The 144,179-nt window shown below is 36.0% G+C and overlaps 3 protein-coding genes across 6 annotated transcripts in view; 1 reads left to right on the top strand and 2 right to left on the bottom strand.

Moving 5' to 3' along the window:
* LOC135117613 (uncharacterized) overlaps positions 1 to 165 on the top strand; it is a 1,885-nt gene extending 1,720 nt beyond the window's left edge. Inside the window, exon 2 of the mRNA XM_064037099.1 lies at positions 1 to 165. This exon is cut by the window's left edge and continues 942 nt beyond it. The gene's annotated coding sequence lies outside the window, so the exon portion shown is untranslated.
* A 34,708-nt stretch (positions 166 to 34,873) lies between these two features.
* On the bottom strand, positions 34,874 to 43,019 carry LOC110382513 (pickpocket protein 28). 4 transcript variants are annotated; one of them, XM_064037311.1, is made up of 14 exons: positions 42,881 to 43,019; positions 42,341 to 42,511; positions 41,157 to 41,286; positions 40,321 to 40,427; positions 39,706 to 39,823; positions 38,164 to 38,315; positions 37,730 to 37,844; positions 37,511 to 37,621; positions 37,081 to 37,220; positions 36,715 to 36,845; positions 36,483 to 36,542; positions 36,062 to 36,239; positions 35,477 to 35,650; positions 34,874 to 35,149 (listed from the first exon to the last, which is right to left on the bottom strand). In XM_064037311.1, the coding sequence occupies exons 1-14, from the start codon at positions 42,883 to 42,885 to the stop codon at positions 35,017 to 35,019; spliced, it is 1,725 nt and encodes a 574-aa protein (XP_063893381.1). In that variant the 5' UTR covers positions 42,886 to 43,019; the 3' UTR covers positions 34,874 to 35,016. The 4 variants fall into 4 exon arrangements, with proteins under 4 accessions (XP_063893381.1, XP_021198802.3, XP_063893383.1 ...); XM_021343127.3 differs by having other exon boundaries at positions 37,529 to 37,621; XM_064037313.1 differs by lacking the exons at positions 42,341 to 42,511; positions 42,881 to 43,019 and adding exons at positions 41,400 to 41,462; positions 41,819 to 41,854.
* A 41,235-nt stretch (positions 43,020 to 84,254) lies between these two features.
* On the bottom strand, positions 84,255 to 142,749 carry LOC110380374 (protein amalgam). Its single transcript, XM_049838695.2, has 10 exons — positions 142,487 to 142,749; positions 97,625 to 97,722; positions 95,268 to 95,472; positions 92,450 to 92,608; positions 90,371 to 90,499; positions 89,397 to 89,534; positions 87,431 to 87,580; positions 86,396 to 86,497; positions 85,649 to 85,753; positions 84,255 to 85,229 (listed from the first exon to the last, which is right to left on the bottom strand). Exons 1-10 carry the CDS (start codon positions 142,572 to 142,574, stop codon positions 85,210 to 85,212), a joined length of 1,194 nt encoding a protein of 397 aa, XP_049694652.1. The 5' UTR covers positions 142,575 to 142,749; the 3' UTR covers positions 84,255 to 85,209.
* Positions 142,750 to 144,179: the final 1,430 nt, after the last annotated feature.

Here is a 144,179-nt window from a genome sequence, read left to right as displayed (position 1 = left end):
CACAAACGACAAAACTATCCTGTCTTGGATTAAGGGGTACAGGATTCCATTCCGTTGTGATCCATATCAGACAAATATTCCAAAACCAAAACCCTACACGCTAATAGAAACGAAGGTTATTGATGAGTGTATTTCTGAAATGTTAGAAGCAGGTTTTATTTCTCGCTGCACCCCATGTGAAAACAATTTGTTTCACCTATTTTTACCATTCCTAAGGCTAACGGAAAACATCGCTTTATCTTGAATTTAAAGGAACTGAATAAATTCATAATTACCAACCATTTTAAAATGGAAGACTATCGCACAGCCCTTAAATTACTTGACCAAGACTGTTATATGGCAACATTAGACTTAAAAGACGCATACTTTTTAGTGTCCATTGCAAAAAGCGACAGAATCTACCTCCGATTTAGTTGGGATTCAGTCCTATTTCATAATGAGCTATTTGAGTTTAATGTATTACCGTTCGGACTTTGTACTGCACCCTATGTATTCACAAAGTTAATAAAACCTGTATTACACTATTTGCGCTCACTGCGACATCTGTCAGTTAATTATATAGACGATTTTTTGTGTATCGGTAACTCTTATCACAGTTGTCTTAATAATATAGAAACAACAAAAGATCTATTGGCTAAACTCGGTTTCTTAATAAACGATGACAAAAGTCAATTGTATCCAAAACATAAGTGTACATTTTTAGGCTTTATATTTGATACTGTTAATATGTGCTTAACGTTACCTAAACAAAAGAAAGATCGCATAAAATTATTAACTAATAACCTGTTACGATCAAAAAAATGCACAATTAGGGTATTTGCAAAATTTTTAGGATTACTGACGTCAGCGTGTCCGGCTGTTAAATACGGTTGGCTGTACACAAAACTATTTGAAAGAGAAAAATTTCTAGCACTTGATTACTCTAATAATTACAATAAATACATGATATTGCCAGATAACATTAAAAATGACTTGATTTGGTGGAGGGATCACATTGACTCCTCGTTCTGTTCCTTTCAAACTAACGATTACATTTTAGAAATATTTAGCGACGCATCAAACACGGGTTGGGGGGTAGCTTGCAATAACAAAACTGCGAATGGCCATTGGAACTACTCCCAGTTATCACAACATATTAACACTCTAGAACTATTAGCAGCATTCTACGGCCTTAAAATCTTTGCGTCACATCTTAAAAATTGTAATATCTTACTCAGAGTAGATAATACAACAGCCATCGCCTATATCAATAAAATGGGCGGAATTCAATTCACTCATTTGAACGGTATTGCACGTGACATATGGCAATGGTGTGAAAAACGCAATATATATATTTTTGCATCATATATCCAGTCTAGTAAGAATATAGTAGCTGATTTCGAATCACGTCAGACATGTAACATGGACACTGAATGGGAGCTAGCCGAATATGCATTTCATCAAATAACTTCTTCGTTAGGTACTCCTGAATTTGACCTATTTGCAAGTATGCAAAACCGTAAATGTTCGAGATACGCCTCATGGAAGCTAGACCCAAATTCCGAGGTCATTGACGCTTTCACATTTAATTGGAGTAATATAAGATTCTATGCCTTTCCACCTTTTAGCCTTATTTCCAAGGTCTTACAGAAAATTAAAACTGATAAAGCTGAGGGGATTGTAGTAGTGCCGTTCTGGCCTACACAGCCGTGGTACCCAGTATGGTCAAACTTGCTAACATCAAAAGTATTATATTTCGAACCTAATAAAAATCTATTATTTTCCCCTTTCAGGGAGGAACACCCCCTGAGCAACAGTCTTACCCTGATGGCAGGGAGATTATCAGGCAGTCCATGGTGAGGCGAGGAATTCCAAGTGTCTCTATCGATATAATGATGGCCTCCTTCTCATCAAATACTCTTAATCAATATAATAGTTCACTAAGGTCATGGTGGCTTTATTGCAAAGATAATAAACTAGATTTCTGTGATTCCAATAGTACAATATTACTTCAATATCTGACTGAAAAATTTAATTTAGGTGCTAGCTACAGCACACTGAACAGCCATCGTTCAGCGTTGTCTATACTATTAGGTCAGGACGTGACATGTAATGATAATACTAAAAGGTTTTTCAAGGGTGTTTACCGGTTAAAACCACCTCTATCAAAATATAATGCCACTTGGGACCCAAAATTGGTATTAGATTACTTATCAAATTATTTTCCTAACGATTCACTAACATTAAAAAATCTATCACTTAAAACTATAACTCTGCTTGCCTTAGCGTCTGCTCAAAGAATGCAAACACTTAGTTTAATTAAAATTAAAAACATTACATTTGACTCAGAGAAAATAATCATAAAAATTGATGATTTGATTAAAACCTCTAGGCCTGGTATCCACCAACCACTGATTGTGTTACCATACATAAAGGAGAATCCTAAAGTTTGTCCAGCTGTAACTCTTAAGCATTATATAGATAAAACTTCATTTCTACGTCTTCAAGAAGAATACATTTTTATTAGTTATCAAAAACCACATAAAAGAGTGTGTTCGCAAACGTTATCGCACTGGGTTAAGCTTATCTTAGAACAGAGTGGCATAGACACAAAATTGTATGGTGCTCATAGCACGCGACATGCGTCCACGTCCGCTGCTCACCGAAAGGGTGTTAATTTAGAAGTTATCCGTAAAGCCGCAGGCTGGTCTGAATCCTCTCATGTATTTCTAAAATATTATAATAAAGATGTATCAACTTCAACATAAACAAAAATAAAGATGTATAAACTTCAGAATCTGAATTTGTAAATGCAATTTTTGAATGATTGTAATATAAGAATTTGATTTGTAAACTTTTGAAATATAAGGCTGATTGATCGCTTCAATGTTTAATTTTTTCGATGCTCTAAACATCTGCATGTAAACTGTAATCATCTTCGGGAGAGATACGAAGTATAATTAAGAATCAAACGAACTCACCTTGTGAAGTTTGATGTCTAATTATACGAGTGTCTTGACCGAAGATGATTACACTCCCACCCGCCCTTATATGTTACCCAAGAACTATCGAAAAAATTCTGCTCTAAATAATGACGTTACAGGTCGGTAGTGTCATGGCGGAGTGCATAGTGGTGGGAAAAAATTAGTCATAAAAATACTTTTATATTTTTGTCAGGTCTAAAAGCATATTTAAATAAGCTATAAAAGTGTGATTAGGACAGCATCAACTCGCGTACTGCTGCATGTAAACTGTAATCATCTTCGGTCAAGACACTCGTATAATTAGACATCAAACTTCACAAGGTGAGTTCGTTTGATTCTTAATTGAAATGAGGGAGTCGGATTTTGTTTTAGAGATGTGCGTTCTTCTTTTATTTTTTTGGAGGTTAAATAGACGAGTAAAGTGCGCAAATACATTATTGAATATTAGACTTATCTCTTCATTGGGGTTTGTTTAATGGTAAATACGAGTTATTTTTAGGACTTGTAGTTGTTACATCTTTTTATTCGTCGTTAAATTTTTTTACAGTAGAATCAGTGCTAGGAGGATAAAAAATCTGAATGAACTGCAATTAACATCTCAGTGTGGTATAAAAACAGACAAAAACAATCACAAAATTAAAAACAGCAAAAATGCAAAACCCTGTCATTAGGTACAAATTCATTATCATTTCACAAGAATTTACTTTAACTTGACAAGATTAAAACCAAGGTTTTGCAGAGTCTGGGCATTGAAGTCCCTTCAGGTACCTTCGTTGGGCCAATAAAGAAAGGAGTGATAGGTGCCGCTGATACAGCAGGTCCTTAGTAAATATACCCTCATTTGGGGGCACAAAATTTTGGCATACTGCACATTTCTGATTGGATTGTACATATTTACATAAGATCTTTATGTCGCCTTCTGCGTGTAAGGTTGGAAGTTTAGGGTCAGAAGGTCTCATGTAATGTTATGAATGTGAATGTGTGTTTGTTTCATTTTCATTCATACGGTTGGGAATCTGCTTGTAATTTAATACAAAAAGTGATCCAAAATTATGTTTCTAAGTTATTGCATTTATACGTATTGTCCTTCCTAGTTAAATAATTAGTTATTGCCGTCAATTATACAGTAGGTATCTGTTTCATGGTGGCCTAGTGGGCAAAGAACCAACCTCTCGAGTATGAGGGCGCGGGTTCGATTCCAGGTCAGGCAAGTACCAATGCAATTTTTCTAAGTTTGTATGTACTTTCTAAGTATATCTTAGACACCAATGACTGTGTTTCGGATGGCACGTTAAACTGTAGGTCCCGGCTGTCATTGAACATCCTTGGCAGTCGTTACGGGTAGTCAGAAGCCAGCAAGTCTGACACCAGTCTAACCAAAGGGTATCGGGTTGCCCGGGTAACTGGGTTGAGGAGGTCAGATAGGTAGTCGCTTCTTGTAAAGCACTGGTACTCAGCTGAATCCGGTTAGACTGGAAGCCGACCCCAACATAGTTTGGGAAAAATGGGCTCGGAGGATGATCTGTTTCTTTTTTATCATTTCTTTTTTTAAACGTTGCGGTCAGAATAATAATGTAAATAATGTAATTTGTTTACGATTTTTCAATTTGCAGTCCATTAACAAATCAATAACGTTTAGGCAAACTTAATAACATAATGGATTTTCATGCCTAATTGAAAAGTCTATCTCACTTACGAAACAAAAACTTCTCTAAATGAGTTTTCTCAACCAAACTTTCAACAGTGTGACATTTATATAAGAAAGAAAAGTCGAATAAATGAATAATCCCGAATTACTTTTCATAGAAGTCTGAATACAAAAAGATATAGGTAAGTAGGATTTTATTGGAACCAACTGAGTCTTCTACGGTCCAGTTGGTACGAAACATGAATCTATGGAATAACTCAATTGACCCCAATCGGTACCTATTACTTCAATATGGAACTAACCCTTTGTCTCCCAAAAAATTGTATTCCCGAAACATGAAAGACTCAGTTTCTTTGTTACACGTTTATTGAAGAACATTTTCCAAGAAATATTTGGAATATAAAAAGCTTAAGTGGTGTTCTGTCGTACATGTATTACAGTGTTTTTTTCAGTAACAATATTGAGTTATTGGATGGGGTAACATGAAGAAAATAATAACACGAACGCCATATGAGATTATTACGAAACTGATATTTGGTTGTTTAATTTTCAATTAAACAATTAACATGAAGATAAATCTGGCAACTAAAACGTTCTGAAAAAGCCAGTCTGCCCGTGACCATGGATGCTGTAAAGGATCTGAAATAAATATAACCGTGATAAAATCCGTAAAAGTAGTTTTTATTTAAAAGCCCGTTTATTGCAATAACAATCAAATGAAATTGTACCTTTAAGGGAACCACTTCTAAATCGCACTTCCTCAGTCTTTCCTTATATCTTGGTTCAGGTTAGTTGAGCAAATATCTGCTACGTTCCGGCTTAACTTACCTACGGGTTATTTTTACCTTTTAATTGACAGTTTACTGGTTCAACGAACACTAGAGGATTAAAACCGGCAGATGGACAGGAGATTTGTAACTTAATACTGCGGTGGCCCCGTTTTTGTACAGGTTTTTCAGGTCGTGACGAATATAGCCGATCACTTTTTTGAAGTTACAAACCTTTGGGGTTCTTACTGGCAAAAATTTGCTCAATCAAGCCAATTCTTTGAATATTAGCCATCAAAATCGAACGACGGTAAGATCTGTGTGTTTATAGACAACAAAAACAAGCTACATAATGATACGTATCCCATTGGAGATCAGCTTACAAAACAAGTAAGCTCAACATGATGATATCAGAACATAGGCCTTCTCCACTGATTTAAAAAAAAATCAAAAAATTAAATCAAGAAATTTATCATATCATCTGACCAACTTTTTACTCTGCGTTTACCAGTCCGTTGTCTCCAGCGATCAATTCTATAGAGGCATGGTTTCTTCGTATTATATGACCTATTGTCATTTCAACGAGTTTACCCCCTGACCTTAGTCAGTTATTCCAGTTCTTCAAAGGATCTCCTCTATTTTAAATCTAGGTATCCCAAAATTCATTGATGATTGATTTATCAAAGCTATTTAGCTAGTTGTAAATCCAGTTGTAATACTATCTACCCCACTCGAGTTTGAGTTAACCTGTAATACTATCGTACTGCTTGCCAATACTAGCGTTGGTACATTGGTTTGTCTGTCAATATTGAAGCAGATAGCTATTGAGACATTGTTTAGCTCTGTGCTCGAGTTAGTGAAGACAGGAATATGTTGGTGCTAAATACTGCTTGTTAGTACTACGTTTAGTACATTATATTGTGAAATCCTCTTTAGGTAACCCTGGCAGTATGTGATAATATTTGGCACAGAATTCTGTATACGAGTCTGCCTGTGTTATAGATGGATTGAGGTTTTTTTAAAGACACTGTTTCACATGTGCAATATTAATAAATAATGTGCAACTGCTATTTTGAAACCTAAATAATATGAAGGTCTATTAAGACCATTATTCTTCTCTTCTTGAGATTTAATACTTTTATCATAATTTTCTATGCGAAATATATTGTTCATAGCAATAACAATCAAACTAAATTCGCCTAGATTAATTAAATTGAAATCAACGCTAGTCGTATTTCTGAACTAGTGAATATTGTCTTGGGAATTTCGGTTGCATATTGGATTATTATCGGCTAATAGATTTGAGTGGAATAGGGATTTGTAGCCACTATCGATAAAGCTATCGATATTACAGATAGTCAGTGTGAACAGGTGTTCGCGCCTGATACACGGTAATTTGGTGATACGAAACATATTCGCTGATTATAATTATGCAATATTTTGCAAATGAATTGCTATGTTAGGCATTTTATTTATAAATTATAGTTACTGCCTAAGAGGAGCGTGATCATAAATTCTTAACACTTATTAAACATAATCTTCGGTGCATATCTTGCTTAACCACCAAGCATAAAAAACCATAAAAAAGGTTCTGAAGTTTATCTATTGCAACGGAAAATTGAACTGTGTATAATATAAATATTACTCACACGACTTAGGGTATTGACCGTAGGTTTATAATCCTTTATATCAGTCCACCTATACATCTAATATGTTCAACGCAGAAATATCTATGATATAAAAGATTTTCTGTCATTGCTAACAAGATTATGAATTTCCAAAAAAACACAAAATTCAATCTATACTCATCTTATAAAGAGGAAAACTTTGTTTGTTTGTTTGTTTAGTTGTAATGGATAAACTCAAAAACTACTGGACCGATTTTAAATATTCTTTCATCATTACAAAGGTTTATTATCTGCGAGTAACATAGGCCGTATTTTATCCCGGTGCGAGCAGCAGCTCCCACGGGACGTGGGTGAAACCGCGGGAAAACGGCTAGTTATCGATAATCCATCGATACATCAGCCTCCCTATACCACAGCCCAAGGGTGTCCGAGTTCACGTGTGTGGCTGCAGGCTAACTCCGACACAGTGCGGTTGCAGGCGCGTCTTGTGTAGCCTGTTAACTGCTTAATGTGTTTGACTTCACTCTGTTGAAGATATTGTACCCCTGTGATACAGACCACAAAGTCAGTAAGTTAAAATGATTTTGGATTTGTGAATCTAGACTAATAATGCAGTTTAAATATGTTACTTAATATGTGTAGATCTTTATACTATCCTAATATTTTTATTATAACAATGTGACAGTGACGTGTTATCTGGTTGTTGGTTTGGTAGGCACTGAATGCAGAAATCTATGTTGTGTGTGTATCCTACCTTTTTAATTATGAATGGTCAATGCACCTATACAGAACACTAACATAAAATTCACCCGAACAATTTAAAAAATATTTATTGCGTCCCCAACATCAAAGTGACACACTACTTATCTCCAAGTCATATTACTAACAGGAAGAAAAGGCGGTATACTACATAAACAAATCATTAACGTAATTACTGGGATTCTATTTCAGAAACTCACATTAAAATACTACGGCTTCTTGCTAATTGAAGTTCAAACAGTTCCTTTATGTTGGATGAGGACAAGAGGGACCTCCAGGGACCTTCGAACAATAACTTGGACAGTTTTATGTCTTTATGTTATTTATTATGTCGTCATCGGGACGTCATTAGATGACCATTTGAACGTTTTGAAACACTTCTGGAGGAGTATTGGGATGCTTTTTCGTTTTTAATGCAGTCAATTATTGAAATTGTATTAATATAGTAAAACAACGCTGAAAATATAAAGTGAGTACAAGATAATTGTCCAGTATTATTAAAAGATAATAATAAAAATCAGTACCTATTTAGCTTTTGCTTAACCCTTTGCGAAGAAATGGTAAGAGACACTGAAAACAAAAAGTTACTTATAGAAAAATAACTTTTTTACTAACGTGGTGATTTGGTCACGTCATGCTGTACCTAAACCCCCTAAAACCTCCAACTAAAAATATTCTTTCCAACACAAACAATAATCACCATTCATCTTAATCACGTACAAACAAACACACAAGCGCACAGACAGACAAACAAAACAGTGCATTGTCCCGAATATTTCGTACGAAGACATAACGTGGCACTCCAAGACGCTCCGTCAGTCAAAAGCCGCGTCACACGCTACAACAAAGGCGAAACGGGCGCACAGCTCTTTGTGACGTACGGACGACTCGTGTGGAGGACCCTTTACGATATAAAAAGAATTGTTTAGAACGATGCCCCTGTTTAATTGTTATTTTATTAAGGAGGTAATGGAGGTCGAGGGGTTTGTTTCTTTTTTGTAATGGTCTGGTTTGGATTAAGTTTTTTAATTTGTGGTTTCTTGTCTTTTCAAATTATTTGCTTAAATATCTTAATTCCAGCTTAAAAAGACAATAATCCACTGTAGAAATAAAATAACCCACTTTCGATCTAACTCATCGGTTTATTTTTAGACCAGCATCCGATTCAAGGTTCACCTCCTGGCGTGGAAAATATATTAAATGGCTCATGTTATATCCTTATAACACTTAACCCGCCTACGGCTTCGAAGTATTAATATATTTGTCATTTGTCATGACAAGCAAATGATAAGCTGATAATATTTTACAAATCATGGCACCAGTCATGTAATCAAAGCATTTGATTAACAGTTCACTCGTTTACACCTATGTTATCCTAGTACTTCTTCGGAGTTCACTACTGTATTATCCGACGAAATACATCCTAACTGGATTTACTCCTTACTTTGTCTGTTACCTTATTTAAGAACAAAAGCATTCTTCAAGGATTTGAGGATATGCACTTTTGTCTTTGTTCCTCTGTCACGTTATGCTACCCTGGTACTTGTGACTTGAGAGACGTCCCATCTTTGTTCTCCTTGACTAACTACTTTGTATTACGTGTACTGTTTAAATCTTGCATTTAAATTAAATTCCAAGTGTTTGTCTACGATGCTCTGGGAATGAAAAAGAAACCTTTTGTTAAACAGTGCTTCTTTAAATTAATTTATTTCAAGTGAGCAGCGTGCCTACTCTCGGAAAATGGAATTAAACTCGCAAAATGGTATAAAGGGAGCTCTCCGGAATATTTACATCTAATTATTTACGACACGTGACTTCAACAATGATAGGCTGAAATTAGAACTTGGGATCTCAATTTATCAGTCGGAAAACGGGATACTCAAACTACTGGCCTTTATGAAAGATCGTGCAGCCTAAGCAAGTTTTTCCTTTCCAACTACATTGAATAACTCTAATAAGAAACCGCACAAATAATAAGATATCAGCCACATCAAATACGGAACACTATCATATCCCTCGATCCCGAAAACAAATAAGGCCGAAAGTTCGAAAGATCATTCTAGAAATTGGGCAACTACGAAAGTTCGAAGGCAAAAAAGGATTTTGGAAAACAAAAGCATGTAGGAGTGTAGCCGGTAGATGACGCGGCTGATCCCCAGTTCGTCATTCGTGGCTGATGAGCTAGCTACGCAATGATCCATGTGATTACCGGCCGTGCTTGGGCTGTGATGCAAGTAAGAGGAAATTAGCGGTTTTGTCATTTGACCATGTTGGTTTAAATTCTCTTTTTAAAAAAGGTCAAGTTGATCTACTCATGCTAAGAAAATATATTGCGTTTATTTTTGATCGTAATAATCCCGCGGATGGTCGAACCGGTCCATAAAACACTACCGATTTGTAAAGAAAAAAAATGTAGTCCTTTGTATTTTACAACTCAAAACAATTCTCGCATGAGTAAAAAAATAAGGCGTACCAGCAGTAGGCACCATGCGATGTACTGCCATTATGGACTTCCTTATGTACTCTCCTTATATATTCCTCTTATATACTCCCCTTATGTACTTCCTCATATACTCCCCTTATAGACTTCTTTATGTACTCACCTTATGTTCTTCCATATACCTCCTTATGTACTTCCTTACGTACTCCCCTCATGTTCTTCCATATACCTCCTTATGTACTTCCTTATCAAATCAAATCAAATACCTTTATTTTCAGGCTGCATTGGCCCATAGATATATACCTTAATGACTAACATACATATTATATTATACAAAATTGTTAGTATATAAAAAACTTAAAACTATGTTAGTATCATTTCACTATGCACTATGTCACTGTGCGGTCCGGTGGCACTTGTCCGCGGAAGCGACTCTACTCCAATTATGTACTTCCTCATGCACTCCCCTTATGTACTTCCTCATGTACTTCCTTATGGACTTCCTTATGTACTCCCCTTATGTAATTCCTTATATACTCCCTTTATGTAATTCTTTATGTACTCCTGTTGTGTACTCCCCTTATGTACTTCCTTATATACGTCCTTATATACTTCCGTATGTACTTCCATATACCTCACTAACCGTTTTGCCGCGGTTTCACCTGCGTCCCTTGGGAGCTACTGCCCGCACCGGGATAAAATATAGCCTATGTTACTCGCAGATAATATAGCTTTCTAATGGTGAAAGAATATTTAAAATCGGTCCAGTAGTTTTTGAGTTTATCCATTAATTATGAATATATCCTCTTTATAATATTAATTAGTATAGAAGTATAGATAACTACTTCATTTTTATACCCGCTTCAATCCTTTAACTTGCAGCATTCCATGATTGGTAACCGTGGCGCTACTGTCAATCATTATTGAAGCTACTTTAATTTATTGTTCACCAATAACGCGAACATTGCGTCCTGCGGTCTCAGCAATATATTGATGACGTCATTATAAATGTGCATCATTCATGCACTGGGTATATAAATGGTTTTAATTACAAGTTCGATTGCTTGAAATTAATACATATCTTACGGGAAAGAGCAAAGTATTTTACGCTTTTTTTTGTAATTATATAGTATAAGTACTTTAAAATTGTAATGGCTATTGAAAGAATGTTTAACTATCCCAATTAGAATTTTCACCTGAAGCAGGATTCAGCCAAAAAGCTTAAAGACTTAATGTAGTCTACAGACAAGCTTGATTTTTCCTTTAAAATGTAAGGATAATGATCGAAAATCTTGGAAAATGAAGAAAAGCTCCCGGAAAATAAAATATAAGGAACAATATCCACTGTAAGTGTGAAGGGTTCAAGGGTTTTATTGAATAAAGATTGTATTGTTAAAAGACGGAGTTCAGTTTTATTGAAATCCGCTTTCGCATGGAAACAGACAGTTCAGAGAATTGTATTATGCTCATAGAAAGTCCGTTTGAAATTTCATCTTTGGTCAGCAATTTCAACTTACAAAATAATATGTAGCATGTTAATTTGTTAATTTAAGCTAACAAAATATAAAATCACAAAATTTCTAATTTTGAAATCAATCATCTTAGTACGGTCAATACGTACTAAGATGATTGATTTGCTTCAAAAACGTAAGAAAGAAATAAACCTATGGTAGATAAAAATCATTCCCAAAATAATAGTCACATATCATCAGTACATACATTTTTTTGGTATTGCGACTTAATAACCGACTTCCAAAAAAGGATGACATTCTCAATTCGTCGGAATATTTTATATTTTTCCCATGTTACAGTACATTTTCAGTGGATGTCAACATGAGCGCATTGACAGATGGCTGCGCATCCGAAACCCCATTAGCATTCAACCGAGCCGTTTGAAGCACGCGTTTGATTAATTGATTAATTAGTTTTATCCGATAAATCGTACGTACTGAACGAATTAAACAAATTGCTTTATGTTCGAAGTGTTTCTGCTAATTTTATATTAGCTTATACATTTTATTTGATTGAATAAAAATCAGAACATCAGGAACTATGCTGGTTAGTGTTTAAAGTATTTTAAGACATAGTATGAAATGTCTAGTCTACTCTAACATCATTCGGGGCAGACCCTGATTTCTAACTAAAATATCAGACCAAAAAAAAAACTGCTTAAAAATGAAATTTTTCTATCTCAAAGTTTTTATAAACTTACATCACAGGATTATCACTACATATTTTTAAAAACGTTTTAGTACTTAGAGTGGTGGTTATTTTAAAATTCAAATTGGCTGCAGGTAGGTACTTGGGGTTTTCACATTCAATTTGATGCCTGCCTACATTTCAGTCTACGAGTTTCAGATTTACCTACATATACTTTACATACAATTATTTGCACTGTGTATCTGAAACGGCGTGTTAGCTAAAAATAGGAAGGTTCGCGTTATTGGGCAAAATTGGTTTTTGGTAAACGGATTCTCGCTTTAATTGAATTTGAATTAATGTATAGTAAAAGAGCAATCATTTATTATTATTTTTAATAGCGAAATATTACGCTTTAACACGTTAGGAATCGCACAACTTATGATTGGAAACTTAAATGTTATATAAATGAAAACATTTTAAGAAGGCCAAATTCCTGATTTTTTGTTACTTTATCAGTTTTTATTCAAAACAGTTGGATTTAAGAACTACATCTACGTTGACGATTTATGAACATTACACATTCTATTAGTCGATGTCACGCGAAATGGACAAGGATTTGGGACTAGTCGTCATAGTAAACATTTTTCGCCTTGCCAAGATCTACGCAATTGTACTAGAATCAACACTGTTGGACAGGGTACCAAAACGCCCATCGTCCTTTATACCCACATTTGGCCGTTTTACAGCCTATAGAGGCTATTTTTAATATTCTTTCATTTCAATCTACAAACTTTTCCAAAAACGATGTCGATGCCTATAACCAAAGGTAGAAATGGCTTAAGTAATACCTCAACTCACAACGCCACCTATGCTGTAAAAATCGGTAAAAAAAACTTTTAAGTTAAACGGTTTTATCTTATGTGCACTGAAAACTAGAAAATAAAAAAATTGTTACTTACCTGTCAACCTACGTAGGTGGGCCCGGTCATATTAGACTAAAATAGAAACGTGGGGCCCATTAACTATTGCTGTAGTACTTTCTTCTAGAGGTATAATAGGTGTGGATTGCATCGACTTACTATAATCGTAACTGGAGATTTTGACAATCAATAATTCAATAATTAGCCGTAGCGGCTTCACCAGCGAACGCCGAGCTCATGATCTACCAAAGTATAGAGATATGCTTTGCCATAGGTAGGATTTCACAAGGGCCCCACGTTTTTATTTACGCGGTAACTCTTTCGAACAATCTCGCAGCCCAGGCAGGCCTTGGCCCTGTTGGGCCCCGCTGGAGTTACTGACAGTTTTCTACTTGCGAAGCCCTTTCATTTGATACCCATATTGGAGGGATTGATAAAAAATTGTTATCAGCCATTTGGTAGCGGCGGCCATCTTAGATTTCAATTTTGCATAGTAAATTGTATTCTACTTGTTGAGACCTTTCATTTGATACCCATGTTGATGTGATTGATAAAACCTAAGTTATCCGCCATTTTGTAGCGGCCGCCATCTTGGATTTCAATTTTTTATAGTATATTGTATTCTGCTTATTGAGCCCTTTCATTTGATACCCATATTGATGGGATTGATAAAATCTACGTTATCCGCCATTTTGTGCCGGCGGCCATATTGGATTTACAATGTTATTGATATTACTATATTGTATTGTCATCGAAATTAAAGGTGTATACAAAATTTCAGATTAATCGGTTGACAGGAAGAGGGTGAAATTTGAATTACAAAATTTGACCCAAGAATGAATAAATAATAAATAAAAAAAAAAACGGGGTGAGCTAAATAATAAAATAAAAAAAAAAACCGTTTAAAAACGAAGACACGCACGTGACAAAACGTGCCAATATTTCTGAACCTACGTGTAGGAACCTTTATTTCAAAAACATTCCACGCTTCCCAATTTAAATTCCCCACATATATTTATCTGGAACACGTAACCACAGCACTGCAAAAGTCGAAACTTACACACTAACTATTGCTATTTTCCTGTCGTATATTTAAACTCGGAAACTCGAAATTTCGAAACTACAGCCGGAATTAATAATGGAAGTGTTGGAAAACAATCGTATATTTGCAACCATATTCCGATACTGATGAGAAATAATTTCGTACTTTGTACACCGGTTTGTTAGCAATTGTGGCGTTGTTCCCGTTTCATCGGCCGAATGTGTAATTAGACTGGAGCTGGGAGGAACAGTTTCCATTCAGCCGTTTAAATATAAGGTGCTGTGGATTAATAAATGTTGGCTGTAATTTGGCCTTTTAATAACTTAGAATTATGGCTGCATCCTGGAAAACTTATATTCGTCGTAAATTTTATGTTTAAATTTAATCTATTACACTACTAACTAAATTGCTATAAAAATCTAAGTCCTTAGCTTAATAATATGGTACCTATAATTGAATATTGCGACCTCTTCTTATCCTACGTCCGTTTGGAGTTTTCAAACTGGGCACAATATCGTTCGTTATTCAAAACAGGATTTGTCCGAAATTAGGATTGATGTAATTTATACAAGATGTGCAGAAATACTACACACATTTTAAATATTATTATTTACTCATCCAACCCCTTGCTATGCCTACATAATTAATTTCTTTAAAATTACATAGGTTGGTGATAATTTGGTAGGGTTTTAACAATGAATTCTGTAATCAAGACTAAATTAAGAGCGAACAAAATAATTTAAGTTTCGTTTTCAGTATTTAGGGTGAAAAGCTGAAAATGCTATTCTATTTCCTTAATTAATGTAGACGTCTATTTAGGGATTGTTGGAAACTATTTAATATTGTTGGAGCCTGTTCTTTATGACTAAATAACGATTTAATTCTTTGACAACCCTTAGATAAGATAGTCTAATTGAAATAAATGATCTAGGCTGCCCGCTTACGTCACAATTTTTGTAGGACAGATAAATCGGACCAATTTTTTGTAGGACGGTCTTACTAGGACCGACTTATCGTAGGACGTTTCCGTTGCACTATTGCTGTCAGTGTGTTCTATTCTCCTACAAAAAATCAGTAACCGATTATCGGACGTGAGCGAGCAGAATTAGACTCAGAATTTCATTCATTCATCACAAAACTACACTTACACCGTTTATATTTTAAAGCATCAACCCTCAATAGTCCTTTTTAGGGTTCCGTACCTCGAAAGGAAAAAACGGAACCCTTATAGGATCACTTTGTTGTCCGTCTGTCTGTCTGTCTGTCTGTCTGTCAAGACCCTTTATCTCAAGAAAGCGTGGACGTATCAAGGTGAAATTCACATGAAATACTCGAGTCTATTGCCCCTTTAAGCTGTGAAAATATCAAAATTCTAAGCCAAGCCAATCAAAAGATACAACCGATTATGTCGATATTTTCAACAAATTTTCGACACTCGCAAAGGAATCAAAACCTACAGGGTACTTCCCGTAAACTCAGAATCTTGAAATTTGGCATGAAGCATTGTCATATAATGCAAATATAGGAAAAATTGCGAAAATCATTTTTTTTTAGTTATATAATATAATAAAAATATTTTAATAAAATGAAACTTACTACCTTATTTCTCACGAACGAATAAAGGTACCAAATTGAAATTTATACTAAATACCTAGGTATATTGTCCCTTTAAGCAATGAAAAAATCAAACTTCTAAGTTAAAGCGATCAAAAGATACAGCAGTTTTACCGAAACCTTAGACGAATTTCCGTCACACGCTAGGGAATCAAAACCTACAAGGTACTTCCCGTGAACTCAGAATCTTGAAATTCGGCACGAAGCAACGTTATGTAGTACAGATAAAGGAAAAATTGTGAAAATGATAAATTTGAAGTTACATAAAATATAAAAATATTATTTTTGCTTACATGACATAAAATATTTTATTAATTATTATAAACTTACTACCTACCCTTTTTCACATGAACGCGTAGAGATATTAAAGTTTTGAATAAAAAGTGAAATTCATATCAAACACTTCTTAAATATAATTGCCTCTAAACTGTGAAAAATTTTAAATCATTCAAAGGTTATTGGGCACCTTAGTATGGAAACCATACCCACGGCGGATACGAACGAAATATATATAGCACAGTATAATGATAAAGGCTCTGATTTACTATGGCATTAGCCGCATCAATGTGAACCATGGGAATCTAGAGCAAATCAGGTGTAAACATCACAAACAGTGAAGGTCTGGAGGTTATCTGATGATGGAGACGTGAGAAAGTCGAGAGAACTCCCTAACGGTATGTTTTAGTTACGTCGTGTTTGGGCTTATATTATTCGTATTGACGAGAACTTTTCACAAAAGTTAAAAATCAAAAACCTGAAACTGGGGCTCGTTAGGTGATTAATCCCTCAAAAATAAAAGATCCCATTCCTGCAATGGCTGCTTTAACCCAAGTTAGTAGTGAATTCTCATCACCTAAAATAAGCTCCAACACAAGGTTACGTTATAAATTGTAAAGGAGTTCCCATAACTATATCTGATCTTTGCTATCGATCCCACAATGGCAGTCAAACCTATCTATGAGGAAAGTCTTCGCCAATACGAATAAAATAAGCCCAAACACGTGGTAGTTGCAACATACCGTTCAGGAGTTCCCTCGACTCTCTGTAGTCTCCATAATCAAATCAGCTCCAAACCTTCACTGTTTACCAGTACCCTCAAAAATACACTCACATGTCTGGTTATGACTAGATGCGTGCCTACAATATTCAAGAGTTGCCCTCGATTTCTCAGGGTTTCCAGATCCTCATCAGATCCTGATCGTCCGAATTGGCATCTTCCTTCTGTATGAAAAGTCTTTAACAATAAAAATTTGCATTGCAACCTGTACAATCCTCTGAAACTGCTTTTCTTTTATATTTTTCAAACAATCCTGGACATTCGTCTCCATGGAATTTTAATAAAATATTTACCATTTTATACCATTCTCCACAATTTAAAACTACTTTGATTCATGTCCGCCACTTTTTACAAAGCGGGTCAGATATGCCCAATGACCTTTAAGACATAATTATAATTAGTTATTTTCAATCAAATTTCTGAAAGATGACTATAAAATGTTGTATATAAATAATATATAAATAACTTTAATAAAATAACTTTTACAAGGTACTGGCCTACTATTTTAGTTATATTATAAAATAAAAAATATTAACTACTTTGACTCTCACGAAATTACCATAACTATGATTGTTCTAAACTGAACGGTTGGCCCGAGACTCACTTTTTATCTATACAGGATTTGTACGGAACCCTCGGTGCGCGAGTCCGACTCGCACTTGGCCGGTTTATTTATTTGTTGGGTAAAATAGGAATCCGCAAAATAAATTAACGCGAACAAGCTTGCATACACGTAGTTTTCCTATTCACGCTCGCGCTGCAGATGAAAGGGTGTCGAAAAATAAGCGGCTTTCAGGGGTCCATTTTGTGAAGAATTATAATAAATCTATGAAAGAACCAATATATGCATTAACGGGTGCTTCTTGCTAAGAATAGGGAGCCTCTTTTCTAATCCTTATTTTTGCTTAAGGTAAGAAAATTATGTGTTTGTTTATATTCTGAATAAAGGTTCTGTAGTCTGTTGATGGTCTAAAAAATAAGCCAAAGGGTATGGGGTTCGTTTATTTTAGCCAAGGTCTCTGGGAAGCAATCAGGGTCTCTGGAAATCACGTAAAGTTTTGAGCATTGTGAAATGCCTTTTTTCAGCGACTTTTGTTCTAAAATTATCACATACTTACCTACCTACATATGTTATAAAGTTGAGTTAGATGTGCTTGAGTGATAAGTGGTTTCATAAAGATTTTTGGCCTACTAAAATGAAGATCAAATAAAAACCTCCCACAATTCATATTTCTAGAGCAACTATTAAACGTTTTCTTAAGAGCGTGTACGTCGACCGCGCGCCATTTGGCCTAAAATGGTACTTTTCAAACCACCGTTTCTCAGTAACTACTTATCCTATAACTATGTTATTTTTTAATAACGCAAGGTAATTTCACTGTCTATATAGTTAATTGAACATAAATTTCAATTTGTGTAGTTTAAATACTTAAAACCCCTATAACGTAACAGATGTTTTATAAAATTCCCGTTCAGCGTCTATTTCGAAGCTTAAATTCATGTAAAAACAGTGGCAAATCTAATCATATTTATTTTTTTACTCATAGACGAAATCCCCATGCCTATAGTTAGTTGAAAACATTTTTTGATTTAGGTCTCTATCTTTCAGAAAAAATATTTTAACAATGTAAAAATTGTGAATTTCAAATGCTTTTTACCTATCTATCTTACTTAATTTAATATAACAATTATTTACTATAGTAATATAACTCTTTCTTTAAAACATAAACTTTATATTATAATTTAATCTCTCGTTTTATTTTTTATAAATTATTTAAAACTACTATAAAACGCTGCACGCGAGTCAACTCAAACCAGACCGCCGCAAGGCTTCACAGAGAGGACGTGTCGCTCCGTCACATCGCGTAGGGTGAATAACCTCTGCCGTGGATACCGAGAATAGAGTACATTTCAAGCGCGACCAACAAATCTTGATACATTACTATTTTATTTAAAGCTCAATTTTGAAGCATATTTTTTTTTATCGATTGAGTTGAAGTTTTGTTTGAATGTTCAGTTTTAATGACAATGTATGATTCTATATCCAATATGGCGGTATACCCAAGATGGAGAAAAAAATGTTTTTAATGCATTCCTACGATATGGGTATCAAATGAAAGGGCTTGCTATGAATAACTCGAAAAAAAATGTGTCGCGAGTCTAAATCCAATATGGCGGACTCCTTAGGCTAGAAATCACTTATTGCAGATGTCTGATACCAATCGAGCTATATATATATTTTTTTTTCATTTTGGATGTACCTAAATTTTGACTTTTGATCTCGAATAACTTTTGAAGCATATAGGATAGATAACTTAAAACTTTATTTGCAATGGCAACCCAAGCTCTTCACCAATATTTGGCTTTCCGGCAATTGTTGTTATTTGACCACAATTTTTCGGTCTGGATGGACTGGACCATTCATATAAACAATCAATTTTTCAAATCGGTCCAGGCGTCTTTGAGAAATCGAGAACAATCAAATTGAGAACAATCACAAAACAATCTAATTGAAACCTCCTCCTTTCTTTTTTGAAATCGGTTAAAATACAGAAACTCTTAACATTGTCATTAATCATCAGTCGACTACTTAGTACTGTTGAAAATTGTATGTAATATACAGAAAGTCCTCAAAACCAAGGTTTTCATAGGAGCCCGATTTTTTTGCAAAAGAGTGTCAGTATTAACGACTTATTTTCATTTTTTTATATTTTAGACATCCATAGACTTACACTATTTTCCCGCTATTAACTATTTACTAAATAATATATTTTTTGTTCTACCAATTTCACTCGAAAGGATCAAAATGGTTTGTGTGACTATACGTGAAGTATGATAGGCACGCACACAGCCGCGACGCTAGTCTGCGCGGTTTTTTGCGTTGAATTACCTAAAGTTGACATCGCGCGCCGAGCGTACACGCTCTTAACTCCAACAAAGATCTCAAGTGAAACACTCTTAATTTTTTACGTCCATCTCATTAAAATCTCGGAGTCGTAACAATTTTAAAGCTCAACTCAGACATTTAATAAAACTGAGAAAATTAAACAACTACACTCTTTTGCAAAAAAAACGGGCACCTATGCGAAATCATAGTTTTAAGGACTTTACGTGTATTTCAAAGGGTTTTAATTATTGTAGTATGTTTCCAGCATCAAAAGAGTTAGCCGAGCATGCGTGAGAGTGTATTCTAAATTTGAATTTTGTACAATTGCTAAGAAATTGGTTAAACCTTGCTTTGGACTAATTGCTGGCAGAAAGTTCGTCGGTGTTTTGAAAAGTTTTTGAAGTGATTTTCAGGAAAATGATAATGCAGTTTTAATAAGTGATTAATGTACTTTTATGTTAGATCAAAACATTTTTGAAAAACTATGCGTATTTGAAAAAAAAATCACCTGCTCTAAATGGGCTATACTGATGATTGATGGCAATGTTAAGAGTTTCGGTATTTTAGTGTAAAGCGTTTCTATTGTTTAGATATTGTACCCACGTGTTTCAAAATATCGCTTTTTCATAAATAAACACTATTTAGAAGAGTATCAGTACCTTTGGCTGCGATAAAACCAATTTAAAGTAAGCATTGCCGATCACAACTCGTCTCCTATAGGACTTTGACATTTTTAAAAGTCTTGAAATTCTACAAAATACAGAAAATAGCGCATAGACTGTGAGCACGAGGTCTTAAGGTCTCGTAATTACTGATTTTTAAACAACCTCGTCTCTTGGGAAACTCCGTAGACCTCTGAAGATCTATGAGTCTGAGCGTTCAAATAGCGTGTTTTCATCCCGCGGATATTTTATTAAATAAACTTGCCTACACCGAGATTTTCTGGCATCTGCAGCACTTTCCTGCTTAAATCATAACAATAATTGGCTAGCTGCTCATTTCTTAAGAAACATACGTTTGGCCAATAATTTTGAATTCTTGACTCTCTTTCAGCTAAATCGTCGTTTAGTAACCCGATACCTATGGAGTTATCGAGAGCTTCAACGAGGCAATAATTTGACTTTTTAGATAACTTTAACCCTCCTCATTATTTTTCATGTGGTTAATTTAAACATTTATCACAATATTTGGTATTTTTTAAATGTCAAAGTCCGATAGGAGACGAGTTGTGATCGGCACTGCTTACTTTAAATTGGTTTTGTCGCAGCCCAAAGTACTGATACTCTTCTAAATAGTGTAAATTTATGAAAAAGCGATATTTTAAAACACGTGGGTACAATATCTAAACAATAGAAACGCTTTACACTAAAATACCGAAACTCTTAACATTGCCATCAACCATCAGTATAGCCCATTTAGAGCAGGTGATTTTTTTTTCAAATACGCATAGTTTTTCAAAAATGTTTTGATCTAAAATAAAAGTACATTAATCACTTATTAAAACTGCATTATCATTTTCCTGAAAATCACTTCAAAAACTTTTCAAAACTCCGACGAACTTTCTGCCAGCAATTAGTCCAAAACAAGGTTTAACCAATTTCTTAGCAATTGTACAAAATTCAAATTTAGAATACACTCTCACGCATGCTCGGCTAACTCTTTTGATGCTAGAAACATACTACAATAATTAAAACCCTTTGAAATACACGTAAAGTCTTTAAAACTAAGATTTCGCATAGGTGCCCGTTTTTTTTGCAAAAGAGTTTATATTAGTTTCTTTTAAAAAGAACTATATAGCACTTTCGAACTTTGAAGTTCTGCGGTAAAATGAGTTCGTGCGCTAGAAAAGTTCGTCACGGGGAGAAAAATTGCGGAATCATTTTCTGAACGAAAAGTTAGAGTTTTAAAACTGTCTGTCTTTTTGTCTGGAGTGTACCTGTAACCACGGAGGTCGATTGATGGAAAATCACTGTTGGTGCTTTCTTTGTGATGGAAAACTTTGTAAGACTTTTGAATATTTTTTTTTGTTTTGTGTTTTTGTTAGTTGTGAGCTAAAAGCTTTGCTTATCTGTTTTGCTTCTTGAGTTAAATTCTGAATGCAATGACTGAACTTTGCCATAGTTCAGCTAGCTTCATAGTTTGATCGAGGTGTTTTATAACTGTAATGTTATTTATATTTATTCGGAAGAAGTTTTCATCGAGTGGGTTCAAGTTTCCTGTAGTAGTGATGTCTGATCATGGATGGTTAATCTTTTGACACTTCCGTCATCAAAAAGTTTTATTTCTTAATTTCAGTGAAATGTGGGTTAAATAAAAGTATGAAATTGCATATATTATGTAGATAGGAACAACCTAAATTGCACTACACTTTCTGTGTTGGATAGCCCGTTTATTCCAAGAAGGCTATATGCCACTAATCTGTATGAATGAAGTAGGTAGTTGTCACGGCGAAATCGGTGTTGGATTACTGTATAGAATACCTATTACTTAAAACTAAGCCCTACTTGTCGGTACAAATTCTAATAAATTCAAGGCACAATGGTTTCAAAGCAAACAATAGTCTGACTAGTCATTAGCAATGTTTGATTACCAACAATTAATTGTGACGAAAGCTAGTTTCGGCTTCCAGAATATTCGCTGAGTGAAGTCGGGAACATTTTCCTTTTGCTTGGCATAAGTTTCAAAGGGTAGCGTCGGGTCTACTGGAACTAAGATAGCTCGAAAGTATTTCAATGGAAGAAAAAAAGAGGATCATCTCCAGCTTGACAAAATGGATTAACTAATTAAATATAGTGGTTATTTAGTTCAACAAAAAAGATTGTCAAACAAAAACAGGCTTTACTCCGGTATTTGATTTACTTATAGCTAGAAAATGCTCCAAACTATTAACCGTCTATAGTTGTGAAATAGAACTGTTGACTATAAAAGAATACTCTTTCTGTTTAGATTCAGTTATTTTAAAACAGAAATAGAATTATATATTTGATAAAAACACAAGGACATACCTACCTATTTATTCTTCTACTGAAAAGTAAAAAATTATTTTATTTTACTGATACAAAGTTTACCAACTTCCAAAACAATCTATTAGTTATTAGATTTCACAAATATAATATTATTTGTTTTTCTTTGTACTCCGTTTTGATCGGTTTTCTGAAAGATTGCGATTATTTTCATTACAGATTTGGTTTTAGACAATTCCATTTCAAGAACGATTCATTTCAGGTTTTTTAATATAAAATAATAAATTCCAATTTCTTTCGAAAATATTATTAATTCTAAAATCTGTACAAGTAATACTGAAAATATAAGTTCTTCTCAATTTATGTTTCCTTGAACTCTTTAATCTCATGAACGACTAGTACGATTTGAAAACCTATTTCAGTGTCTTATTATATAACTTAACCCGTAATCTTTTCAAGGCCATAAAATCTAGGTGAGAAACACTCAATGTCCTGTAAAGGGCTTTTTTCTAGAAAAGTCTATTGTCATGCTATCAAGGCAAGTACCTTAAGGGTGTCAGTAATATAAATCGTCTGCGGGTCTAGATTAAAAGGGTCCAATAAACTATCCCGCGCAGAAAGGTTATCACGGCTTAACGCTTTCTTATACATAGATTGGATGGAAGTAAATAAGTTTTTTTTAGTTTTACTCGCTTAAAAACTTATTTAGTATTCCCATAACTTAACTACATATAATAAAAACCGGCCAAGTGCGAGTCGGACTCGTGCACGAAGGGTTCCGTAAATTACAGTTAAATCAACCTATCTCAAAAACTATAAGAGATACTTTGATCAAACCAAAAATCGTTGAAAGAGTTAATTAGCATGCATCACCTCTATTTTTTTTAGAATTTTATACCCCGTAGTTATAAAAATAGAGGGGGGGGACATACTTTTTACGACTTTGAGAGCTGATATCTCAAAAACCGTTCACTTTAAGAAAAATGTTTTTTAGAAAACTTTATATCATTTTAAAAGACCTTTCCATTGATACCCCACACGGGTATGTACATCGAAAAAAAAAATTTCATCCCTCAGTTACATGTATGGGGGGCCCCACCCCCAATTCTTTTTTTTACTATTTAGTGTCATATTTTTGTAGCGGTTCATACAACACATATTCCCATCAAATTTCATCACTGTAGTACTTATAGTTTCCGAGTAAATCGGCTGTGACAGACGGACAGACGGACAGACGGACAGACGGACATGACGAAACTATAAGGGTTCCGTTTTTGCCATTTTGGCTACGGAACCCTAAAAAGTATCCACAATTTGTTTAAATGATTTTAATTAATATCAATATCAGGTTTCCAGAGTTACACTTTGGAGGAGGTAATATTGAAATCCTTTTTAATAATATAGGAAATACGATAAACCAAACAGACTCGGAAAAGCTGAGAAAAGTTGAACAAAAAAGCGGATACCTAAGATTTCGTTAAAAAATATCTATTTGCTACACTTTCTTACGCACGCATTGCACTGTACGAAATTACTTCCCAAAATGGAATCTGTGGTATCTACTTATTAAGAAGCTACTTAATTTCTTCTATAACACTCTAACTTACAACAGAAAATGCAACTTAAGCTGCGAAGTTAGGGTCTAAATTCGTTTGAATAGAAACATCTATTCGTTTGCCACGACCGGGAAACCTTTCTACTCGAAAACTTTCAACACAAATTCCATTAACGGAATTAAAATTAAAATACCCTCATTAATATGTAAGGAAAGATTAATGAACTAGCTAATAGCAGTGCTTCGCTCGGTTCAACAAAAAGTCTAAGTACCCTCCGCCATTAGCCTTGTCGACCGTGTCGTCTTACTTATCTCAACTATTCAATAGTTCCTTCCTTCATTTATTTTGTGAGGTACTTTTATTTATTTTTTACAATGTACGTAATCTGTTTAAAATGGTTATTATGTGATTTCTAAGTTATTTAACTGCATCTTGCATTGATTAATTATAAAGGCCATATTTATGAAAACCATACTAAGAAATGACTAAAATCTTGACACAAAAGGGTGGTGATTACCGTCTATTCCTTCTCTGTGTGAGAAGAGGCTTACGTCCCGAGATATTAACTTCCAGCACCCGGACAAAAAGTCTAGTTAATTAATCCAGGGTTTCAGCTTTCTGCGTTTGAGCGTGAAGAAGTAAATAGTTATTTGTAGTACATATTTCGAAATGTGCTAAAGTATGATTCTTCAAAAGTAGCACCTGCACAATCCCAATTATATCGAAATTCGTTAAATAACCCAACCTCATTACAAACTAAATACACCCAACAATAGCCTACAACGTCCAATTTTCCACCTTTTAAATAAAAAAAAAAGTTAGTCGCACAACGCAACGTTGAAAACACGCTCGCAACATGTTCCAATGTTACAACAATAGGACGTAACAAAGGACGCTTTGTTGCGTTCGCCGTGCCCTCAGTGCCTCGTGTTTGTTCCGATCATTTTTGCAACACACTGTACACGTAGTTTACGTACTATCGTTTAGCTTAGTGAAGGTGATAATGATTTTAGTGTGTATGTTTGGTAAATGGATGACAAGTAGAGTAGAAGTAAGTTTGTGCATCATCATAATTTCCTCTTCCCAGCTATAGCATCAGGAAGCGGTGAAAGGGCGTTTTTAGGGGTGCTGTCCAGTGTCCAAAATAATTTGACGTGAAAAACTGATAATTAAATCATTAATCGAATAATTCTTTACTATAACTTGTAAGTATTTTATATTTTTTTCAGTAGAATTTCCACGTTCCTTGATTAACTTTCATTCCTTCTCTGTATGAGAAGAAGCTTATGACCCGTAATTGAGCAAGCAAAAGGCTGATGATGATAATAATTTTATTCTTATTTGTATTGCTTTTGAAGAAACTACTCTATTAACTATATTCGATACCTACACGTCGAGGAAGTTTAAAAGCATCGCATAGCTATAAAAATGGTTATTCTTCAACATGTACCATATTATTCAGTTATTATTCATGACAGTAAACGCTTGTATTTAATAAAGATGCAAGAACTCTAATATAAAATAAAAAGGAAATAAAACTACGAGAGAACGTTCTCATATTAAATTCTTTAAGACTGAAACTCTGTCTATTGCAGGCATCAAAATTCTTTGCCACGAGTATAAGTTAACCACGTATGAAAAATATTTGCTCTTTCTCAAATATAATTAAAAAATATAAATATTTGACCTCATATTTCAATGAGAAAACTATTTAATAATGATGACGAAATCTGCCCATACTTTGAAAAAAAAAAAACATTTTTATTTGTACATGAATGAATACTAGCTATTAACATGAATGAATACTAGCTTCCGTCAGTGGTTTCCCACAAATAAAAAGTAGCCAGCCTTCCTCGATAAATAGGCTACCTAACACTGAAAGACTTTTTCAAATTGGACCAATAACAAAAATTAACGACCTAATTTTTCAAGCTGATGACTCAATAAACCTCAAACTCAATTACAAAACATCATTAAGACAAACAAATACAAGTTAATTTAGTGTTATCTTAAGTTAAGGCCAAATATTTCTATTCTAAAAGTAATTAATGGTAAGTTAATTACTGTAAAGTCACCTTCAGAAGTTTAAATAGTTAATTAGTTAAAAGATCTGATAAGCTGGGCTTTGAATGGAGTCCAATGGTCGGCTTAAATTATTCGCTAAGGTTTAGTATCAAGATCTTGTGCAAATAGTTTCGGAAATTATTGGGATTATTGACCAAGTTTCGTGTGTTGCTTAGTGATTAATTTTATAGGTGGTACGAATTAAAATGTTCGATAGAATTGTTTTTTCGGCCTTGCTGAGAAAATTGATTCTGCTCATTAATTTTCAAAAAAAAAACATGCGATATGTAGCAAAAAGCAGGTTATTAGGTTATAAACTATTGTATTTGTTTTAAGCACATGTCAAAAGCAGGCAATTTTTTTATAATATCTTCATGAATACGTAATTTTTTTCAAAACAGATACACCAAACCACGCTCCTTCTTATCATTTATTCAAAACATCTATAAGTAACCTCAAACTCAAGTGTCCTTTCAACCCAAAAACCAAAAAAGGTTCGTCCATCCTTACTTAATCAGCTTAAAGAGAAACAGTGTCAACACGGATGTCGGATATACAAATAAGTGTCACTATAGCAACCAATACTCACCTGCGATTGTTTTCTTCGTGCCAGGGGCTAATCTTATCGATTCTCACGCGAGAGAATGGCAAACTTAGATCATTGAACTAACTGGACATGACATTGCTGTGCCTTCTTTTCTGATAACGAAGAAGTTACAAGAGCTCAAAATCTCATACATTCGTGTGTGCGTCAAAATGCTTGTGTCTTTGCTATACCATACCGTACTATAACTTTTACCGCATTACTTTCTTAAAAAGAGTGTCCATGAAGTTTTTTGCCGGCTCTTCTCCATGAGACCAACTTTTTGAAACTGTTCAACTAGTGTGATGAGACCTTGCAAAGACCTATTTGAAACCAAAGGTTTGGACTTTCGGCTGTGTGATTTGCAAATGAATGAGTGAGCTATTTGTTGTATTACCTCGCCACGTTAAAATTGACATACTTTCGCTTAGTGATTAGTGCTCATGGCGGTTCCTGTTATTTAAATGCTCTAAGACGGCAACCGATCCGATTATACGAATACATTACATTAAAGGAATATACGGTTATATACATTGTATTAGCATATGTGGATTTTGTTGCTTCACTTGCTTTCCATTCTGTTTTTCGTCTTCAATTTGTATTGAGTTGACTGTTTCTCGTTAATGTGATCGTATGTTAAGTGGAATGTTTATTTTCTATGGCTTGAGAGATCGATTTTAAAGGTCTTACGTTCGCCTTTTTGAGTGTGATGCGAGCAACACATTTTTGGAATCCCTTTTCCTGTTGCTGAAACTGTATTTAGGTATAATAAATAAAGAATAAGCCGAGTAAAATAAGGCAGGTAGATTTTCGATCAGTCACGACTTTTTTCTGTCTCGAATCGTCCCATACCTTTGTCACCCTAACAACATCTACCTAAAAAGCGTTTTCAGACAAAATATTTTTTAATTAAAATTGAGTAATATTTTCTGTTGATCCCTAAAGATTTACCTAATCTCTAATTTTGTGGTTTCCTCACGACTCGCCTTCATGTTATTACTTCCAATATTTAGATACCTATCGCGTAGGTTTTCTGGCATTTAGCCAAAGAGGCGAATCCAATATTTTTCAGCCTACACAAACAGACGAAAATTTATGGGTTATAAAATACTATTGTTTAACAGTTTAGTCCTTACTTTCTTTTATGCGTGTCTAACCTAAATGCCTGAAAGGCGCAGAATGTTATATTCTAAGTATTATTTAGATCCCTTTTGGATGTATGGGATGTGGTGAACATAAGTATTAAGTAGTAGGTCGTATTGATAAAATAGAATCTGAATGAATTTTATTTGTGACTGTTTTTTGTTTCTGTCTATCGTCATACCTACATATTCGAAGTCAGGGACAGCCTGAAGTCCTCTTTTTACCCTATACATATACCCTCGAAATAACACATACTGTCACAAATATGTAGGTTCAAAGCTGTTTTCAGAATTTTCATAAACATACCAAGGAAACTCAAAAACCCCTTACAATGATTACTTGTGCTGTGCATCATCCAGTCAAAAGCTTAAAACTACTTTATCAATTTAAAGTATTCAAGCAAAAGCAAAAAGAAGAAAAAAGATTAAAACCTTTCACGAAGTTTTACAAAACAAAAAGGATAAAAGTCGGTATTACCGCGGACAGGTTGAACTATATAAATAAACAGCCAGTGTCGGCCTGGCCGCTATAAATCCTTGTTTCCCCTCATGAATGTCCACTTTCATATTTCTGCTACAGCTTACTCTCTGAAGTTGGTAGTTTGTATAAATCTGTGAGTTTGTAGCGTGGTGGATGTCGCTGTTATATTTTAAATTAGTGCCATGTTGATTTATTTTTTGAGTAGTTTTTGTTTTCAAGGCAAAATATAAAAAAATGTGGCTAATGTGTGGATTCAATTAAATGTTAAGTTTTAGATAATAAGTGACAATTGCCTTTCTTATTGCCAGGATTTTTTTTGTGCTGTATAAATAAGTCTAAATACATGTCTGTTACATACAATAGCATTATAAAATCTGGTCATTTTTCCTTAAAAATAGTAAACTTATCGTATAGCTAATATCTTCATTTGACCTATACATACTGACCATATAACTGCCACGTCTTTAGAGCCATAGATACCGCAGTCCATCAATGTCTTCCAACAATACGCAGCTTAATTGAACGAGATACCAACTTACCAAACAAAGTAAGGTCAAAAAATAAATCATTTTCTAAAAAACGCCCATAAATCCCAAACGTGACGCGAAGAAAATTTTATTTAACCGTTATATTAAGGGAATAACCGTCAAGTTATAGCGGCCATATTGGAATGTTATCATTTGACGTTCCTTGCTCTATATTAAAGTTTTAAATTATATTCACGAAGTACCATGTTGTATATAAATTGGTTTATTTTAGTTTCAGTTTAAAATGTCTGAATCAGCCGATGTGTATCGGCCAGTTTAGTGATTTATGAAGATAATCCCCTTTGGCTGAAGTCACGTATAGTTTCTTGAATAGGTATGTCTAATATCCTCTACGAAGACGATAACATATGAATGAGTTTTGCCAGGTAATCCCTACATATTTTCTGGACGCTGCACATTTTGTACTACAGCAATATTTATTGTTTGGATCAAGACTTCACTGCTTATGACTAGAAAAATATAAAACGTAGCTTGTATAAGTCAGTCGTTTCTTAAGTACTAAGTTGAAGGGTTATATATCTATGTATATAAAAGCGCTATGAGATCATTTTTTTTACTCGTTGAATTTCGATCAAAAGTCTTGCAAACTAAGTAAGTTATTACACACATAAATATACTCTGTCTCATATTAGGGAAAGTTAACTTTAATTTCTCACAGTAATTTCAATTTGTCTTCATCTACTCACGTATAATTTTACCTACCCATTTTAAAAACCATTGTGCATCCAATAAGGGTTTTATAGACTTTTATTAGCGCCATCTACTAAATGTATAGTGTTGTTAAATCCGGGTGAGGCGTTAAGAAGATTAACCGCGACCCTGCTCCGTCCTGGTGGAAGGATTCATTATTTTATGTATGGGGAACCTTCCTACTTACTATCTTTGGTTAATTCAGATGGGTGGATATTGTGAAGAAAGATGTGTGTTGTTTATGACCTGATTTCTCTCCTATCAGTTTTACTATAGTATTCTGTATTAATAAATTGTTTACTGCAAGGCTTAGTTATTGGTTTACACTTAATTTTCTACCCCGGGTATATAAACCAGAAATCACCCCACTGCAACCGCACCCCTCGTTTAATTTCCTCAACTTCCGCACCAACCAGAATCCAATTCCATCTGCTTACATTTAAACCGGTCAAAAAATTTCCATCCCGACAAGGCAGCAAATTAACCGATATAAACTTCCATTAATTAACTAATGTACCTCGCCGCCGCAAAACGGGGCTTCATCAAGTTACCCATGTTTTGGCACCGAAACAAACTTTTTTGGCTTTGTTATTTCACCCGTTATGCTCCTAACAGCAGACAGGCTCAGGTAAATAAAAGTTGCCAAATTAGTTGGCGTAACTCCGGCCGACATCGGCAGTAAGATTACAGGTGTAATTCCATTAAATGAAAAATACTGGGGCAGTTTTTTTTGGACATTTTTGGGCCCCTAGTTAGAGAAGTTTTGGAATGGCAGATGTCAGGCTGATTGGAGATCTTAATTGCTATTACGGATAATGTGACCGCTATTGTGATTGGATGGTCGTCAGTTTGTGGTGCGGCTGCAAGATTTACTTCATAGTAGCGGTCTTACAATATTTATTTATTTTAACACGAATGTATTAACATTTTAGTCTGACAGCTGGTGAAGAATCAACAAACTAAAGAGATGAGAGATAATTAAATGCAAAAATAATATTTGAAAAAGTAGTTAATAAAACTATAATTAATTAAATCCAAGTTTTATCTAAACACTTAACAACGATAGTAATAATTTCGAACAAAGACTATAAATTAAGAAGTGCAAACAAAGCGAAGCCAAAAACAACAAGCGGGCGATACCAAAACTAAAATTCAATTTACTCGCTTGCAAACATATAAATCAAAAATTAAGAAAAACTACTAGTACTAAGTCTAAAGTAAAATTTTCAGTCTAGACTGATGATTGTTTACAGCAAACTAATTCAGGCATAGTTGAGTAAATTAATGAGAATTACTTCAGCAATAAATCGTAGGAAAAGCTTACGTTTTCTGAAGTCTTATTTTCAGTAGTATATCACGTTTGTCGGCTTTGAATATTCTCGTATCTATCAAATTGGCTTCCATTTGCTTTTGTTTTTGTGCGAAACAAATGACGTCTTTAATAATTCCGGTTATACAAATACGCTATCTTGTATCGTATTGAAGAAAAGGATTGACGAAAGAACCTTAGTAGACCAAATTATTTTGTTCTAATGGAATCTCAGGAAACTTCTTAATTTTAAGTCGAATTAAGTTTATATAACACTACTGCGAATATAGTCCAATAATGTATGTCCGAATAAAGATCTTTAATCTTCCTTACCTCCAAAACTTGGATTCCGGAAACTATTCTTACAGCTAATCCTTCGTCTTCCCGTGGATTGTATTGCAAGGTGATAAATTAGCCTGATGCGTTACTTACCCGACTGCTGCTGAATATGTATTAGTACTACCAAATTAAATGGTACTGCTCGCTGACGGCTACGAGTGAGACATATGAAAGTATGGGAACTGAAGTAGATATTATGGACAAGGAAATTATAGGTGTAACTGCTCAATATCTGTGAAAGTCGTGGCAATATTTTAATTCATACAATTTCTAAGTTTATTTTCCACAGATTTTTTTTTTGGGAAGTTATGCGAGGGAGATATTGAGAATGAGCATCAACAATCTCTAAGCATTTTGCAATCAACTTTCTCATTTATCTCCACTTTTGTCAAGTGCCCAGGACTAAACTCAAACATAATGTATATTTTGGTGGTGACTGTATTAACTACCTACTCTAATCAATATAAAGGAAAACTATATGTAAATACTTGAAACTCATCCCATAATTAGCCTTGAAATAAATATTTGCGTGGTATCTGACTATAACGAACTGAGTGGCATCTAAAACCGCGATGGATTTTTCAGCAGTTTGAACTAAATATACATATTCTTGAATCTACATCTGCATAATTTTGAAGTCGCTCTAGCAGTTTTCGAGTTTATTCGTTAAAAACTAACAATAAAATTGAAATAATACGTGTGAGTACTACACAGTAGATACAGTAAATAGCAGTCATATATCATGACGTGTTGAACTGGTGAACAAGAACATTATATTAACTGTGGTTTAAATTCTGTGCCACGAGCCACCGCTGCACCGGTGCAACGAAAGATTTCCCACAGGGTGACAGAGCTTAAACTGTATCACACTTTATTGCAACGTCTACCTCTAAGATGTACAATCTCTATTATATTATAAAGGAGAATTTACTTATATTTTACGTATTTTTGTGTAGTTATGGATTTATTCTATAACTAGAATTTGATTTCCTTTAAGTTCTCCTATGCGTCAAAGTAGTTGTTCACAGAACATCTCCAAAGTTTTCACGATAAAATGGTTAAACCGATTTAACCAAATTTTTCATAGAAGACTCTAGAACTGGTTCCAGGCTCCTGTTTATCGGGTGATTAGGTAGTAATAGGTGCCTACATGTTAAATACTGTTTCAGTATCATTCGATTTGCGTTGCTACAAAAGCTCCTCTAACAATTCGCTTAAAGTTTATCACACAAAAGCGAGATCTTAATCAACGTTGACGAACAACGAAACCAACTCCAATACCTCTGTTTTTGCAAAATAAATCTTCCTCATTTTCACAACTCCACCGAGATACACTTACTCAACTCCGCGAAACCCAATCTGGGAACTGGGAAGTTTGGAAACAATTTCTGCAGCAGGAAAACTAACAAATGAAATTCCTACAATTCTTCTGGCCGATATGAAGTCTGGCTAGAGGTGTCGTTGTCGCATAGTTGTGCAAGTTATGCTTTGCACAAGTCCTGGATATCCGGATAAGTTTAACTCTGGCGTTGGAACTAAATGAAATTGAAGTTGAATCTCGCGAGCTCTGTAAGAAGATATAACCTTCAGCGTATTACTTTGAAGTTGGATATGGAAGCTAGGATGACGTTTGCTGGAATGCCTGTGAATTATGCTTTATGTTGCATGAACATTTTATTATGTCAAAGTTGTGATAAAGTAAGTTGTTCTTTGCATTCATTGTATGAATGCAATTCGATTTTTCGCAACACGATAAAAATCCAAACTAATATTATAAATGCGAAAGTAACTCTGTCTGTCTGTCTGTCTGTCTTTCTGTCTGTCTGTCTGTCTTTTCTTCACGCCTAAACTACTTAACCGATTTGTGTGAAATTTGGTACAGACATAGTTTGAAACTTGAGAAAGGACATAGGATAGTTTTTATTACAAAAAATAAATAAAAATAAAATTATTCCGGACATATAGCGCCATCTATTGGTCAAATCAAAAATCTGCTGGTAGTCACTATTCCACGCGAACGAAGTTGCGGGCAAAAGCTAGTAGTTTATAACCAAGCTACCTCAAAATAAAATTAGGTACATATTGTTATTTTTTCAATTAACTAGTCCTTCAAAAATCATATTCGACTTTTGATATTAAATTAAAATCTCAACCAAATTTAAAAAATGGAGCCTATATTTTGTTGCAAACAATAAGGTAATTTTGTATTTTCTCTCGTAATTGCAACATTACAATATTTTTATTAAAATACATGTAATTTGAAACTAAATACATTGATGATGTTCAGGCTAGACATGAGACAGCCATTATCTTAGTAAACGGCTATCGATTAATCCACTTTATTGTTTAACTAACGATGTCTTCAGACCTTTAGTACTATAATCAGCAGTTAGTCTTAATTTCAAGCTTCTACATTGTTAATAAAGTCTCAGGTTAATTTTATAACAATGGCTTAATATTAATCGATTGAAATTCTATCGTTTGGAAAACATACTTTTTCGTAATTTGGTACCTTTTAAAAAACCTTCTAAAAGATCACGATTTAAGTATGTATAACAGTACATTTTATAGGAACATCTAAACAATTTTGTAACAACAAGGTTATCTTAATTTAAAACCATCTAAATGGGTTCATCTATACAAACCTACAAATGCACGCATATTTGTGATGAGTTACTCTCAACAAACAAGCTGAAAGTGTAAAGCTAGCTGATACCAATACATTAGTTGTTTGATTAATACGCGAAAGTTTCTCCATTGCACATGACTGCGCACTTATTAGGCCGTGATCACCGATACATATCACAACTTCTACAACTTTAATTAAGTTTCTTCGGCGAACAATATTATATTCTAAGGTCTGATACACAATTACACATAGTTTTGGTTCAGAGATTGATAAGTTCCCACAATTAACAAGACTAGCTCATTCTCTCTAATAAATTAAATGAGTTTCGCCTAACTGTTAAATATAAAACTTTGATTTGCGGTTATTCTGTGGGTTCATTTCAAATATTATTTTGATAATTGTGACAGTATTTGTATTTGCTTTATAAGCACTTGTTCATTTATATGGTAACACCTTTCTTTGTCCTTGTTCTACTTTGTTTCCCGTAATTATGTCTCATTTCTAACTATCAGAGTATCATTTAATTTAGGGGTACTACTACATATTCAGCGGTAGTCGGGTAAGCACCTTGTCAAACTAATTTATCACCTTGCAATACAATCCGTGTGAAAACGAAGGATTGGCTGTAAGAATAGTTTCCGAAATCAAGATGCCTTGCCTTGGGAGATTAGGTATGGGTCAATGAGTAATTTTCTATTAGTATACTTTATAAGCACATTTATTTAATCAAGATAAAATTAATAGGCACATGGGACTAGACAAGAATAAAAATAACACTTTAAGCCTAAACTTGAATAACTAATAAAATAATTATTTACTAAAAGTTACACATAAAAAATATTATTCTAGTCAATACGATAATTTGGAGTTTTTTCACAAACCGATGGCAAACACTCTTCAGTTAATTCATGACCTTCATTTTTCTCCATGGAGTTTGTTCTCTGTTGTTTTAGATCCTTTCTTAATGCACAGCAGAGCCTGAAGTATAAAACAGTTAATTTTACTTTATGAAATTAGGGTTGTTCACACATAGAACCACGCGCAGCGCTGCGGTAATCGGTAAATCGGATCTTATGTTATATTGACCTTTATGAAATCAAGCCTTTTACTGGAAAACCGCCCGAACGCGCGGTCGAGCGGTATGATTTTTTTACCACAACCGCCCTCCGCGGCTCCGAGCGGTGTCGTGAAAGACTCGAATAGAGTACTTTTACATAAACTTAGTCTAACAGCCCTTCGCTTTAAACTTTTTATTCCAATGTATTAAAAAGGGTTAGATTAAATGGATTGTGGTGTACATTTTACCTGAGTGTGAAGAAGTATATGATTTCCACCAGGCTCAAGAATGAGAAGCCCAGGAACAAGCCCAGTAGACCACCACAGTTGGCGAGGAAGTCAGTAACGCCGAACAACTCCGAGCGACGCATCGATATGAACTGCGGGCTCTTGTAGAATACCTTCAGCTCTGAATAATGGACCCTGAAACATTTCACAGTTTTTTTTAATAATAATAATGTCGGGACACCTTTTCCCACAAGGTCGGTTAGCGCCATGGTAAGTTATTAATAAACTTGTGTTATGGGTACTAACACAACTGATAACTACATATAGCTACTTATATGTAACGCCCAGACCACGACCAACAAACATGCTCATCACACAAATATCGACCGAAACGGGTATCGAACCTGGGACTTCGGTCGAGGAAGTTTTATAGTTATACCAGTTATGCATGAAATATCCCGTTTTCCTGCGGTTTCACCCGCGTTTCGTAGAAACTACTGCCCATACTCGGATAAAATATATAGCTACCCAACAGTAAAGAATTTAAAAAAATCGGTTCAGTAATTTCGAAGCCAAAAAAATAATCAAATTTTACAATGGGCTTACCCCGATAGATTTTGAGGTAATGTTTCATAAAAGTTATTGCCTTGAAGTGAAGGATTCCAGGTATCTTGGTAACGACCAGTTCTTATGAGTTGTGAGTCGTATGTTATTGAATTGCACGATTCGAGGCATTTGCATCTATCCGGCGCGTCGACATTGGCTTCGCGTTGTGCCATTTTTTCTGAAACAACGTTCTTTTATGTCGTGCCAAGTCGTACCAAGGGGTATTGGGTTGCTCGGGTAACTGCGTTGAGGAGGTCAGATAGGCAGTCGCTCCTTGCAAAACACTGATACACAACTGCGTCCAGTCAGACTGGCAGCTGACCCCAAAATAGTTGGGAAAAGGTTCGGGAGATGATGTTCTTTAACATGCACTGAGAACTTGTACAAGAAACATATTTTATACAAAAACTGTTACTAGTACCTTCCGCTGATTCTGTACACAGTTTGTATGCTACTCCACAAATCTGGTCACTGTCGTTATCTAAAACAGAAGGTAATTTATTTGAAAAAAGTTTTGCGTTGCGCATTGTGGTTTCATTGGTTTTGTCTAGAAAGGTAACTGCACACTTATTAACTCGAAAGAGGATTACTATATTCCAATCTTTTTTATATTGTAGGTATATATCTAGATTTAAAAAAAAAAAGTTACTTACGAGGCAGATAAAATGGAACACATTTGCAACACTCTAAAGTAATGTTTGCCAAACATTCCGCTCTACAATTCTTAGCTGTGTATATTTTAAAGTACTTTAACTGACGTTCCCCAGGAAAATAGCATTGTCGTCTGCAATTAAAAAAATTGCCTGTTATAGAAGATGGAAACTCGTTGCACAGGAAACACTGAATAGTTTTCGTCAAACTCTATGGCGGCTCGGAAAATCGCTGCACACTTTACAATAATAAGTAGTTTATTTTCCTCAGTTTCTTGTCATGGATACATCCAAGTTTAAGGATCCAAGTGGTCTGGTGTGCGTAATAGAGTTTTAAAACTAATAAATAAATACAATGATCATAAATACAATTCTGGACGGTAACTCCTCAATGCCTCCGAAGTGTTCATTATACTGAAGCTGAGCGCCAGCACAGCTTGCTCGTTGACGTTAATGGTCTGCGTGTATAGCGAGGTCTGCGGCCACTCCGCCGGGTGCTGCACGTGCACCTGAAACAAACAAATACATTGTTTACTTCACGATGGTAATATTTCATGTGTCACTACTAGGCCTCCTATGTTGTTCCTAATTATTGCAGAAAAAGCACAACAATTATATACATTTATTAGACCTGATGAATTTTGACGGCAGCACCAAACTGAAATATAATTTCAAACCCACTAAAATATAACTAAATTTTAATCGGTCTAGTTCTGGGGGACTTTAGTGACTAACATGAGGAAGAATTGATAATAGCTCCATACACACACAACAATTTTATTTGTTATATTATGTGTACCTCTTTATCCCCACATACCTGGAACCCTGGAGATGGGCCGTGGCATAGACCATCGTGGTCGTCCAATCTTTGCTTAAACTTTATGCTCACTGTTGCTCTAGTATCAGATGCCTGCAAAGTAATGAAAACCAGTTGACAGCGAGCTTTCGAAACATTAAAACGTTGAAAAATTTAATTTATTAAAAAGAATACGTAAAGCTTATGGTAAATAAATAGTACCAATCCTCGAATAGGGTAAACTTCTTTAGAATCGAATCCACTCAGATATCCGCGTTCAATCGACCAATTCTGCGAGGGTCTTGTTGAACTCAAATATGTGAAATCTTGCTGTAATCTAGAACAAACGAAATCTTTAAAATGTATTTGAAAAAGTTGTTGTAGTCTAGTGGTTAAAGCCCAGTAGCCTAGTCTCAAGTACGAAAGTGCGGGTTGATTTCAATTACGTATAACTTGGACACCAATGCCTGAGTAAAGGTGAAGGACTTGAAGAAACGAGTCTATAGTCGCTATTCCACCTTGAGAAAGGGTGATGATTAATGCTTGTTCCTTCTCCATATGACAAGCAGCCTGTAATGGGACTATAGACTATAAATATGTCTGTTGATGATTTCAAACCTAAAACAATCTTGTTGATTGAAAATTATTTTTCTTACTTTTCCACGTGTAGTATCTCCTCGGCTGCTAACACATTCATTGTAAAACAGACTCCTGAAGCTGTCAGCACTTTCGAAAACAGTTCTCTACAGTCCGCATAATCGTCGTTTATATTGCATAATTTAAAGACGTCCCTGTAGTCTAAGGCTACCTGAAATAATTATCCCACCCAAAACAAAAATGTGAAAGACTGCCAAGTTCGATAATATGGGAATGCTTCGCCTATAAAAGAAGTGAGATCTGAATAAGTACCAAGTTCCATACACATACCTCAGTTAAAAATAGTTACTTTTTAATGATGTTACTTGGCAAGTTTTCATACACCTTGTTATAAACCTACTAAACGCAATGAATCAAGTATTTAATTTTCTACTAAAACTTGCCAAGTAATCATCATTAAAAAGTAACTATTTTTAACTGAGGTATGTGTATGGAACTTGGTACTTATTCAGATCTCACTTCTTTTATAGGCGAAGCATTCCCATATTATCGAACTTGGCAGTCTTTCACATTTTTGTTTTGGGTGGGATTTCATTTATTTTTGTAAGGTTGTTTATTTTATTTTTTTCTTATGATTAAGTCAGTTAAGTAAATGTCTCATTTATACTATCTTTCAGATTTTTGAATATGCACTATGCTTCTTACAAAGAAATGAACTAGATTAACTAAATGGACTAGATTTACCAACTGACTGACATGACATGTTATCAAATATTATGTTCGTGGATCAAAGTTACACATTCGTTATTTTCGAAAGTGACTCACACTTGGCCGTTTTCAGATTTTTACTTTGACTAAATACAAACCTTTGTAACGAATTTCAGATCGGTACGATCATTCGAAGATATATTATATAAATATAGATAAATTTAGTTCGTTTTAGTTCCTTAGGGGTATAAATTTACACTGGGTATTTTACACCTTCATTATTTTGAAACCGACTCACACTTGGCCATTTTCAGATTTTTCCCTTTACCTTGACATAAAGACCTACCTCCATGCCAAATTTCAAGTCAATACGACCATTGGAAGTGGTCTAGGTTTTTGATGAGTGAGTCAGTGAATCAGTCAGTGAGTGTATAGTAAAAATAGCGATTTTCTGACGTCAATATCTCAAGACCTACAATAGGTATATTAATGAAATTTTGTATTTTAGATAAGTGAGGGGGTCTCAACAGATACTAGAAATTTGATATGCGTAAATAAAATAGATTTTGAGTTACAGGGGGGTCGAATTTGGCCCGAAATGGTTCGTGTAATATAACCCACGGCCGGTGTGTCGCCTTTTTTGCTCAAACTTGGCGGACACACTGCCGTGTGTCTAGATAGTATCTTCAATTCAGAATTACACCTAATTTACCTGCAGTTTGGCCATTGTAGCTAATTTGCACCTAGATAAAAAGTAGCTTACATCCTTCCTTGATAAACAGTAGATCTAACATCAAGCACTTTTAAATTAAGGCAGCTTGTTCTTGAGATTAGCGTGTTCAATCAAACTTTGGCTTCGACTTTATATATTAGTAACCTGAGGCGATATTTACCTCATTTATTTGTTTCATTGTAGTAGAGTTTTGTCTCCTAGAAGTCCTGGGTCCAGCACGCATATTTTTGGGACAAAGTAGAGTAATTCCCGACCACTTATACCTTTCTTCCAGGGGTCTGAAAGGTAATAAGATAAAATAAAATAAGATTATCTCATGCATTTCTCTTCCTTCATGCAACTTCGGATATGATGTGAATATTCGCCAAAAAATAATAGCAATATTTTTGTGTCACGGACCCCTACTGCGTAGTTTAAGTGCCCCCAAATTGTCTATACATTAAATATACAGGAATGAATTTGCAGTAAACAAAAGCAGTGCGAAAATGGTGGTTCAGAATCAATAACAAAACATATAGCTGCGGGTTTGGCGTTGCCGCCGCGCGGCCCCCGTTCCTACTATAACGACTATGATAATCGGTTACAAAATATACATCTTTCGCTATCCTTTTTGTACTAAAACACAACAAAATAAAAATATATCTGTAAAACTTATTTATCCATAAGTTGACAAAGTTTGCGCACTGAATAAATTCTATCCTGTATGTAGACGCCTCGTTAAACCTTTCTTATTTGGAATATTAAAATAGTTTTGACTTGAAATTACTTTACTCACGTTTTAGAATACCGGCCACTTTCATAATCGTCCACTACACTGCTGTAGTTATAAACCGACAACTTACATTTTGCTTGAGGACAAATTGTAATTGACGGCAAAGGCACCTGAAAATATTATTATGTATTATCAAGAAATATCTAATGATTGATGTTATTTAGTTTTAATCTTTCTTCGGTCGTGTCGGATTTTCGTCCCACTGGGTTATGATAGTAAAGGAATAGTGAGTGCACCTACGTCTGTGCACTGTAATTTGTCCTGCGCAACTGGCTGATCTCCTTTTATGAGATCTGCCGCCGTGGCTAAAATCAGCCTGAAAGTCTTTATTATGATATTAGGTATAGACTTTAAAATCAACTGCTTATTTATCTAGAATTTTAGGTTAACATGCAAACTGAGTTATAACGAGCATTATCGTTATCAATCAATTGCGGGTCGTGATTTTTGACGATAACCTTCACGGTTAAAATAATGATTGAACTGTCAAACAGGCGCCAAAACAGCAAATTGCGAGCACTAATATTATTTTGGTTCTAAGTAATAAATATTTTATTGAATTATTAATGTACACACTATACATATATACAAACTTAAGCTACTTATCTTTTGGTTCTAAACGTTCGTTTTCTCAGGTTTTATTTTAAGCCTGGTCTTTTTAGGATCTTAGGGGCAAAGCCAAAGTGAGATCCTAATTTTTATACTATTGGGATTGGGAAGTTTTTTTAATAATTTTTAACTGCTCAGCTTGATACTCCAGATAAACAATAGTACTCCAGTAGTCTATGTAGGTATTTGTACCTAAGAGAAAAATGAGAAGTACTGTTTAATTAACCAACCTGTATAACAGGAACAAGTTGCTCGCTCACAGTTACTATGACGGGACTGGTCTGCCACTTCGTCCATACATCTTCAATCAAATACCCACACATCATGAGACTCGCAATAATAGTGAGAAGCCAAAATGTTCTGAAATCAAACCAAATAGAAGTGTACAGTAAACTGCACATTAGTGGTAACTTTCATGCTCCTTAACTAAATAGTAATAAGTACGATTTTCCTATAAAACTATTACCACTGACCTGAAGTTGACTGTACACGTTTATAACTTTTTTGACACGCTTATCAGCTTCACTTGTAACTATCTATGTAAGAAAATCTCATGCCCATTTTCACCAACAAATACTTAAATTAAGGGATCCCCTAAGAGCATTTACGGAACACTTAATAAGAATTTCGTTTTCACCAAAGTTTAGGTATCCCTTATCCATAGTCATTTATGTCAAAATTGGGAGAGCCCTTATTCTAAGTGGCACTTAGAATAAGAGATTGTTGGTGAAAATGGGCATCAGAGTCTTAATTTGACCCCCGGTCTTCATACATGACTAGCGTGTTTTTTAGTTTTTTACACTAATGTATTATTTGTTTTTATGACACTCAAGGTCGGTTTCCGCAATGTGCTTAATAAATATAAGGAATTTATTAAATAACTCCGACCGACCATAACTAACAACCATTAGAATTATGTTTCACTAGCTAGAACTAATTTGCACTGGGACAAAAAGCTGCTTATATAGTGCGATATGATGTTATGATTATAGCAGGAAAAACATCGCATTGATAATAAAACCAGCATCTATAAATACAATTATTACATTGAATAAAAATATTTAAAAAAATAACACATTATTTGTTTGTGTGGTTCAAAACTACTGAACCGATTTGGACAATCTTTTCGCTGTTTAAAATCTACACTATCTCAGAATTACATAGACTATATTTAGATACTTCAGGGACGGGAGGAAGTTCCCCCCGGACGCGGTAAAACCTCGGAAAACATCTGGCCCCTATGTTATAAAATTCAACAATAACCGTTTTACCACAAAAAATTTTAAACGCCAGTTTAACACTTGTCTAAATAAAAAATTACAGATTATGACGTTGTCCATGTTGCAGCCAAACTTTTTTTAGACGAGTGTTTGACACATGTTTAACTTTTTGTAGTAAGACCATTAGTGCTTACCTCTCAGTCATAGTGAGTCCTTCCTTAGTCAAGAACGGCAGGCCCTGAAGCGATGTGCTTTGAGTGTACTCAACGCACACATTACCGAATTGACGCCTTTGTCTTTTCCTTCTGAGCTTACGTTCTTCATCTTTACTTGGACTAGTTTGGTTAACTGTGCCTTTATCGGTACTGAAAGAAACAAAAAAAATTTGGGCCCAAGTTCACCGACCACAGTTACCGTAAGTTTTCTTAAAATAACTATTTATTATGAATTTTTAAGTTCAACATACAAAATAATCAGTTATTTAAAAAAAGCTATGTCGGCAAACTTGGGATTTAGTATCATAAAACTATTTCTCATCTTCCTAACTTAAAATAAATGCAAAGTACTAAAAGCAGTTGGTACGAAAGTGCCGCCAAAACAAAAACATTTATATTATCACTAATCAGTCTAAACAATTAATTTAAATGTTCCTGGCTTAAAATATATTATAACGACAGATTATAAAAAAGGCACGTTAAAAAAGCTAAAAAAAATAAAATAAAAATAAAACTCACTCCATTTGTTATCAAGTTTTGGCACGTGTATTTAACTCCGCTATGTATTCGATACTATTGTTTTGCGTGGAGTCACGGACCAGAGGTAATAAAGTATACAAGTACTAATTGAGTGGCCACGAAACCAGCGACCGCTTCATCTACATAACTAGTTAGACTAGAATTTTTGAGGATAAATTTCTAGATATTCTATGATGAACTTTTTGTGCATATGGTCGTAAAACTATTAATACCCAACTCTGAATTTTTTGGTAATCATTTATCAGAATTTTGATTCTCTCAAAACTGTTTGTTGTCTTGTGGTTATTGGAAATTCTCAAATTTTGCAAAGTAAACGGACTTTGAACAGAGCTTAAGCTTTAAACAATCAAATAGATTATTATTTATATTTAGCTTATAAACCCTGCGGCTTCAGGTGGAGATTTTAAGGTAAATTTTGTGGAATTTTCAGTTATTCCAGTCAAAAACAATAAGTTAAAACGTTTCAATTTTTCAAAAATTTAGATTTCATTAATTGCTCAAACATTTTGTCAACAATGAACTATGGGATAAAATTGTTGACTCCTCTTTTTTCAAAAAAGTCTGGCCTATTACATTTAAAACGGTACATACAATAAAATATTCTATTGAAGTATGTTTAATACTCATAAAACACAATTACATTAAAAACTATTTTCGCTCACATAAAATTATACAAAAACTTTTAACATAATATCGATATAAGATATTTTAACTTAACAAAGTATTATAAGTAATTGATCGTCTCATGTCGTGACTAATGCAACAATGACGTTTTTATCTCAAGTTAATGGATCGAACCTTATTTCTTTTGCTTTTCTTAGAACAGAATCAGTCTCTAAGTGAAGAGTTCTTAGTTCTTGCGAATTTAGGGGACAGAAACACAAGTCAAAACTTATTCAAAAGTATGGAAAAGGATCATTGTACAAACTCTGGTATTTTCAAATGCCACTGCAAAAGAGTAAATTATATTATTTGCCCAAATATTTAAAACATACCTTTTGTTTATAAGAGTTCATATGAGGAAAACATGAGAGAGTACATAAGAGAGAACATAAGAGAGAACATAAGAGAGTACATAAGAGAGAACATAAGAGAGTACATAAGAGAGTATATAAGAGAGAACATAAGAGAGTACATAAGATAGTACATAAAATAGTACATAAGAGAGTATATAAGAGAGAACATCAGAGAGTACATTAAGAGAGAACATAAGAGAGTACATAAGATAGTACATAAAATAGTACATAAGAGAGTATATAAGAGAGAACATAAGAGAGTACATTAAGAGAGAACATAAGAGAGTACATAAGAGAGTACATAAGAGAGTACATAAGAGAGTAAATAAGAGAGTACATAAGAGAGTAAATAAGAGAGTACATAAGAGAGAACATAAGAGAGTATATAAGAGAGAATATAAGAGAGTACATAAGATAGTACATAAAAGAGTACATAAGAGAGTATATAAGCGAGAACATAACAGAGTACATAAGAGAGAACATAAGAGAGTATATAAGAGAGAACATAAGAGAGTACATAGAAGAGTACATAAGAGAGTTCGTAAGAGAGGAGTACATATTTATAAAAACGTACTCGCAATAATATTTTTGATTAATTCAACTTTTTATATTAGTGGAACTTCTACAATCGAAGTGTTTATTGTTTGCCATTTAATTTGATTGATTTTTTTTCTACTTTGGTGAGACAAGTTATACTAGGTTTTAAGAAAAACTATTTTTGGCTTATAACACTATTGTCAATTTAACTTGATTGTATTAAAAGTGTATTTCTTAATTGTAAAGAAGTTTAATTAATTTAAATCTAAATACCATTGCCTTCTTAAATATAATTTGCGAAAGTTTACTTTAGATACAGTACATATCATAGGCTAGCAGCTTTTGAATTAAACCATTTCGTTTATGATAAACTTCGCATTTTCATGCCCACCCTTCCTATATCCATAAAGTGGCAAAAACTAAAAGCTTCAGGTATTTAATTAACATTTTAACACACGTTTGGTCTAACCATGCTATAAACGAGCTATAATTATTAGTGCTAGGTAGGGCTGGCTTAGTGTGACTGAATGTGACGTTTATCTTCACTTTATTCTAGTAGTTTCTAACGGTTTCGACGGCTCTATTCAAAAAAATAAAATAAAGCTTAAAATGTCTACTATTTCCAAGGATTCCATATACATATTTCTAACCCAATTAAAAGATAATTAATATTATAATCTGTTCACGCATTTTATCATTAAAAACTTTTTGTTTATAACCCGACCTGTTCCACTGCTGGGCAAAAGCCTCCTCATTTTGTCTCCACGCGTCTCGATCCTTTCCCACCAACCAGTGATTAAACTGATTTAAAAAGTTCATTAACTTATTTATATGAATTATTAATTGGTTAAGTATTACGTGGATACATATGATGAATTGGAATTACTATCAAAGTTAATGTCAAAACGTACCTGGTAGTTAGAAACCTGGACATACTTAGCTAAAATGTCAACATACATAGTTACACACAAAAGTTCCTTAAACTTTTATAATCAATTTAAGCTAGGTACTTATTAGCTTTATGACTCCTCTGCCTGTAAAACGTCTTATTTACAAACGTCTCAGAAACTAGCATCCCGTTTAAAGAAATAAATATAATATTTTTGTTCTTGGCTCTAGTTGTTCTGTATTCCAGTATAAACCATTATGGCGATTATTTTCCAACAAGAACACGGTTTTATGTCCAATGAAACGGCTCCCTAATGGAAATTAGAAAGCATCTTCTTCAAATTACTTTGAGTAATTGGAGCGGCGCAAAATAATTTGAACACAAATTAGGTGTACCGCCATACTAACAGAATTATTCGTGTTTTATTAGCTATGGGTGTTGTCGTTAATGATTGCCATGCCAATTAGGGAATTTAAAGAGCTTGTAATATGATGAAAATATACGATGTTCAAATATTTGAATTAAGTAGGTACTGAGTACCTCTTAACACTGTATTGACCTAAGTTATTAATTAACAAAAAAGGTTTATTCCAGTTAGGTACAAAATTTCCCAATATACAAGTCTCTAAAAATTCAGTAAGTTTATCAAGAAATTATAATTACGACCAAACAATTATCTAGTAGGTTAATTTTAAAGATTTTCTAATTTAGACATAGTTTGGAAAAATATACAAATAACGATGTATCAAACTGCAAAGATGTGTGTGAGAGAGAGAGAGAGAGATTCACAAATGTGTGAGAACCTTTTACCTAATTACCAGATTACATCTACACCCAAAGGGTAGAAACAGATAAAATCTCGTATTTTTCGTCGTAAGTTTAAAACTGCTGCAAATTCTGGAAATCCCAGGAGAGTTCTATCTTAAGAAACATCTTAATGAAGGCACAGTGCCACCTAAACTTAATTTAGCCGGAGTTCGTCCAACAAAAATCGCATTATAAATGAATAGCTAATTAATTCTGTGCGGATATATTGTGTACTTTTTAATTGGCTTCAGAAGGTCTTTCTTTTTGTTATTTTTCTTAGAAGATGAAAATATGAATTGGAGCAAACCCAAATTAAAAGAACAGGGCAGAAAGGAGATTAAAACATGAATAAAATGTGAACGGTATTATACTTTAGGAAAATTTTAATACCTATTATAAGCTCAGTAAAATTAGCAGAAGCCAGAACAAAGTCTCAGACCGAAGCTGTATCCACTTGTATTTCACATTAAATAATAAACGTAGGTGTCTATTTCACTACAAACAATTAGCATTACTGAACGTGCCTATAATAATGTGGAAGGGAACCATTCAGAAATAAATGTCCTATAATAACAATCTATCAAAATTGACATAATTAATATAGAACGTTCATCAAATTTTTGCCAATTATCGTTATAATCGCGTCCATTTTAGTTGATGACGTCACGAGCAATTATGTCGCCCCATGGAGAACAAAATGACTAGCGGAGATGTCATAAAGAAAAATATCAAGTCAAAATGCGGGTATTCGGGAGACGAAGAACGATATAACTCCACCTTTACACGCCTTCTATGGAACCCGCCCATTATTTTCAAAATAAAATGACCAATCAATCAAAATCAATGACACATTTGTTTTGATTTGACAAGGAACCTGAATGTCTCATTACTCCTAGTAACTGATCAATTTAAGCTCTACATTGAGCAACAAAAAGGCGTCTGACCTACCTGCATTATGGCATCTCCGGTCATCTTTCCTTACTCCGTGTGTCGCCCCAATTATATGAGCGGGCGCTTCAATTAAAGTCTTAAATCAAATTGCATTAATTTATTATCATTGAGTATTTAAATATGTGCCTATTTTGTTAATCGTTGAATATTATTCGATACGGTATGCGTTCCATTATTGTATCAGTGTTAACATTTGTATGATCTGCAGATTTACAATGGTAAATCCTAATTGGATGAAACGATTAAATATCACAATTAGTAGGTACCAATTTACGTCGACAGATCTGATATTATATACAGATGTGAAATGGTACTGATTTTCAGCTGAATAATAGGACTAGTTATGGGTTAAACCCACAATGGGTTGTTATGTACTTAGACATCATTCTTTGTTTGTCTGAGTATTGTCTTTGTCTTTATTTGGTAAAAAATATTAAAATTAATCCTTTTCTATTTTCAGATTACGCAAGTGACACAACTTGAAGTAAGTTAGAATTTCATTTTTCCCCAAACATTAAGAGTGCGCTGACTCATCGCCTTACAAATTAAGTTTTCATTACAAAGACCTGAACTTTGTCGTGAAGTATGAGTTTTCTTATAAAACACTGCGTTCTGAATATTCAGCCGAGTTAGTTCGCAAAGTTAGTGGGATTTATTGCATAATGCGGCGGAGGTGCAACGGACGCGGGGTTTTGAAAGGCAGTCACTGAAATCATGGTTATTTTAAACCAGTCTTATTCTGAGTCTACATGATACATACAACATAAATATTATAAAGCAATATTGTGTATTAAAGTGTTAGTCTTAATTTACATTGTCAAATACAAAATTAGGATAAGTTGCACTTATCTATACGAATTTATGGCACTTATCTATAAAATACACAATCTATTTAAACTTTTTTTTATTCATCTCAAAGTTACTATGCCTTTACAAACTTAATCTAATTCGACATAGTACCTACTTACAATTAATATTAACTACAATGTAATACTACATATACATATAAGTAGGTACTATTAACAAAGTCTGTACTTGCTTCGTCAGTTATCAACTATATTAACATCTTTATCACACATATAGGCTCTCAACACCCTCTTAATCAGTACATATTATCCAATAAAGAAGTGTACCCCGTTTTAGCGCAATCTCTTCATTAAGTTGGAGACGCAGGCCATTTCTTCGCGTAGACTCAAACGTACAGCACTCGAGAGACTCATCGCACGAAACACGTTTCATAAGTCCTCCAGAATTTCATAAACCCAGTAAAACGCGACAACAACGAGTAAATAAAGTCTGGAAAACACTAGAATGTTCTAGAAAAAAAATAGGACCCGCCAAGTGCGAGTCATACTGTGGGTTCCGAGCCTTTAGCAAAATGCAAAACACACATGACATTCCCAAAAAATTTCTTTCGTGCTGTTATAGTGGCAATATAAATATTTCCATCTGTAAGTCTCAATTTCAAATGTCTAGCATTGTTTCTGACTTACAGCCTGGTTATAACCGGACGGACGCATAACCATCACAATGTCCCTTTTATACCGTTGTCTACGGAACCCTAAAAAAAGTATGCGAGCAAAAGTCTAGCGAACTATTCTCTTCTATAATTTAAAATGAGAATGTGATTTATAGAGATATTGGAACTGATAATTCGGAATGCTAAATCGTAAGTAATAAATCTGGGGATGATAAAGGAGGTTTGCAAATTGTGTTTTTCTTTTGTTTCAATTTCTTTTTAGATGAATATCATCAATCGATATGTTTGACAGCCATTTTATTAGCAAATCTTGTTTAACCGAAATCTTATACAAAATGCCACCTTAATCTTGTGACCATTCTCTTTAAAACCGTTGCGATGTTTCCTGCACGGTTGGCTTTCACTTTTCCGCACTATAGGTAGGTACGCCTCTATCTTGTTCGGGATAAAATAACATACCACTACCATCAGTAAGCGACTTTGACAAAATATTGAGACGACCACCTCTTACAAAAATAACGTCCCTGTAGAGTATAACATAGTAGAATTTTTCAAAAGGTGTAAAAGGCTTCAACATTATGTAGGACCCTAGGGTACAACACACGAAGAGTAACCCCGAAAGGCCTAAATATACTCAGTTTTTTTTTGGCAAAATATAATAAAGTACCTCACCACTGAAATACATTAACCGGGATGACCTTAACAGGAGTTTCTCAGAATATTTTCGTAAGAACTATATCTTGTACCTTTAGGATTAATGTTTATATAGACCGAGTAAATAAGGACAAATGAGTTATGATATTCTCGGCCAGTAAAAGGGTTTAGGAGTATAATATGGCAACGGAAATATATTTTTGTGAATTAGAATATTTCTCTAATAATTTTGTAGATATTAAGTTCTACAGACGCTAAAATTCAACCCTAGAAATAACTTAATCGTTCACTACCTACGTAATTCAAACTAGTAGACGACAAGCCATATTTAAAGAGTGACTCTCTGGAACATTCTATCAGTATGCTGAGGGAAAAAATCCTTATATTACACTCCCCACAGTGTGGCATTAGAGCAGAATATTGCAAGGGAATTACTAAGCAATTCCCTTGATCTCGGCAATCACGGGTTGCGCCGCGGTATGCTAAGGTCTGCTCTCACTACTGCGACTGCAGGAAATGAAAACAAATAAAAAAGGTCTCCTGGTTATTTTTATTGATTAATTCAAAATTCCTCAGTTTTATGAAATTCTGCATAATTTGTCATTAAGAATTTAAAAAGTTAATTGTAATGATACAAGATTCGGAAATTATACATTACCACAATACGGTAACAGCTTTATACGATAGACTTGACCTCTAATTTCAGAATAATAATATGTTGAATGTATGATGATTTTATTTAAAAGATAATTTGAGAAGTTTAATTACTATAAAATAAAATAAAAGACATTTCTGCACATTTTATATTCCTAAAACCACCAAAATTCGCCCTAGTTTAAAACCACAGCCGCTTTAGTGGAACCAGCCTCTAACCACTTCGCTCAGTGATACGTTCAGCTGAGGACAACGTAGTGTTACACACACTTATATTCTTTTTGATAACCATTCGCTGGTGGTAACAGCTATCGAAATGTTCGCAGACTGTGTTATTATAGACGGATAATCCGGAATAGTCAGATATCGAAAAGTAGCTATATCTGAATGTTCATCGCCATATATTTTAGCATCAAGGAGCATAATATTATGTAAAAGAAAATTGTATTAAAGTAGTTTCTTAATTATTTTAAAATTATGAAAAAAATCTGCCTGCATGAAACAAAATTGAACAATCTCATTGGTGGGACTATGCTATGACTCACTTGCTTATCTAGCTAGGAGGTTTTATTTTATAGCTAGAAGGATTGCCAAGGATTGGTTCAAACAAAGAAAATCACCAATTTTGCGGTTACTTCCAGCTGAAGAACTGTCATTATTATTCAATACTAAAGACTATCTACTACAAGGTACTATAGACATATCATCTAGATATGGTACCTGCATTGTTAGTAGATATCGAATATTGAAAAAAGTATAAAACCAGTGCGTGCAAGTTTTCAGGTTTTTTCGCTGTTATTGTTTCATTGTTGTTAACTGAACCTAGTTTCGATCACCTTCACAATTTGTTACGAAATTCAATAAAATCCTCGACCGAAACTCTATTCCGGCCGTGCGCTATGTAACTAACTGTGAAAAAGTTGAATTAAAAATTCCTTTGTACGGAACCACTGGTATCCGTCAAAGGGTCAATATAACGTTATTTTTTTATACGCCAACATTTTTTTGTTCCATTTCCATAAAATCATGGCCGCCCCTAAAAGTGGGCAAATCGTGGACTCGTAATTAATTTATGAAGGGCTAAAATTATTTTTTATTTGTTTGAGTGAAGTGCTAGGCGGGGAGCAAAATCGCAATTTCAAAGCTAGAGTTGCGTTTGTGGTAGGTACTCTTTTAAAATAATACGGATCAGTTTTGTAGAATTTATTTTATTTGAAGTAATGTGAAATGCTACAAAAAATAACTTAAAAACTACTGTTATAATATTTTTACAAGGACCTAATTTCTGGTTTTGATTGGCTCGATAGACGTACCCTTTCTTGACTATTCTATTCCTATTCCTTCATTTAATAAATACAAAGTATTCCATCCAGCCGATAAATTGAAGTTTTTCACCAAAAAAACAATTTCCCCATGCAATATCGTGATGGTTCTTTCCCCGTAGCAGAGACATTAAGTCGCAGTGTTTATGAGACGTATAGTGCGCAGATTGTCAACATGCCAACGCATAACCGTACCATTCGCAGTTAGTAACTCAACAGCTTGCCTTCATTGGGGCTATTGGTTTGTTTGTTGTTTTACTATATAGGATATGTTGATGAAGGAAATATGAATTTAAGAGTATTTAAGAAACATCGCATTGTCTCCGCAAGGAACTACTTCCTGTATCCGCATAAAAAGTAGCCCATGTACTATTTCAAGTTCTAAACTATGTCTATGTAGGTACCGATCGGTTCAGTTGTTTTAGCGAATAAAGTAAAGAACGACAGATAGACAGATAGAATTGCTACCAAAAAATGTGTCAAAGTTTTTTTTACCAGCACTAACTTACAGTTCAGTGGCTGCTAATGTTCTTTTAACAAGTTTTTTTTTTATATTTGTGATACTAAAAATATTCGAAAATAAACCTATCTATAAAACTGCAAACTATGTTTTCCTCATGTCCCATAGCGTGTTAGCCACGAGCCACGTATTATGGTCTCCGGTCACAGCGCCGACTGACGTACGTGGGTCACCACGGATTGACAATAATCACAACGGTTTCCGTTTCAAGACATTGATGGGGATGGCGCAAGTTATGGGCACGAGAAGACAAACATGGTGTACCTATGTTATATTAGGCGGAAAGGAAATAAGTAATTAACAAATTGTTAAACATATATCAAAACTGAGGTATTTAGAAAAAGTTACTCAAAATGTATTTCAGTTTACCGTCATGTTAATATGACTCCAACATAGTTGGCAAAAGGCTAGGCAGATGATGATGATGATAATACGAATAATAATACCAGTGTACCTATTTTATATTATTAAGTTCTAATAATATTGTGTATTTCATTTCTAAAATCCTAGAAACTAGAAAAGCTCACGTAATCCGTACTGTAGGCTTCCCACGTCTCATCTCTTAATAGAAAGGTACGTTTGGATCTCCAAAGCTATCTTCCTTTCTACTACTTCATCTTAAAAAAAATAATAAAAATGCGACCTTCTAACTTGCACCATAACCTAACAAAAAAAGCTCGAAACGTAATCGTTCACGTTTGACGTTAGAGAACGTTAAATTACCGGCGCGGAATCTTATTTATTTGACAGCACGACGTGAGCCCGCCCCGAGCCAGATTAAAGTTCCTTTCTTCAGATCTTTTACAACGACAGATTACCTTTTTGGAATGTCGAATGTCCAAAATGGATAAATATTAGAGGTTCGATGTAGGGTTTGGGTGATGGCGCTGTGATTTGTAGGTGGCTGTTGTTAAAGTTATTTGTTGTTATTAAATAATAACTCAGTCATGGTAAGAAATGTAGTGTATTGATAAAATAGTATTAAATGTTGTTTCTTTTTGCCATGAAACTCCTTAAAGTCAAAGTCAAAGTATCTTTATTTTTTTTGTGGGCTAGTGATTACAGATTAAACCTTTAGTTTTTTTGTGGGCTAGTGATTACAGTGTTGCCCGTTAAATGTTAATCAATTTTATAACTAGTTTCAGGAAAATTACTGTTTGTCGTTCTCAGAGATTTGGAAGCCCAATGTATTGTTACGGAATCGAGACTTAAAAAATAAAACATATAAAACTGACCAAATTGTTATCCGCCTTTACAAATCCCTCATTCTCCAGTTAACTTTTATTATTCTTTCTCGAGACGTCAACCTTCTATTACACTTTTTATTCCAACTTTACTATGAAAAGAAATAAAATTTGTTTGAAAACTTTTTAACCGTCACCCTGTCTCAAGGGTCATGAATTTTTAACGGTTGTTTCGTAAAGACCACTCTTTTAAATGAGCTCTTCACTTCAGAATAATATACAAATTAATCTTAATTAATAATTAATGTTTTGCGACCTCTGTAATGATACATTTGCTTTGACGTGGACTTTTTCATTTTAAACCATTAGTAGATACTTTTTAATGTTTCAAGTGATGTGAAACAAAATTAAGATGCTTTTTGACTTTTGTGTGTGTGTGTCTGTTTTGAAAAATTATGACTCTAGTCGATGCACTTATTTTATTCTCGAAGCAATGTCTTATTATCTAATATCGCTAGGTATTTGGAAAGTGAGACATTCTGAGAAAATAAAATTTCTAAGAAAAGCTGAACTGGAAATGCTCCTCTTATTTATAATATCTTATTTGCGTGTTATTTAGAGGTAAGTTCAACTCGTCTTTCTATTTATGAAATTGACGGTAAACTACATGTTTGAGATAACAAGGCTGTTGGTTATTCTTAAATTTATATACCACCTGTAATATTAATGTAACAGTATCAATATTCATAACTTTTCGAGTTATCAATCATTCTGAAGGCAAAATGGAAGGAATGACCTTTTTGGAAACATGAGATCTCACTTACAATGTATTATTTGTTATCAACATTTAGACGGATACTACAGGTTAAAAAATATATATTTTTTAAATTTTGTAACACTCAATTATGAATTAAAAAATTTACACCACACATCTAGATGAAGAGTATAAGTTTTTCTTTATAAGCCCCAGCATACTACCATATAAGACCATATATTATTTAACTTTAAATTCATTCAACTTTAATTTCTTTACATTTTCAAAAAGAGTTTTTCACCATCCACAGTTCAGGAAACGTTTTCCATGCGTTTATTTCGAAGTAAGACGAAATTACACGGTCGGCGAATGTGTCAAAACTTCCTTCATTTACGTGAGCGAGTCGCTCCCGTGGTACGTGCGTCTGACGGCACGGTCTGACGTGACCACGTGTGTACGTAGAAAATTATATTTATTTTTTAATAATTATGTTAAATATGCGGCCAAATAGGTCATAATGTAACAATCATGAAGTAAAAATGGGTTACATTCTATGGTATAACAAGTTCTTTTTTGTATCTAGATGGCATTTTAAGTTATGTTTATTATTTAAAAATCTTTGGCAGTCATTATGGATAGTCATAAGCCGAAAAGTCTGAGAACAAGGGGGGGTTTAAGGGCCAGATGGTCAGTTGTTGCATGTAAAATACTGGTACTCAGATGCATTAGGTTAGACTGGAAGCTGACCTTAACATAGTTTTGAAAGAGACTAGGCAGATGGATTAAATGGAAATGCCTTAATCTTAAGATAGGAAACTAATCTAACTTCAGATGATTTTCTTTAGGGAACTTTTGTTTTTCGTTCTATCTGTCAAAGTTGAGGCATATTTGCTTGAAGCTTTTGATTGCTTGAAGTAAAGCAAATGGTCCCAATATGCTATATAGAGACCACTCTTTTAAATTATTATTTAAATTAATACATTGCTGTTATTGTGGATTAAATCCTAAAATAATTTACAAAAACAAAACTTACCAAGGTGCGTGTTGCTCCATGCTAATCCTAGGTAATATTACAGATTTATTCTATAGTCTAGCCCAAAATAGTAGCTTTATGACTAGTAAATAGCACAGACAAACCAGACCTGGCAGCGCGTGCGTCATCATTTGTATTAAATGTTGCCATATTGAATTGCTTTTTTTTAAATATATTGTGGTTTATCTATATATATATAAATGAAACCCGATTTCATGAAAGGTACTGTTTAAACTAGTGAAATCATAGTGTGACAAAGTCATGGGAGCATCGTGTTGGCAAATGTCCGCCAGTGACGAAGCCAAAGCTGCGTGCATTTATCTTGGCCTAAGTCCATCATAATAATTATTGTGAGGCTGGTCCCTGTGTAAGCGGGACAAATAATAAGCTATCTATGTTTAAAAAGTTTAAGTCAAATTCATACTTTCACAATATCAAAAATAAAACCAGCCACGCATTTGATCGTGTTTTATGCCGGTAGCACACCTCCGCTGCGAAACCTAAAGGGCGAAACCGCCATAGTTTCGCTGTGAGTTGTGAGTTGTTGGCCGGCAAATTAAAAGCGAAATTCCCTGCTCTAACGTACAAAACTGACTATGACGTTGTCTCTTTCTAACATGATTTCGCTCATTTGCTTAGGCGCCGTCTACATCTCCGCCCGTTGTCCGCCATTTTGGAGCGGTTCCGCGTGTATCTCGGACGCGTCTGTAGCAATCGACAATTTTTATGAGCGAAATAGGAATCAACTGTTCTAGTTTTAGGTTTCGCTCTGTTTCGCTATTATAGTTTCGCGTAAGTGTAGTACTGTTGCACAGCGAAACTCGCGCAGCGGTTTCGCAGTTGTTGTTTCGCAGCGGAGGTGTGCTACAGGCATTAGTCTGATCTCAATTTCTTTTTTTAAGAAACCACTCTTCCAAAATAAATAGTTTGCAACTTTTTTTCCCAATTCTTTCGCTTATAAGAAATCGTAGCCATAATCGTAATATCTGATGTCTGTAAATTTTGTGTTATTTGTCCATTTTAACTTCTCATCGAGATTTCAATTGATTGAGAACAATAACAAGGATAGCGAGAGGTAGCCCTCCTTTTACACAATTGCACCGCTTCTGGCTTGCATAGTGACCTCGCTTTACCCCATGCGCCCCGGGCGAGAACAAACACAGTGTTGCCGGCCCATCCTTTTGTTGTTCTAACTTTTGTGTATGAATCGCGCTGTTATTACAAACCGAAGTATTTATATAGGACTTTATGGGTATGTAATATTTGGTCATCGTAAAATGATTTTTTCTTCGAATTATTGATACAAGATGTCAATACATGAAGTCGGAACATGATAATAAACTGAATTCTATCTCAAATCTACGTAGTTTTGCTGTGCAGGTGCTGTTCTTGAATGTATTTATTTAATTCATGAAACATTATTTTTAGATGAGAATTTAGTATATTTTATCGTATTTTTTAGGCAATTGAAAATATAACTTAACCTAAAAGAATTTTACCATTTCACATTTGAAAGTCATCTATTTAAGACCCCGAAATTCTCCCATAAAATACAAAACATAGCTTTTAGCAAACTTCCCTAATTATCGGAACTATTCCAATTAACCCAAGAAATATCTAAATAGAAAAGCGAAATTACTTTGAATTCTTGGCGATCTACATCCAAATAGGAAAAACGTTTTCCCCGGCTATTTGAAATCTCACTCGGTGGGAAATTAAAAAACTTTCAAACCACTTTGGTAAACTTCATTACGGGAGTCAGAGTAAGCTTGTGATCCTTCAAAATGTATAACGTTTGAAATACCCTATTTACATCCCCTTACTAATAATATAAAAATGGGAAAGTCTGTTTGTTTCGCTTTTACAAAAATCCGTTTGTAAACACTATGAAAAATTTATATGAAACATTTAATGATCATAGTTTTGAAACTACATGTCCTGAGTCTATTATAATCTGGATATGTTAATCCCCACTAATATTACAAATGCAAAAGTGAACGTGTTTGTTGCATTTTTATCATCATTGAAATAAAACAAGTTAGAAATACCCTTTTGACAGTTATGCCATGTATCAGGCTTATAGCTATTGCCTAGTGCCTGGATGCGAGTGAAGCCAAAGCAAACAGCTTGTATGTTTCAGAGCTTTACTATTTATTTATACTGGATGCAACTGGATTCGTGAGTTTAATTGGTTCGCGCTTAATTACCTTTTTTGTGCGGACCGTACCGCGCCTATTTATAGCTCTCGGGTAATATAGTCAAGTAATTGGACGCACGACATTCGATTTAAAAAGACTGCTGAAAAAATAAATGTTAATTGAAACATAATCGTTCGGTCCAAATATGAAATTCGATATTTTTTGGAGACATAAGTAAAAATTATGATTTACTTTTTAATTTGATTGGTTTAAAAAGGAATTATGTTGCAAAAATAAATCGCATTATTGCGACTTTCAATAATGGTTGGTAATTGTACAATGGTTTCAATAAATGAAATGGCTAAAAATATAAAGTTATTAATGTGGCTGTCGATGAGCCTTAGAGGTTAAGACTAATAATTTTCTCATCCCTAAAATACCCTATACAATAAGTATTAAACACCAAAATAGTGAAACAGTCGTAAATAAAAAAACAAAACAAAAATCAACCAGATGTTTTAATTAAAAACACAAAGCCATAGCAACGCAAACTACCGCTTTACAAGAGCGAACATGAAGCGAAAAGCTTCATATTTATAAACTGAAGCCATTAAACGTTGATGAACAAACAAACTGACAGACCGTATGGCGGTACATTTCCGTAAACGTTGTGTACTTCCTTGGAGAATTTAAACTACTGGAAACGCCATTGCATTGCCTTTCTCTCTGCCGAAAGAAGCGCTGCTTTGCTCGTATGTATTTTTGATTGCGTTTCAAGTTTACGCTTCCTGTTTGTCAATTTAGTCGTGACTCGTGGGCGTACATAAAAATGTTGTTGAAAATGCATGACTGAGCCCACTATTGGTTACCTTGCCCCGCGTTACGCAGACTTCTTCGCAAAGTTATGCTCATGGCGGTTCCGGTTGCTTAAATGGTCTAACATGTCTCTACACCGACCACGCAATGGAAAGTGGGTCAAAGTCTCCTGCTTTTTTCATCTGAAAGTCATTATGAGCTATGGTAAAAAAAAAAACTGTTTAATTGGCTTTGTTTTTTTTTAGTTGTTTTTCTTATACAATTCTAGCCCTTGTGTATTTCAAAAGTTAAACCACAACAGCAGATTGTCAATTAAGTAAATAAAACTTGCTTAGCTTATAAAAGTTGTTACCCAACTTACGCTTGTCTTACTAAATAAATTCAAAGAGATTCTTAACTCAAAGGTGGCACTTAATCCTAGATCTATGTACAAAAAGAAGAAAGAAAAACTGATCTTAAAATTGTAGATGAAACAACGATTTTCTCACAGCAAAAGTAACAGATCCCAAAGCGAAAAAGATCAGCCACGTAATAATGATCCAATAAATATATCTCGGTTTTCTATCGTTAATGTTCTTCCCCAAGGATTAGAAGCCTAACCGATATCAACAGGAGATTAATACTGTATTAATGTCGATAATACCGCTATGGGATTCGAGTGCCGTTCGTGTATTAATATTTGATGTTCCTTTCGCTCTTATAATAACAATTACCGATGTTATTATGCCAAAATGTAGATAAAAGGATCATGTAATTATTGTATTATTATTTATTAAGGTATTACGTTGTGTACCTAATTATTTTGTAGATCGTATCGTGAAAATTATCGTAATATTAAGATCTTATTTCGAATTGCGAACCTTTGACCTTCTTAGTTTTATATGTTGAAATGAAATACGTATTTACATTTATAATGTGAATACTATTTTTTAAACGTTTGAAATGCAAAAGTAAAACCCCTCACAAGAGATGTCAAACGCACTGTCGAAGGAATGTCCCAAAAGATTAATAACCATTTTCAGAAAAACTACATTATTTTCACGCCAGGTCGACACACAAACACAATTTTTATTTTCCACTTCAAAAAATCTAAAGGCGACTAAAAATTAGAATAGTAATTCTATATTCATGAAGAGTCACCGAACTTTTTTTGATGAGAAAACTTTGAAATGATGGAAAGAAAAAAAGACAAATAGACATGAATAGAATCTGTTTGCTTGAGAGATGGTAACATTTCTTTGTGACCACCTAAGAGGGTGAACTTTGGTAGTTTTGAATGAGGACAAACTTGGACAAAGTAGATCTCGTCTTATCAGGCCTTGTTTGAATTTATTGGAGTATAATGGAATCCTAAAGAACAGGCTTCCATAGGGGACATGAAACTTATGCGATAACATAATACGTGCACTCAAGATGATGGCGTATGTCGCTATTCTAATAGGAGGTGATTCGTGGAAAGAATATTGCATTTCTCTCTTAAGTATAGTAGGAAACACGATACATCAGCATGCATCTAATAGTATCGTGTATTGTGACATAAGTATTTTATAACAGTAATTTTAGAAAATTAATAGCATATTATTGCAAGGAAAATGTCTCGTCGCTTAGTTTTGGTGCACATTTAAATACCCCAAGTATAGCATTTCCCTCATTCAAAGACACCAAATTGACCACAAACCCTCACTTAGCGAAAATATTCTACAAAGCAAACCAAACTACCACTAACTACACAAAACAAAGGTAAAACCGAATGAGATAACTAGCCACCGCACTCGCCACAATTTATTGCTAATCGCTACAGCGGAACATAACTATTGGATCGCGACCACCGACGGGTCAAGTGACCACGCGATTAATATAGCCGGGTTATTAGTGACTGAATACACTATGCCGAATATACGCCACTGAACGACGTTTTGACGTATTTGTTTGACGTGACATACCATAGGCGTCGAATTAATTCTTCCGACATTTGGTTGCGCAACTTCGACTGTCAAACATAATGTAAGTACTTCTAAGGATTTTTTATATAAAACAGCGTGGATTTGTAAAAACAGAAACGAGCTCATTGGAAGTACGCATTGTCATGCCTTCGTCCTAATGTTCCTCGATCTGGATATTCGGACTATGGAACCGAAAATCAGTCGGGTACTACGTCGCGTAAGTTCAGCATGATGTGTTTGGACACTTAGACCGACGCGACGCCGACGTGGATCGCATACAAACTCATTATTTGTAAGCTCATTTTGATTTGCTGTGGGATTTTAGAATTGTTGTGGTGAACAAATGAGGTGTATCAACCATAGTATGTTTTGTACTAGAGGTGCCAGTTTGGTGAATATTTTTAAACACTGGACATGTTAAAGGACTTTCACTTGAGATTTATGCTTGAGTTGCACAACTATAATTCATATAGGTTACATTTTGCGTTTTCTTAATAAAATATGTATAAAAATTCCGATAATGTAAATAAATAATGGAAAGAATGTTAATATGTGTAAAAGTACTTTTTTATACAAAAACAAAAGGATTTAATACGGTTCAATTACTTACTACTATGTAGCTTTTTACTCTACTCCACTTAATTTTCCAAATCCATCTGACAAAAGAACATGATTAACATGTGTGTCCCAAAGCTCCGGCTAATAACGTTATTAAAACACAATTGTTCCCCGAGAACCTTGCGTCATGTCCGCCCGGAAGTAGGCTGTATTTCAGGCTTTCACAAAAAACGTACCGGAAGTGCCACCACCGCTATTGTGAGTTCCCGAATAGCAGCTGATATTATGTTATGGAATTCAGAAGTTTTCATGTAAAAACTTTTCATAGGATTTTGATGGAGGTCTTTTATTATGACAAAAAACATCTACGGGTTATGAATTGTTTTTCTTGTATAAAAAGAGGGAAGGAGGAAATATTTACTGTCTGAATTTGTCGACTTCCAAAAAGTGAAGAGATTCTCAATTTTGATATGGTTATTTCCAAGTTCTTTTTTATATACCTATGTTCCTTCACCTATGTACATATAAATCGCAGGTATTACTTACCAAAATTTATTTAGAAAGTACATATTACCTAAAGATTTGAACGACCAATATTGGAACTTGAAATTCAAAATTGAATTAAAAAGTTCAACGTATTTTATTATTTTGTTCACTAAGCACAACATTTCCCATCAATTTAAGTATTAAGGAAAAACAGAGAAAGATCGAATTCAGTTCCGTCTCGCACGAGTAGAAAATGAAAGGGAACGAATAAATGTGTGCTCCTGTGTGTTAAATTGTTACTTTACGGTGTTTTCCTGTTTTTTTGTTATCTTGGGCACTCGCTTTCTGTGCTATTTATAGACTTAAATAAATAAGAATTTAATGCGTAAAATAACAGGTCGCTTAAATTTTTCTTTCTACTAGGTATGGGTGGCATCAGCTACTGCTTTTTTACTTTCGGCGTTCAGGAATTTCATAATTTTCAGAAACTTATTTTATTGCTTGAAAAATTAAAGACAAGTTTGAAAGAACGACACTTACTTGTAGGTAAGTTGTAAGTTATAATTAAATCTATGCAGGTATATCCATCCAAACTATCATTCAATAAAAACATTGACTACCAACAAAACTATATCCAATAAACTTGAGTCCCCAAAAAGTCAGCAATTTGACTTGTACGTACACACGTCAAACTCCCACAATGGTGCGCACACAACGCGACTTGGCAACTTGTTATCGCGAAGCAATTAAATCGAGTCGGCATTCGAGTCACGTACAGAATTAATGTCCGAGAACGTATCGGTTCTCGCTCCGTGTTTAGTTTTACCTGCGACGTTTAATGTATTGGATTAGTCGTGATGTGTGCGCCGGTGCTTAGTAGTTTGCAGTTTCAGTTTTATCTCGTTATTGTAATCTTCTCTCTCTAATTTTGCTTGCGATGGGAGTTTAGAGTATTGAATTTTAGGATTAACTTTATTTAGTTTTTCAGTTCTGAGAGCTTTTATTAAATGAAAATTCCTTCTACCAGAATTGGTGCCTATGTATCTAGTAGAAAATAGAGTTATTTGTTCATTATGGCTTAAATAAACACAATTATTACATATTGAACGTAGAGGTAGTAGCTTTACTAAACTTCTTATTCAACATAAAATACCTACTCATGAAGAACATATACACATTATACACTAAAAACAGAACTACCACAAACGTGCTGCGCTGTCACCCGGCTCTCTCAGTAAGCTGCGTCGAATAGGTAACATAATGATCCATTTATCTGCTGCCAGCAGTAGCAGCGACTGCAGGATACTTCACGCCTTTTCTTTGTAGCACACGCTTTTACTGAACATCCTTCCGAGATATTTTTACTTACTAGACAACGTTTCAAATCCTTGGCTTTTAAAGTAACTAGATGTGCTACACGGCTTTGTTGGACTATCTTCTATCAGTTGCTTGTGTCTTGTGATTATGTTTTTTTATTCTAAGGACTATAATGTCACGTTTCAAAAATATTATTGACAACAGTCCGTCCAAAAAGATGATCTGTTGAATTATTTTGACAGTTTTAATTAGGTATCGTATTGATTAACTATGACTTCTTTCCAAACTTATAGACAACAAAGCTGAATCAGATTATAACAAAATGTGCTTAGGAAATGAGTAACCCTGACCCTGAGTTTTATGACGTGCAAAAGTGATGTAATGTCCAACTTGCAAAATAAACGATTTCATTTCATTCCTGATGACGAAATCGACTGACTTTTTTCGCGATTTAAAAAAAAAACACTGAGCACCTAATAAGCTAGACAAACCATATTTCCCGAAATCCTGTAATGAAACAGAAACATAGTAAGCAAAACAGTAGTAAATTAGCATTACATTACGGTAAGCCAACTGTCATGGCGGGTCATACATCGAGATTGTGTCATATTGTAGTTTCATTCCATTCGATATTACCAACGTACTCGTTGTTATTTCATAGAATTTCTAGCCGATTTACCGAAATCGATTTCACTGGATTTAGTGTAGTTTGTGATTTGTTAAATCCTGTTAGCTTGTAGTGTATGGGCTGGTGGTTTGTTAAGCAAAAATGGAAATCGTTTTTTTGATATTTTGATTGAAAAAGCAAAAGCCTGCAGGAATCATCAATTTACAAAATAAATATGTCCAAAATGCATATATATTTAGAAAAATTAACAAGCTTTAATAGCAAAGGTGATAAGCACCTTATCATCGCAAACCATTCACACAAGTGGCAAACCCAAACAGCATCAGAGAGATATAGGTAGTTTAAACACACCCTCACGTTCAATTCCAAAAACCGTTAAACATATTCATAAGCAAGAAAATTGCCACGAAATCCCTTCACAAAATTAACAGGACGTAAAACGCATTAACCACCAGCCGTTTTAACGGGCGTAAATTTGAAATATTCATGCGTGCAAAATTAATGGGCGCACCTATAAATTAGCGTCGATACACCACTATCACCTGGGCCACATATTAAAGGGTCTTTAAAATCCTTTCGCAAACGACATATTCTGGTCCCTTTTTAGGGACCCGTACCTCATTCGGATTGGCGACATTAAATTTCAGGATGTAGTGGAAGGGTTCCACAGAGTCAAGTAATTAAGGGTGAAAATTATGTTTTAAGTTTCAGATAGTTATGAGAATATATGGTTAGTTAAATTCTAAGGGATTATAATATTTTGACCTTGGATCCTGGATTTGGATGAGAAAAAGCTATTAATATTCCTGCTGTTGAGTTATAAAACTTCTCCAACGTCCCATCCTAATCCTTACTAAAGTAATAAATGTGAAAGTGAATTTTTATGCTCATGCTTTGTGATGCTTTTATGTTGAACCGAATTGGATGCCACTTGGCAGACATATTGGAAATAGCTTATACCCTGAGAATTTTTATTAGGTAGGTACCTGTTTGCGTACCTTAAATACTTCATTCGCAACCATGGGAACAGTTTATCCTTGCCAAAATATTTATAGCCACAAACATTCTATTTTTACTCTATAATGCCTTCTATAACAAGTTTTATCATCAAACTGGCATTCCAAAAAGTCTTTTAGCGAAAGTAATTTCCCCAAATGGGACAAACTTGATCTACCATGTCTCCTACGCGCGCACCTACGTAAAACGGTGCTTTAAAACAAATGGTGTACGTTTTCGTGGCACGCAGTGTTTTCGTCGCTCACGTCATTAACTGGGAATCTGTTGACTTTAGAGAGAACTTTTGTAGTCAGTTCGTGTATTACGTATTCATTATCCTTAGATTATGAAAAAGCTGTGCTAATTCAGAAACAGCATTGAAATATCTAAAAACATTTTTTTTTTGTCATTCTTTGTAAGTCTGACGGGCTGGAAAAAAAAAACATATATCACACTCTCATTTCTTACTTCATTATTATTTTTGAAAGACTGCTTTGAAAATATTCAAACTTCTATTTTTACTATTTTTGAAAAAATCTGCAATGTACCTAAAAGTCTGCATCTAATTTGATTAGAATAAAAATCTTGAAATACATTCTCCCACAAAACTTGATTTAAAAATAATATCCATTGTCAGATCTAAAATAAAACCTATTCAAATTGTAATTAAATTCAGTTTGCAATAGTTAATAGTACTGTAACAAGATTAGTTTGAAGTGTTTTTAAATTTCAATCTGAATACCAATGACCTTGAAAACTGAAGAAGTGTTGCTAAAGTGGACCTAAAAGGATTATAACGCAGTTTTCATAAAATATTTTATATTCTTCTGCTAGCCGTTTTACAGCTCTACCCAGACGAATAAGAATAATGTTATAAACTGTTTTTTATTATTATTTGGCTCTTGTCATTTGATTACCATTATAATGATTTAAAAACTCATCAAACACTATTATTGATCGCGGTTTCACATATATGATGATACTAAATATTATACCGTCCCATTTCCCTAAAAAAAGAAGCCTAGGTATGTCATATCTACATATCTCTGAATCAAATGTCATCTCAATGGCACCAGTCATTTTAGCGTGAGAACGTAATACTTTATTGGAATATCCCTACATTTTTTATTCCCAATATTTAAGTATACAAATACATACAAAACCACCAGTAATTTAAAGTTTCAGACCATTATTCAATCTAGCAGTTAGCATTTGACCTTCGGGTAGTTAGAACTAAAGTTTACTAAAACTAACGACAGCAAATTAACATTTTGATTGATGATCATCCACTAGGTGTTTGAACTTAGGCAGCAAAACTGGCAATCACTTTTTGATTACGTTTCTTTGATACGAAATAAACTGTCAGACTGAGCCTTTCATATTCCTCAGAATTGCAACATTTGATAACCACATATCTTTTGATACAAAATTAAAAGTTGAATATCTCCAATTATAAAATAACTGAAAACTAAGTAACTTACTAAGAAATAATTTTGTTTTGCGTTTCTTTAAAAAAAACACCTGCTTATTACTTTGACCCATTAATATAATAATCTCAGATCAACTGCCATACCTTTATTTAGGTACAGGTGTAAGAGGAATACCTATTTTATGATCTCAAACCCGATTACTATTTACTCATTAATACAAAATTACCTTATTCTGCCCACAAACAGCAAACGAGTCCATTACAATGAAATATCTGATTACTTACTCGTACATGACTGTACTGTGACCATCAGTAATTGGCCAGTCCTGAACTAATAGTAAGATCAAAGACGGCTCGCCTCCATAGACCCCCACTATGTATTGTTGTCTTATATAAAAGGGAATATATAACTATATAAGAATATATAAAGGTAGGAAGGTATTTCTTCGCTGTCCCGATTATTTGAGATTTGTGAAGGACTGTTTTTGATTTAATTATTTCTTTGATCATTAAAGGAGGGGATTTAGGGGAATTTTGTCGTTTTGTATTGAAGCTACTTTTCTGTGATCTTTGTACAAATTAAAGTTATTTGCCGACTTGGCTAGTAAAATGTAATATCGCCTACGCCTATACATTTTGTAAAACAAAGTCCTTGGCCGTGTATATTATAAATATCTTCGATCGTGATGAAATCGTTTAAATGAATTTGGAGGAAGAAATAGTATTAAGCCGTGCAGCGTCGCTAGTTAATACTTTACAAAATGTCTCTTTCTAATTTCCATTTTATTTCATGGCAGTAACTCGAGATACCTTAAAATATTAAACAAGAATTTACTACTGAGAAGAAAGATCTCTCTACTAGATCTAACTTCAGTAGTCTTATTACTTTATCTCTTGTCTGTTATAATACAGTATTACAATATAATTATCTATAATTTTCGGCGTATATAAGGTTGTTCAAAAGAGGCTACTTGAGATTGTGTCGTGCCTCAAAGCCATCTTATGAGACAAGTACACTGCGGTGAAGTGAGAGCGACCCATTGTCGGCTTACTAAAGTAATTTAATGAAGATATGTATAATGTCACTGTTGTGACTCTGCGGGGAAAAAATTGGGTCAAGTAGAAAAATCTTAATATATTCGACATTATGAATGTGAAGTGCCGCACTGTTTTGCTGTGAATTCTGTTTATGTTTAAAGTATTCAATTTTGTGGCGTTATTATTTCTAATATTTCACCCAAATTAAGAGCTTTCTAGCTGACTAAAGTGTACTGAAATAGAATATTCAAACCGCACCGTCTAACTAAATTATCGCCACAATTAACGAGATCAGATTTGTCAATCGAGTCACAATTTCGATGAAACATTCGAGTGTAAATCGATATGTAAATGTCAATTTCAATAACAAAAGTTTAGTAAGGCGTTACAAAGGGTCAGCTGGACCCTAGAATTCCACGAAAAGGTCGTAGGTGAGGCATCAGAATTCCCTTCAAGAGTCCAATTCGACGAACGTTGAATTAATTCGGCTTTTATCGGCAATTGGCTCATTTGCTTGCTTTTTATAATTGCTTTGTAAAAAGGTATCGGATTCTGTTTTGATGTTTTGTTTGATGAACTTATCTCTTTGTGTTTTGAATTTGTTCTTTTTATTGGGAATCAGTGTGTGTGTGTTAAATCTGCAAAATCACGCGGATCAAAGCATCCAATATTGTGTAGTGTTAGTTGGTGGAAAATTGCAATAGTGAGCCACAGAATTAAAACCTGATTCAAGTGAGTTTATATTTATATTAGACTATCAATGGTTTATATGAATATTAGACTATCAATGGCATAATCTATACATACTCAAGTATATAATACAGATTTTCATTGAATTGGGGCTAAGCTGCTTTTTTTCATAGCGTCTACCCAACGATTTCTTGAAAGTTTATTTCTTAAGCGTTCTGATATTTTTACCCTTGTATAAATTCTAGCCCGCAGCAAACGTCGCAGATAAGATTGGAATTACCTGTAACGACAGCTTGACATCTTAATCTAAAAACAAAAGAACATTGATTTAATAAAATAAAGGTCAACCAACCATCCATTTATATCCCTCCGATTAACTTTTCAAACAGTCACCTTTTCATTTTTGGGGAGGATGTTTTCATAAAATTGTCACATTGTCCGTTTAGCTAAACACGAGAGTGCCGCGGGCTACACGGCCCTTAATTAGTACATCGTTTGATTACGTGGGTAGTTGTGTGGTCCACCTACGTCACTTCCCGCCTTCTGGGAAAACCCTATAGTATATAGGTATAGGTACAATACGCAATTGGAGTTGCTTCAGAATTTCGTTATTTTATGTGGCTTTAATTTGAAATGTTTTACTTTAGTTTAGCAGTTGTTTGATTGCATAGATTTGTTTATTACATTCTTGAAAGTTTTAATTAATGTTTTTGTGGTTCTCCAATTTTGGAGCGTTGCAATTTTGATGAAGGTTTTAAAAAATAAGTTCGATTTTTACCTAGGTTTTCTGTTAAAATGGATATTCCAGTACTTATTTTACAAGAATTCTTTATGTTAAAAATATGTAAAAACTGATAAACAAAATGCAAATTCTAACGCTGCACTCGTTCATAAAAATATAAGAAAGCACAAACAAAGCTATGCTTGTTTGCAAAACGATTTCAGAAAAAGATCAAGCGAAAAGCGTATCTTATTTGTAGTCACAGTTAATAGGTAGGTACCTTATTTAATATTATATTGTTACTTTTTTCATACTTACACATTCCATTTTTTGGCCACATTTCAATTGCTGCAACTAGTTCGCCTCATTCGATTCATTCCGACTCTAGCACTCCATATAGGCCCCGATTATTTAAGTGGAATTTTCGGCCCCAAACCTATAGCAACATAACCATAGGAAACGTTGATCCAATTTGGGATTCTATCAGCAACCCTGAATAGATTGAAGAGCTTGAAAAAAATATTCACTCCATTGAAAAATGTTGAAACCACTCGCCCTTTGTTTTGCTAGAAAAAACTGTACAAAAATACTGAAAAAGTAAATAGTTATGTAATGAATTTTGGGGCAGTTATTCGGTTTCTCTGTTTTTACTCGAATAGATTAAAAGAGACTGTATTACGGCTATTATCTGTAATCAATTTCTGTAATTGCCGATTTAGATTTAGTGGCATAGTTTGTGAACTGTATTATCTTTGACACCAATCTCTGTTGAAATTGGTGTTTGAAATACTGGCAAGCCTCATTACCTATTGTAGCATCCAGGTATTATATTCCAAAGCAAAGAACTAAGTTTCCAAATAAAATAATAACGTATCAAACCTAACATATCAGAAGTTACAAACCTTTTAAAGAAATCCAGATGTAATATGTAGCAGCCAAGACAATCGTCGACGGCCGAAGATTGTTGGTTGGCTGGGTGTCGGCGCAGGTCAAGCTGCTTGACCCCAGACCACTGAGGTGCTTCCGATGCCACGTTGGGCACCATGTGGGAGTTCGTTGCACCTCGGAGGTCGACCGCAGCGCCCTCTGCTTCCGCTGCGGTCAGCCCGGCCACAAGGCCGTGTCTTGCAGCGCCACGCCGCACTGCACTGCATGTGCGGCTGCTGGAAGGCCAGCCGAACACCGGGCGTCATGCCGTCATGCCGTCGCTGCCGGCGAAGTCGCCGCTGCTGCTGCTGCCGCGGTGCCCGCTTCTGGGCCTGAAGAGGAGGAAGACGTGATGGAATTCTAAAACGGCTCCACTACGCTTCCTCCAGGCGTCATCAACCACTGCGCCCGTGCCCAGGACCTGTTGCTCCAAAGCATGGCGCAGTGGTCGATCAACATCGCCGTGGTCGCGGAGCCGTACTTTGTCCTTCCCAGGGATGACTGGGTCAAGGACCTTAGCGGCTCGGTGACCATCATATCGTCGGCCGCCGCTGGTACTCCTTCCCTCGAAGGGGTGAAGAGTGGAAGGGGTTGCGTCGCAACACGGTTCGGGGAGATAGTTGTTGTGGGGGTATACTTCTCCCCGAACCGAACTCTCGCCGAGTTCCACAACTCCCTCCTGGAGTTGTCAGTCGTCGTCGGAAGCTACACCCTCCCTGTGCTAGTGTTAGGGGACTTCAACGCCAAGAACTTGGCCTGGGGTTCCCGACACACGGACGCGCGGGGAAGGATGGTGGAGGACTGGGCACTGGAATCAGGCCTGGTCGTCCTCAATCGGGGTTCTGTCCCCACGTGTGTACGGATGCAGGGCGACTCGGTAGTGGACATCTCGTTCGCCAGCCCCGCTCTGCTACCGCGTGTCTTAGACTGGCACGTCGAGGAGGGGGTGGAGACCTATTCCGATCACCGGTATATCCGGTTTGACGTCTCCGCCCAAAATCCAAACGCGCCGGTCCTGCAGACCCCGAGTGGTCCACGTTGGGCGCTAAAGCACCTTGACCGGGAGCTTCTCCTGGAAGCCTCAGTCGTGCGGGCTTGGGTGTCATCACCGGACAGGCCCGCCGACATCAACGACGAGGCGGAGTGGTTCCGGGAGACCATGTCCGAGATCTGTGACATGGCCATTCCCCGAGTCCTGCCAGGACGCGCCCGACGCCAGGTGTACTGGTGGTCCAGCGAGATTGCGGCCCTTCGTGAGGCGTGCGTCGCTGCGAGACACCTGTACACCAGACACCGCAGGCTGCGCATCCGCCCTACGGATGCAGAGGCCAGGGAAGCGGAACTGTACGAGGGATACAGAGCTGCGAAGACCGCCCTCCAATTGGCCATCATCCAGGCCAAGGACGTGGCCAATACAGAGCTGCTGGGGACTCTGGACAGAGATCCGTGGGGGCGCCCTTACAAAATGGTGCGGGGTAAGCTCCGCCCATGGGCCCCCCCGCTGACCCAGAATCTTCGGCCTCAACTGGTGGAGGAGGTGGTGAGCGCTCTGTTCCCTTCGCGCGGGGAACACTCTCCCCCGCCCATGGTTCTGCAACCCGCGGTGTCGACTGTGGACCACACATCCGACGACGACGATGTCCCCGAGGTGACTGGGGTGGACCTGAGAGTGGCGGTAACCAGGCTGAAAGCCAAAAACACCGCCCCAGGGCCTGACGGCGTGCCTGGCAAGGCCTGGGTCCTGGCCCTTGAGGCTCTCGGGCCTCGACTTAGGGGGCTTCTCAGCGCATGTATGGAGAGGGGCCAGTTCCCACTTCGTTGGAAACAGGGAAACTGGTCCTCATTCGGAAGCCGGGGCGCCCTGCGGACTCTCCGTCCGCATACCGGCCCATCGTGTTGCTCGACGAGGTGGGCAAGCTCTTCGAGCGAGTTGTTGCACACCGCCTCGTTGCGCACCTTGGGGGGATGGGGCCGGACCTCGCGGACAACCAGTTCGGTTTCCGCAGGGGGCGCTCAACGGTGGACGCCATCATGCGCGTGAGATCTCTCACGACGGGGGATGCTGTGTCCCGGGGGGGGGTCGTCTTGGCGGTGTCTCTTGACATCGCCAATGCCTTCAACACCCTTCCCTGGAGTTGCATTAGGGAGGCACTCCGGTACCACCGGGTGCCGACCTACCTTCGTCGCGTGGTCGAGGCCTATCTGTCGGATAGGTCCATCATTTACCCCGGTCACAATGGGGAATGGAACCGGCGAGAGATGTCGTGCGGTGTTCCGCAGGGGTCGGTACTGGGGCCGCTCTTGTGGAACATCGGCTACGACTGGGTGCTGCGCGCCGACCTCCCTAGCGGCGTCAGCGTGGTTTGCTACGCTGACGACACGCTGGTACTGGCACAAGGGAGGTCGCACCAGGAGGCAGCCGACATAGTGGCGCGCGGGGTTGCGATAGTCGTTGAGAGGATCCAGCTGCTGGGACTGGAGGTGGCATTGCACAAGTCCGAGGCCATGTGCTTTCATGGGCTTCGGAACGCGCCACCTTCAGGTTCCCAAGTTACGGTGGGAGGGGTTACCATCGGCGTCGAGAGGGCGATGAAGTACCTAGGACTCGTCCTCGACGGCCGGTGGAACTTCGTCGAACATTTCCGACGTTTGGGCCCCAAACTGGAGAAGACAGGTGCTGCCTTCAAGCGGCTCCTGCCCAACCTGGGAGGCCCAAACGCCCCCTGCCGTAAACTCTACGCGGGAGTCTTGCGGTCCATGGCCCTTTACGGGGCCCCGGTATGGGCACGTTCGGTACGGCCGCGAGCTGTACACTACCTGAACGTGCCGCAAAGGGTGATAGCCATTAGGCTAATCCGGGGGTACCGCACGATCTCCCGCGAAGCAGCTGGCCTACTAGCCGGACTACCACCGTGGGATCTGGAGGCGAGAGTCTTCTTGCGCCTGTACGACTGGCGCGAGGAGGCTCAGCGCCAGGGGGAAACCCCGTTGCCGCGACAAGTTGTCGCGCAGCGGGCAGAGCTCCGGCGGGATGTCATGGTGGCCTGGAGGGAGCGACTGTCGCAACCCAGTGCAGGGCACGCCACCATAGTGGCGGTAAGTCCCCTCTTTGAGGAGTGGCTCGGGAGGAGTCACGGCGCCCTCACGTACCGCATGACGCAGGTCCTCACCGGACACGGTTGTTTCGGGAGGTATCTGCATCGAATCGGTCGTGAGGAGGCGCCCGGGTGTCACCACTGTGCGGATAGCCCCGAGGACACGGTGGACCACACAGTCCAGGAGTGCCCTGCGTGGGAAGGGCACCGCCGGGTCCTCGTCGAGGCTTTAGGCGGCGGCGACCTCTCGCGTCCGGCCCTGGTTCAAGCCATGGTCCGGGGCGAGAGGGAATGGGATGCCGTCGCCTCCTTCTGCGAAGCAGTCATGCTCGAGAAGGAGGCGGCGGAACGTCAGAGAGTTCGCACCTCTCATCCCGGCCGCCGCGCTGGAGCAGGTAGACACCACGGGCGCCGGGTGTCGCGAGACGACTCCCGGCCACCGTAGGCGTGGGTCTGTGGGCGGTGAGTTCGGGTGGCTCATCGCTCATGTCTGTTTTTAGACAACAGACCCGTGTCGGCGGCGCGCGTTGTTCCACGCGCTCCTCAAAGAGATGTCAGCAACCCCAGCGGGGCCCAGCAGGGCCAAGGCCTGCCGGGGCTGCGGGTTGTTCGAAAGAGGTACCGCGGCCCTAGCAAATAAGGCCTACGACGGAACACGACGGCTTTTAGTCAGTAAGAGTCTGACACTCCCTCACCGCTGCTAACCCACAGCGGGAGGGGTCATTTGATGATTTTTTACGTCGTTAAAAAAAAAAAAAAAAGATGTAATATGTAAAAGAAAATAAGTGTGTTTCCCGAAATAAAATAGCGTTTATCCGGGTCGAATGCCTCGATCACACTTACACCCGGGTATTTGACGTGCCCGGGTAAGTGAAACGTCAATTGAATGTTGTACTCGAATAATAAAATTTCTTTTGAATCACTTTGTATAAGATTTTTGTTGGACTTTTAATAAATTTGGGTACCTATTGGGTATGTATTATGAAGAAAATATAAAGCACTTAATAGAAATGTTATAGTTTCTTTAGTACCAAAGCTTACAAGAACAAGTAACTAACTAACACTTATTCTTAGTTTGATATCCACATCCAAAAAAGCGTATCATTTAGGTGATTTACTGAAATTGTTCAGTACCTACTCATATCTCAATTTCTGCACTTATGTATCCCAAGTCAAAATGAAACTCGTAACATTGATATAATTTAATTGATCATGAGACAAAATAACCACACATTATACGAATATGATCGCTTTGTGCAAATATGAAGTGATTCCACCAACAATTTCCACGGCTGACGAAACAATAAAATATCACAATAATGAGAATCCACTGTAACGATACCGCAGCGGTATTTATCCCTTTAATTGTATCGAAATTCACAAGAACTGTATTGAATATCGATTCTATATCGTATCAGTAACAGTTTAATCGAATATTCGTAGTATAATTATTCGAGGAAATCGGATTGTTTCGATAGTTGTTTACACCTATAACTATTTACGTTAGGCAATGGAGATGAATACCTGAAGATATATACTATAGTTCAATGAATGAAATACGATTGTTAAAATTGATATAATTACAAGAGACACACACAATATCTAAATTATTACAATTGTCAATTCTTACTAATTGTATAAATATGAAAGGGCTCCGTCTGTCTGTCATGCGCATACGATGAAACCACTGAGCAGCCATACAAGGAGTCTGTGAAGAGACCTAGACTACTTTTCATCCAGATTCGGAAAACAATTCACTCTTTACGTAGGTGGAACCGGGGAGAACAGCAAATTTTCAGGAGGACTCAGATTCTAGCGTAACTTAATCCAGCTAATTACCAGTATTTTACAAATACACCTCAAAAACCAGCTCCCAGATAACATGATACCTACAATTTACCTAACAAGGTAAATAATACCTTACTCGGTAATTACTAGTAATTACTAAGGTTCTTAATATAAGACAAAGGGAAGATAATGGCAGCCGTAACAGTATTATCTTTTATCAACCGTTTTATGCTTAGCTGAATGTAATTTATTTTGTTCGTAATTTTCCTACCGGTAATTAAATGGGGTGTGAATTTGGACATACTAAAACCTGTGAATTAAGTTATATGTATGTTTTAAAAATTAATATTTTGAAAAATCTATTTAATAATGTAACATACTTATGAGAATCTCAATCTCTTTAACTTACAAACTTACTAAAATTCACTTGCCTGACTTAACTGATTTTTGGGTTACAACAGTTATTAGTCAAAACTTTCTCGATGTTCTACAGATTAGAGGTTCAAAAATCGATTTCTATATTTTCAACACATCTACTACTTGTAGTAGTAGATTTGATACTAAAAATTTTCTACTGTCAAAACCAAAGAGTTTTTATTTATAGTTCTTTTCATATATTTGTATAAACTACGTCTGGAACTGAAACATTTAACGTGTTACCTCGTGCATTATGTAAAGATATTCAGCTGACCGAATTTCAATGTGGGACACCTGGTCCGGACAATTTTTTGGGCTTTTGGCAGTATAACAATATTCCTTTACGATTTCTTTGGCAACTATGTGTGATATAGGTTGCCAAATGATATGACAAATTAATGGTAGTAGAAGAAAACGTAGGTAGGTAGGTCCCTACTTGAGTGTTGTGTTAATGAAGGTTTACTTTTGATATTAATTGTTCGTCTTAAAACATTATCCAAAACTAATCTTTTTAAACTTTCATGAGAGCTTCTGTGTAAAATTTTGGATTGGAGAACTGCGGAAAATCATTTCAGCAGCAAAAGTTCAACTGGACTAGCATACCTACTCGTGTTAGGTACCCGTATGTAAATCTCTGAAAAGTTTAACAAAATGAAAAATAACAATAACACTGAAAATTCACTTGTCAGTTACTGTCTTATTATGAGAAACGACTACATACGCGCATTCATCACCGCATTAAATATGAATGTCAAAACTAGGAATTCTCAAGCAAGTTTCCTCGGCAGCTGTCTGCAGCACAATGCAATTACAACTTTACACTCATCAGGATAGGTGTTATAATTGCTTGAGTGCTCACTAATGATTTATTACCTGTGTCAACAGCTATCCACTAATTGCATTCACGGCTTCATCTTAGCGTTGAATGTGAAATGTTTATTTATTCATAAAGTTGATACAACTAAATATACGCTTAGTGATTTTGCTGTGAGAAAGATAAATTGCCTAAATTAACTTAACAAAGTTAATTTGAAAAGAACCATTATGTGTGTGTTCACTATCTGTTGTATTAAATAACTAGCTTCTGCCCGCGACTTCGTACGCGGATCCTGTCCCTTATGCCAGCGACTACGGGGTCAGCAAAATCAAAGATCTTAATCGTCTGATATTGAATTTTAAGAGCCCGTTGATTTGAAAACAACGGGATACGCATTAGAAACGTTCCATATATTTAATTTTTGTACTTCAACGGCAAAAGCACAGCAGACTAAACAAAACGCTGAGAACTGAACCGCAATAGACGCGACCATAGGGATAAATGTAGTGATTCTAATTAGTCCGCATTTAAGTTGTGTGTGGCAAAAATATTACACGTATTACGTAAAAAACATTAAATAGATGACAAAGTCGTGGTGACTTAGTGGAAGTCGTGGTGGTTTAGTGGGTAGAGAACCAATCTCTCAAGTATGAGCGTGCGTCTTTGATTCCAGGTCTGGCAAGTACCTGCCAATGCAACTTTTCTAAGTTCGTATGTAGGTACTTTCTACGTATATTTTGGATACCAATGACCGTTATTTGGAAGGCTTAAACTGTAGGTTCCGGCTGTCATTGAACATTCTTGGCAGTCGTTATGGGTAGTCAGACCAGTAAGTCTGACCAGTTTTACCAAGGGTGTTGGGTTGAGCGGGTAACCGGGTTGTGGAGGTCAGATAGGTAGTCGCTCCTTGTAAAACACTGGTACTCAGTTGCATCGTGACTGGAAGTCGACTCTAACATAATTGGGACAAAGGCTCTTGAGATAATAACGACAATAATAATGAGATATAAGCACCGCAGGACATCTGAGGCTGATGACGGGGAGTAGCTACCCCGCGGGGCTGTATATACTGAGTTCTCCAGGGAGAGTATACTGCCCCCATCTCCGGCAGGTCAGAGTGAACCATGACGGGGTAGGTCTCAAGCCTCTGGCTTGGCTTGGCCGTCCAGAGTGGAGTCGCTAGAGCAGGGTTAGTAGCCCTGCTCGGAGGATGCCTCGTGGTAAGTGACCCACAGGGAGCGCGTAATCTGCGTTTAAAATCCGCCGAGGTATTCTCACACTTCAGCCGCTCATGTCCCTGTTGTCCTCTTATTGCTATTCAGTGACTGATTCCCGGGGGCCCAGTAAGTGAGCTGGCGAAGTCTCCACCAGCAATTTTTACATGTATCTAATACATTGTCATCGGCAGGTGCCATAGTTCCCGTAGTTTCCCCATTCCTAGTCCATTAGCATCCCATCACAATAGCCCAAGTAATTTTCATCCACAGTTAGCGGTATGGTATAGGGATTGTCTTTTTTTTAACGACGTCCACCGGGGATTGTCCTTGAGTTCATATTTCTATAGTGTATAAAGGGATAATCGTCGGTTTTGTGTCACCATACCTATTTCATAACATTCGTTTCTATACATTTTAAGTGTAGTATTGCTCTTGAAGTTCGTCAATAAAGAGTGCTTATTAGATTGAACCACTTTTGCAAAAACGTCATATCTTTATATGCTATAGTCTAGCTGGGCTCCTGGGGTTCCACATCAGGTGTTTTACATCTTCAATTTTTATAAGTCAACAGAGAGTGCTTATCAGATTGAACAACTTTTGCTAAAACGTCACACCTCTATATGCTATAGTCTAGCTGGGCCCCTGGAGTTCCACATCAGGTGTTTTAGATCTTCAATTTGTATAAGTCAATAGAAAGTGCTTATCAAGTTGAACAACTTTTGCTAAAACGTCATACCTGTATATGGTACAGAGAAGCTGGGCTCTTGGGGTTCCACATCAGGTGTTCCAGATCTTAAAATTTATTATCTCAGCTGAAAATGCTTATCACATGAAACAATTTTTGCTATGGCACCATTTTGGTATCTCTTATAGTTTTGTTGGTCTGTTGGTGTTCTGCACCAGGTCTTCAAGTTTCGAAGATAAATTATAGCCTATATGTTGACCAGGCTTAATACTGATACAACAAAGAAAAAATCATTGAAATCCGTCCAGTAGTTCCGAAGATTAGCGTGTACAAACAAACAGACATACAGACATACAGACATGCAGACATACAGACATACAGACAGAATTTTTTTTTTGGATTTGTGCTCCATTACTGTTTCTAAACCCCATCCAATTATTATTTTTTTAATATATTCAATGTACAGACACAGTTTTTTTACAGATTTATTATATGTATAGATGGTTCTTTTTGTCTTCTTATAAGGCTGACTTTCTATTTTGAGTTTTATTTTTGAGATAAATAATAGGCTATTTTATTTCACTGTCACATAAACATAAACCAAACAAATATCAGAAAGATCGTAAACATACTAGAAAAATATGTAGTTGTAAAATAAAAATTAATTCGTATGAAAACATCTTAATAACATATTAATTTAACGATAGAGGAAATAATATCAGCGAAACCCGTAAACAATTGATGTTGACACACTTAGTGATTTCATTAAGCATTCAGCCCCTACGTACCCAGCATTACTTCCAGTCGAACAAGTCAAGTATGAAAATAAAGCCATAAAACCAACACATCCATACAAGCAACATCTTTGAATTTATCGACGCAGGTGCTATAAATAAAACCGGCAGCCATTACGGTAGATAACTCTGTTTTATTGTAATTTTATGCGCGATGTTACCACCTAGAGTTTCGTACAAAATGCAAACCACCCAGGAGATTAATTAGGAGACTCGAGGTTTATTCGGTTATGGGACAGGCAATACTATGCGCGGAACTTTAGATTTACAGTCGGAGATAAAATGGAGTCTTTGTGAATGTTCGTATAAAAGAAAAACTGGATTGACGATTGTAGTACAGAGGAATTGTATTTGTTCTTTAGGGGATTTTGTGGAGTTATCAATCAGTCACGGTTTGATGTCATTTGTAGATTTAAGAATAAACAGTGTGTATACAGGCTGGGTCAACCAATGAAAGAATATTTGGTTCCAAAAGAATCAAGCAGAGAGGTTTACGTCACAACGAAAATGCTAGGACTAGGTATACCTCAAGCGGATGGCTCATTTTCCTAATATTAAGACAATTATATAATCTCTACATATAATAGCTATAATAGCCAAAAAACGAGTAAAAATTTCATCCTAAACAATACATCACAAAATTAAGTACAATCCAATGAAGAAGCAATCAGTAATCCTCTTGTATAGACTGTTAATCTTATTGTAATCGCAAATGAAGCTGAGATACTTAAATACTAAGTAAAACACGAAGATTAGGGAGTCGAAATCTGGAACATGAATCACTTTGGAATAGATGTAATTTGTACCGGAGGAGATACTTTATTGAAGGTTAAGGAACTACAGATGTAGGAGCAATGAACTATTGGATCCAATGTTGTAATGGTATTTAGGGAGCTTGATAAAGTAAGTCTTAGGCAGAAAGAAGTGAAATTGGTTGGTGGGCAATCAAAGACTATGAAACCTATATACTAACTTTATGTGGACGATAGTACCTCTATAAGTGGTGCGGATTCAAAAGAGGTTTTTGATTCTTGAGATTGAGACTTTGGAATGTTATTTTTTGAAACATGTTTTTTAAACAAATGTAGGTAGCAATACTGGTGGTTTTATCGCTAAAAGCGATATTTTAAACTTTACCAGTAATATATGAACAAAGAAACTAATTTAAACAAGACCAAATGCAGATATTATTATAAAATGAATTTGAAAAAAGAGAGTTGCGGTAAAATGAAACTTAAGAGCATCATAAGAGCTTGGCAAATTGCAAATAAAAGGGAACAGCTCAACAATAAACAGTTAGCAGTGTACACTTTTATTCCACATTCCGCTAAGCAAATAGAATAAAATGAACAATTAATTAAAACATTATTACATTCCTGGTATAAGCAGTATTTACTGAGCGACCATCCTGTTTGTTCCGACTGCCAGTGGTTTAACTTTCACAGCTTTTACGAACACAGTGGACGTTTTTGTTGATACAGTATAACAAAAATATTTATTTTATTCCATTCATTTTATTTTGCTTGTTTGCCTCCATTTGTTTTGGATATAGTTGCACTGGATGTTTTTTTAATACTAGTGTAGTTGCGTTTTGTGATGTTTTACTTCCACTAATTGACATTTGTAGCTGGAAAAAATATGAAAACTCTGCCACATAACCGAAATAATCCTGTACCTTAGTTAAGCCAAGTATCCTAGTATTAAACTTTAATCAAATAGAATCATTAGCCTATCTTAATCAAAGTCTATTTCAGATCGTTAAAGCATTTTTCTCTCTCTATCCCCCACAACCATCAAAACACAAAGCAATTACTTTTCAAGTCGAGAACTACGCACGTATATTTGAGTGGCTCCATTCGATTGCAGCAAATACTTCAGAACGCTGCGGTAAATGCATTTTTCAGCGCAACGATTTCCACTGAATTTGCATACGTAAAGCGTAGCCCCAATCAAACGCATTGTGAAGTAAAATGTCTGAAAATAACCTTAACAGAACGAACTAATTGGCTACTTATTGATATAAACAGTTTCAAGTTCATAAATACTGAAGGGGTATTTAAGGGATATAAGAATAAAACAAAATGTACAATTCCCAAACTTTTTATATTTTACAACGGAACATGTTAATACAATTTAATTCTTTACATTATACTTACATAGGAATTTACAAATAGGTGTATATTTATCATACGGGGTTATTCATAAAAATAAAAAATAAATCTTTTGTACGAAAGATGGATGTATTATTCTTGGACATAGTAATTTCCTAAAATAAGGAAACGAAAGATGTTTTTCTGAACTTATAAAGGGTTTGGGACCATCCATGATAGAATATGCCAAATCACGGTTGGAGATATTTCGGCCTGACGTAAGAAAGATAAAAATAACTTTGTTGGAAAGGAAAATAGTCTTTTTGAAGGGGATTAATTGTCACTTATTGGCTTTTTGATTCTTGTTTTTTTGATTTAGTCAGTAGATTGGTTTGAAAAAGTGGAAACTAGCTTCTGAAGCGAGAAATCAAAGAAACCATCTTTGATTTCTCGCGTTCAAAAATATTTTGTTTTTAGCGTCATCTTTTAGGCCAATAAGTGTGAAAACATAAAAGTAGGTAAGTAATCAACCGTACTCTGGACTATCTGTCCAACAATCTCTGAACCCTAAAAGGTATAAAGTTAAATAAACGTAAACCAAATCAATACCATCAAAACCACAATAGTGAAAATATTAGCTTTTCAAACAATATTCACCTTTACACTAGTTTAACATAATATTGATTTCAGCTCAGTACATCGAAGTTTCCATTTGCAAAATTAATTGTAAGTATTCAAATTGAAATCATTGAAACAAACTAAATGTTGATGAAATGGTTTTTGTTAGAAACGAGTCGAACATCACAATATGATAACATCAGACGCACTAACAATGATTTATTCATAATAGTGTCCTATAAATTGATATGACTATCTTCGTGCAAAATTATTTACAGCTTCTATACGACCTTAAAATATATACATTAAATGATACAAAATTGTGTTCAGCAGTCGTTGTTAACATTACGGTTTATAATTTACAAGTCAAATGTTTTTATCTTCTCAAATTAATTTATGCTGTGATGCTGGGTGTACACTGATATAAGGTAACATCAAAATTATACGACCCTCGTTCTTGTTCATACCTGGTTTCACACTGACAATTTCTGAGAGTACTTTTTGATTGGTTTCAATAAATAAAATAAATAAAAATAAAAATAGCCTTTATTCAGACCTTGTTTACAGTATACAATCTTAATCTACAACTCTGACGAGTCGATGACACCAACGACCTGGTCTGTTTGCCCAACTTTGGCAAAGGCCTCCTCCATTTTCTTCCACTCTGCTCTGTTTTGGGCTCTTCTAGTCCATATATTCCCTGCTATGCTTTTAATTTCGTCATCCCATCTTCGGTACTGTCTTCCTCGATTTCTTTTCTTGTCCCTAGGGTACCAAGATATTATGTTTTTGTTCCACTTGTCATTGCCTCTGACTATGTGGCCGGACCATTTCCACTTTAGTTTTCTTATTCTAGTTGTGACATTCTCAATTTTCATGCGCCTTCGGATAGTGGTGTTTCTTATTCTATCAGATTTTCTTATATTTAGCATGCTTCTTTGCATTGCCGTCTGACACGTTTCGAGTTTCTTATATAGCGCTTTGGTGAGAGCCCATGTCTCGCAGCCATATGTCAAGACTGGGAGTATACAAGTGTTATACAGTTTTGTTTTGACGTACGTTTTGATTTCTGTATTCTTCATTATTTCCTTAAACCCCAGTAGCGTTTCCATGCATTTCCAATCCTTGTGTCGATTTCTTTTGTCATTATATCAGTGACCGAGATTTGTTGGCCCAAGTAAGTGTATTCTTTACAAACTCTACTGGTTCGGCGTTTAAAAGAATAGTGTCTTCCAGTGCGTTTGTCATGGCTTTGGTTTTTGAAGTGTTCATCGTCAGACCTACCTTGCGGCTTTCTCTATCCAGATCAGTGATCATGTATTGTAGTTGGTCTTTGCTCCTTGCCAGTATTATTATGTCATCAGCGAACCTCAAGTGTGTAAGATTTTCGCCATTTATGTTAAGTCCGTAGTGGTCCCATTCCAGTCTCCGAAAGATATCTTCCAGTACAGCTGTGAATAATTTAGGTGACAGTGGATCTCCCTGGCGTACGCCTCTGTTTATGTTTATTTGTTTCCCTTGTTTCTCTAGTTTTATTCTTGCTGTACTGTTAGTGTATATGCTTTTTAAAATCCTAATATATTTCTGGTCGACTCCTTGTTTCTTCAGACATTGCCAGATACTGTTGTGTTCTATTGAGTCAAATGCCTTGTTGAAATCGATGAAGCAACAGTAGAAGGGCACTTTAAACTCTTTGGCTTTTTCAAAAAGTTGTCTTACCGTTAGTATATGGTCCAATGTTGAATAGCCTGACCGGAAGCCAGCCTGTTCCTTGGGCTGGTTTTCATCAAGAGTTTTGGTTATTCGCCTTAAGACAATTTTTGCAAAAATTTTGTAAATGTTCGACATTAGGCTTATTGGTCTGTAGTTGTTAATTTCTCCTTTGTCACCCTTTTTATGGAGTAGGATTATTGTTGATGTAGTCCACTGTGCAGGAATTTCCTCGGTGTGCAATATGTCGTTGAAAATGTGTTTAAGTAGTGGTACTAGCTCGTTTTTACAATCTGTAAGTAATTCGTTGCTGATATTATCAGGGCCGGGAGCTTTATCCTTCTTCTGTGTTTCTATTGCCTTGTATATTTCTTCTATTAGTATAGGTGGAACCGCGTCGGTGTTATTTAAGTCGGTGTTTACTATTTGGTTCTTGCTGGAGTAAAGGTTTTCGTAGAATGTAGTTGCTATTGACAGTATATCATATCTTTTTGTTTTCGTTTTCGAAAGTAGGTCTTTCATATTGGGTATCCAGTTTTTCTTTTCTTTTAAAGTTTTTAGAGCTTTTTTAATACCTCCAGTTTTGCTTATGTGTTTTTCAAAAGTTTCACGCCTGGTGCGTTCTCTGTCTTTTCTTATTTGGTTATTGATTTCTTTACTTATTTCGCTTATTTTGTTTCTGATAATTTTTGTTTTCTTTGTAGTATTTAACAGTTTTGATCTTGCTTCTAGGAGTTTAATTACTTTCTCTGACAAGTTTTTCTTATCCTTCGTATTATTTTTAGTATCAGGTTCTTGTCTCAATGTCAATATTTCATGTACTATGTTGTACTTCTGCTGAGTATTTATACCCTCAAAGGATGATTCTGTCACTAATTTCAGTTTGTCTTTGATGGTGTTTAACATTTGTTTGTTATTTGGTGTTGGTCTTCTGACTTTGAAGGGTCGACTTTTAATAGTGCCCATTGACCTGCTCAGACGTGCTCTCAGGACTCGGTGGTCGCTATTAAAATTTAGATAAATGGTGCCGCAGTCGTCAATTAATTTTGGTCTATTTGTTAAGATGTAATCAATTTCGTTTTGAAACTGCCGCCTGGTGATTCCCAAGTCCATCTTTTGAAGTTCTTTTCTTGAATAGGCTGTTCATTATCCTCATGTTATTTTCCATCGCCATTTCTATTAGTTTTTGTCCGTTCCTTGTTCTTTTCCCTCTGATGTAAGGGCCAAGTACAATATCTTCTCCATTTCGTGGACTTCCAATCTGAGCATTGAAATCTCCCATTACTATGCAGTGTTTGTATGTGTACTTTTTTAGGGCGATGTTGAGAGTTGAGTAAAATGCATCGATTTCTAAAGTAGATGACTGCTCTGTTGGTGAGTAAATTTGCACTATAGACCATATTTCCTGTTTTGGAGGAATTTTAATATTTAATATAGCGATCCTGTCCGTGACTCCTATTATTTCTACAATGGAACTATTGAGTTCATTTTTTATTAAAAATCCTACACCATATTTTCCGGGAACATCGCCTCTATAGTATAGTGTAACTTTATCATATTCTTCGATAGCTTCTCCGTATCTTCTCACTTCGCACAATCCTATGATGTCCCATTTAATATCTTCTAATGAATACAGAAGTTCTTGTAGCCTATCTTCAGTCCTCAGAGAACGTGTGTTGTACGTAGCTATATAAATTTGCTTGGTGTTTTGTAGTTTATTGTTTCTTAATGTTTTGATTTGTGGTAGGGAATTTATAATCGGAGGGTAGTGGTCGTCATTCCCCACGGTGACCAGCCGGCTTGGGGAAGGTGTTTTGGCTGTTTCTTTGGATACATGTTCGTAGCTTAAGTTGGGTTTCCTGTCGTCGGTGTCTGTTATGCATTTTTTGACGTTGAGGGCTGTGAAAGTGATGTGGATCTACCCCGAGATACATAGTCCATCATGTTTATTTTAGTACATTTCTTTGACGCAGGGGCGGATGGTTGGTTTGGTGACTTATTTAAAGGACTAATGCAGTCACTTTTCCTCTTGCCTATTTTCTCCTCTCTCGGCTCTTTGATGACTATTTTATCCTTGACAAAATAACAAACATTTCCTTTTTTGCGCTCTTCTTTTAGTTGGGGTAACAGTTGTTTCCTATTCTCCAACGTTTCTTTGCTGAGGTCCTCTTTAATGTATATTTCGAATTCAGTTTCTTTTTGTTCCTAAGCACTTCGTTTCTTCTCCAGTTTGTTGTGAAAGTAACAAGAATAGGACGCGTTTTGTTGTCTTTCTTTTCGCCAAGTCGGTAAGCACTGTTTATTTCATTAGGCTTTACGTGGATATTCATTTCTTTTTCCATAACTTCCAATACAGTTTCTAAGGGGGCTTCACCACGTTGTAACTCTTTAACCCCAAAGAACAGGACGTTGTTTTTCTTTTGTTTTCTTCTAAGGATCTAATTTTGTCATTTAGGGTCTTAACTTCAGCTTTCAGGATTTTGTTTTCTTCAGCTAGCGCTGTTAATTTTTCATTTATATTTTCTGATACATTTTTCGTGACTGCTTCTGTTATCTCTCTTGTTTGCATTGCCATTTCTTCCTTCAATTTATTCCAGAATGTGTCCGTCTCATTTTCCATTTTCGATGTTTTTTCTAAAATTGCAACACTAATTCGTAGTTGGCAGCACTTACTTTTAGTTGGCAACACTCGTTCTGAGTTGGTAACACTTGATTTTAGTTGGCAACACCAATTGCAGATGACAGCCCTGGGTTATTTTTGACAGCACGGGTTCAGAACTACCAACCTCAGAACGATATGATCTGCAGTGTCTATGACCAGGGTTGTGATTGGTTGAAATCTGTCAGCTGTCTCCTTGAAGGAATGACGACACTTTTTTTCTAACCTATTTGCCTGTGTGTTTCGAGGGATATTTGGCTTGTTTTTTGCGCTTCGTGCCTCCAACTTGTATGCACTACTTGAATTCGTCACTGTATTCAATGTTGATGGCAGTTTTAGACTTACAGCCGGCAATTTGGCTGTATAAATTGATTAGTTTTGAGAGAGCAACAACAATAGGTGTTTACTGTTTGACACCGGAACCGGAAGGTTTCAAACTAGGTGATTATTCTATCGTTTTTTACCGAATTCCTAGTTTATACGAGCGTTAAGTGCGTATAAGCACGAATCTATACAAATTACCAAATTCAGCGAGATATAGCTAACCCATGTCATTTGTCAGAAGCCCCGAAAGTGTCGCGCACCTAATTGCTTTAGCAAATCCGAGCATATAAAGGTTAAAAATATTAGGGGGTAAAAATATATACACATGCTGATAAAACTAGAAAAAGTTTTAATCTGAACGCATTCTTTTGATATCAGTGAACACCAAATACAAAATTAGTACTCTCGTCTTGTCTTTTACGTTACCTAATATCAGTATACACACAGCACGTGTGATAACAACCTCATGTGTACTTATACGTGTGTGCAGTGTCACGCCAACAGTAGCACTGCGAGCAGCACCAGCTCTCCCGGCGCGGCGGCGCGCGCGGCGTCGTGCAGCGGCGGCCAGCCCTCCGCCCACGGCCCGCGCGCACCGGCCGGAGGTCACATTGTCGTCACCATTTCTAAGGGGCAAAAGGGGCTTTAAGTCATAATCAATCTTATGTCAGGAGGATGATGACTCAATACTTATGGTATTGATTTACATAGCTATTTTTGTCATCATCATCTTCCTAACCTATTCCTAACTATGTCGTGGTCTGCTTCTAGTCTAGCTGGATGCAGCTGAGTACCATAAAGAGGAAATTTATCTAAACTCCTTCTACCCTGTTAACTTTGGTAAAACAGGTTGTCAGATTTTCTGCCTTCTGACTAACCACTGCCAAAGATATTCAAATGACAACCAGGACGTATAAATTTAACGTACTATCCAAAATATGGAGTTGTTCGCCATGATATGATGGTTATTTACTTTCCCCAATGGCTCTAAAGATCTAATGGTCACTAATGGAGGTACATATTAGATAACAGAGTTAATTCTTACCAAGATTCTGCATTTGGTGTTGGCTGAGCACAATGTATGGGTTATCCAGACCAGGGTCTTCTAGCACCCCGCGGTGCAGCTGCTCCAAATGTCTCTCTGTGTCATCTATCAGATCAAATAGAAACATTTCAAATGCATAAAATCTTTACCGAAGAAAACTCACAGATAAAACTAAGCCAGATTTTTTAGGATGTAAGATAAAAATACGGTAATCGATGGATCAACACAAAAAAAATATCAGTGAGAGGCAAATATTATTTTAGTGAAACTAACTATAACATGAAGAAGAAATGAACAGAAAGCAGTAAACCTTCGTTTCATTAAATAAACTATTACAAGCTGTTTCTGTTTATCAGACCTAAATCCATAAATTACAAAAGTCGGTTAAAATGATTCAAAATTGCTTTATAATGTTGTTAATAAATAAACAGTTAGACTTTGACTTGGAATTCTATTAAAGTCTTTAGCCGTTTGTCGTGAGTATCAGCTTCAAGCTAATTCGATTTGTTTGTGAACTGGCTTCAAAGCAAATTCATGTAGACTAGACTGTTAGGATAATGTGAGCTTTTAAATCGTTATCAAGCATTTTAAGAATTAGGTTATCAATACTTAGACTTATTTAAAAATGGAATTAATTCACAGAAAAATATTTAAGTTCGAAGTTTTTATTAAATTTTAAAAGATTTTTCGATAAACAATAAAGTTTTCTACAAATGTAATTTAAAATATTCTGTTAGTAAAACTTACATGGTAACAGCGTAGTTGTCGGCGGCGGCAGTGTAGTTGTTGTCGTAGTCGTCGTCGTAGTTGTTGTAGTAGTCGTAGTCGTCGTAGTTGTTGTGGTTAGTACTAGTGGGAAATATAACACGTTAGTTTATTGACAAGAAGGTGTTATTTTGTTACATATTCACAGAGAGATGTCGGAATTAGGTACATAAAAAACAAAAAAAAACTATTTTACTGAGAGACAACGTTGATATAAACACAATAATTTATTATAATCAAACGTTTTAAAGCCCTACCACTTTCATACACCTATTCTTATGTTAAGTTCAAATAGGTGCTCGATTTCAAAGTGCATTGAAATAAACACAGACCGAAGTAATCCTTCGAACATTAAAAAAACAAAAGCCCAACAGAGGAATAAGCAAAGTATTCCGGTACCAAAGCCAAGTTTAAATCTTAACTTAAAACTCGATTCAAGCTTACGATGCACAAATTCAAACTAAGTGAAGTACATTGGATCCCGTTAGTATCTCTCCTCTTTACTCTGTCTGCAGTTCTCGGAATAAGAGTTTTATCAAGGTAAAATGCGGACGTAAGTGCTGGGTGCTTTAAGATTTTTAATTGTGTTTTATGTAGTAAATGTAGTAAAAGTTTTAAATCCTGTTCAAAGATCTAGATAGATTTGGATTTACAACAAAAGCTCACTAACGTCCATCGACGTATATCGACCCACTGCAGTATACATGCCTCTTCTGAGAAGTAAGTAAGATTAAGAAGTAAGTAAGAGTAAGAAGATTAAAATATCATGTGTTATAAAACATTTCTTTTAATAGTTGTAATCAAGTTTAGAGAACACAAATGTACCTATGATAATAATCGGGCCAAATCATATGAAAAGACTCGTGCTTTTTATGTGATTGATGATACCAATCTACTGTTTATACACACCAAGGAAGTAGACTGGTAGAAAATTGTGGAACAACAACTTTTTTGGATTATTCACAAACACAGCTAAATTACTTATTTACGAAGAATTCGTTAATGCCATATACTCACAATGTAGAAACAGTTCAGCCTGCGCCCTCCCCTGCGTGTTCTCCACATGACAGCGGTATGCGCCCGCGTCTTCCCGCGACATCTCCGTCACCATGAGGCTCACCGTGTGCCGGTAGCCGCGGGACGTCATGCTTAGTCTATGTTTAGTGCCTGGGAACAAATAAAAAAACACAAAACAATTAGGTAACATTCTATGGCCGTTTGTCCATCGCCGCCGTCACCGGCAGAGACCGACCGGAGATGTCTAAAAGCAAGTTTCCATCGAGATTGTAAAATGTTTCCCTTAAGAATTCAAGTCATAAACTCAGTTGTGTCGATTTAGAAGTAATGTCAAAACAACATATTTTCCTCAAGCAAAAAAATAACTTAACTAATAAAACATCCAAACTTTACATTATTGTTTCATTGAATATAATGACCGAAATAGAATATTTGTACAAAAAAATATTTTCACAGTACCAACAATTTGAGGAGGCTTAAAATATATTTATAGTCTGTGGTAAACTTGCTATTGTTAGTATTCTGCGGTTGTCTCTTGTTTTTGTTTTTATTATTTGTTTGTTTGCCTCGGTTTTGCGGTACGTAATCCGTTTTGTATAACAAAAATATTCTTTTGTGTAAATAAATCACATTTTGTGAGTACTTCGATTACAAATTAATTTGAATGAATATGAATAAAATGATTTTGTGAAATATTGTTGTTTTATATTGTAGTGTAAATGTGTTACCTATTTTATTTGTTATTAGCATTCAATACTACCCACATAAAATACGTTGCCTACATAAATAACAAGAAATCGTTTTTATTTCAAATATTTTGTAAAATAGAAAATAACAAGATGAACTTCAAGCTACGAGAAAAAAAAATTGTAACCAATTTCAAATTATTCGGAATTTCTTAATCCAAAATTCATTCATCAAAAAAATTTAACCATAAAGCGCTTTCATAATAAAGTAATTTCAGCTGACTCATAATTCTTGAGGAGAAAACTTTCAAACTGTGGAGCACTCATTAACTGATACATCAAAGAGTAATAAACTCGAATCTTAAATAATAATTGTAATTAAAAACTTTTTGAGCCAAATTTTATGTTTTGTGAAGGCATGATTACTTAGAAGTCTGTCGTTTATTATCCTACAGGATAAAATAATTCCTTTATTTGTTGTCTTTGAGCAAGTTCAGTGTACAATACAAATATACTGGATTTAGTGACTCTTTTGAAGTTTCGTAAAGCCTAATTGAATGTTTCTTTGTCTAAGAGTTGTAGGACAATCCATTTTGTTTTGTATTTTGTAAGATTGGCCTGCTTTCCTTTTACTGGTGTGCCTAGTATTCCCTTTGTAGTTTTTTCTTGGTTCAATTCACGGGGATTCTATTTCGAGAACACAAAAATCCGTCAATAGAAATCCACGTGGGTAGAGAGATTTTTGTACGTTGTTTCAGAATTTTCAGGTTTCGATCTATTTAATATAAATTGGTATCATTTGTGGTAAGTGCAGAAGAAGCTAATATTACCCAAGACGATGTTCTTATAAAAATACTGACTTTTAATTTAGTTTAAAAGTGCTATTATGATCTAATTAAAAGTACGTATCCTTCCTCTGCAGCAGAAACTTAAGTAATTGTATTGTTAATGAGAACAAAAGATTGCAATTATAATAGAATGTTAGTTTTCTCTTGTTTTTATTATTGCTCTTTTACTTTTCTTTGTTTCGTTTTGTAACCGTTTCAGTTAAGCAATTTGTTTAAGTTAATGTAATTGTGTGGTTAGAGTTTTGCTTCGGGCTAAGAGAGGGTTAGATTATTGTTTCTTCTTTATTTACATTAAAGGAGATTTAAATAATGTTATCTTAATTTATTAATTTTAAATATGACGGTGAACGTACTGAAAAGTATTTTAAAATCGCGATTTTTAAAAGAAGGTCCTGTCCTCCCTGCCTACACTGATGGAACAGCTAAACTTACCGTTGACAAGCCGCTGTTCCCCATTGAGCGTCCAGTGCACTTGCGGCACGGGGAACGCTTCGGCGGTGCACTGCAGGGTGACGGCGCTGCCTGATGGGGCCCTTATGGCGACCCTGCCTGCCCATACTGATGGGGCAACTGCGGAATGGAGAAATATATTAGTTGGAGCCATTGGGATGGTCAAGAAAAAGCAGGGCAATTTCCGTTACCTATTAAAAATTTCTAGCGAGTTCTTCCTTAAAAGACTCACTACTACTATATTTTCCGACATAATGCTAACATAAGCCAAGTTTTTTGTAAGGCATTTATTTCTTGAGCCTTTTTTTACAAACTATCTACTGAAGTCTACTTTTAATTAAGAAGAAGTCAACATCTAGCCAATCTAGCTTTCTTAATGAAAAGAATATAAAACATCAAAAAATAATTCTAAATTCAATATCTTTCGGTAACCCTCATCAAATGGGCAGTATCTCCAAAAGTTCTGTTATTAATGAACCACGGGCCGCGGACGCGGGTATTCGAGAATATTACCAAGAAAGTTGTAACACACGACCGACTTTAATGGAAACCTGCCACTTCAGAAGAACATTATTTCATTGTGGATCAACTTACTTTAAAGATCTATTTAAAAAAAAGTTGTAATCCTTCTACGTATTTTTTGAGAGTTGATCTTAGCATTTTGCATAGTTGCATAGTCATATCGTTTTTTATTCATTTATTTTTAATTACAGATTCCGTTAAAGATCCAAAAGGTAACTATGAGATTCAACTGTAGGTGCTGATGATAAAACTGTAAATAGCGATCATTATCGAATTTCTTTTCAAGGCCATATTTTACAGAAAACGCTAAAATAACACTTCCCATCATAACTCAATCCGCTCCGACGATCTGCCTATCATCTTACACGTGACAACGCAAGGCCAACAGTAATTGTGGTAGCTATAAATAAAAGCATTAATTTGTGTCGCCTCACATATCACATTAATCTGGATCCTCTTGCTCACTGACGGAGGCACGCCGTTCGTGGCGATACAGAGGTACGCGCCTGACAACACTCGCTCGACGGCCGTCAGGTTTAACCAGGGCCCGCTCCATTTTGACACTGTGGAAGAAAACATTACTATAAAACTCATCCTACTAATAGTATATAAGCTAAAGTTTGTATTAATGGATGTTTGTTCCATCTTTCTGCAAAAACCACTCAATGGAACTTGGCAGTGCACATGACTATGTATATATGCTTCTATTTATTTATGTATGGTAATTAGTACTCTCAGAACGCGGGTGAAAATATGCGTGGCAGAAAAGCCTAATAACTGTAGACAACAAAATCAGAATAGAACTTAATGTGCCAACCATTCCGTTTGAAGATTCCTCTTATTTACTTTAAGTGAAAGTATAATTCCATTGTTTGTTGATTCACTCGTAAAATGACTTGGCAATTAATCTTCAGTCTAGACATTATTATGTTTAATTTTAATTTTGTTAAATTACTCATCTACTCCAAGTTATTTAGAATTCTCTTAACTACATCTAGATGACTCGAATCGCGAAATAAATCAACTTTATTGATAAAGGCAAGAATTAGTTTTGATTGCGTAAAGACTTTGATTTCATAAATCCACTGATTGTAGAAAAAGTCTAATCATTTGTAAATAATGGGATAATCTTTTGTCTTTTGAAATGCTTCCCTGTAAGTCGTACTTTTTGTATGTCTTTTTGTGTCGGTTAACGAGGGCTATGCCACTAAGCCGCCGTAAGCTCGTTGTACTCGGGCTGCGGGTTGTTCGAGGGCTGCGGGTTGTTCGAAAGAGATACCGCGGCCCTGGTACATAAAAGGCCTATGACGGAACACGACGATTTTAGTCAGTAAGAGTCTGACACTCCCTCACCGCTGCTAACCCACAGCGGGAGGGGTCATTTGATGATTTTACGTCGATAAAAAAAAAAAAAAAGCTCGTTGTACTCCCTCCCTCCTCCGCGATTTGATCGCTGATCTGCTGATACGGACCATTGTCTGTCTTATTTGGAGAGAGTTATTTCCTCGTGTAGATCTCCGCATTAATGAGAGCGACGTTTGATATATTTCCTCCTCTTTTATTTGTCTTTGAGACGAAATACAAATGAACTCCTCGGACTGGCTGTTGTAAAATGTATTTTGAATTTAGAAGGCCGACGCTTTATAGTGTGTACTTCGGATTCAAAATTAACTTACTGTTTGTATCCTAAACCGTTGTCAAAGGACCAGTTCTTAGATTTAAATGTACTTAATATGTACACAAGAAAGTAATTGAGCAAGTCCCACTCGAAATAGAAACAAGTTCTTCTTGCGACAATAATGAGTTAGGGATTTATTTAGAAGTTAGTTGCCGTTGCCAAAGGCCGGGCGATACTCGGCACAATTTTATAACAACGTCGTTTGAGCACACAATGCAAATAAGAGAGCTTACATTCAATTTATGGCCGCGGGCGCCAAAGTTTCCCTTTGTACACGAGTCCGTTCTGGCGGTGACTGCTGTGCATACTGTGACAGTTTTTGCACACTGTCGCTTCATAATGTTTGCGGTCCTCTGTGCGGTAGTGTGAATAACAGATAAAGGTTATTTCTGGCTTCAAGTTTATAAAACAATTGTTTGTACTCGTTGTTTCAACGGAATTAAGGGAATCTGCAAATTTTGCTTTTACTGCTCTGTTTATGCATACGACGCTGTTTGTACTGAAACCGTTTTGTCGAAAATCTGCAACATTGTCGGGCCGTTTTCTTGGAATTGCCTCTCCCCAATTATTTTTACGGTCAACAGTTGTTCGTGACGACGCGACGCGACGAGGGCGTAACGATGTGGTAATTGAAAAACGAAACTCCGCCGGAAGGTGAACTAGAAAACTAATTTTAGTTTTTGTTCGGATTTTATTTTGTGCCGAAATTAAAGTGGGTTTTCTGAATTGAGTGTTCGCGCTAGCTTTTTAACTAGAAATTAAGTTGTCAGCCGAACAAGAAGTGGTTTCAGTTTTTAACGGGTTCGCAATTTTTTAATATTTTGTTGTTTCTTACCCAACGTTTGGTTGTCAATCTTGAAATGCCTGGAGTCTTCTCTCCTCCAGGCTATGTTGGGCGGCGGAGTGCCAGACGCGACGCACCGGAGCGCCGCGTTCTCGCCTTCTTTGACCAGCACCTCACCACTGCTGGCATCGTCATCGATGTCCGGAGGAACTGTTGGAATAAGTTACTATTTTAATTCATAAATATGATAAATTGGCAGTGATTTTAAGACAGTAATTTCGAAATTTTGTGTCATGATAACCTTGTTCAAATGAAAAACGATTATCGTGATATAGGGTGCATCAACACGGTGCAATATCTTGCGCATGTCCAGTGACTCGCGCATGTACCAAAGCAAAACATCCACCAGCGTGCTCATATCACTTGTCACTTGGGCATGTCAACTTGCTCCAGCAACTTGCACTCCTACAAAATCGCAATGGTCGCAATTACTCTATTAAAATTTTTGAATTTAGAACATTAACATTCACTTTTTTTAAAAGACAAACTTTAATTTTGAATATAAAACAGATGTGATATGAGTTCAACAGCATATTATAGACAACATAAAAAGTAAAAAAAAAAAAAAAAAACTGACATGAGGGGGTAGCATGCATCCCTCGCTCAGCCTAATGCTGTTTTTCCGCGATGATTTTCCGCAATAACCGAAACTTACAATATTCCTTCCAACGGACGAATTAAATAAATTTATATAGGTAAATAAATATTACTTGGTACACAAAAAGAAATTACAAAAAAATCTGCATAAAAATTATATAGGTACATTGGCTGCATCGCGCCAAAACACAGGTGGTCACGCCATTACTTATCTGTGGCATTCGGCTGTCAAACACTATGGTAATTGAAAAAAAAATGTTAATGGCGGTAAATGGCGATCGGCGCGCCTACAATATTATGCAACGGTAAAGTTTTGTAAATATTGTGAAGTGTTTATTGTGAATGTGTTGTGTGAAATATGTAATTAGTGCAGTGAGTGAATAAGTGTTGTTTTTTGTTCGTGATCGAGCCAGTGGAAGTGTTATGTGAAAAAGGTAATAAGAGCAGTGAGTGAATCAATGTTTAGTGTAAGTTTGTGATCGAGTAACGTGTACGAGAGAATTTGTGTTTTCAAGATGGTGAGTAGAAATTTCAAATTGTTCGCATGTAGTAGGTACGTAGTTATTAGTTAACTGCGGTAGTTGTTATCTACATGTGAAAAATATTAACAGCAAATAGCTCGTGTTTCATAAATAATTCACGCGTCTGACATTTTCCCTACTTTTGCCTAAACAATAATTTTCCCCAAACTGGCTAGCTTCGTGCAGACTAAGCTAATATGTTTTCTTACATATCTCATTATCAAAATACGGGATAAAAGTAATACCGATATCGATAATGTATCGTTCATTATTCAGGGATCGCTTAGCTCTTCTAAATAAAGTATCGGCCGGCCAACTATATTTATTGCTTAATTGATTTGTGTTGGCGGCTGATAAACTAGTGAGCCTGATCAAATGAGAGTAGTTTTGGATATGTGTTTTCGTGTTACAAAACCAGACTACTATTTTATTTAGAGCGGTTTTTTAGAGCCCTGCCTCATTAGGACGCCAATGGCGACGTCACCGGCTACGTATCCAAACAGTTAGTATTGAAATGTATGGTACCCAACTCACTTGGCGACGGTTTGGCAACGTCGCCAAATTGGAGGCGTGGCCACGAGCTACAGTTCCCTACGTGCCTTCTGGCTACCGTGGCAGCTTGGCAACGTGGCCACAGTTGCCACTATAATGTACACGGTAAAGCGCACCTCCCTCACACAGTCGCCAATGTGGTCGCCAGTCAGCGTGCAATTTCTTCAGCGACGACGTAAACAATTGACTGTCGAGAGGCCATGGCCACTCGACTTGGCGATATTTGGATTCCAGAAGTAGCCAGACCTGTGCCGCTGGCGACGTCGCCATGGCGTCCTCTGTGAGGCAGATCTCTTAGGAAGAATTAAGAGCTCTGCCTCACTAGGACGCCATGGCGACGTCGCCAGCGGCACAGGTCTGGCTACTTCTGGCATCCAAATGTCGCTAAGTCGAGTGGCCATGGGCGTCTCGACAGTCAATTGTTTACGTCGTCGCTGAAGAAATTGCAAATGGGACTGGCGACCACATTGGCGACTGTGTGAGGGAGGTGCGCTTTACCGTGTACACTATAGTGGCTACAGTGGCCACGTCGCCAAGCTGCCACGGTAGCCAGAAACCACGTAGGGAACTGTAGCTCGTGGCCACGCCTCCAATTTGGCGACGTTGCCAAACCGTCGCCAAGTGAGTTAGGTTCCATACATTTCAATACTAACTGCTTGGATACGTAGCCGGCGACGTCGCCATTGGCGTCCTAATGAGGCAGGGGTCTTATTCCAGATATTTGATTCTAAAATGCAAATACATAATACTTTTAGGCTGTTGTTAACAAAAACAAGAGTTCAAAAATAATATTCGTCCGAGTGACAAAATCAATAACAGTTTAACGTAACATTTTTGTTCTGTATTTTTACTCGAATACCCAATTCTATGTAGGTATGACGCCATGGTTCTTCGTGATCACGTGACTTACTATCTACTAGTTTTCTAGCTATTGAATACTTACCAACGACTTGTAACAGATGTGTCTGGCTCATCATCGGCTCGGTGTTGACTTGACACATGTATTGGCCACCATCCGCCGGGCCGGTCTCGTTTAGCGTGAGCGTCCACACCCCGTCTCCGTGGCTGACGCTGACGCGGTGATTCTTGGTGATCACTTGGCAAGCTAGCTACAAGCTTACTAGCTATGCGATACTTACCAACGACTTGCAGTAGATGTGTCTGGCTCATCATCGGCTCGGTGTTCACTTGACACATGTATCGGCCGCCATCAGCCGGGCCGATCTCCTTGAGCGTGAGCGTCCACGCGCCGTCTCCGTGGCTGACGCTGACACGATGGTTCTTCGTGATCACGTGGGCTGCTATTGTGAGGATGGTTTGCGTGTCCACTCGGAGCCACGCCACCTGGGTAGTGGTTAATAGGATTATTGAATATGGATATGTAATTTGTTTTTTTTTATATTCGATTGAAAGAAGATTTTAATATAAAATAACATACAAGGTTTTGTGTCGAAATGCATTTATGTTTCTTTGTTGACATTATTGATGAAGTTAAATATTCGTTATTCGTTTATACAAAAAATAAAATTAAAATTTTCTTTTGATGAGACAGAGTCACAAAAATTCAGTAATCTTTTTTATTTATGTTTAATCTGCACATTAAATACAAATATTTTTTAAAGTCTTAAAGTCAATATGAACAATTAATTCGCTTTTTTCCTTGTTTAATGTCATTATTGTTGTGTTAATATTGAAATTACGGAAATCCCGTGACATTTATTTAATGTATAAATAAAAGTTGTCCCAAAGAATGCTGAACAACACCTCAGGTCGAAGAAAGTTGGATTTATGAAAATATCCGAATGTTCTTGTTAAAGAATTTCGTAATTACGAAACAAAGTTTGCAAAGAAGGAAACATTTTGGTAACTTGCTGCTTACAGTTTTATTACTTGCACTGAAGTTATTTTAAATGCTTAATTTATCTCATAACATTTATCATAATATAGGTGCTCAATAAGCCCTTTCACGAAACCACTTACAAAATAATTTGGTTAATACTCGGGTTTATTGACACGATTTTCAAAAATAAATCTACGTTTTGATAACATGTATGAGTGTTACAGTACATCAAAATAGTTGAGTAAGTATACAGTTTTCTGAAAGTAACTATTATCTCAAGTCAATCTTATTACATAATATCCGATTAACTGACATTGGTACACACAAAATTACAATTTCCTAGAAGAGATAAGTCATTCAACATTATCATGGTGGAAAAACACGAAAGTAATTAAGATAGCGAGAAGCCTTGTCGTACTAATTGTGTGGGCATCCCACCCTTCAGTGATTCAGCTATGTGACTTGTTCACACGAAAACCTTAGTAAATAATACCTTATACTTAATACAAAAAATATCATAGAAGATAAATGTTGTTCAGCTTTATATTACCCAGACAATTTTAAAGGGGCAATCTACCTACCTACCTACTTCAACTCTCAGAATCCGAATTAAACCTTCTCAAAAAAACAATGATCCCACGTACAAAAACATGACAAAATGGCATACCTCCTACAATATTCCGCTATAAAAATACTAATCGAATAACAAACCACCCACTCTCATTGAAACAAACGCTTCAACGAGGAAATATCCTAAGAACAGTAAAGGCTAAATTCCATTTGCTGAAGGGCCACATGGGCCCGCAATTGCGTCCTACGCCTTAATAGGGCACATACCACGGAGCAACGAAACATGAACGGAGATCCTATAATGCAGGCAGGTCAGGCCTTCTTCTAAGTCAAATTCGTAAAGTGGGCATGACCAAAATGATCAGTCGCAAATGAACTAACTAGGCGTTAGGGTTCTATGGGACATCTGTCAACGATTTTTGGTATTACCTACAAAACATGGCATTCAAAGAAGGCGTATCAGGGCGAAGATAGTAATGTACCTCGTGCCCCGTACACCCGCATTATGGCGAGCTACTTTCCGTTATAGCACCTCCGCTAGAATATTTTTTCTCCATGACACACTGTACGGGAACACTTTTCTAAGGTTCGTTGACTATCTCAGCGACTGCGCTCAGTGATAAGGGGTTAAGCGAGCGCAAAGCTAATGGGGGAATATGTGGGACGCTTTTTACATTGTAGGGGTTAATTTTTCTTGTGTCGTATGTTTTATTTGAAATTTTTTGCGGTTGGCAGATGTTTGTGTACAGATTAAATGTGTGAATAAATCTTGGCTTTATGATACGGTACGGAAAACTAAGAGAATATATCCTCAGACTTAGCAGAAATATACTTGGATTGTATTATATTTGTAACTTTACCAAATATCTACACGAAACTATTACATAACTAGTAGGTACAGGCAAAGATTATTACTTCAACGTTATGACACTATAATACACTGTAGAGCTGAAATCTCATTAATTTTGACACAAACTTCCTGCCTATCTTGAATAAAATGTTGTCAGTATTTAAATAAAAAATACAGACATCATAATGTATAGACAGTTTCACAGGTACTTACTGGTAAAATGAATGAATACTTACTTTGAATGACTGTAAATTATCAACTCTACAGGTAAGCGCCGCGTCCCTGCCGACTGCCACCGTGACGTTGGAGCCCGGCCCCACGAACCGCGGCAGATCTGAAACAAAACCAGGTATGTTCATATAAAGTATATGTTTTTGAAATTAAACTCGTATATTTATACTTCAATATTAATTCAGCTTTATAATATTGGTATAGATTTTTTACTTATTGTAATATTCGTGCTGCAATAAAAACAATATTTTTATCACACAATTAGTTTTAGACGTGGTTAACTACTTATCATCTATGCGCTGTAGAAATAGTTTTATTAAGCGTTATCTTACTATGCCCGTCATATGAACGGAGACAAGTTTAATATTCATTTTCTTACATTCGCTTTAATAACCATTTTGTCCCTTCTAAGAACCACAAAACCAAAAGGGACGCTTATAATCTTTTACAGAATTTTCTTCCCAACCCTTTTTCTTAAAACCCTTTCGTTTCATGTATTCCCGATACGTTACTCATACATATGTATATTCATGAGCAGAGCGTTGTCTTTATTGTCAATACATTTGTCGCAATATATCGGGTAAACGTGATGCGGTTTTTGCTTTCACTACGTTTTATGTACAATTGATGGTTTACTGCGGGTTTCTGTAACCTCTGTGTTTTAGAATCCATCCGTTTTTTTTCGGTTTGATATTGAAATTTGACCTATAATTTAGAGGTAGATACAGAGCTATTGTCTAAATTGAATCTCAAATTAATGTCAGATTTATAGATAGGTTATAGAAATCTACCTTTAGTGGTTTCAGTGGCTAGTAGTACCTACCTAGTTAGCTGTTTCTACTAATTTTGATAATATAAGTGTCTGCCTATCGCCAAAAACTTATCTTCAGATTGAATTGGGGACAGACGTAGATATCGTCCTGGAGCAAATGTCAAAAGGCTAAATGGAAAGGTACCTACAGCAATGTTACAAGTATAGGAACAAAAGCTTATTTCAAAACTCTCCAGTACTACCTACACAAATACATATGTCTATTATATTTTGAAGGCTCTAACAATAGCATGTTATAAACCAAAACTTAGTTAATTAACTATCCACACATTTGCTAGAACACTATAAAATAATAACCACCAATGAAATACCGTACACCACTCCTGCAATATTTCAGAAATTACGTCGAAAACTAGGGTTACATAAGTTTAGTCTAGTGAAATACTTCGTAGCTAATGACTGGCGGTAAACTAACTAGTTAGTGACTTTCAAAGACCATAACCATTAGCTGGTCAGTCGGTTACTGAGCGTTTAGTTACAATATTATCGTTATTATCTGAAGTTGGAGTCCAAACTAGTTCCGAATCCCGATAATATGCACGTGAGACTAAACAGACCAATGAAAACTGATTATACTGACTCAAAGTATGCAATCTATGTGGAAAGTAATGTATTGAAAATACGTAATAGAAAAGTCCTGCAATATCTAGCTTGGTGTTTTCCGTAGTGTTAGGCAAATATGTGTTTCTGTCTACATAGTTATCGCTGGGTAAACCACGTAATAAGGAAGTATTTAGACTTAAGAACGCAATAATCGTATTGTCACAACTGTATATTGAACTTAAGATCTCATTCTCAACAGGTTCACTTTTTACAATAATAAACAAAAAAGTTCGTAAAAAATGACGTAAAGGGTTATAAATATTTCTGAACCGTCAACCCTCGAAAGACTGGCAGCATTGTCATTCTACACGACGACGCTTATCTCCATACCAAAATACAATAATATAGCTCAAAATAACAAAAACATTACAAAAAGCGATGCCGCAATAACCCTGCACTGATATTTTATTCCCCAATTCACGTCAAAAATACATCTATACATTAATTTACAATAACTTGGGAACATGGAGAACAAAATGACTAGCGGAGATGCTATAACGGAAAATCTCCTAAGAAAGTAGCGCGCTCCAAAATGCGGGTGTTTGGGAGACGAGGATCGTTACTCTCTCCACCCTTATACGCTTTCTTTGGAATATGTCCTTTTTTGTAATACCAAAAGTCTTTGACAGATACCTCAAATAACCCGAACACCTCGTAAGTCCACTGGTAACTAATCATTTTAATCATGCCCACCATACGTATCTGACCTAAAAGAAGACGCCTGACCTACCTTTCTTATGGCTCTCTGCTCGTTTTTCTTACTCCGTGGTTTTGAATGAAAAACAAATGCGACCTGTGCCAATAGCATTGAGACGGAACCCGTAGATACAGTTATGACGGAAACGTATCCGGCGGACGTTTCGCGACTTTCGGGACATTTTGGGACGTTTGAGGACAAAAAGCCGAGGAATAATGCCCGAATCGAAACTGGTTGGAACGTCCGCTTGGGACAGATTTTCTGGTTGACTCTTTGTTGTTGTTTGACTGATAATGTGGTTATATTTTGTATGTGTTTGTATAGTTGTTGCAATTGTTGTCTATTTGAATAGCTTAGTCGCAATAATTGAGTGTGGTTTACTTTGCGATACTAGTAAGTATAGTATTTTGTATAGTAAGTATTTAAGTCTTGTATAGTAATTTACATTTTTTGTGGGATATTTTTAAACAAAATTTTGCTTTGAAGCTCTCAGCATCCGTTCCAAAAAAATATAAAAAGCTACATATTATACTTACCCATCTGCGTCAATTTGAATGTAATTTGAACTATTTTCATGAAATAGAATGATTTATCCCACCTTTCTAGGGTTGATCTTTTATCCACATTTTAGGACAACCACATTCGGAGAAGGGTACCCACACGTTGTGATCTGTTAATCCGGGTTGATTTAAAACTATTTATTTCTACCTGGGACACAAGAGATAACTGTATTATGAGGGCAAAACTTGAATATTTTATGTAAAGTATTATTTGAATTAATTATAGTTGACGAGATGTGATATTTTTAGACACATTCAATATTCGCTTATAGAAGTGTAAAAGACAATGAGTTTGATAAAATTTTCTTATAATAGGAAATAGTTGGGACTCCTTCAGGGTAGCAACGGGCTTATAACCAAGTAGTTTGAGTGATTATTGTAAAACTGTTTGTTTTCCTAATAAAATAAAAAATACACCAAACAGTCTCAAGGCAAGGGATAAATAATGAAAAACATTCTTTGATGAAAGGATAAAATCTAACCACAAAAACAAAGTATTTTTCTTTGCCACATCTTGAGCATTATCTCCGTCTTATCTAAGCAAGCAATTTAATTATTACCAGAGCTGTAGTTCATTATTCACGTAAAATCTCCGAACATTAGTTACCCTCTAATCCCAGCTTACTAACCGGATGTACCAACAACTCCTACTAAAATACGAATGGTCCACTAAGTACGTACAATTTTTCATCAGACACCGGGATTTAGATGTCTGAATTAAAGTAAAATAAACCCTTTGCGGTTGGCTGAAGGTTTAGTTTTTAAAGCTAATGGGCGGCTTAATAAATGGGCTGCCTAATTAATTAAATTAAAATGTGCCTAGGGCTTCTAGCCTCTGTCTTAAGGAAAACGTTCATCATAAAGTTGTCCCAGGTGTCAAAAACATTAGGGACCTGGACGGTAGTTTGAAATAACTATATGAAAACCGTAGTCTGATTATTCACCTATATAGTTACAGTGGTATTATCTGAAATGAACTACCGCGAGCCGTGACCAACACAATTTATTACATACTCAGGCTTTAGTTCGTACAATTTAATTAGTCCAAAAACAATAAACAAAGCCCCAAATATTTCATAAAAACTTTCTCTTACAATTAAAACGACATAGGTATTTCACAGCTGTGTGACAAAAGGTCGTAACTCGTACAATCGTTACCTCGGGTCGGTGCGGCTGAGTAAAGTCGAAAAGTTTGGCTTCATTCACCGAATTAGTTCTGATTACATTGGACCCGCGCATATATGAGGAAATTACGGATACTTATGTTTGTGTGTCCTTTATTAGGACTTGTAAGTTAGGTCGGTTTGGAGGGTCAGCCCCGTAATGTGGGGTTACCTGCCGTGTTTCAGTTATTTTACTGGGTGAGCAGACGTGGGCTTGTTTTAGTGGGTAGTTTGTCTAGACCTGTGATCACAATTCACAGAAAAATTGGGGAGATTCACGAGACAACAATGTAATTTATTTTCCCAGAACTGTAGAGATTGTTTCCAGAGAATTTTAAATTGTAATCGTGGGCTGGTTCGTTCACAATTACCTAGCCTAAGACCACTGAACAGGTAAACATTAAAATAAATTGTATTGGCGCTAATCATTTATCACTTTCACCTTTTTTACAGTCTATAATGTGAATAAAGAAGTTTTCCTGTGTGGGAAGTGTAGGAGGAAGTGACAGACTTTAACTTATTTAAACCCCTCTACGTTCTGAGAATTGCCCTTTAGGTAGACCGCAGTAACTCTTTCGAACAATCCCTTTTCAGAACGTATCTACCTCGAGTTGAAACAAATCTGTAACTATTTTTAGAACTTTGCCTACCTCAGTAGCAGAGAAACTATAGATCAATCCCTTAGAGAATTTTACTAACCGGATCGGTCATGAGAACAATCTTTGCGAAAAAGTCTATCAATTAATACGCAGGAGACAACGCAATCAATAGTGGTGGCTCACTCATGCATTATCAATCGCATCGTTACTCACGCACATGACAAAATTATCAAACACACGCATACCTTTTTGACATGCACATATTCATATGAGTATGACCGGTGGCCTCATACTTTTGACAGAGGGGAAGGCCCAGCAATGGCATGTCCAGTTAGTAACATGCTCTAAGACGGAACCGTAACAAAGACAAATAATATTTTTGTATCCCCCTAGGGTGTGATGAAGCCTTGAAACTGATGTTAGTTCTGTTGAAAGTTTTGTCGCATTTTATCGGAACGTGATCAAACAGCGCACGTACACTATTTGAACATGTTTTGTTTTTATATTTGTCGGTTATCGAGATGGTTTTAGGTTGTTGTGTTTTTCGCTTTCATATTTTTGGTGTTTTTGTACAATCACACTTATATTAAAAAAATGAAATTTTGGCTGGTTGTTTGGTATTACATTTCATGCAAAAAATACTACAATTTCTTTGTAGTGTTGTACCATTTACCACGTGGCAAAGACAAGGCCTTCTCCAACCTACTCCCACTTTTTACTCGAGTGCGGGGAGTCATTTTCTTGGGACTCGAATAGCCTCAAACATAGGGAAACCACTATTATATAAATACTATGAGTTGGATTGCTAAGAAATGTATATTTGGCAAAATATTCAAACTGCTTATTAGTGTCATCAAATACAATCTGAGTATTTTAGACAAAGGAGACTATTCATAATCTAGACGTTAGTTCAGCTAAGATAGGGTGGTAAACATAGCCTGTTTACAATCATATGTAGGCAGATAAATTACATAATTTCGTACTTGCTAGGAATATTCTGACAGAATTTAAATAGGAGAAGAGAATAATTACAAGTACCTTTTGTCTCTAACTTTGTCTGTGAAGTCTCCAAATTCAGTCTAGTGACCTCAATAATAACTAACTCTATGTCAATCCAGGTTGTCTACCTTTGTCTAACTATGGCTCAATCTTTCAAAGTCATTTGATATCGTTGCCCTTCAAAACACATTTTGGCATACTAATAGCCAAATAATTCAATAACCTAACATTAGAGGTACTACTGAATACATACATCGATACATTTGCTGTGTAATGTATCAAACCACATCATATGAGATGTACATTATTTCACTCTCACATCAACACATCCACTCACACACACAAGCTCAATTTAGAAGCACACAACAAAAGATGAATTCAAATTCGAACGCGCGTTGTTACGCACACATGTGTAAATTCTAATGCATACATACGTTTGGGGATGGGTATAAATGATAATGCACAATTTAAGGCGCACTGATAAATTGGCTTTTAACTCTGAGTAAGCTTGTTTGGCTGAAAGTGCGTAATCGCTTCTCTCAGCGTCAAAAGGGATGCGGGAATGTCGCCTTGGGTTTTTAGCAGTTTCCTTGGATACCAGAGATAAATGCGCGCTTAGATTTTTCTTATTTTTTACATCATCACTGAGTGCTTTTGCGATAAATAAAGATGTTTACACTGTAGACTATTTTCAGTTTCGCAGAAAATAGAGTAGCTACTACAAAATTGTAAGTTACTTGAGCTTAATTTTTGCTTTGCTTCGCGAGATATTTTTTCACACCAATGTATGTATTTTCTTCCAACACTTTCATTCCAGCATCATTTTAATAACCAATTCTTAAAGCAAAACCGGTAACATATAACTACGAACCCCATATTCCCCCACTATTGTTATAAAACAAAGGTTCAGTAAACAATCAAAATGATAATGAAAGTTTCTCCCTTCGTACAATAACCGCGACCTTCCTCCATCACTTCGGAAGTCCAACAAGTTGGTAACCATCGTCAACAGATGTTCAACACCTGTACACAATTGTGAAGTTTACCTTCATACCATTGTATAGTTTGGTACATGGCGAACAAAATGATCAGCGGAGATGCCATAACGCAAAATCTCGTAAGAAAGTAGCGCACCAAAATGCGGGTGTTCTTGGGACGAGGAACGTTGCTAGCTCCAGATCAATCTTTGTCAGATTGGTTTTGATTTGACAAGGAACCCGAATGTCTCGTGACTTTGAGTATGTAAATGATCACGCCGACCGTATGGTACTACCTTTCTTATGGTAACTCTGCTATATTTCCTTTCTCCGTGGGTATAGTAAATATATGCCATTGTTGAGACAACAAACAGTACAGTTCAACGCTGACGGTAGAAATGGAATATCTATTTTTGTTTGTAAGGTCCCGGAGGTTGGGTAGCGTAGTCTATTTTACTCACTCGTTTTGAAAGGAGGTTAACTTGCCTTCAAACAGGAGTAGCTTAACAGCTTTCAAACAGTCATGAAGACTCAAAAATCTTCATGAGAATACGATATTTTAATAATTATTTATTCACTTTGTATCAGTTACAGGGCTCATGTATCGCTTTCAAACTTAGATAGATTTATATTACGGATAATTTAGAGACATTATAGAGGTATTGTAAAATTGAAACCGATATTGTGGTTCATAGGTGCATCAGCTAATTTAGCTTATAACCATACACTATGCCAATATTCAAGTGAAATGTTCCAGAATTTTCACTACAGCCATCCCTCTCAATAACAAAAGAAAGAAAAAAAGCCAAAGCACTCATAAATAAAAAGCCCCTCAGGCCGCAAGCGAGCAATGTGTTCACAAACACAACTCTCAAACAAACAACTAAAGAACTGCCATTTAATTCCCACAACAGCATTAATTTTAAACGTTCCTTACAATTAGGAAATTTCTAACAAGGTACGATTATTAGAATTGATTCGAAGGTACCCGGGTCCCTCGTAGTTTAGCTACCGGGTCCCTACAGGCTATCCGTTTTAATTAGGGGCATGACTCGTAAATGGAAATTACTTAGTTACAATTTGAAATAACTTCGGTGAATCGGGTCAAGATTAGTTTCTTGGATGTCTACCTGGGTTATGGAAATCGTGTCGAGTTGACAGACTAGGGTAACTGTTTAACATGTATTGGGTTTAGTTTTGATAGTATTAACAGTCTTGAGAAATGGCCATGGTTAGGTTTTTGATTGTGTAAGCACAAAGAAAGACGATGTTGTTATAACGTGATTCTGGTTGTTTGATTAACTCCTATGGAGACAGTGGTCATTGAACCTGGATATTATCGTTCAAATTCTATTCATGTGTTGGACAATGAACGTTGATTATGATAATAATTTTCCTGGTTATTTAAATGACCAATAAAATGTAAGTGACCGTAGTAAATTGTGGCTGTTACTACTACAACAATAGTTCATCACCAAACTGTTTGTTTCAAGTTCTCAATTCTACAAAATATCAATTACCTCTTGTTACACCATGTATGTACGTCTATGTCAATTACCTACATGTATATGCGTCTCCAAAAATACTCTTACAACAATATTGTGAGCTACTTACAAAACATTATTCAAGACCGACATGATCCACAGAGTCTCTCATGCAATAGATATGTACTCGCGACACGTTATCCGCCCGCATATGGCTTCATTTCATTACTCATACAAAAAGGGAAATTGATTGAGAATATTACTTCGTCGACAGGCGTATCATGTGGAAATGTGTAATGTGTACAAATTGATTGATAGGCGTGTTCGACTGGTGTTCGCTTCTGATGCTGGTGGCGTGTTGACAGGCTGTTCTGTGTCTTTTGTGAATTACGTGTTTACGGTAACAGGTTTTTTTTAAGATTAATATAAAAAATAATAATTTTCAGTCATGATAATTTCAGTTCTTAGGAAATAAGAAGTAAAAATTTAAAGTTTAATTTTCTGGAAATTAGAATTTTCTTTAAATGAGGGTCGGCCTATGGTCAGCAACTGGTATGGTCAGGACCTGTATAAAATACATGTTAGCTATGAAGTGCTCGTATTACATACTCAACACTACAAAGTGTTACTATAACAAAAGATTTTTACCAATTTTACAAGAAACTTAAAAGGCAATATTCTCAAAATAAATCAAACATGGATTGTGTGGCAACAGATGGACGAGACTGCAAACTATTCAATGTTAGAAAATGTGCTCAAGAAAATATTCGTTGAAGTTTCTTTATTAAAATGGAATTTTTATTTTTATGTCGAAAAGATTTTTTAAGCTTTTGTAAAGTTTTCTTTAAAAATCAAGTTTAAAAAATTCAAAAAATCTATGCACTTACCATCTCTTGAATAATTTACTTCGTCATTCTTTAAAATATCTCGATAGTAGTAGAATGATTCAAACCTTTCCAAAGAATGACTTATACCGTGAGTTAAAAAATACTTACAAATAAACCACTCATTACGGATTAATTTCTAAATCGTTCCCAGCATCTTTTGCACAAATAAAACTTGAAACCAATTTCTTTCATCCTTGTAATTACGGAAAATTAAACTACAATTTAATTAGTTAAAAGCTCAGTTTAATTGCAAAGTAAAAACCTCTGGACTTGAGGCGCACTGACATAGTTGAAGGAAAAGCGTATTTTTATTACAAAGCATTTTTACTAGCCTCCAGTCCCCTTCCTAGGTCAAGTAGCTTTCTACGTTCACGATGTTTTTATATGACAAGCAAGAGGATAAAAAAAAATGCTCTAGTATATTTTTGAGTATGTTGAGGTCAGGTTGGAGATAAATCGAATTAATTATCTATATGTATGAAGTACCAGAGTATAAAGAGTCGTGGTGGCCTAGTGGGTAAAGAACCAATCTCAAGTATGAGGGCGCGGGTGCGATCCCAGGTCAGGCAAGTACCAATGCAACTTTTCTAAGTTTGTATGTACTTTCTAAGTATATCTTAGACACAATTGACTGTGTTTCGGATGGCACGTTAAACTGTAGGTCCCGGCTGTCAGTGAACATCCTTGGCAGTCGTTACGGGTAGTCAGAAGCCAGTAAGTCTGACACCAGTCTAACTAAGGGGTATCGGGTTGCCCGGGTTACTGGGTTGAGGAGGTCAGATAGGCAGTCGCTTCTTGTAAAGCACTGGTACTCAGCTGAATCCGGTTAGACTGGAAGCCGACCCCAAACATGATTGGGAAAAGGCTCGGAGGATGATGATGTATGAAGTACCACAATTCTATGTAAGATTCTGAACATTGTTTATTTGTTTGTGTAATTTTATTTTAAGAATAGTAATCAAAGATCATACTGAAACTGATACAGATAACATTGCAATTGCAATCTAGTTTAATTTGTAAATAGTTGGCAACAAGGAACGTGCCGTAAGTTAATTCAAATCTGGGTCCTTGGCAAATAAATTAGAGTCAGTGAGCCAAGCAATTGTTTATAGTGCCAACAGTCTGTTGTTACGCAGTATGGTCCGACACAGCTATTACATTTCTAAGTAATTGCTCAAGGATTATTGATAGTCGACTGTTCAGTTACTTAAAAAAAATAAACATATCTGGGTAAGTACAAAAACAGATAGTAGACGGAAATTCCATAGTATATAAGAAAAACTTAAAAATGTGTTATTAAGATTGTTTTTTTATAAATAAAGCTTATGTTCAAAAAAGTAAATGATTAAATAACAAAGCCGCACAAATCGATCGATTAGTTCTACACCGAATAACAACCTTTAAACCTAGCCTAATTTACACCTCAGTAAAAAAAACAAATCCTGAAACAATACCTCTAACACATAAACCTCAACAGCAATCAAAAGCAGGTCCCTATTCATAATCACACGAATTCACGTGAGACCGACATTCACTCGTGAAAGACTCGAGTAGTCCCGAATTATTCGCTAACAAAAATATGCTTGTCATAAAGAGACAAAGGTTAATTTATGCTATCCGTCAAATAACCCCTGGGTAGCTGTGATAGGCTTTATTTGACGTGATTTATACCAGTTGGGAATCTGCGGGATGTGTTTTTATGGACGATGGTTTCATATCTAAGGAGTAGAGGTAAATAAGTATTACCTGCATTATGTGGTGAAAGAAAGCGTAAAAAACTGTTGTAAAAGTATGTAATGTAAGACCGTATTCTATTCAGATTGTTATTAATATTTTACTGTCTTTACAAGGAAAGTGTGTCAAAATGATTGTCCTTTGTACTTCAGTATTTCAGCATTGCACTGAAAACATAAATAGAACGACACGAAGACCTTAATGGAACAAAGACAAATGTGCATCCAAACATGAAATATTTACAGCGAAGTCAATGCAGTTTTCTCCACACAGTCATAGAAAATATATAATACATACAATAGACTGCTTATTTATTTATTAAAAGGAAACAGCGAAAGATTTTCCCACAAATGTATTTGAAATTCAACGCGCGATGTTTAGAAAACAATCCAAGTTGTTCCATGAAACTGGTTTTAGAAATATGAAAACTTGTTATCGGAATAAAACTTTTATTTTAATGTTATGTCGAAACCCACTCCCAGTTTCGTTGGGAAGTGAGCAAATATTTATAAATATGCACAGAATGATATTGCATTACATTTTACAGCGAAATTCGGGACGAAAAGCATAATAATGATACGAAATTTACTTGTCGTACAAGTCGAACGACATGAACTTTATTTGTATTTTTTATATTCATATTTATGTATATTGTGATAATAAAATAGCCGTTACAAAACAAAATGTCTGTCTGTACGATAGTAAAAATGAAAACAAATATAAAAACGTCTGCCAATAAGAACTCAGTGAATAAGAGATGTTTATAACTCGACTTGTGAATTATATTTTTACTGCTCAAGTAAAGAAACCTTTATGTATACTCCAGAGATATTTGCGACGTTTTTTATTTGATGCAGTATAATAAAATAAATGGTTTACGGTCGAGATGTAAATGATAATCCTCTTAGCTTGTTTTAAAGAAGACATTTTCAAATTACTGCTGTAGAAATACTTTGAAGTACCACATAAAGTGTTTTAAATGCGAGTCGCAATATTTTATTCTATTCTAGACTGACTATATTTTCTTTAAGTTTGAAGTAAAATATTATTTTCGCTGTAAACTAGAAATAAATCAAGAAACAAAGCTCTCAACATACAATCACAACTGACCTCCTTGTAACCCGAACTAAAGTCAAACTAATACGACAGTTCCATTTCTCTGAGCACAGTACGAACAAACACATTACAGTACTTTCAGCCATACATACGGTATATACGGAATCATTCATAACATACTTTGCTAATGCTCCCTGTATGCGAGGAAGAGTGCAAACTTGGCAGCCTCCGAAATACATCAACGTATTATGTATGACTGTATGTATGTATGTTGCAGAATGCAAACTGATTTTTCTTTCCTCCTATGAATATGGTGCTCGTATCTTGGGGTTAATGAACTGTGATGATTTTATGAGTTCTGTAATCACGTAGATTGAATAAAATTAAATTGCCTTTTCTTTAGTGAAAGAAGACGTTTTCGCCTTTCGGGCATTCCGTCTTTTTGACAGAAATGTATTTGTATAAAATAACATTTCCTTGATTGTTAAGAAACTCTAGCTAAAAACCAATATTTGGACTATCATTGCAAAACAGATAATTGAAATCAGGAGCACAAAATGTTTGTTTGTTCATCTAAAAATATAGAGCAATATCTGGCATAGCATTTGTTTTCATTATAGCACATTTTGTTTCACCCTTTCATAAAAGAAATAATAATCACTTAAACAGCAGATAAAGCTAAAACCTACGGGAGCTACTATCATTGAAAAAGCCAGGTTTTTCACAATTATCCAGCCGGGAGATCCCATTCAGAGCTGTAAAGAAACCAGGCATTCTCTCTGCAGACCCACTAATAGTGATTTACACGAGCGTTTAAATAATTTAGCTTTTGTTCAAAACCTCTGCAGCGTGCCCGTGTAACTAGGGTTGGCACGACGAGTTTTACTAGGAAAATACCTACTAAAACCTTGCTAATAGTAGAAGGATAATCTTCTAAATGAGATTGGTGTACATTGTAATGAAATGACTGATGACAAATACAAATTTTCACTGAAAAAAATATAGTGTAATCGTGTTTGTTTTTTTTATTTTTATTTCTTTTTATTTCGTGTCTCATGGTTCCAAAGTCTGTATAATTGTCACACCAGCGTAATTAAAATAATTTACTGAAGGTGAGGATAAAACGGCTAACGGAAAAATCTTCTGGAAACATTTGAAATTATTACAAATCTTCTTTAAAAATAGACGATAAATAAATCCAGATTCCCAGTCAATACAAGATACATAAATTACCCTCTCATAACGGATAATCCGGTACAATGCACCGTTTCACCTATTGTAGTCTCCCAACCCTGGGTGGAGGCAATTGAACAATTCAATTATCTGCGACTATAATACATTTGACTTTAATGCACACAATGACTCATTAGTCTCAACTGAATTCGTAATGGGAATGCCAATTTGTCATCCCAATCATTGTGGAGTCTTTAATTTAATGTGTGGTTGGGACAATAGTTTTGGGCTGGATTTTTTGTGGATGTATATTCATGGTTTACCATAGTCACATTATTGAACTGTTCTTAGTTCTATCAGTACAAACGGGATTTTAAATGACAGACAATTAATTTACACTTTTATATTGTATTAAATTACAGAAAGAAATGTACCTAATTATAAAATCAAGTTTCGCTTAAGTACCTACATACTTAATTTTTTGAAAATCTTTACCACAATAAACTAAATGCCGGCCATAATCTACCGGTTTCTTGAAGCAGAGTACTTGTAAGTTAAGTGCAATATTCCCGGCGGTGCAGTCGACGTGGAGGCTTTGATTACCCTCGAAGCCTCTCGGGGCTAAGCATGCAGGTGATTCCTACAGCCAATAAGTGCTATTTCAAGCCTCACGCTATTTGTGGAACAAAATAAATGTGTCTATAACAAGAAAACACCTAAATATATTTTTTTTGCAAAAAGTAAAACCTATATTTTTTACTAAAAGCTTACCTAGTAAATAAAATGTTACTTAATCGAAATAATTATTTCAATAAAAAGTGCTTCAATAAAAAATGAGCAAAGTTTCTATGAAATTATTACGACTAGTACGTATTACTATTCAATATCGAGTTTCATCAGATAGTGGATGGCAAAAAGTGTAACTTACTCATAGTTTCTTTTCTGTACTATTTACTATATATTTTTACGCTTAAATACTGTTGAAATGGGAGTTATTTCACGGAAGAAACAGTTCTACTGCATTATAAATTGGGCAATATAGAAGCTTTGATCGCACAAAGGAGAATGGCGTAGCGCGTAGCTGCACTCTGTAGCATTCTTCGTAGCACGTGACGTAGCCCGTAGCACATTAACTCGCTCGTAGCAAATAAGTGCTCCGTGCTTCGTGCAGACAATAACTACATTCTTTGATGTTGGTATTCAATGTAAAGAAGATATGAATCGTATATAAAAGATTTTATTTAAGTGAGTAAAGCAAAGTGAGGATATCACGCAAATTCTTATAAATGATAAAATAAATATCATGATGATAAAGTGTTTTCTTTGGATAAAAAGAGGTAAGCTATGCTGCTTTGATGTACCGTTTCAATAATAAAACCATAACTGTATTGCCTGTTAATTAGCCTTAAATATAACTACACTACAAACAGAGGTAGGTACCTAATTGCTACATATTTACCAAAAATCAACAACGTCAAAACTATTAAACTACGGTGCGATAAACACGTATAATTTTGTATTTACAACTAATAAGCTTACGTTACAATTTCCCGCTTCACACAAGTTTAGCGGTCGCGGTGGCCCGCCCGTTCATTGCGCGTTTTATGAAAGTGCTCCTATATTTATGAAAGTGCTCCAATATTTATGAAAGCGCTTCAATATTTAATAAACCACCATGAGTGGTTAATGTGGTTATGGCGAGAGTACGTCTGATAGCTTTATTAACATGATATTGAGAAAACGAACTTTGTGGAGTTTTTATAGGTGCGTTTTTAGTAAACAAATATTGTTTCCATAATAAATAGCAATTACAAACTAAAATATTGTTATTGCTACAAAACATTTCATGATTTACACAATTTACCTAATTTAGTGAACCTATGACTTTTAAAAAAGTGTCCATTAAGTTTTTTGCCAGCTCTTCTCTATGGGACCGACTTATTGGAACCGTGCAAATAGTAAAGTAACGTTTCATAGGAGCCTGGAAAGGCCTATTTGGAATAAAAACTTTTGACTTTGACTACGGTAACAGATATCAGAAAAATATAACTGCAAAATTCTTAAATACACTGCAGCGTTTTAACACTGATATTAAATATTAGGTGGCTACTGCGGCTTCATAAAAAATATTTCCATGCCAAACTTAGTTTGCTGCAGACCAGTTTAAATAGATTTGACCTACTTTAGACAGAGTTGGGACGTTTGTATCGATAGACAGTTTATCGATGCGCGATGATCTTACTCAACGGTATCGGTTATTACTTAGGCTTTCATATCTTTATTCTTTATCACGAGGGATTAGCTTTTAAGGCAGAAAAATTGCTTTTTAACCTTGACTGTAAAGACTTAACTCACCCTATTTTACTTAGGTATAACTTTAGTATCACCGTGTTTCGGTCTTTGGATTTAGTCGTTGCTAGTAGTAATAATTTATGTATTCTTTATACATTAGTAAACTGGTACTTAAATGCCATTTGAGAACGCACATACATGATGCACATTGAAACAGTTTAACATTTCCTTTGAAAAATGCTCTGCTACCGATAAATCTTGTATGTTTCAAAGAAAATAAATAAGTGCTTGTCAAGACTGCACTAAAGAACTTTTAGGTACTTGAGTGTCTGTTACATTCTGACTGGCATATCTTTTGACCGAGTTTTTCTATTTCACTCGTACACATTATGTGAGAAGAGGTCAATTAGAGTAGGTTAGTGTGTTAAAAATTAGCTTTGGAAGTTCAAAGAGTTGTTTTGCTCTTAAATATGCGTTTTGATTTAACTTTAACTGTTTTGGTTTAACTACATAAAATACAATTTTTCTCCCGAAAATATTGAAAACTCAAACACTATATTTGTATTGAATTTTAGGAGAAAAATCAGAAAAATTTCCTTGTTCTTGAAACAAAAGAGCTCCAGAAGGAAAATGGATGGGCTTTAAGTCTGTAATTCGTCCTCTTCGAGTTGGTTAAAAAACCCTTACAAGGAAATCTTAACCTCCCTTCAAGACAAGATGATATCATATATCATATCTTTCTATGAAAGTCATAATCCCAATATCACGCCATAGCCTTATCTTTTACAGAGTATTTTCCCACAATCCTTCGCACCCATTCGATAATATCTAAAGGCTCATAACCGTGAAGGGATGTGATAAAAAATTTGCTCTCATCAGATAAACTGTATCCCACCAAAAACATTAAATGTAAAAAAAAAGCCAATCCTCTACGCAATTCCTCCACCATAAAAAGTTTTGAGATCGCATAGAAGCCAAGTCCTGTTCAACTTTATTTGTAATAATAAATCAATATTTTGTGACTATATCAATAGTTTTGTTCACATTACAATAATATTGACTTGGCCATGAGCACAATAAACTACAAATATAGATACAGCATATCTTGGAGAGGTGAAAGTCAAACATGAAGTTTAATATCACAGAATTAAATACTTTTAGTTTATTCAATTGTTACTAAATGACAGTCAGTATCATCACATGTACTATGGCGCATGTTTAGTCAATGGTGATCTCAAATTCCAATCAGTCCCTAATCAGTCCAATCGTGAAATCATGTCCATATAGAATTTATCAATTCCATAGTATTTACACATTATTTCAAGGAGCGACTTTTAACTTGTGCTCATGGCCAAGACAATATTATTGTAATGTGAACAAAACTATTGATATAGTCACAAAATATTGATTTATTATTACAAATAAAGTTGAACAGGACTTGGCTTCTATGCGATCTCAAAACTTTTTATGGTGGAGGAATTGCGTAGAGGATTGGCTTTTTTTTTACATTTAATGTTTTTGGTGGGATCTAATTTATTTTTTGTAGGTCTCTTTCTTCTCTAAGTATATAACAAATTAAATTAAATTACATGCAACTAACTAAATATATATAACAAACTAAATATGTAGATTTAAAGTAAAAAAACTTTTTTTTAATAAACTAAACAATTTCGAAATTGTCGATTTTTTGAATGGAATATCTATTAGAATAAAAGAGATTTATTTCAGAGGTAGATGGCGCTATCACATGAAATTATTTGTTTTTTTTTTAAGTACTTCTAATACTAAGCTATGTAACGAAACCATAGCGCGATTTAGACCAGGACAACGCCATCTATCGAGCGAGCATGCAGTATTTATCGCACTGCATTAATATGAAAGATTTTATCATTATTCATTTCATTGTAACCTAGCTTTTTTATTCATATGTATGTATATTTAATACATGATAACAATATACCACACTACGTACCAATAAAACAAATAGTAATATTTTGTACATAAATAAATAACAAAGTTATCAATGCAGTCAAAATTCATACACAATGTTCTTGAAAAACCGCAAATATAAATTTGTTTCAATTTTTTTTATTAAGTTTTAAGGTTTTTATAATTTTCCCTTTATATGTAGCTAATAACCTATCTTGGTGCCAAATTTGAAGGTTCTAAGTTTGCTAGAAGTACCTTAGACTTTTGATGATCGGTCAGTGAGTGAGTCAGTGACAAAATCGTGTAACTTTGATTGCTCATAACTCGTAAACTATTTATTCAAATGTCTTGTAATTTTGAGACTGAGTTTGTTCTAATACTTACTCTTGGTCATCGCAAACCTAAACTCCTAGCTTTGTTCACATGGAAGATACAGGGGGCTGAAATAGCCGCGAAACGCTTCGAGAAAAGATAGTACGGCCGTGCCCGCTTTGCTCGAGTCTTGGCTGGGGCACTGCCGTGCCCTCAGATGTGGTGTAATGACATTGCCACTTACGCGATTTATGGGGACTATCGATGGAGGTTTTTGGTGAAAAGAATTGAGTTTCTATTCATGTCCATTGGTATTGAATAAAATAATGTTTATGTTAGTAGTTTTCAGTGTACTTCGTGCGGGATTAAACTACGATTTTATACGCTAACATTATTTCTTTAATATTTAGATTTTTGGACAAGCCTGAAGCTAATTATTTATTAATTAATTCTTACTATACTAGTAAAACAGAAAATATTTGATTAAAAAAATATTATCTGAGGGCACGGCAGTGCCCCAGCCAAGACTCGAGCAAAGCGGGCACGGCCGTACTATCTTTTCTCGAAGCGTTTCGCGGCTATTTCAGCCCCCTGTATCTTCCATGTGAACAAAGCTAGGACTTTAGGTTTTCGATGACCAAGAGTAAGTATTAGAACAAGCTCAGTCCCAAAATTACAAGAAATTTGAATAAATAGTTTACGAGTTATGAGCGATCAAAGTTACACCATTTTGTCACTGACTCACTCACTGACCGATCATCAAAAGTCTAAGGTACTTCTAGCAAACTCAGAACCTTCAAATTTGGCACCCAGATAGGTTATTAGCTACATATAAAGGGAAAATTATAAAAACCTTAAAACTTAATAAAAAAATAGGAAACAAATTTATATTTGCGGTTTTTCAAGAACATTGTGTATGAATTTTGACTGCATTCATAACTTTGTTATTTATTTATGTACAAATGTATTTGTTTTATTGTTACGTAGTGTGGTATATTGTTATTATGTGTTAAATATACATACATATGAATAAAAAAAGCTAGTTTAAAATTAAATGAATAATGATAAAATCTTTCATATTAATGCAGTGCGATAAATACTGCATGCTCGCTCGATAGATGGCGTTGTTCTGGTCTAAATCGCGCTATGGTTTCGTTACATAGCTTAGTATAAGTAGTACTTTAAAAAAAATCAAATAATTTCATGTGATAGCGCCATCTACTTCTGAAATAAATCTCTTTTCTAAAAGATATTCGATTCAAAAATTCGTCAATTTCGATTTTTTAAAGTTTATTTAAAAAATGTTGTTTACGTGCTGCTTTAGGTGTACATATTTAGTTTGTTATATATTTAGTTAGTTGCATGTAAGTTAATTTACTTTGTTATATACTTAGAGAAGAAAGAGACCTACAAAAAATAAATTAGATCCCACCAAAAACATTAAATGTAAAAAAAAGCCAATCCTCTACGCAATTCCTCCACCGTAAAAAGTTTTGAGATCGCATAGAAGCCAAGTCCTGTTCAACTTTATTTGTAAATAAATCAATATTTTGTGACTATATCAATAGTTTTGTTCACATTACAATAATATTGTCTTGGCCATGAGTACAAGTTAGAAGTCGGTCCTTGAAATAATGTGTAAATACCATTGAATTGATATATTCTATATGGACATGATTTTACGATTGGACTGATTATGGACCGATTGGAATTTGAGATCACCATGGACTAAACAAGCGCCATACATGTGCAGTTCATTGATGTTGGATGATACTCGCTGTCGGTCATTTAGTAACAATTGAATAAACTAAAAGTATTTAATTCTGTGATATTAAACTTCATGTTTGACTTTCACCTCTCCAAGATATGCTGTATTTTTGTAGTTTATTGTGCTCATGGCCAAGTCAATATTATTGTAATGTGAACAAAACTATTGATATAGTCACAAAATATTGATTTATTTACAAATAAAGTTGAACAGGACTTGGCTTCTATGCGATCTCAAAACTTTTTACGGTGGAGGAATTGCGTAGAGGATTGGCTTTTTTTTACATTTAATGTTTTTGGTGGGATAATCTTTAACTTTTAGTTTCCATTTCTATCTGAAAAAGTTCACTGCGATGGAGCAATATCGTGATTGGCTAACCGGCTGAATGATTGACCGCACACGACTTGCGGTTTGATTCCCATGTGAAACAAAAATCGGTTCGGTCTGCAGGTAGTTTTTTTTTTGTTTTAACTCACGCTGAAAATATGAAACTGAACGGTAATATTTACGATGAAAAAGGTTTTTGCTTTAAAAATATGCGTTTAATAAAAATGGTTGTTGGAAAGTAAAAGATACGATAATAGGTACGTTTTTTTTCGATTACAAATTATATTTTTCTAGCTCGAAAATAAAACGGAATAAAAATAGTACTTATCTCTATACACACACACACGCTTGCAGATTAAAAATAAAAGTGTACAAATAATAATCAACATTTGCCCGTCTACCGTTCAGAGCATAAAACTCCAACTAAATCACTAGAATAAATAGCACTACTATTTACCATACACTTTACATAACCCTAACGCGCTCCATCCCAACATTTATAACAAGTATCTCACAATTTTTCATGTCTTATTTCATGAACAGTATAAAACACTGCCGTGGAAAATCCCACACTTGTTCTACAATTTCTGTCTTAAAACCTTCCTCTTGAAATTCACGTCAATTTCCTGCTAACACACATTTACATGAAATTTCAATACATGAATGCTCAACCAATTATTTTGAGAGCATTATAATCAATCGCGTCATCAATGTTAACAAAATCCCCAATTTCCCTTAGAAAGAAAAACTTAACGAATGTGGTATTATACTGAAACGTTCCCGTCCTCATAATCTGTCATTTTCTGGTTTCTAAGCTTCATTAAAACGAAGGATGGCTGCTAAATCCCTTTGTGTAATACATCTACTTTTGTTTGATAATCTCGGCCGGCTGTCGACAGAAATTAATATAAGGCTCTCTTTATTAGTTCTCGTAACAACCTCACTTGCAGGGTTAATGAACCGGTAGGGAATATTTTAATCTGAACGAAGCCTATCAAAAGTTTTTGATGACAAAACCTACGGCTTCTAACTAGAAGATTTCAGTGTCGGATTTAATCAGGATTTACTTTCGATCGAGACGGATTATCACTTGATCGGCTGGAACACTTGACTAGTTAATTAACTTTGTTACGTGTTTGATTTTTAATTACAGTTCATTTTCATGTGCAAGAATTATACGTCAAATAAATTTTAAAGATGTAGTACAGGCAAGCATTACATGAAATCTTGAATACTATGTTAGGTATAGGTATTCTTACAAAACAGGACTTGTTCAAGTTACTACTAACTCACACAAAGACCTAAATATGAAATGTGTAATATTTTAAAAAAGAATCCTATCTCCGCTGCCGGTATTACCCAGTATGACAATAATGAGAATGTAATCCGATATCGGATCGATTTCGCGATAAAATGATAAAATTTCTCGCTGACACGACAGCCTTTGATTATGCTTGTTTCTTGATTAAGTTTTTGCTGAAAATTGGATCTATAATTTTGCTGAGTCTTTTAAATTTTATGATGAGATTTTATAATTTGGAGATCATTTTTGCCACATTCTTAAAAATGGAATATAGTCTGCCGTATGCGGCTACAGCGACGGCTTATTACTCTGATTCACGTATTATTCATATAGCTTTACAAAATGGAATAAGATCACTTCAAATCAATAGGTATGTATATGCATAGAATTAAGTGAAGTATTATTTATTAATGAGTAAGTCAAGAGCTTCCTCGATCGACATTCTAATTCGGTGCCAAACTGTGGATTAAGGTAACTGTAGCGTTTCCAAAGTCAGTCGATAAACCGTTTCCATTATTTATTTAACAAGTGGCATATTATATAAGACAACACGATTTACCTATATAATTAGAAAATAATCAAGAATGTAGAACGGTAATTAAGCATTTTCTATGTCAAATGACTAGGATCAGACAGAACAACTATGTCGAACTCTGTAGTGGAAGCCAGGAAGTGGACTGACATGGGCTGAGCATGATGATGATGGCCTAGCATATTTAGTGCTAGAAATCACGAGACATAATGAAGGCTATGAATGTGACTAATTGGCGAGCTTGCACCCCATTGGCAGCGACGACAGGGCTTAAGTTAACAAAGTTGCAATCACTTAGAATAATGTTAAGAGTAAGTTGTCGGAGTAAAACTAATCCGATGTTGCTGAACTCTCTGCCAGGACTCTCTGCTATATGTCAGATTTAATAGTTAAGCTCAAGTAAATCAAGTTACGGCAACTGGGAGAACACGCTGAAACTCCTAAGTGTACCAAATGCTTTTAGTATAAACTTGTTAGCTAATTCTTTTGACTCATTGGTTTGGCGACGAATGCTCGAATAAGTGTTTGAATAATTGAGTTATGACGTTCCTATTTTGGGACGTTTGTGCAGTTTTGGTGTCAAACAGACTGGTATATTTAAGGTAGATAGTGAAGATTAAGTTTTGAAATGAATAAAATATTAGTAGAATGCGTAAAAGGCAGGCTACAAAATTAATCGTTTAAGCTGTTTGACTGTCTTAAATTTTGTTCCACTGTAAAAATTTTGTAGGTCCATAATTCAGACGAGTTGTATAAAACGTAAACTGGAGCTTAACGTTAGACCAGACTTTATGATTCTCTCGTCCGAAACAACCTATACATCTGACCTAATTTCCGAGAATCTAGTACCCAATTACCATCGCCAAAAGAACTGCAAAACAATTCGGAGTGAGTCTCACTTAAATTTTTAACAAGCCCTAAATCAAACAAACTCCTAACGATCTGAAAAAATCAACGTGAGAGCTCCGACGTCGGGATGAATAAAAGATGATCCGCTGTCAATCCATTATTGTTCACTTGTGACTCCGGACAATAAGCATTCATCCATTATGTAGACAGACAAACAACTGGCACTCATCAACATAATCTGGAAATCAAACGACTCGGAGCCATTTTAATCCCTCTGCTTTTAATCAAGGGACGCTATTGTCAGCTAAATTGTGTGAGATGCTTAATCGCGAGCCTCCATATTCGGGATTGTTCGGAAACTTTCGGATTTATAACTAAGCTCTTTGAAACTAGAAGGTTTAGATGAGAATAATGATATGGAGTCTTAAGTAGTGAGGATTTTCGTTCAGATGTGACGAAACTTTCAAGTAGAGAGGATGTGTTTAAGGGTGTCTTATGTGACTTAACTGTACCTTTGATGTGCTCGGAGCTCGTAAAGTGGGGATTAATTTTTGGGATTCTACCTGTCATATATTTTTAATATGAAGGAAGCACTTTGATGCACTTATAAGGATTAGGTGAATTTAAAGCGTCTTTGATTTCATAAGGAGGGGTTTAATTTGTCTATACATATACCTATAAGTTTAAATATATTGTAAAATGAAAACTCTATATTCCTTTGTATATTTTTACCATATCTCAATAGGATTGTCAAGTGCTCAAAGTTCTTTATTAGAAATTTCTCTTGCCTACAGCTCAGTAAACTAACATTTATACTATAGAAATTTATTTCTATAGTATAAATGTATTGTCATTACAGGTATCGATGCAACATTTCAAGTCTAGAGGAAATTACTAGTTAAACAATTGTAAGTATAGAGGAAATAAAGCATACAAAAGTTCCCCACAAACTAACCAACTAACAAGACAAGTTAAATAAAATAGCTTGTAAGAAGCTGCAGCACAGTTTAAGTACTTCATGTAAGAGCTTTAAAGTAATTGTTTCATGATAATACTTCCTGGTGACTTTAATGTAAAATGTTCCAAAATTTACATAAAACTCACCGATCCACTCCGCAACTTGTACGAATTATTCCCCGTACTTAATTTACTTTAATAAGCTTGAAATATTTTTAATTAATTTGCCAAAGGTCTTAGCACTTTGTAAGATGGGAACTGAGAAAATTAATTCAGAATATTCGTAAGATTTCAAAGTTTCAAAATACGATGTACATCGCGCGAAGTTTTACGAAGTTGATACGGGGATATCCGAAGTCGGCCGAAGTGTACCGAATCGGAATATCGGAAAACGATGAACGTCGCGGCCCGACGCCTGAGACAAGCGATTAAGTTTTAAAAGATGGCCACGAAATGCGGGCCCGCATTGTTCTGGACCATTTGCTTGAAAAAACAAGAGGGAATCCCGAGGTGTGAACATTTTTGCTAGAAAATTATACTTTTTATTTTGCAGAAATTACGTAAAGTGTGGGAGGAGTCAGATCGGATGAATTGAGTGCCAAAATAAATTGCCGATATTTGACGTGCAGTCTGATATTTCCGTTTATCGCAAAAATGTTTTGCTTTAAATTCGAAGAGCTCTTATATTAAATGCTATTCGTTCACGGTTGACTGATCGCAAAACGTCTTACGGGAAAATAGGGAATCCTAACAGAAATGTAATTATTTTTTATTTTATATCGGAAGATAGGAAGGCATTTGAATGTAATAGATTCAAATGCCACTGATTCTTTATTCTGTCCTTTTTTTAAATAGACCTTTTTAGATAAAGTCGGATATTTATTTTTAGAATCAAAGAGACAGCTAGGCTTTTATGTTCCCAATTTACACAATACCATAGACCTACCTCTCTCATTGTTAGTAGTCCATCTATACAAGCTAACACAATCAGCTCATTAGAACCACTTTGTGATGAGTAATCCGGAATGTAGCAATTAGGTCAATGTGGTCTGAGTCTACCTTATAATCTTCTGTAGTAGGTAACTTTGATGTATTCAGATTCTTTGCTCTTCTTCACTCTAAGCGATTTAACGATATGCTATCAAATCTTCATGAAAATCTCCAAGCAACGCCATAATAACAAACGACAATCTTTTGTGTCTATATGTCTGAAACAAAATCGTGCTCCGACCCTGAATATGTTTATATCGCTGTCGAGACGAAAACCACAATCATCTGTCGAACTCAACATAAAAATCTAGCCTTAAAAATTGAGTGGCCTATCAAGATGCAATAACAGAGAAAACTGGCTCGTAAAACTAGACATTGCGAAGTACAGGCAGTTTGTTAGAAGCGACAGATCCGAACTATCGTATCTGTGCCCTTTGCCCTGACTGTGTGAGAACGGCAAATAGCTGGTAATACGCGAACAGAGAAAGGGTGGGCCCCGGCCATTTGATAAAAGTCGCTTTTTATGAACGCCACTGTAACGCCTTAGATAGACCACCAGCGCGTGTACGCTTGATTTACGCGGGATGGGAGGATTCTTTTTTGAATATTGTAATATTTTTTATTTTTTTGTTGTAATTTAGTATAACTTTACAGAATACTTATTGCTTTAAGAAAATAAATACGCATTTGAGTACACTTATTTTCTATATCAGAATAAAAATTCGGGCTAAAATAGTACAAAAAAGTCAAACAAACTACATTTGCCTATACAGACAAAAAAAATCCCACGGACCATTATTTATAGAAACCCTTAACCGTTTAGCAAATCCATCCAGGATTCCAAATCCTAACAGCTAAACCATGTATATTACATTTGATCCTTACTATTTCATTTCTGGCGTTATTCAGTCCACGAACAAGCTTCTTGACAAATAATAGTTGTGTTTATTCGGGCGGCGACTTCATACGCCGGTGACGCGTGACGAATGTCGGCTTTAAGCGGAAAAATCGCTGCTGTCGCTTACATTTTTTATGAAAATACTGCCATAAGGAAAGCCGAGGTTGGCTGCGCTTACTATAGTTCGCTTTATGTGGCTGTAACGCGCGTTATTTATGAACGACATGTGTTCTTAGTATACACATTTGGCTCCGCAAACGGAATAAGATGATAATACGGTAGTCTGTAGTTTGCTACATTTTGGAGCGAATAATTTACCTATAACATTAAGGCCTTGCCCTAAATTTCTGCTAACATAAAGCCTACAAACTTGTGTTCCATCACGTACATTTTTCATCGTTTCGGTAGCCCGCTAAGACAGGGATGATCCTTAATTACAAAAATTCAATTTTCATGCAAAACAGTGGCCGAGCTCAAGTGATTAAAAAATATCCTGCCGTGAGACCGATGGCCGAAGAAAGTTGAGAGTACTTTATAAAATTTGATTACTGAAGATGCAAAAATGGTAAACGAACCAACCAACGATGTTAAGATAAAAATAAAATTCATAATTTTCAGGTATTACTGTTTAGGTTTTAGGTAATCACCTCTTATGTCGTACACAGCTAAAAGAGTTTCCTTACATGTTTTTTAACGCAGTAATTTAAGCCATTTCAGACTTTCTATTCCTAGTGAACGCCTGTTTAGCGTTTAAGATTCACATAGGAGTAATACAACCAAAATATTGCCTTTAAACCTGCAAACAAAACATTATCGAAAGAAAACCTAAACCTTTTTAATGCTATAAATCTAATTAGCGAAAAAGATAAATAGGTTCGCATATATGTAGGCGGAACCGCGGCAACAGTAGCGATGGCAGCTATCTATCTGAGGACACCACCGTCCGTCAGGCCGGCCGAGTCTGACAGGCCATCGCTCTCCAGCCTAAGGCACGCTCATCGAATATTCTGGAACACTTAGCCTTGCTTCCTAGGGTTAGGAAAATAGTCAGTATGTTTTTCTAGGTCAACGGATTTGGGGATATTGGGTTTGGAGGTGGGAGTGTTCTTTTAATTAAAGAAAGCTTCCTAAATAAATTGCTGAAAATATTTGAAGTCAGTTTAAGCAGATTTTTTAAGAATATATTTATGGTAATGTAAGTATTTGGTTAGTTCAAATTAACTTTAGATCTCATTATGGACTTTCGATTCTTACATCCTAAAGGTAATTTCGAGGACTTCATAAATAAACCTTATAAAACAGTTAGTTCATAATATTTTCACCAGCCTAACAAATATGAAGGAGCAACATCAGACCGGGAGTTCCTAAAATATAGCAGTCATATATTTAGTGTTAGTGTCGTCAGAGACGCTACTCAAATGTGTGGTGTTACCTATCACGACTCAAGTGTAGACAGTCTCAAGTGAACTGAAACTGTTATTTATGACTATGATATCATGGTACATGACTTGCTCAAAGTGTAAAAATGGGGCTTATGATCTCTAAATAAGAAATTGATGCGGTATTTCTACTGTTCATGAATTGATGGCACTGAAGAAAGGTGATTATTACTGATTATCCATGAATTCTGCTTATGAGTTAAATATTGATTTTGCCTTAGAGTGAAAACCTCGTAAGTGTCAACTTTACAGGAGGAAGATAAGTGTAGCATGTTTTTTGCGATATTATCTTTCTAAAAACGTAATTAAAGACGAATATATGGAGATTTATATTACCTAGTTTAAAAATAAACCCCAGGTCCACTGTTCCTCAAAAGAAGCTCGTGTATGAATAACTAAGATTACTGTAAGTGGAACATTCGAGAACGGCATCAATCCATCTGAGGGCGCCGGCCAGCCTTGCCTGACAGGTGATCACTCTCCACGGGTCCGTCGGTCACAAGATACTGGCGAGTAGGTAATAGAGGTTATTTAAGGTTAATAAGGTTTTTTTGAAAAACAAAAAAACCAATAAAAGTTGAGTCAATTTAAAAAAATACAATTTCAAGTTGATTTTAGAATACAAACTTAGTCTCGTAATTACTACACAAATCAAAGAATATTCATTAAGTACCATTCAGTATAGCAATGCAGCCAACCTTTTGGGCACGGAATCGCTGACAGCGATGAATTTTTTTTAAACATAGTTTAAATTTTTCCTTTTTACTTTTAAATAGCAGTAGATTGTTTAAATACAATAACGAAAAATAAATAAATCTATTCATATCAAGCCATTTATGAAAAGTGCCACCATCATTAAATGATCATGTAAACATCGTACGTTTCACGACAAGACACAAAACAACATAAAAACAATGATACATCAAAACAGACAAAAGACATACGTTTAGGGAAACAAAAACAAAATTCCCGACGTGCAAACGGTTTAAAACAAAACAACCGCACATTACGCATGCTAGCCAGGATCGCACGTCGGCATACCGAAAATCTTGAAACTTCGCTACAAACGAATGCCGGAAAACTAAAGGCTGTTACAGAAGCTTGTAGCAGTGAAGTAGCAGAGAAACGGCTATTGTTGTACCAGTGTATGCTTGGAGTTACTTTTGGGCCAAAATCCAGTGGCGGCTGTGCTAGAACTTCATTGTTTTACAAAGCCTGTATGAGCTTACATCTTGTAATAGATATAAAGACTAGCTGATTCCCGCAGCTTTCTGAGAGCCTTCACGGAATAACTTCTTGTAACCACATAGAATGCAGCCCATGCCACTTCTAGATTCAATAGCTTTCTATTGGTAAAACAATTTTGTAAATTACCAAGATCAAGGTTCAGAAATTACCAAGTTGCGGACTGCCTCGTTGCCTATAAAGCCTTTATATTTTAGAATAGAAGTATTAACTATTATACAGTTTTTAAAAGACATAATATCACTAAATAACGAAGATCTGGCAGCTGGCTCTGGGTACATGTGGAATGGTTCAATCCGTCGGGACGCTCGTGATGTAGGGGACACACGAGAAATGGAAATTACTATTGAAATTGTTGAGCGAAGACGTATTGGAATCGAGCGGGGAAATTTACTGATAGTTGAAAATTTTCCAATGCAGAAATGTTTTAATCTAGAGCTACATTTTAAGCTGGATTTATACAAGCAGTTGTTTTCAATGAAATAGTGTTTTCAATCTCAAAAGTGATTATCAAGAAGCCTGATTTATGAAAATAACTTATTATTTTTAAGTGCCCACGCGTCTGACTTTTTTGTAACGTTAAATATGTTTTTGAATGTAATCCGCCAGTCATTGCTTAACCATTAATTTAGAAAAATATTTTTGTTCTTACAACAAGACTATGAGTGGGCGTCAGTACTTCAGTCTAAATTAGGCTCTACTTTATTTCGCAATTCTTTAATAAGCCTCTAGAACGGTAAATACAACAAACTCCAAAATACATCTCGTCATAATTTTTTATTCATCCCAAACTGATACGTACAAAATAATATTTGGAAAGAACCGTATTACCTGTCAAAACTTCTAACAAATATGACGCAGGTAAACTCGCTGTCAGTTCATACCTTACATGCCAGCTACACACGAAACTTGGCTGGCAACCACAATGATAAGTTAAACGGATTGTTGCGCCCCTCGTGTGTGTCTGTCATTAATTCTTGGCGTAATTTCGCCTTCAATTAGCGGTAGGCGGGACATGCCAATAACTCAAGCTCCGACTCCGCTTTAATTAGACAGATGTGAGTAAATGATGGAAGGAAACGTAATACGTTTAACTTGTGTCATATTTAAGGATTTTCTTCAAAGAAGCTATAGCAGCTGATGTTTGTTTCAGTTGGGAAGTTTTCTACTGGTAGGTAATGTTATTTAATGACACCACATACCTAAGTCTTAACACACGCGCAATAAAGGTCGCAGACTAGAGAAGACACAATTAAACTACATAAATTCTAAAGAATTTTCATGATAGTAAGAACACGAAAACATAACCTTCTTGGTAAAAGAATAAAAATACTACGTCACTAGACGTGAAATTTCATCCACCTAGCATTTCACCCTGTACTTTTTTCGTTCATCTTTAATATATCATTGTACCTTATCTTCATTTTGTCCACAACATCGCATTCTCCAATTTGCCGAGAGCAATGATCCCTGTCGTGTGGAACTTGGCAAAAAAGGCCATCGCTCCCCGACAGCTGACACGTCAAAATGAAAGTGTCATAAAATGTACCGTGTCACACGAGTAACAATATATCTTTTGGAATTTCCCCTCAGATACAGCAGCGTATAGATAAAGACGTACCTCGCTCACACATGGCGCAGGCCCAACTCCCCCGTCAATCCTCATTCCGCCCAACTACTTGCAACGATACTATTTAATAATTTCCTATTTCCAAATAATGTACAATAAATAGGACATTTTTCCGCATTTCCCCCGTTATTGTGAGCAACAAAGGATCTTTGACGTTCCTCTATGCTATTGTTATTTCGATAACACACGTATTTCGTTTCCACGTAATGCGTATTATTGTTAAGATTCGTTCGCGTGAAAGTAATTTGTTAAAGCTATGGGGGTAAATGATCAATTTGTAGGGGACGGAAATATTATTAAAATATATTGGATCAATTCAATGGTTGCTTTATCAGAATCAATTGCAGAGAGTAGTCTCAAATTGGTTCCTCGGGGAGTGCCAATTAATTCGCAATGTGCTGTACTCATTTTCTGTTAAATACGTCGTCTTTACACCTCCGGCATATTTTTACCCGACTGCCAAAGAAGGAGGGTAATGTTTTTCGAGTGTATGTAAGTATGTATGTATGTCTGTTCCTTTGTGACCTCCTGTAGCCTAAACGGCTTGATGGATTTTGATGTATGAGGTATCGTTAGATTTGTCTTGATTACGGGAGTGTCATAGGATACATTTTATCCTAAAAGTCCCACGGGATATTTTTTCTAAATTTCCCTTTAAAAAAATATGTATGCGGTATCATTAGATTCATTTCAATCACGGGAGTAATTAATATAGGATACGTTTTTTCTCAAAATTCCCACGGGAACATGTTAATTCTGCGTCAACGCAAAGCAACTCATGCGTTAGCAAGCAAAAAGCGATTCTTTTGGCGATACAATCACGTCGTCTTGATCAAATGCATGAACGTCGTCTTGATCGTCTTGAACGTCGCATTGGCGGTAAATTTATGTTGCGGAGTAACATCACTCGTAATCTAAAGCCAAATGTCGTCGAAATAATTTAAAATGGTACTTATATATACATAGTCTTCTACATCTACAACATTTTCGTTAAATAAAAACAGCTAAAAAGTTATAAATAAAAGAATTATTATTAAAAAAACAAAATACCCGACTGCACACTAAAAAAAGAGTAAAACAAGCCCCACAATAATATTGATCAATACAACTTTACTGAATATAATTTATAAATATTGATGGAAAGCATCGCAGGCGGGGACCACCTTGACCGCCACCAACGAAAATTCTGCTAAATAGTGCACAACCGAAATGACTATAAATAAGCCTCTGTTGGTCCCCGCCTGCGATGCTTTCCATCAATATTTATAAATTATATTCAGTAAAGTTGTATTGATCAATATTATTGTGGGGCTTGTTTTACTCTTTTTTTAGTGTGCAGTCGGGTATTTTGTTTTTTTAATAATAATTCTTTTTTAACACATTATTCACAGTAACGAAGCGCTGCCAGTTTGTATACATTTCATTAGAATAATACAGTGAGTCATCTACATAAGCTCCCGCCACACTCGCAGTGACGAGACGCTTAGCACGGAATAACAGACGAATAACAATTAATCATAAAAGCTGACACTCGATTTAGCACTTCAAAATGAAATACGAGATGTAACAAGCCGTCAATCAAGCGAGTCCACAGCCCGCGCGGGCGGCTCAACCGCCAACCAAATAAAAACCTTTTAGCTGATTTTCAAATTAACGTGCTACTACCGAAAACCCATTTGCTATGTAAAGAAAAAAACCTTTACAAAATGTCAAGAACCCTAAAGTGTATAAAAAATCCGCCCACCAGGAGAGGTACTCGGCGGTAAATCTTATTATTAGCAATAATCGTGGCATTGTGGCTCGTGGCTCCACAATGGAGGCCCGTTATAATGGACTGGCGCACAATAGGCCTGGCCAGTCCTTTTTACCGGGATTGTGGACTAACTCTGTGTACAGACAGAATTTAAAGCAATCGCATCAAAGAATTATGGGCCAATACGTATTGTGTCTAGTTTGTGCTTTACTTTATTAGTCTAGTCTAGTAAAGGTTTTGGCCAATATATGTTTTAGTGGATATACGTGCGCATATTACTTAATGAAAATTTAAGTTTTTACAAAGTCTAGACTAGGTAATTTACTAAACAAAAAAGATTGCGTCGGAGTGGTACATTTTTATGAAAAAAAATGATAGCTTGATATAAACTGAAAATTAAAGTGAAACGTTTCAGTAAAAATATTTGGCAAAATGGCAAAACGTGTATAAAAATAAAAATATACCTCTATATTTGTACATTTATAATTACTGAGTTAATTAAGTTATTTTTAACGTATTCGTTTTATTCAAAAAGTGCTATAAAATGGTTTTTTTATATTTTTCTCTGGATGTCTTTTTAAAACCATCTAATTAGTGTTTATAAAAATATGGCATTCATTAGACATTCTCTAATGAATCTTGGAAATGTTTTATTCATTTTAGCTAAGCTAGCTGACCGAATTATTTATTGGGTCAAGGCTCGGTTCTATTTCAAATTGATGGTTCAAACTAACCTTTGATGTTAAAATTCGATTAAAGCTAACTTGTTTTATCAAATTGTCACTAGGAGACTTCCGGGTCACTTTTAAGATGAAAGGGTATCTCACTTTAAACAGATTTTGCACATATTTTATTTATTCCGTGGATCTTGTTATTGCTGGAAATGAATGCAAAAAATGTGATTCTGTATTTTAATAAAAAGTTTTTAAGTTAGTTAAGCGAAACTATTTTATAGATGCCAAACTAAACACATTATAAAAACACACACATACCATCACATTATAAAGTACACGTGTTTTCCTCAATCTATTTTCAGAAAGTGGAAGTCACTATAAACTGTTAATACTATTTATTTCATAACATCATAACCCAATTAAAAAGTAATATTAAGAACGAAGCAGGCTTCCAAAACCCGCGTTAATTTACAAGCGTGAGCCGACATTATCTGAAGTCATAAATCAAAGTGACGTTATGACGTAACACCTTTGCTTGCCTACTCTTTTTGTGTACGTTGGTAAGAAAAGTAATCTCAGAGGTCCGCCATAATAGTTGACTTAGGATAAAGAAGCAAGTGTGTTGGTTTTTTAAGCAAATGGGTAAGGTACTTGGTTAAGACTTAGGTGCTTGATATTTATATACTCACTTTGGATTGAGAGCAAGAATGCTGTAAAGAAGTATTTTGGGCATAATTATGTAAAAATTGTTTTAAATGGAATTTTTAACAACAAAAACATTGTATTTTAGGTTCACATAGGTATGTGTCTGAAAAGGGACTGTAATACAATATTAATTAATTCTATAGACGTGATACTAATTTTAGATTTGTACAGATAGGAACCGAAATAAACTTCAATACCATCCCTCAAGAACACACATCTATCTCACACAAATAAATTGGCAACTGTAATTATATGACTTCAACAAAATAATTGGGCTAGACTCAAGACTTAATTACCAATTCGGGTCGCGATATTTAATTAATTTCGTACAAGCCCCGAGGTTATCAAGTTGGTTACTCAAACAAGAAGTTGCGGTGGCACGACCAGGAAAGGACCAATTCCTAAAATCCTCTCATATTGAGAAGGATTGAGCATTATCACCATGCTTGCTCAATGGGAGTTATAGTTACTTATTATAACACGAAATCTTCATATATGCTTTGTAGAAATGCTATATACAGTTATACATATTATGTTAACATAACACAAATATATAACATAACACATAAGAGACGTAGTTGGTATGATAACGAAGGCTTAACATGCTGCGAGACAGTCGCGTGCTGAGCCGAGCGTCAGCTAGAAACGATAGTCACTGCTGACGTCGCGAGAGCGAAGCTTACTGAGATACAATGCTGACTTGGAATAGAAAGACAGACAAGAAAATGTATTGTACACTAGATTATTATGAAACTAAGTTGTCGGTTGGTTTGTTGAACTTGGGAAATAACTGAATGGCTTTGTGTGTAATGTGCAAAAATTAGCGAGGCCAATAAATAAACGACAAGCTGATACCCCATGGAACGCCGGGTTAAGTTACTAATTTGTTTCATAAATGTGTATGTACAAAGTCGGAATGAAACGAACCAAAAATAACGATCAAAAATATTTTTTGTACGCGATGAAAACATTGACAATTTTCGTTTTTCCAACCAACACGTTACTGGCTAATAAACATCGACACAGAAGTTCACAATCGTTTTCACACCGCGCACAAACAGTAATGAAGAAATTAATAGCCATATCAACTGTTTGTGAAATTAAACTTGGCTTTTGAACAACACGACAACACGACGCGGCCTATTCGTTCGTCATTTATTTATTATTTGACAAATTGATGTAATGGCCTTTGTCACTCCCCACATAATAAATTCATACGCAATTAATACTCATACAGAGTTATCAACAAAATAAATGCAATTTTTCGTTTAATATGTAAATTATAGAATAATACGGATTCTGAAACTGCTCGCTATTATCCCTTTATGAAGATTCTCGTTATTGTAATGTATGTAAAATATATTTTTAAATATTGGGTCGCGGTTCGTTATTTTAAATATGTACTCATTAATTTTATAGTCCATATTTTGAAGGAGGAATTTTGCAGAACGTAATCATTAATATTATTTTCATTTCATCACATTGCTTTTATGAAAAACCTGATTCCTTAAATATTTTTTTTAACAATGAAGTTTTGAGACGTCTCCACGCGTTTCCCTGTTCGTATTGTTGTCTCCACATATTCTTGCGCGATATATTTACTGGTAGTTAGTAACACATCATAAATTCCGAGTGTAATCGAGTCGGTACAGCCAGCCCATTGAGCAATGAGCGAGCACGTCAAGATTACCTGCCGTTAATTATAGAGAGACTCAGTGATCGCGCGGCTTTTGTTTAGTACCGATAATGGAGACAGCCTTCCGATCTTAAGAGACAATAGCTTAAGATGTTGGCATTTGTGTGGATTGAACCGTGGACGAAAAGTGGATGTTAAATCTTTGAAGAGCTATTTTGCGTCGTATTTCGCTTTTAACATAGCAAGCTGCATACATAGCAAGTTGTTTCTTGTAGGTTCAAGTACCTGGATATAATATAGAGTATGTAACTGGAGTGTAGACTAGCTTCTCAACAGCGAAATAATTTTTCAAATCGATTCAGTATTTCTGAGCCTTAAAGGAACAAATGAAATATCCTTTAAAATGTATACAATTAAATAATATTCCTATTTAAATATTCTATTTTTATGACCCCTCTAATAATCCTACTCTGAACAAAACTCACGATGAAAGAAACAAAATTGAAAATCATTTTTATAATAGCTTCCCGTTCTCTGTTTCAACCCTGTTTCGCTATTGTCATCAATGCGGTACATTATACCGCCCGCGGCCTGCGGTATTACCGAAGTAAAAGCCGCTATTTTTACCGAAGCAAAAGCAGGTATTTTACGTCGAGTTTGCAGTTATTTGATTTGTCTTATAGGTCTGTGGGTTGTGTGGTTGCGGATTTTAGGACTGAGGCCCGAGATTTCATATATTTGTGTATTTTTCTGATGATACTTTGTGTTTTGGGACAATTTTATATAAATGAATTTGTATGTAGAAGTACATATTATATGTACTTTTATTAATATTTTCTATGAAATATAAACCGATAAAAGATGCAAATTGTGAAAAATATCGACATGACGTTTCCCGTAATTTTGAAATGTGTTTAAAGTTCACAGATTTTTTTTTTCCGAAATTACATTTAGCTACGTCATAATATGTAATTAAATATTTCAGCAACTGCTGAAAATTAAAAAAAAAACACATTATTTTTCTCACATGAACCGTATACCGTGAACATCGTTCACGGTATCTATTAATTTCGCCATTGTCACGGACGCGGTATTTAAACCCTCACTGCGGTATCGGTCGGCATCGCTTCGAGGTGGTATCTCTATACCCGCCTGCGGTTACCGATGTCAGTATCTACGTGATATGTGATACAGGTTCCGATATGACGTACCGCTTTTGAGGGTTAGATTCGTATTGAGTTTTTAAAATTGGAAGTAATCAGAGAGATTGGTGGGTTTGATTGTATTTGGCCTTTTTATTTGTCGGTGTAATTTGAGGATAAGGTACATGATGGTATAAAGTTAGGATTATATATAATGATACAAGAATGGAATTGATTTGTTAGAAGTGGTTTCAAAATCAACTGACGTAACTATTGTTCAGCACATTTGCAACAAACTCTAAGGCGATGTTACTGCGATGCTAATATGATAGTCTACGGTGATGGACAGAAGAATGATGTCCATTCCAGTATGCATGAACGACCAATCGAAGCTCAACTAGACTGACACTGTCAATCACATTCCTTTGCAATCAGTAGATGATTTATGACTCAATTTTATTTCATGCAGAAGAATCCCAAAGATCTTTATTTGAAGGTATCTCTGTATATAATTACATATTGGTACATACAAAGTTCGTTTTACCCAAGGGATGTAAAAGGTGTTTCTACAATAAGCCCACATTTCATCAGTCTGAACCATGCTTGCCCATGTCATAAGTAACGCTTACCCATCAAATCCATGTACTTTCGGCTTTTACATGGAAAACCCCAATTACCAACTCGACCCGGATTTTAACAAAATAATTCTGAATAGTCCTGGTGGATGTTGCTGAAGTTAATGCTTTTTGAGATGTGGTAGGTTTCGTACCTAGTAAATGAAAAAATGCTTTCAAATAAGTAGAAGCATGTACTTAGATAGTTTAATTTCAGTGTCAGGCAGTGAAGAAAATTATAGGAGATTCAAAGAAGATGTTGTAGTATATGGTATTAGTTATTAGATTTTGTGGTAAAATAAAACATAATTAAAAACCTGTAGGTATCTCAAAACCCCCACGGACCAGTGGGCAGTGGAATAACGATTAAGTAAATATTCAAACCTTAATTCATAACAAAGATATCAGAATGAAACAGGAACGTAGAAACAAAACAATATTGTATAGGTAAACTTTTGTCATGACCAGTCCAAGTAATTTTAAAACCAAACAGATCAGCCTAACTTTGATATCAAACGTAAAGAGAATCCAGCTTCACAACACAAACTAGCTCTCTGTAACAAACTAATCATATGAGAATTAGTAATTAACTGAGCACGGTTAATTAAGATAATTATGTGTACATAGCTAATTAGTGCTGCGAGAATGTAATTGCACGTATCTTAAGGTAGGTAAGATATTAAATATGAGTATTAAAATTAATGAAGCTGTAATTATATTTATTTTGTAATTATTTGTAATTTATGAAATGTTTTGAGATTCATATTTTGTTGGTAGGTTTTTAATTGTATTACTTTTGCCTACGTCCTACCTTTTTGTGATTTCTTTATTATAATTATTTATTAGCGGTTTTCCCACGATCTCACCAGCGTTTCTTGGGAACTACTCCCTGAACCGAGATGAAATATAGCCTACTAGCTTTTGCCCGCGACTTCGTTCGCATGATATAGTGACTTCCGGCATATTTTTGGTTTGACCAATAGATGGCGCTATATGTCCGGAATATTTTTTTTTATATATTTTTTTTGAAATAAAATCTATCCTATGTCTTTTCTCAAGTTCCAAACTATGTCTGTACCAAATTTCACACAAATCGGTTCAGTAGTTTAGGCGTGAAGAAAAGACAGACAGACAGACAGAGTTACTTTCACATTTATAATATTAGTTAGGATGTTACTCGGGAAGAGTGAATTAAATTAAAATAGATTATTTTCCTATTTAAAGAATATACAGAGATAAAAATAAAATATCGCTGTATATTTTAGAAGGTTGCATTGTATACAACAAACAATTGCGGGGTTTGATCGAAGGCTTATTTTTAATTAGATTTGTGGTCAAACAAACCCTTTGATAAGGGTTGAGAGGAAACTCAGGATATTCTCATCAGAGCTGTTTGCTTCCGTGATTGATGCCGAACGAGTTATTGATTATATTTAAAAAAGGGATAGCCATTGATTATCACCTGTTCTTGATTGATTATGATGTTGACTTTGCTTTTTAATAATAAAATCAATTTATAATCTATTTTAACACTGATTTCGATTCGGTGTATCCGCGTAAACTACAACTAACGCTTTTTGTCATTCATTCACTCTTTCAACTGGAAGATGGCAGTGTGGCTCGGTTTATTGTGTCGGAGAAGAAATATTTCAATAACATTCATGAATATTTGCCTACATCAAACATTCACATCATTGCATTACAGACATTAATATGAACACAAATTAGGGATAACATAAACTGAACATTCCAACCCTGCCTTTTCATGCCAATTTGCTTCTCATATTCGTGGCATACATCTCATATCGTACCCTTATTACAGCCAATCAAATAACAGGACTTGATGACGTAACGAGTCCTTACGCCTAATCCAATACAACGGGCCGATCCAACATGGCCGCTGTAACCACATCAATTGTTCATTCGGACGCTGCTCCTAAACAAATTAATACCTAATTGCTTCAGTACTCGAGAACCCGGCTTCAATAGAACCCAATTATGCCAGCATCCACACCAATAGGGGACTTTCAAAAGAAACTGGAGATTTGAAAATGTATTTTTCTTTGATTAAATCGAGGAGGTACTCGGACAAGCCTGATTTTGTTAGTGTTAAGTGTACGGAACCAGCTTGTTAATGTTACGTAATGCAATTAACTGGTCGGATTAAATTAGTTTTGTGAAGCGGAATTGTATACGGAATTCCTTTCCGATACCGGCTACTTGTGAGTGTGAAAAACCTTCCTCTCTTAGTACCAAACAAAGGAAGAAAATAACATTGAGGAACGTTAATTATTTAATGTCTTCAAGCCTCGTGTCTACGAGTACATTGAAGGCAAACCTTTATCGCGGCATGAAAATGCTATCAATGACCACTGCAGTACTGCCAAAACTAATTAAATTCTACAGTAACATCCACCTGGGTTCATACCACGACCTAAAGCAAGCACTTCTCATAAATCATAAGTTAAATGTTCGCAAATATCCCGAACACGAAGATAAATTACCAAAGGAATGTTCCACGTACAAGTTGCACATGCGAGAACGTGAGGCTTCTTCGCACTTAGTACAAGCTCCCCAACATATTAACAATTTATTAACTCGACCGCCGAACTTCGCCAGTATTGAACTGGTATTAACTTGGAGCATTTAACTAGCTGGAACTGCCATAAGCACTTTCTCTGGCAAAGTGTCTGCTAATTTTGAGATAGCTAACTCATACATTTCCGCTTAGTGCCATCACACCCCTAGTTTTAACTCGCCCGATTCATACACCTATAATATATGCATGCCTGGTAGGTTAAAAAGTACAGACACTAAAACAAGCGAGATAAAACTGAGAATGAGATGGCACAAATCCACATTTTCGATCGATTTCGGCACAAACTCAACATACCGACAATCAAAAGCCTTGATACACACACACACGCGCGGTCTTGTATTTTTTCTAAAGGGGAAGCTATGGCAATGGCGACTCCTGTTGGTTAAATGCTCTAAGAATCTTAACATAAATGTCTGTGGAGTCCTTAAGCTTTGCTCGGAAATAGTTATTTATTTGTGTATCACAGTTTGTGGGTCCGAACTAATAGGTGCTGAGAGACTGCGGATAGTTTACCGCTAAATGTGTTATTGAACATGCTCTGTGTAATTACACTGGTCTTATAGCTGTGTGTATTGGACTAAAGGCAATCCCGTTTACGAATAGTAACAGGTATAACTTCTCTTTGAGGAATTCATATTCATATGTCAATTTCAATATCACGTACATGAATATCTAAAGCGCTGAGTCTGTTTTAGTCTATAGCCTTCCTCGATATACCTATGTGCTAACATTTTTTTTACAAATCTGTTCCTAGTAAACATCCCTGAGATTATCGTCTTCAAACAAACACATTTAAAAGCGTTTGGCTTTATAATGATTGCATATAAAAAAGTTATCAAAATATACAAGCTCTAGGCCTAAACTCCAAATTGTAATCAAAGAAGAACAATTTTGGATCGTTACGCAAATAAAATGGTTCGGCAACATTTGGTATTTGCAGCTAATCTCCGTCCGATTGCCACTTTATTGGTGTTTAATACAAACGAATTAATTCCGCCGACATTTCATTTATTTTGATTGATTCAGTCTTTATTGAACTTATATTTCAATCGCGCGGTGATTTGATGCGTGGACTGCATTAGAATATTACTATTCAGATCCTATAATAGGATTGGATTTATTGATTTGATACAATAAAGCTAATGCTGCTAACACAAAATCTAAGTTGGATTTAGTATACCGCTAAATACAATTTCATTTATTAAGTAGTATTTTACATAGCTTTTGCTTGCGCTCTCGTCCACGTGGACTTACGATATATCCAATTCCCGTTCTATTGTTCAAAAGTTCTAGTAAGAGGCAAAACCAAACAATACAATTTAAACTATGAAAATCAGTCCAGCAGTTCTTGCCTACAAGTGTTTGAACAAACACATTGTTTTAATATACAGGTATATACAGAATAGTACCTACTTAATGGGTATTTGTAGAATCAGACAATTAATTGCATGACAAAGCGAAACCATTAGTCCATAAGTTCGACAGACAAAACGGCGATCTCTAGCCGACCTTACGGCTAAGAAATAGTTTAACTTTAATAATGACGTTAGTGATCGGGTTAGTCTATTAATGACCGTTATTAGGACGATCCAGTTTATCACTTTGTAACTCCAAGTTCGGTAACTTTAGATATCATAATTACTTTGATGACCTTTCGCGTATTTTGGCGAAACTGCCTACTTGTGATGAAAGGGGTTAGCGGTGTGAGATGAATTTAGATTGCTGTCAATCTATTTAAATTGCTAAAGAAATCTGATAAGATTATACTTTTAAAGGAAAAGTTTGGCTTTTGAGAGCTCACAATTTGTAATGTTACTGATTTCACTGTGGGAGTGTGTTTTATGACAATTGCTAATATTATTGGATCTCTATTCTTCTAATCATGTGGATTGCAGATTTAGGCCGGTCAGATAGTTAGGTAAATCATCATCATCATCTCAGCCATAGGACGTCCACTGCTGAACATAGGCCTCCCCCTTTGATCTCCACAGATACCTGTTGGAAGCGACCTGCATCCAGCGTCTTCCGGCGACCTTTATAAGGTCGTCTGTCCACCTCGTTGGTGGACGTCCTACGCTGCGCTTGCTAGTCCGTGGTCTCCACTCCAGCACTTTTCGGCCCCATCTGCCATCTGCTCTGCGAGCAATATGGCCTGCCCATTGCCACTTCAACTTGCTAATCCGGTGGGCTATATCGGTCACTTTGGTTCGTCTACGGATCTCCTCGTTTCGGATTCGATCACGTAGAGAAACACCGAGCATAGCCCTCTCCATAGCTCGTTGAGCGACTTTGAGCTTTGAGATGAGGCCGATAGTGAGAGACCACGTTTCGGTGCCGTAAGTCATCACTGGTAACACACATTGGTTGAAGACTTTCGTCTTGAGGCACTGAGGTATGTCGGACGAAAAGACATTGCGTAGTTTCCCGAACGCTGCCCAGCCGAGTTGGATTCGGCGGTTGACCTCTTTCTCGAAGTTGGACCTACCTAATTGGACTACTTGTCCTAGGTAGATATATGAGTCAACAACTTCGAGTACCGAGCTTCCAACAGAGACTGGGGTGGGCTGAACATGGACATTTGACATAATTTTCGTCTTGTCCATGTTCATTTTCAGGCCCACCCGTTGTGAAACTCGGTCGAGGCCCTCGAGCATCATACTGAGTTCCTCCATCGACTTTGCCATGACTACGATGTCGTCGGCAAACCGAAGGTGAGTGATGTATTCGCCGTTGATGTTGATGCCAAGTCCTTGCCATTCCAGGAGCTTGAAGGCGTCTTCCATTGCGGCGGTAAACAGTTTCGGGGAGATAACGTCCCCCTGTCTTACGCCTCTTCTCAATGGAATCGGCTTCGTGCTATGCTCCTGTACTCGGACCGACATGGTGGCGTTATTATACAAACACTTCAACACCTCGATGTACCGATAGTCAATATGGCATCGCTGGAGTGACTCAAGTACCGCCCATGTTTCCACCGAATCGAAGGCTTTCTCATAGTCCACAAACGCTAAGCATAATGGCAAGTTATACTCCTCGGTCTTCTGTATAACTTGCCGCAGCGTATGGATGTGGTCTATGGTACTAAAGCCTCTTCGGAAACCGGCTTGTTCGGGAGGCTGGAAGTCATCAAGCCTGTGTTCGAGACGGTTCGTGATAACCCTTGAAAACAGCTTATAAACATGGCTTAGAAGTGTGATGGGTCTGTAGTTCTTCAACAGGCAGTTGTCACCTTTTTTGAAGAACAACACCACCCCACCCTGCTCCATGCTTCAGGCGTTTTGCCCTCGGACAGGACGGAGTTAAAGAGCTTCTGGAGGACTTTAAGTACCGGTGTTCCACCCGCTCTCAGAAGCTCTGAAGTGATTCCGTCCTCACCCGGCGCCTTGTTGTTCTTAAGCTGCTTCAGGGCCATCCTAATCTCGTACAGACTGATGTCCGGGATATCTTCGGTATAATGTCGGGACAGCTTGGCTCTTGGATCTCCTGCCAAGCTGTTGACGGGCTTTGCGACCGAAGTGTATAACTGTCCATAGAACCTCTCAATCTCGCCTAAAACCTCTGCCTTGGTCGACGCTATGCTGCCATCCTCCCGTTTCAGCTTAGTCATCTGGCTTTGCCCAATAGACTTGTCCTTTGCGAACACTTTGGAGCCTTGGTTTCGCTGTATGGTCTCTTTAACACGATTCGTATTAAAGAGACGCAGATCGTGTCGCAAGGACTTGGATATTCGTCTATTGAGCTGCCTATATGACTTCGCGTCGTGGGAAGACTGCAACTGTAGCAAGCGTCGTTCAGCCATGAGGTTTAAGGTTTGGTCGGTCAGTTTATGAGGCCTATCTTTACGGCAAGGTCTAAAAACTTAGCCCTACCGTGCGGACAGTTTCCACTAGCCCGTCGTTGATCTCGTCCACTGACACTAAGTTCTCGAGGCAAGCAAAGCGATTAGAGAGCTCGAGTTGAAAGCTTTCCGGGTTTTGAATATGGGACCGAGTAGGTCGGAGCGTAGACTTCATCAGACTGGACCTTTCAAGTTTAACATTGATATTCAGTGAGGCTCTTACGATTCGGTGATCGCTTCCGGTTTTTACCCTGTTGATCACAGAGACATCACTGAATATCCGTCTCTTGTCGGTCATGAAGAAGTCTATCTCGTTTCTCGTGAAACCATCGGGACTCAACCAGGTCCATTTCCTGTGAGGCGGCTTCTGGAAGAAAGAGTTCATCATGAAGAGTTCCTCTTTCTCCAGAAAGTCAGCCAGCCTCTGTCCCCTAGGGTTCCGTTGCCCATATCCAAATTGCCCCACTCTCAACTCATCACCGCTTTTCTTGCCCAACCTAGCGTTAAAATCCCCCATAACAACAGTGAAGTGGGTTTTGGAACTATGTATGGCCCTACTTACGTCCTCATACATAGTCTCCACCTCATCATCGGAGTGTGACGAGGTCGGTGCGTATACCTGAATGACCTTCAGCGAATATCTTTCGGATATTCTGAGTATTAGGTATATCACCCTGTTCGACACACTGTCGATGGTTGTTATGTTGTTTACGAGGGACTTGTGAACGAGAAACCCGACACCACCTTGGGACTTTTGGTCGCCCTCCCGGTAGTAGAGCAAGTTACCAGACTTCAGGGTTACGGTGTCCTCTCCCTCTCTACGGACTTCGCATAACCCTATAATGTCCCAATGTAACTTGCTCAACTCCTCTTCCAGCTCGCAGATCTTTTCGTCAGTCCTCAATGTGCGTATGTTGTGTGTTACCAGGGCCAGTCGTCGTGGGGGTGGGTAGCCGGATCTCTTCCGGAGATTCTTAGCACCCCCTGCTCCGCCGTTACCTTGACCGCTACCCGCGCCAGGGATAGCGGAGCTGCCGGGGACTGGGGGCCTGGTTTCTGTGCTTCTCATTGGGGGGTAAATATTAGTTAGGTAAATATTAGTTATTTATCTGTTAGTTAGCTATCTGCCAAAAACAGGCAGCTTATTACCTACTTCTGCCAGATATTCGTATTCTGTGTATCTTATGCTGTGAAACCAAACGTTAGATAAGTTCTTGGTAGACTATCAGAGGCTTCATCGGTAACCGGTGAAACTGGCCTCTAGGCCTTATTTCCAGTTCACTGTAAACTCTTCAGGAAAAACCCCTGTGACAAAACCGATTTGTGCTCACTTCAGGATAAGCATTACTGGATCTAAACCTTTTTCCTCGAAACACCTAATCCGTCAAAGTGTACCGTGACCCGAGCAGTCGAGGACGATAATTAAAGTAGAATCTGAAATGTGTCTGAAGTAAGATTCTTTCATAGATACTGAACATTTCTTATTTACATTTTTGGTAAAATAAGCAACAAAACGTATGCAGAATTATAGTGACTTCTTCAAAGTGAGAATATAGTCTACATATGTATACGTGTATAGATATAGTTGAAATATAGAATCACTAAGTAGTGGTGACAAAAATATAGCTTTAATTAGCCCTATTAATTATATTAGTAAACCTACTCGATCTGTATTGTTTAGCTCAGTGACATGTAGATTACGAAATGCAACCACAATCTACAAAGTATCCAATCTACATACACAAAAGGAAGACAATAAATTTATCTTAATCGGTCCAGCCGTTTAATAGTTCAATGAACACCTAAGTCCCAGACACCTCGACGAGAATTATTAATATAATAATATTTGTCCTTTTAGCAGACATAATGAACCCTTTTAAAAGATTACATTTGGGGTCAAAGGAATGTCCTTTTAGAAGTACACATAGGTACAATATATTCACTGGTGCGTATATAGTTACAATATTTTCCCCTCCCCATTCTTAGACGAGCGAGCGAAGCATAACGACTTCCATTCATGTCAATTACCTATCAGGTTAACTTAATGTGCGAGTAATATTACAAAGGGAACAAGCAAACAGTGGAGTATCGAATAGAATTCCTTTGATAAAATATTTTTAATGATCCCTACGTATAAGTACCTACGTATATTTACCTTTATAGAAAAGCACTTCGACAAAATATCAATATAATCTGTAACTTGAAACTAAAGTGAATCTGACAAAAATCAATGATTTCTAAATTGGTTTCAGTCTAGAAAATAAACGAGAATGAGAAAAGAAATATCAAATTACCATCATAAAGCCTACGTACTACTTCCGAAGAAAATAAACATTTAGAATCCTTATTCAAATACATAATTAAATTTTAATTTAATAGTTCCTTAATTGTGTAACTGTCTCAGTACTTTATCAAGCCTCGGTTAGCTATTTATTTACAAGGAAAGACGAGGCAACTGCTGACAAATTAAGTTAGTTAACTTTGAATTAAGTTTCGCGATTAATTAGCGTCGACGGTGAAAAATATACCGACAGCGAAATAACGGCCGCTTATTTTATACACGGAAATTTACAACTTTGAATAAGTTTTCTGTCAAAATGCCACTTATCAAGTTAATATAGAGTAATTTATTTATTAAAAGGTAAGGTTTTTTACATGTTGTACAACTTACCGACAGAATCCGTACATCGAAACAACACTGAAACTCCGAGTACAAGCAACTGAGGCCACTTCATCACAAAGTTCTTCAACCAACTCATCTTCACAAACAAAAACAACGACAAAACCAACTCAATTCAAAAAACGTTCCAAATTCTAGAACGGCGCATTTTTCAAAAAGTTTTCGTAATTGGAACGCGTTAGCGGCGGCGGGCACGATGTTCGCTCGGGTTTGATTCGGAGCGGCGATCTAGGGGCAACTGTTCTGACGGGGCCGGCCGTACGGAGGCTGTGTGCTCACTCGACGCATGCGCGACTCTTTCTTCCCTTTTCAGAAAGCGGTGTTTCTAGTTTGAATTATACTGTATTTCCTTTTGACGTTACGCTCGATGCGCCTTTGACTTGGTGCATTCCTTCAAAGGCCGCTGGTTCTACGGTATGGAACAAAAGGTTTTCGGTGTTCCGCAGGGACGTGTCCCCTGTCCCGTCTAATTGTTGTCTTGTGCTCTGAATGCTTCAGATGGAGAAACAATTGTTTCCGATATACTGCGGCTTGAATAATGGGTCTAGTATTTAGAAATAATATTGTAGAATATTTGCTAAATTAAATGTACTGAAGGAACGTGTTTCTGTTGGGTACAAGTTCTATCAAGCGGAGGGTTAATTAATTAACTGTTACTCTCTGAGTGCGCCAGTAAATTGAAGACGTTTTGGCGTACGATACTGAAACTTGGTCTGCATCATCGAGAGAGAAATTCTCGCTTCGTTTGAATTCATAGTCAAGTCCTGATACACTAAGTTCGCGCCAATTAACGCTGCATTTCTGAAGTTAGCCATTTGACGATCCACCTGTGCACATTAGTTAATTGTTGATAAGTGCATTTTTTGACTATTGTAAAGTCAATTGTAGCTATAGCAAACAAAGCTTATTAACAAAATCTGTATGAGCAAATACATACGGATTCAGTAACTTCATGTAAATTATTGGTATCTACTCAGCTGCATTCGGTTTGACTGAAAGCCGACCCTAAAATAGTTAAGAAAGTAAAAATAGTTAGGCTAGGCAGATGACATAAAATATGTATGTGTACATTATTGTACTTCATTTTAATTCAAATGTTTGTGTATGTATTTTCCTTTGTTTCTCTTTAACCAAGAAAGAAGTGGAAACTTCTTTTATTGCTCAAAGAAATTGTTCTTTTGATTACTTTTCTCTTATATTCTATACTCAAAAGGAAATTCCGTAACTCGATAACGTTTGCAGGAAATTATGTATCTAATATCCAAGCAATATATTAACTGACTCAGTAACAGATGTCGCCTCTGTGATTGGTTCAGCTCATAAAAATAAGAATACTACATTATAGACGTTTTTAATTTCCGCTCGCTCACTATTTGTTTGTCAATATTTTTTTAGTTATTTTTCTTCTTGTCTCACACAAGAGTTTTATAATTCTGGCTGATTTTGTAGGTGTTTCTTTTATTTGAAATACTTCAAATAATTTTAATATTCTGTTAAAAGAGGAATTTAATTTTATAAGTTGAGTACAAGTCAGTTCCATCACCACATTTGTAGATACTAAAATAACCGAGGCTGTGGGATTGTTCGAAAGAGTTGCTGAGGCCCTAGCACACGAATGGCTCCAGAAGGAACATTTTAGGTTTTAGTTACTTGAAGTTTAAATGAACTTCAAGTAACAAACTGT

Source organism: Helicoverpa armigera, chromosome 12, assembly GCF_030705265.1.
Source record: "Helicoverpa armigera isolate CAAS_96S chromosome 12, ASM3070526v1, whole genome shotgun sequence".
In the NCBI taxonomy this organism is placed as follows: domain Eukaryota; kingdom Metazoa; phylum Arthropoda; class Insecta; order Lepidoptera; family Noctuidae; genus Helicoverpa; species Helicoverpa armigera.
This window is presented reverse-complemented; position numbering and strand designations above follow the sequence as displayed.

Excerpts from the sequence above, each read along its gene's own strand:
- LOC110380374 (XM_049838695.2), bottom strand. The coding sequence starts at position 142,574 with ATGAGTTGGTTGAAGAACTTTGTGATGAAGTGGCCTCAGTTGCTTGTA. Across the intron at positions 90,500-92,449 it reads GATTGACAACCAAACGTTGG|TGTCAAAATGGAGCGGGCCC; the intron begins GTAAGAAACAAC and ends TTTCTTCCACAG. Across the intron at positions 89,535-90,370 it reads GATCCAGATTAATGTGATAT|TTGCCCCATCAGTATGGGCA; the intron begins GTGAGGCGACAC and ends TCCATTCCGCAG.
- LOC110382513 (XM_064037311.1), bottom strand. Across the intron at positions 37,845-38,163 it reads GAGATACTACACGTGGAAAA|ATTACAGCAAGATTTCACAT; the intron begins GTAAGAAAAATA and ends CGTTTGTTCTAG. Across the intron at positions 36,240-36,482 it reads GTGTACAGAATCAGCGGAAG|AAAAAATGGCACAACGCGAA; the intron begins GTACTAGTAACA and ends ACGTTGTTTCAG.